General features: G+C 43.8%; 5 protein-coding genes across 24 annotated transcripts in view; 2 read left to right on the top strand and 3 right to left on the bottom strand.

Moving 5' to 3' along the window:
• TENM4 (teneurin transmembrane protein 4) overlaps positions 1–20,511 on the top strand; it is a 291,782-nt gene extending 271,271 nt beyond the window's left edge. The window contains exons 20-24 of the mRNA XM_070751518.1: positions 875–1,110; positions 4,492–4,788; positions 7,320–8,934; positions 14,150–14,292; positions 18,695–20,511. Coding sequence (XP_070607619.1) covers positions 875–1,110; positions 4,492–4,788; positions 7,320–8,934; positions 14,150–14,292; positions 18,695–19,453 — 3,050 coding nt within the window. The 3' untranslated portion in view covers positions 19,454–20,511. The remainder of the gene's footprint in view (positions 1–874; positions 1,111–4,491; positions 4,789–7,319; positions 8,935–14,149; positions 14,293–18,694) is intronic.
• Positions 20,512–39,610: 19,099 nt separating this feature from the next.
• Positions 39,611–42,247, bottom strand: LOC139167198 (E3 ubiquitin-protein ligase TRIM56-like). The gene is made up of 2 exons (XM_070751625.1): positions 42,235–42,247; positions 39,611–41,994 (listed from the first exon to the last, which is right to left on the bottom strand). Exon 2 carries the CDS (start codon positions 41,934–41,936, stop codon positions 39,861–39,863), a length of 2,076 nt encoding a protein of 691 aa, XP_070607726.1. The 5' UTR covers positions 41,937–41,994; positions 42,235–42,247; the 3' UTR covers positions 39,611–39,860.
• A 3,512-nt stretch (positions 42,248–45,759) lies between these two features.
• Positions 45,760–50,521, bottom strand: LOC139166242 (E3 ubiquitin-protein ligase TRIM56-like). The gene is made up of 3 exons (XM_070749542.1): positions 50,467–50,521; positions 47,827–50,228; positions 45,760–46,227 (listed from the first exon to the last, which is right to left on the bottom strand). Exon 2 carries the CDS (start codon positions 50,174–50,176, stop codon positions 48,122–48,124), a length of 2,055 nt encoding a protein of 684 aa, XP_070605643.1. The 5' UTR covers positions 50,177–50,228; positions 50,467–50,521; the 3' UTR covers positions 45,760–46,227; positions 47,827–48,121.
• Positions 50,522–52,490: 1,969 nt separating this feature from the next.
• On the top strand, positions 52,491–137,580 carry NARS2 (asparaginyl-tRNA synthetase 2, mitochondrial). 8 transcript variants are annotated; one of them, XM_070749545.1, is made up of 16 exons: positions 52,491–52,539; positions 61,273–61,420; positions 80,745–80,894; positions 82,051–82,160; positions 83,752–83,872; positions 87,774–87,914; positions 97,726–97,806; positions 109,075–109,175; positions 112,201–112,333; positions 117,050–117,148; positions 120,140–120,177; positions 122,503–122,569; positions 124,095–124,232; positions 126,570–126,667; positions 132,501–132,527; positions 137,212–137,580. In XM_070749545.1, exons 2-16 carry the CDS (start codon positions 61,379–61,381, stop codon positions 137,354–137,356), a joined length of 1,491 nt encoding a protein of 496 aa, XP_070605646.1. In that variant the 5' UTR covers positions 52,491–52,539; positions 61,273–61,378; the 3' UTR covers positions 137,357–137,580. The 8 variants fall into 8 exon arrangements, with proteins under 8 accessions (XP_070605646.1, XP_070605644.1, XP_070605651.1 ...); XM_070749543.1 differs by lacking the exon at positions 52,491–52,539 and adding an exon at positions 60,806–60,878; XM_070749550.1 differs by lacking the exons at positions 52,491–52,539; positions 80,745–80,894 and adding an exon at positions 60,806–60,878.
• On the bottom strand, positions 54,596–77,493 carry LOC139166240 (E3 ubiquitin-protein ligase TRIM56-like). 13 transcript variants are annotated; one of them, XM_070749532.1, is made up of 7 exons: positions 77,271–77,493; positions 75,833–75,900; positions 71,018–71,135; positions 68,264–68,398; positions 58,922–58,998; positions 58,458–58,533; positions 54,596–58,225 (listed from the first exon to the last, which is right to left on the bottom strand). In XM_070749532.1, exon 7 carries the CDS (start codon positions 58,171–58,173, stop codon positions 56,119–56,121), a length of 2,055 nt encoding a protein of 684 aa, XP_070605633.1. In that variant the 5' UTR covers positions 58,174–58,225; positions 58,458–58,533; positions 58,922–58,998; positions 68,264–68,398; positions 71,018–71,135; positions 75,833–75,900; positions 77,271–77,493; the 3' UTR covers positions 54,596–56,118. The 13 variants fall into 13 exon arrangements, 10 of the variants coding, with proteins under 10 accessions (XP_070605633.1, XP_070605634.1, XP_070605632.1 ...); XM_070749533.1 differs by lacking the exon at positions 68,264–68,398 and having other exon boundaries at positions 58,458–58,536; XM_070749531.1 differs by lacking the exon at positions 68,264–68,398.
• Positions 137,581–144,179: the final 6,599 nt, after the last annotated feature.

The raw sequence follows: 144,179 nt of genomic DNA, 5'->3' as shown, positions 1-144,179 counted from the left end.
ACATAAATTGTATAGGCCTGGGGGGGGAAGGAATATCTCAATTCCCCCATGCCTGATGACAGAGGTGGGTTTTAAGGAGCTTACGAAAGGCGAGGAGGGTGGGGGCAATTCTGATCTCTGCGGGGAGCTGGTTCCATAGGGTCGGGGCCTCCACAGAGAAGGCTCTTCCCCTGGGTCCCGGCAAACAACATTGTTTAGTCGACGGGACCCGGAGAAGGCCAACTCTGTGGGACCTAACTGGTCACTGGGATTCATGCGGCAGAAGGCGGTCCCGGAGATAAAATGCCAAATTAACGCTGGAAGGAAAATTCAAGTCCACCTCAGGAGTCTAATTAAGCAACCGAAAGCACTTTTTAGGACTCTTTGGGGAGTTAATTGAATAGGCCGAGATTCCAACGACCAGAGCTAAGTAAAAGTCTAGAATAATTGGCTCCTAATTGAGCATCTCAAATATTCAATTTCTCCGAGCTGCTTCTGGCAAGCCATGTTTTCAGATGGGGGCCAGCTCCGGCGTCCTCACAGTCACATGACCTAAATTCCGACACTCGGCAACTAGCATGTACTCATGATCGTTGCAGTGTCCCAGGTCACGTGATTCCCCCTTCGCGACTTCCTGACCGTACGGGTGATAAACCAGTGGAACAGTTTGCCACAGGAGGGGTTGGGCTCACCTTCACTAGAAGTCTTCAAACAGAGACTGGACAGTCATCTTTCGGGGATGGTTTAGTGAATCCTGCATTGAGCAGGGGGCTGGACCCGATGACCCTGGAGGTCCCTTCCAACTCTATGATTCTATGATAACTGATGTGAGCTGCAGAGGGTTGGCTGCCAATCTAATATTGTTGTCGTGGTTATTCCGCCCCCCCTTGTGTAGATCAAGTGCGCAACAGCTACTACATCGGGGCAGACGGTTCCCTCCGCCTGATATTGGCCAACGGCATGGAGGTGGCTCTCCAGACCGAGCCCCATCTCCTAGCGGGCACCGTGAATCCCACCGTGGGGAAGAGGAACGTGACTCTGCCCATAGACAACGGTCTCAACCTGGTGGAGTGGAGGCAGCGGAAAGAACAATCCAGAGGCCAGATCACCGTCTTCGGGCGCAGGCTGAGGGTGAGTGGAGTGGGCCGTTCCCGGCGAGAACTGGTGGGAATGGGAATTATTCTGCTCACCCAGGTGGAAAAAAGATTAAATCCCTTCTAGGTATTTTCAGAAAGGGACCTGCAAAATGGGGTGAGGTCTACAGTGGGAACTGCAGCAGAATTATACCCATTGCAGATCGCTGGTCATTTGCATCCTTTTAAAAGGAGGAGGAGGAGATGATGATGATGATTTATTTATTTTATTTATTTATTTATTTATTAGATTTGTATGCCGCCCCTCTCCGTAGACTCGGGGCGGCTCACAACACAATAAAACAGTTCATGACAAATGTAATAATTATAATTTGAGATATTTAAAAAACCCCATTATTAAGCAGACATACGTACAAACATACCAAACATAAATTGTATATGCCCAGGGGAGATGTCTCAGTTCCCCCATGCCTGACGACAAAGGTGGGTTTTAAGGAGCTTACGAAAGGCAAGGAGAGTAGGGGCAGTTCTAATCTCTGGGGGGAGCTGGTTCCAGAAAGTCAGGGCCACCACAGAGAAGGCTCTTCCCCTGGGGCCCGCCAATCGACATTGTTTAGTTGACGGGACCCGGAGAAGGCCCACTCTGTGGGACCTAATCGGTCACTGGATTTGTGCGGCAGAAGGCGGTCTCGGAGATATTCTGGTCCGATGCCATGAAGGGCTTGATGATGATGATGATGATGATGATGATGATGATGATGATAACAACAGAGTTGGAAGGGACCTTGGAGGTCTTCTAGTCCAACAACTTCTTAAAAACTTCCAGTGTGGTGATAGATCAAATGAAACGGCTCTTTCACGTAGAACGCTTAGAAGCAGAAAAATCCAAAAGCAAGTTCACAGCCCCATTTTTTAGAAAATGGAGGTGCTTTCTGAGTACAGTGGTACCTCGACATACGAGTTTAATTCGTGCCAGAGCCGAGCTCGTATGACCATCAATTCGTATCTCGAACGAATGCACTTAGATTTGGCTTTTCGCGCCGAGATAACTGGAAAAATGGAATTCTTTCGCCACCTAGTGGACGCTCGGCTCATATCCCGAATTTGAGCTCGGGTGTCGAACAGAAATTTTGGTCGCGTCTCAGCTCGTAACTTGGAATACTCCGCATGTGGAGCAGCTCGTATCTAGAGGTACTACTGTATATACTTTACACACACAGAGTTGGACGTAGAGATATGTCCATTCACTCTGGCAGAATGGTATTTACAAGAAAGGTTAAAAGGTTCCTTGGGGATACTCCAAATAACTTAAAGAGCAGACGATGAAGGAAGGAAAAATAATATGTTCGCTTCAAAGTGTAGGACTACAGTTCAAGTATATGGTATATTTTGTTTGTTTGCAGAAATATATGAATCTTTATTTTTGATGAAAGGCATTTTTCATAAGGACTTATAGAACTGTATAATCTCTTATGAATCCAATGACCTGGGAATCAAAATCGATTTATTATATAACTGTGTAATTATTGTTTGAACACTTTGAAACATAGAAGACTGATGGCAGAAAAAGACCTCCTGGTCCATCTAGTCTGCCCTTATACTATTTTCTGTATTTTATCTTAGGATGGATATGGGTTTATCCCAGGCATGTTTAAATTCAGTTACTGTGGATTTATCTACCACGTCTGCTGGAAGGTTGTTCCAAGGATCTACTACTCTTTCAGTCAAATAATATTTTCTCATGTTGCTTTTGATCTTTCCCCCAACTAACTTCAGATTGTGTCCCCTTGTTCTTGTGTTCACTTTCCTATTAAAAACACTTCCCTCCTGGACCTTATTTAACCCTTTGACATATTTAAATGTTTCGATCATGTCCCCCCCTTTTCCTTCTGTCCTCCAGACTATACAGATTGAGTTCATTAAGTCTTTCCTGATGTCGTTGTTTGTAACATAAACATTTGAAAATTTTAAAAAATCCTTAAAAAAAAAAAACCTTCCAGTGTTGAAGCATTCACAACTTCTGGAGGCAGGCTGTTCCACTCATCAACTGTTCTGAATTGTCAGGAAATTTCTCCTTATTTCTAAGTTGCTTCTCTCCTTGTTTAGTTTCCACCCATTGCTTCTTGTCCTACCCTCTAGTAAGATGGAAATAATTAAATATTGGTCAGAATAATCTCCTTGGTTTTTTTCCCAGTGATTATTATTATTATTTTATTTTATTCACAAAAAATGGTAATACGCAGCAAACGAGATTAATTTCATATCACGACATCACAAGTCGAACACTTCCCAAGCATCTAGGACTGTGGTGTGTTTTCATATGATGCATATGAAAGTACAGGGGCCTTTTTGCATCTGACTCATTGTGATTTTGTCAGTGTTTATTGTTTTCAAATGCCGGCTGAGGTCTTTTGGCACAGCACCTATGTGCCGATTACTACTGGGACCACCTGTACTGGTTTATGCCAGTTGTTTTAGTTCGATTTTAAGATCCTGATATCGGCTAGGTTTTTCTTGTTATTTCTCATCAATTCGACTGTCACCTGGTATGACAACCTTAACGATCCACACACTTTTTTCTTTACCACAATTGTGAGGTCCAGTGTATTGTGTTCCTTGTCAGTTTGAAAGGCCCAAAGTATTTTGGTATGCTTGTTTTCAACTACTTTCATTGTTTTTTTGTTTGTTTGTTTGTTTACTTACTTACTTACTTACTATTTATTGATTTGATTTGATTTGATTTGATTTGATTTGATTTGATTTGATTTGATTTGATTTGATTTGATTTCCGCCCCTCTGCGCAGACTCGGGGCGGCTAACAACAATGATAAAAACAGCATGTAGAAATCCATTTAATGAAACAACTAAAAACCCTTATAATAAAACCAAACATACCATGCATAACTTGTAATGGCCTAGGGGGAAGGAATATCTCAACTCCCCCATGCCTGGCAGTATAAATGAGTCTTGAGTAGTTTACGAAAGACAGGGAGGGTGGGGGCAGTTCTAATCTCCGGGGGGAGTTAGTTCCAGAGAGCCGGGGTCGCCACAGAGAAGGCTCTTCCCCTTGGGCCCGCCAAACGACATTGTTTAGTCAACGGGACCTGGAGAAGGCCAACTCTGTGGGACCTTATCGGTCGCTGGGATTCGTGCGGTAGCAGGCGGTTCCAGAGGTAATCTGGTCCCATGCCATGTTGTTGTTGTTGTTGTTATTATTATTATTATTATTTAGATTTCCATGCCGCCCTTCTCTGAATACAGCCCCGAATCTTCAGAGAGGGGCGGCATACAAATCTAATAAATTGAATTTAATTGAATTGAATATTATTAGGAAGAGGAGGCGGAGGAGGAGTTGTACTGCTGCTACTACAGCTACTACTAAACCTTTCATTCATTGTCCTAATTCTTCTCCCCGCAGGTTCACAACCGAAATTTGTTATCCCTCGACTTCGACCGTGTGACACGAACCGAGAAGATTTATGACGACCATCGGAAATTCACTCTGCGCATTCTCTACGACCAGGCGGGACGGCCTACGCTCTGGTCTCCCAGCAGTCGGCTGAATGGGGTGAACGTCACCTATTCCACCGGAGGGCACATAGCCGGGATCCAAAGGGGGACCATGTCCGAAAGGATGGAATACGACCAAGCGGGCAGGATCACATCCAGAACGTTTGCGGATGGCAAATCTTGGACCTACACGTATTTAGAGAAGGTGAGCACCGTAGGGAAAGACATCGGGTCTCTCACGTTTTGACCAACCAAAGCTTTGTGAGTCTCCCAATCTGCCTCTTTGAACGGTATTTATCTACCACAGGTAGTCCTTGACTTACAACTTGTTCATTTAATGAAATGAAATTCGGAGACTTGGCAACTGGCAGGTATTTGTGACTGTTGCAGAGTCCAAGGGTCACGTGATCAATGTTTGTGACCTCTGGGCAAGCAAAGTCAATGAGGAAGCCACTTAATGGTGTTATTAAGCCGGGGTGGCGCAGGGGTTAGAGTCCAGCACTGCAGGCTACTTCAGCGAACTGCTAGCTATAGTTCAGCAGTTCAAATCTCACCACCGGATCAAAGTTGACTCAGCCTTCCATCCTTCCGAGGTGGGTCAAATGAGGACCCAGATTGTTGGGGGCAACAGGCTGATTCTGTAAAGGGAGACTAGGATAGATATATTTCGGCCTTATTTTGGCCTCATCAGCTAGCCATACCCACTGGGTATATGTTTTTGTAGATTTTCACGAGTACAGGTATGACGGTCTTGGTATATTCGGGTTTCTTCCCGTGTAGGATTTGGAAATTTCTGGTGACGTTTCGACGAGGTCCGACCAGCCTGAAGATGACGAGTGGGACCTCGTCGAAATGTCACCAGAAATTTCCAAATCCTACGTTTTGGTGAAATCACATTCACCATCATCAGGCTGAAGTTATGAGCTTCGTGCTGCTGTAAATACGGAATTCTGTATTTACAGCAGCACGAAGCTCATAACTTCAGCCTGATGATGGTGAATGTGATTTCACCAAAACGTCGCATAGACACTCAAAATATTACATGGGGCAAAACCCGAACTCGCATAGCTAGATGTATAACAAGCAGGAAGAGGGAGATTGTGATCCCGCTGTATAGAGCGCTGGTAAGACCACATTTGGAATACTGTGTCCAGTTCTGGAGACCTCACCTACACAAAGATATTGACAAAATTGAACGGGTCCAAAGACAGGCTACAAAAATAGGGGAAGGTCTTAAGCATAAAACTTATCAGGAAAGACTTCATGAACTCCATCTGTATAGTCTGGAGGACAGAAGGAAAAGGGGGGACATGATCAAAACATTTAAATATGTTAAAGGGTTAAATAAGGTCCAGGAGGGAAGTGTTTTTAATAGGAAAGTGAAGACAAGAACAAGGGGGCACAATCTGAGGTTAATTGGGGGAACGATCCAACACAACTGGAGAAAATACATTGTTTTACTGAAAGAGAGGTAGATGCTTGGAACAAACTTCCAGCAGATGTGGTTGGTCAATCCACAGTCACTGAATGTAAACATGCCTGGGATAAACATAGATCCATCCTAAAATAAAATACAGATAATAGTATAAGGACAGACTAGATGGACCATGAGGTCTTTTTCTGCCGCCAATATTCTTTGTTTCTATGTAACAGCTACAGTGACCCACTGAACAACTATGGCAAAAAAAATGTCGTAAAATGAGGCAACTGTCTCGCTTAGCAACCCAAATTTTGGGCTCAACTGCGGCCATAGGTCAAGGACTACCTGTATGTACTCCCTGTCATTCTTATAATGTGACCTTTCTTTTGCCTCTTGAAAAAAGCACTTTTGAAACTTGAAACCTCTTGTTCTCTTTAGCATTTTTTCAACCTTAAGAAGTTTGGACAAAGCATAAACAATCCCACTTTCTGTATCCCACTACAAAATATAGCTAGAATTATAACGATGACGAAATGGTCTTTTTTTCCCCTTTTTTTAACGATTTTATTTAACATACAAACATTTAAACGCCATACAAACAACATTAAACATTTACAATTTATATGTATACAAAGTTTATCTTCTACAATTCTATTTACTATGCATTTTTCTTAATTTCCACCCAGTTGTATAATTTCTCCCACACTCTGTAATAGTCCTTATTTTGTTAGTTTTGTATCTCGTATGTTAATTTGCTAAATTTGGCACAGTCTAATATTTTTTTTATTACCATTTCTTCGTTTGGGGTCTTTTCTTGCTTCCATACTTGTGCAAATGCTAATCTTGCAGCTGTGAGTATATGATTTATTAAGTAATAATTTTCTTTACTATGTTTGCCTCTAATTATTCCTAATAAGTACATTTCTGGTTTTATCTCAAGTTTATAATCCAATATTTCTTCCATCCATGTCTGAATTTGGGTCCAAAATTTTTTTGCTTCCTTGCATCGCCACCAAATGTGATAATATGTTCCTACCTCTTTTTTGCACTTCCAACATTTGTTGCTTACATTCACATTCATTTTGGCTAAGCGCGCTGGCGCATAGTGCCATCGGAAAAACATTTTATAGAGATTTTCTTTGTAAGGTGTTGATAGCGTCATCTTGTAATTTACTGACCATAGTTTTTCCCAGTCTTCCAGTTGGATCGCATAGCCAAAGTTGGTCATCCAAGCTATCATATTAGGTTTAACTATTTCTTCGATATTTTTGATAAAATGTTCTTGTTCTAACATATTTTTCCTCTTCTGATTCCAGTCCATGGTCCTACTTCTTCACAGTCAGCGGCAGTACATTTTTGAATTCGATAAGAACGACCGCTTGTCATCCGTAACAATGCCCAACGTAGCTCGGCAGACCTTGGAGACACTTAGATCAATTGGCTACTACAGGAATATCTACAGGCCTCCGGAAGGCAACGCCACGGTGGTAGAAGACTTCAATGAGGAATGGCAACTCCTTCACACCTATTACTTGGGGACTGGAAGACGGGTCATCTATAAGTACGGCAAGCTATCCAAACTGGCAGAGATGCTCTATGATACCACCAAAATCAGCTTCAGCTATGATGAAACCGCAGGCATGTTGAAGACCGTCAACCTGCAGAACGAAGGGTTCACCTGTACGATCAGGTACCGCCAGATCGGGCCCCTCATCGACCGCCAGATTTTCCGCTTCACGGAAGAAGGCATGGTGAACGCCCGTTTCGACTACAACTACGACAACAGCTTCCGGGTGACCAGCATGCAGGCCGTGATCAACGAAACCCCGTTGCCTATTGACCTCTACCGCTACGATGACGTGTCAGGCAAAACCGAGCAATTTGGCAAATTCGGGGTGATCTATTACGACATCAATCAGATTATCACCACGGCTGTCATGACCCACACAAAGCATTTTGATGCGTACGGTCGGATGAAAGAAGTTCAGTACGAAATATTCAGGTCCCTGATGTACTGGATGACTGTACAGTATGACAATATGGGGAGAGTGGTGAAAAAGGAGTTGAAGGTGGGCCCTTATGCCAATACCACGAGGTACTCGTATGAGTACGACGCCGACGGACAATTGCAGACGGTGTCCATCAATGACAAACCACTCTGGAGATACAGTTACGACCTCAATGGGAATCTCCATTTGTTGAGTCCCGGCAACAGCGCCCGTCTGACGCCGCTGAGGTACGACATCAGGGACCGGATTACGAGACTGGGCGACGTGCAATATAAGATGGATGAAGACGGCTTCTTGAGGCAAAGGGGGAATGACATTTTTGAATACAACTCCGCAGGACTTCTCATCAAGGCCTACAATAAAGCCAACAAATGGAGCGTGACGTATCATTATGATGGGCTTGGGAGGAGAGTCTCCAGCAAGACCACCCATGGTCATCATCTGCAGTTCTTCTACGCAGACCTGACCAATCCCACCAAGGTCACCCATCTGTACAACCACTCCAGCTCAGAGATAACCTCTCTCTACTACGACCTCCAGGGCCATCTCTTTGCCATGGAGGTGAGCAGTGGAGATGAATTCTACATCGCTTGCGACAACATCGGGACCCCCTTGGCGGTCTTCAGCGGAACAGGCCTCATGATCAAGCAGATCCTTTACACGGCTTATGGAGAGATCTACATGGATACCAACCCAAACTTCCAAATTATCATCGGTTACCACGGAGGTCTGTATGATCCCCTGACCAAACTCATACACATGGGGAAGAGAGACTACGACGTCCTAGCTGGACGGTGGACCAGCCCGAACCACGGCATTTGGAAACGTCTCAGCCACAGCAACATCATGCCTTTCAACCTCTACATGTTCAAAAACAACAATCCGATCAGTAACGCCCAGGATATAAAATGCTACATGACAGGTAAAAATCCATGTTCGTCTCATTAGTTAACTACCCAGCATGGAACTGGGACTTGGGCGGGTAACACCTGGTGTTTGCCATAATACTTTGGACCTCATCCATAGAATGGACGCCGTTGCTTCCTGGTAAGGCCCATGCAAGTTTCTACACATAACATATTTCTTTTAAAAGATTACAAAGATTAATACTTTGGTATAGTGCAGGGGTAGCTGGCTCTTCTATGACATTTATTTTATTTATTAATTAGATTTGTATGCTGCCCCTCTCCGTAGACTCGGGGCGGCTCACAACATTAAAAAGACAATATGAACAAATCTAATATTAAAAGTAATGTAAAAAACCCCAATTTAAGAAACCAATCATACATACAGGCATACCATGCATAAATTTTATAAGCCTAGGGGGAAGGGAATATCTCAGTTCCCCCATGCCTGATGACAGAGGTGGGTTTTAAGGAGCTTACGAAAGGCAAGGAGGGTGGGGGCAACTCTGATATCTGGGGGGAGTTGGTTCCAGAGGGTCAGGGCCGCCACAGAGAAGGCTCTTCCCCTGGGTCCCGCCAAACGACATGTGGACTTCAACTCCCAGAATTCCTAAATTAGCATGAATGGCTCAGGAATTCTGGGAGTTGAAGTCCACAAGTCATAGAAGAACCAACTTTGCCTACCCGTGATATAGTGGTTAAGGTACTGGCCTGGAATCCAGGAGAAGGTGAGTTCTAGTCTCACTTTAGGCGTGAAAGCCCGCTGAATAACTTTGGGCCAATCACCAAGAGACTCTGAGTTCTAGTCCTGCCTTAGGCATGAAAGCTGAGTGACGACTTTGGGACAACCACCAGGAGACAGTGAATTCTAATCCTGCCTTAGGCATGAAAGCCAACTCTTGGCCAATAGTCAGGAGATGGTGAGTTCTAGTCCCATTTTAAGCATGAAAGCTAGTTGAGATACTTTGGGCCAAAGTCACCAGTCAGTTTTCATCACCAGAAGACAGTGAGGTCTAGTCCTGCCTTAGGCAAGAAAGCTGACTACATGATTTTGGACCCATCCCTAGGAGACGATGGGTTCTAGTCCTGCTTAAGGCACAAAAGACAACTGCGTAGCTGGGTGACTTTGGTCCAATCATCAGGACAATGTGGGTTCTAGTTCTACTCTAGGCTTGAAGGCCATCAAGGTATCTTTGGCCACTCACCAGGAGAGACTTGAGTTCCAGTCCTACCTTAGGCCTGAAAGCAGACTGGGTGTCTTTTGGACACTTTCTCTCAGCCCAACCCACCTCTCAAGGTTGTGAAGGTGGTGGAGAAAAAGAGGAGGAATTATTATCTTTGCCTTTGAGTTACTTATAAAAAAATAGTATTATAATTCAAATTTTAACCGCAGCAATAGTAATAATTAATAATAATTTATTGCATTTGTATGCCGCCCCTCTCCGTAGAATCGGGGCGGCTAACAACAATAATAAAAACAACATGTACAATCCAATAATAAAAAACAACTAAAAACCCCTATTATAAAACCAAACATACACACAAACTTACCATGCATAACTTGTAATGGCCTAGTGGGAAGGGCTATTTCAACTCCCCCATGCCTGGCGGTATAAATGAGTCTTGAGTAGTTTACAGGGAGGGTGGGGGCAGTTCTAATCTCCGGGGGGAGTTGGTTCCAGAGGGCCGGGGCCGCCACAGAGAAGGCTCTTCCCCTGGGGCCCGCCAAATGACATTGTTTAGTCGATGGGACCCGGAGAAGGCCAACTCTGTGGGACCTTATCGGTCGCTGGGATTCGTGCGGCAAGAATCTTATGTGCCCAGACTTGGAAACAGAAGCAAACACCTACCATATTAAACATTGTAATTAAAATCATGGACTACACGGAAATGTCTAAATTAACCATGGAATTACAAAATAGACAAGATACAGTATTTTACCAAGTCTGGGGCAAATGGTATGACTGGCTGAAGAAAAAGAAAATCTTTAAATTAATCCAAAAATAATCCAATAAAATAACCTAATAGTGTATGACAAACTCCTGCAAGATACTCTACCTTATATTAAAAAAATTGCTTATATAACACTGGAAAAACTTAAAAACCATAACCCTAATCAAATTAATAGAAATTTATAACTACTCATAAAAAAGGAACGACACTCCAACGATAAATACGGACTATACGTCGTAAGGAAACGATACACCTATCTTTTTTTTCAATCTATTCTCTTTTTCTTCCTTTCTCACTTTGCAGTTTTATTCCTTTTCTTTCTTCATCTCTTCTTTTTTTCTTTTTTCTTCCCCTTTTTGCTCCTTTTCTCTCTTCCTCTCTAACTTTTCCTCTTTATTCTTTAAAATTGCATATTCTAAAATTGCATATTCTAAAATTGCATATTCTAAAATTACACAAATTTGTACCAATGTTTAAATAGCCCTTTTGTTTTCTGTATTCCCTTCCTCCGTTTATTTGTGGTTTTTTTGTTTTTTTGTTTTTGTTGTTGTTTATTTACTAAATTAACAACAAACAAAAAATACTTAAAAGAAAACGTGCCCAACACCAATAAAAACCCCACCACCATTTAGGGGGTTAAATTATTTACAATAAGTTTCAATTTCTTCCTTAGCTCCGGTTTACATTTCTTTACATACAAAAAGTGATTGGAATTTATTTTTCACATTGTCGTCATAAATTCTACTTAAGATATAATTTTTCACCTTATTCCATCATGCCATCAGCTTCTCCAATTTTTTTTCATCAAAGTTATTTAATCTTATTTCCATAATTTCGAACTGGATGTGGTCCACCATGTACCAGTACCAATTCTGGATTGTCCATTTATTGCTATCCTTCCACCCTAATCCCCCATTTATTTGTAATAAAGATTATTTTTTTTAAAAAAAAAGTAGATGATGTAAAAATACCATAAATCAATAAAGGCTTCAGGAAGTTATCTGGCATATCTCGGCTTTAACAAATAACCCAGCTTTTAAAACAACTCTTCCAAGCAGTGTCATAATTTCCTCGCTTGGGCTCTGCAGGATTAAAGGGTGATTAATACCCTTCTAATTTTTTGTCCATTGTGCAGGGGAGGGATATTATTATTTCAGGTCTCAGCTGGCACCCAGATCCTAAATAGTTCTCTAAATGAAACTGCATTGAGAGAGTCTCGTTCGTCAGAAAAGCCTCCAAAATCTTTTCTAATCCTGACCTTTCCGTCAATCCTTTTTAAAAATAACAATCCGGTGAAATGTTAATTCATCCATGAGAATTGCTATTTTAAAGGGCACACATACCCCACAACTGTTTCAAATCAGGCAGAAGGCGAAACCGGCCAGGGAAATGAAGTCCCACTAAAGCTGGAAGAATTATTTGGGAATAAATTACAGCGGTACCTCTACCTAAGAACACCTCTCGACTTATGAACTTTTCTAGATAAGAACCGGGTGTTCAAGGGTGGGTTTTTTTGCCTATTCTCAAGAACCAAATTTCCACTTACAAACCTGAACCTCTGAAACTGTAACCGGAAAAGGCAAGGAGAAGCCTCCGTGGGGCCTCTCTAGGGATCTCCTTGGAGGAAATAGAGCCGGAAAAGGTGGAGAGAAGCCTCTGTGGGGCTTCTCTAGGAATCTCCTGGGAGGAAACAGGGCCGGAAAAGGTGGGGAGAAGCCTCTGTGGGGCCTCTCTAGGAATCTCCTGGGAGGAAACAGGGCTGGAAAAGGCGGGGTGAAGCCTCCGTGGGGCCTCTCTGGGAATCTCCTGGGAGGAAACAGGGCCTCCACCCTCCCTGTGGTTTCCCCAATCGCACGCATTATTTGCTTTTACATTGATTCTTATGGGAAAAATTGCTTCTTCGTACAAACCTTATTTTGGGGGGGGGGAGCAAAACAAGGAAAAAATTGTGCCTCTGCCTCCCAGCAATTTGCCAAACAGCAAACAGCACAAATAATATACAATGTTTGCTGTGTACTTCTGTGCCTATGCGCCTGACCTATAGAAATAGCAAAGAATTGGAGAAATGTACATTATGGCAGTATATCACTGCCAGAAAGTTTTCTTAAATGTAATCACACTAACTGCTCCCAATTATTTAACTAGATCTATTCCAAACATGACTAAGTGAGTGTTTAACTCAGCTGCCTTATCTTAATCCTAAAACAGTCTTAATATTTATTTATTTATTCATTCATTCATTCATTCATTCTATTTTTATGCCGCCTTTCTCCTTAGACTCAGGGCAGCTTACAACATGTTAGCAATAGCACTTTTTAACAGAGCCAGCCTATTGCCCCCACAATCCGGGTCCTCATTTTACCCACCTCGCAAGGATGGAAGGCTGAGTCAACCGTGAGCCGGTGATGGGATTTGAACCGCTGACCTACAGATCTACAGTCAGCTTCAGTGGCCTGCAGTACAGCACTTTACCTGCTGCGCCACCCCGGCTCACCCCTCTTTTAGGGGCACGGAAGATCACTTCACTGTTTAGGGCTGGTAAAAGCTCTACGTTCAGAGTAGAATAGAATAGAATAGAATTTTATGGGCCAAGTGTGATTGGACACACAAGGAATTTGTCTTGGTGCATATGCTCTCAGTGTACATAAAATAAAATATACATTTGTCAAGAATCATGTGGTACGACACTTAATGATTGTCATAGGGATCAAATAAGCAATGAAGAAGCAATATTAATAAAAATCTTAGGATATAAGCAACAAGTTACAGTCATACAGTCAACATGGGAGGAAAAGGGTGATAGGAATGATGAGAAAAACTAGTAGAATAGAAGTGCAGATTTAGTAGAAAGTCTGACAGTATTGAGGGAATTATTTGTTTAGCAGAGTGATGGCGTTCGGAAAAAAACTGTTCTTGTGTCTAGTTGTCTTGGTGTGCAGTGCTCTGTAGCGACGTTTTGAGGGTAGGAGTTGAAACAGTTTGTGTCCAGGATGCGAGGGATCAGTAAATATTTTCCCCGCCCTCTTTTTGACTCGTGCAGTATACAGGTCCTCAATGGAAGGCAGTTTGGCAGCAGTTTAAGACAAACCCAAATTTTCAACCTCTTTTAGGTTGGGCAGGAGATGCGTCTTATACTCAGAAAAATACGGTAAGTGATTGTCCACTAGAACTTCAAGATCCTTCTACACTACTATTGAGACAAGTCCCACTTATACTACACCTATTCATTTAACCTTTCGGCTAGCGTGTCACCTCCTGGTTTTTCTCTTCCCATTCCAGATGTCAACAGTTGGCTGCTTACCTTTGGTTTCCAGTTGCACAACGTTATCCCTGGGTATCCTAAACCAGACATGAACGCTATGGAGCCCTCCTACGAGCTCACCCACACCCAGCTGAAAACCCAGGAATGGGACAATAGCAAGGTAATTCGTTAGTGAAGCTTTGAAGAACCATCAGCTTTTTCTACTTCCAAAACAGACTCCACTTCTGAACAGTCGTTATCAGGGGTGGGATACTGCCCGGATGGGTGGGGGGGATGCAGTGGGGTGGCGAAAATGGAGCTCCACCCCAGAGCACCCAATTTGCACTGAAAGATGTTGAAAGAAAATGCAGGGCGTCCTGCATAAGCCATGCCCACAGTGTGGTACTGTGTTTCCCCGAAAATAAGACACTGTCTTATATTAATTTTTGCTCCAAAAGTTGTGCTACGTCTTATTTTCAGGGGGTGCCTTATATTTCTCAAATAAGACAAATTCACAGGCAGAAAAGCTGACACCCCCCAAAGAAAGTGTACCATACGGTACACTTATTACGGTACGGTACCTGTCAGTATGGCACCCACACACAAAAACGACGGCACCTATATGGTACAACAGTATACTCCCGCTATTGCAGCTTCCGGCCACCAGAGGAACTACAGTCTACGCACTGTAGTGGAGACTGTAATGGCGGTGAGATAGCATGACCATTGAGTTATGTTGTAACTCGAAGACTAAGCATTTTTTTCCAAACTTGGCAATTTTAAGATATCGGGATTTCAGGACCTCAAAACAGCATGGGAGTTGATGTCAACACATCTTAAATTTGCTATGTTTTGAAAAACCCCTGCTCTTTACAGCAGGACAATTCTCTGAAAATGTTTGGCCTTATCAGGTAAACACAATCTTCTCCTTTAATATTTCCTGATTTTTTCCCCCTCCCTTCCTTTGGGGAAGAGAAAGATGAAACAGGGCAGGGAACAAATTTCAAAGGCAACCTCAGCTATCTCTTTGATCTGTTTTGTGTCCCTTTTAAAAAACAAAAACATTGGCAGCTTCAAAACCCCAGAAGTTCCTTTTTATCTTTCTGAGGATAAATCAACTCCCTCCACTCCATCAATGCATTACTTTATTATTTAAAAGGCTGCATTCAAGGTCATCCTTTCTTCAAATTAAGCGGCTTTCCGAATTATTTTGAGATAACGAGAAGGGGTTGTTGTGTTGTGTTTTTTTCTAAATTAAAATTCCAGTGATATTCATGATAACGTTTCAGTGTGGCTGGCAAATATCCTGGCTTACAGGGTGAAAAATGACTTTTAAAATAGCACAACTATGAATTTTGGAGCAATTCCCATTATTTTGGCCCAAAGTACAGGGCAGTCCTCAACTTATGACGGCAGAATTTTGATTGCTAAGCAAGGCCATTGTTAAATGACTCGGGCCAGATTTTACAACTTTTTTTTTTGCCATCTTATTATGTGAATCACTGCAAGTGACTCACGGTCATTAAGTGAATCAGGCCTTCCCTATTGGCTTTGTTTTGTAAGGAGTTGGCCGGGATGGTCGCAAAGTAGTGGTCACATGACCCCAGGTCTTGGTTGTCAAGTGACTGAATTTTGATCACATGACGGTGAGAATGTTGTGGTTATAAGTACAGTGCTACCTCTACTTATGAACTTAATTCGTTCCGTGACCGGGTTCTTAAGTAGAAAAGTTTGTAAGAAGAAGCAATTTTTCCCATAGGAATCAATGTAAAAGCAAATAATGCATGCGATTGGGGAAACCACAGGAAGGGTGGAGGCCCTGTTTCCGCCCAGGAGGCCCCACGGAGGCTTCTCCCCACCTTTTCCAGCCCTGTTTCCTCCCAGGAGATTCCTAGAGAGGCCCCACGGAGGCTTCTTCCTGCCTTTTCTGGCCCTGTTTCCTCCAAGGAGATTCCTAGAGAGACCCCACGGAGGCTTCTCCATGCCTTTTCCTGCCCTGTTTCCTCCCAGGAAATTCCCAGAGAGGCCCTACGGAGGCTTCTTCCTGCCTTTTCTGGCCCTGTTTCCTCCAAGGAGATTTCTAGAGAGGCCCCAAGGAGGCTTCTCCATGCCTTTTCCTGCCCTGTTTCCTCCCAGGAGATTCCCAGAGAGGCCCCACGGAGGCTTCTCCATGCCTTTTCCAGCCCTGTTTCCTCCCAGGAGATTCCTAGAGAAACCCCAAGGGGGCTTCTCCATGCCTTTCCCAGCCGTGTTTCCTCCCAGGAGATTCCTAGAGAGGCCCCACGGAGGCTTCTCCATGCCTTTTCCAGCCCTGTTTCCTCCCAGGAGATTCCCAGAGAGGCCCCATGGAGGCTTCTCCCCACCTTTTCCGGTTACAGTTTCAGAGGCTCAGGTTTGTAAGTGGAAAATGGTTCTTGAGAAGAGGCAAAAAAATCTTGAACACCCAGTTCTTATCTAGAAAAGTTCGTAAATAGAGCCGTTCGTAGGTAGAGGTACCACTGTATGAGGACTAGTTGCAAATAATTTTTAAGTGCTTTTGTTACTTTGAACAGTCACTAAAGAAACGTCGTAAGTCGAGGACAACCTGTAAATAATTTGAGAGGCCTTTATGGTCATCTAAGCAAGACAGTTCTTAAGTGAGTTTTGCTCCATTTTGTGTCCTTTCTTCCCGTGGTTGTTAAGCGAACCTGGGTTCCCCGTTGACTTTCCTTGTCTGAAGGTCACAAAAATTGATCACACAACCCCGGGACTCTGCCACTGTTATAAATACAAATCGGTTGCCAAGCGTCAAAATTATGATCCCATGACCATGGGGATATGTGGCAAGGATCGTTAAGTGTGAAAAACTGGTCTTGTGACACTTTTTTCCAGTGTTGTTGCAACTTTGAACTTTAAATGAATGCTTGTAAGTTGAGGACTACCCTGTGTAATGGGCTCATTCATTTAACTCCTATTCCAGTGATGGCGAACCTTTTTTCCCTCCGGTGCCAAAAGAGCGTGGGCGCATGCTATTACGTAAGCATGAGTGTCCACACTCATAATTCAATGCCTGGGTAGGGCAAAAACAGCTTCCTCCACCCCCCGGAGGCCCTCTGGAGGCCGGAAACGTCCTGTTTCCCAACTTCAGGTGGGCCCAGTAGGCTTATGTTTCACCCTCCCCAGGCTCCAAATACTGTGTCCAGTTCTGGAGACCTCACCTACAAAAAGATATTGACAAAATTGAACGGGTCCAAAGACGGGCTACAAGAATGGTGGAAGGTCTTAAGCATAAAACATATCAGGAAAGACTTCATGAACTCAATCTGTGTAGTCTGGAGGACAGAAGGAAAAGGGGGGACACGATCGAAACATTTAAAGATGTCAAAGGATTAAATAAGGTTCAGGAGGGAAGTGTTTTTAATAGGAAAGGGAACACAAGAACAAGGGGACACAATCTGAAGTTAGTTGGGGGAAAGATCAGAAGCCACGTGAGAAAATATTATTTTACTAAAAGAGTAGTAGATGCTTGGAACAAACTTCCAGCAGACTTGGTAGATAAATCCACAGTAACTGAATTTAAACATGCCTGGGATAAACATATATCCATCCTAAGATAAAATACAGGAAATAGTATAAGGGCAGACTAGATGGACCATGAGGCCTTTTTCTGCCTTCAGTCTTCTATGTTTCTATGTTTCTATATTTCTCTGCAGCCGGGGGGAAGGTAAAAACACCCTCCCCCATCCTCCCGGAGGTTCTCTGGAAGCCAAAAACGCCCTCCCAGAGCATCTGTGCGAGCCAAAAATCAGCTGACCAGTACACACATGCATATTGGAGCTGAGCTAGGGCAACTGCTCACGTGCCAGCAGATAGGGCTCCACGTGCCACCTGTGGCACCCGTGCCATAGGTTTGCCATGTCCTATAGTGTTTGCTTAACAACCGCTGAGAAAATATATCAAAATCAGGCAAAGTCACATGGTATTTCCCCCCTTCCGCTTAAAGGCAGCCTTGACTTTCGATCATAATTGTGTCCTCAATTGCGGTCGTAAGTTCACGACCACCTGTCAAGCTTCCAAGGAACACGTCCCCCGATTGAATAATCCAAGGCAACCGTATTTAATCAAAGTCTTTTTAGTAGAAACGTATCCAATTGGCAAGGTCTTGGGTGTAATTCCAGCCCTGCAAATGCACCCGGTAAAAAGCAAAAGTTTAGGAAAAGAAGAGGGATTGACTACAATAAAACACGGCTACTATTATGTCAGCTTCAGGGTCGATAGCAGTGGTGGGCTCCTATTGGTGCCGTCCAGCGCACTGCTCCAGTAGCGTCCCAGCAATTGTGCAATTCTGGCACAACAGATCCAGTCTGTATTTGCTGGTCCATGCGCACCGCCATATTTTTAATATAATTTCTCACGATTTTCGGGTCTCTGAGCATGCGCAGGAGCAAAATTGTCCCTCTGTGCATGCGCAGAAGCAGTATCATGCTGGGGATGCCTGCACCCAGTGCACCGGTAGGAAATGGTAAGCAACCCGCTCCTGGTCGCCAGATGTTGTCTAACTTGAGTTCCTCTCTTTCCAATCTCCCTTTCTACCCCTTCCTCAGTCAATTTTAGGGGTGCAGTGTGAAGTGCAGAAACAGCTGAAGGCCTTTGTCACGTTGGAGAGCTTCGAGCAAATCTACACGTCGAGCATCGCCGGGTGTCAAGAAATCCAGGAGAACCGCCATTTCGCCTCGGGAAACTCCATCATCGGCAAGGGGGTCAAATTCGCCATGAAAGACGGCCGGGTGACCACCGATATCATTAGCAGCGCCAACGAGGACGGGCGGAGAGTCGCCGCCATCCTCAACAACGCCTACTACCTGGAGGACTTGCACTTCACCGTCGACGGCACGGACACCCACTACTTCGTCAAGCCGGGGCCGTCGGAGAGCGACTTGTCCATCCTCGGCCTCAGCGGGGGACGGCGGACCTTGGAGAACGGTGTCAACGTCACCGTCTCTCAAATCAACACCGTGCTCAGCGGGAGGACTAGACGCTACACGGACATCTCGCTCCAGTTCGGAGCCCTGTGCCTCAACACCCGATACGGGACCACGTTGGACGAGGAGAAGACCCGTGTCTTGGAACTGGCCAGGCAACGGGCCGTGGCCCACGCCTGGGCCCGGGAGCAACAGAGACTGCAGGACGGGGAGGAGGGTAGCCGGTCCTGGACAGAGGGGGAGAAGCAGCAACTGCTGAACACGGGACTCATTCAGGGGTACGACGGCTACTTCGTCATCTCCGCCGAACAATACCCAGAACTGTCCGACAGCGCAAACAATATCCATTTTATGCGACAGAGCGAGATGGGGAGAAGGTGACAGAGAGGGGACGGTACGTTGACTTCTTGCCAAAGACAGCTGCTTGAGACTGCGATGTACTTGAGCCTTCTTTTTTTCTTTTTCTAAACAAATAGAAAAACGAACAAACACACACAAAGGATTTTACGGAAAACAGGCAAGGTGGAGGAAGAACACGGTGTGGCATCCTAGCTCAGGCAACTTTATTTTAGATTATTTTTTTTTTTAACAAAGTGGCTTTCTCACTTTTGGCTGTTTTACATTCCTTCCCACCTTCTCTGCTCCTCTCCGTTTTCTCTTTTTTGGACGTTGTCGTTTGCGCCATGGCACATGAGCTCTTCGTGCGAAACGCTTCAATGTTGGGGAGGTGTCAGTTGAGACCCCGTGGTTCCTGTGCGTTGGGTTTCCTTTCCTTGCGTTTCTTTTTTTTTTTTTTACGAGGTGAAGAAAAGGAAAAAATAAATAAAAAGAGCCTCTGTATTAGGTTTGGGTTAACCTTTCCTAGCGGGGTTGGAGAAAAATAAATAAGAGGATTTATAAGGAACGAAAACGAGGAAGAAGGAAGCACCGCGGAGAAGAAAAATTCGCGATTTCCCGCAACGCCGTGCGAAGAAAGTAAGGAGACCCACCCGGATCTGAAATGGCCCTTCAAACACCTTGTGAGCCTCAAAACAAAAACTTGTCCTTTTTTTACATTCGCCGTTCTTTCTGGCTAACCCTGCTGTTTCGGGTGATTTGCTGAAAGGAGGCCAAAAACCGCTGCATCTTAAGACTTGCGAACTCAATTTTTTCCCCTCTTTTTTAATTTTTTTTTAATGGGTCTTGGGTTTGTTTGTTTTTTTACTACAATAGGTTATTTTGTTCACCGGTTTGTTTTTCTGTTGTTGTGCGAAAGAGGGTGCGTCCTTTTTTTGTCATTGGGGGGGGCAAAAACACAACAAGCCCATAGCAGCAGGATGCAGGAAGGGGGGGATAAAAGAGGAGAACCAGACTTTCGCTGCACATACTGTTAGATGGGAAGCACCAATGATGTATATTTGTCAACAGTAAACCCTCCTTAAATATATTGTATTTCTGTACACCACGTGAAGCGTGTTTAACTTTTGAGGGTGCCACCTCTTCTCTGGCCGTGGAGGTTTTGTCTAGAGTTAAGATTAAGTTGTTTATTGGATTTATATACCACCCCTCTCCGAGGACTCGGGGCAGCTTACAACATATCAAAATCCAAATTCAAAGTTACAACTAAAAACCTAAAGGGCCAATTAAAATACATACATAACCATTCAATCATCAAACCCACGATACATTCATTGGCCAGGGGGGAGAATCTAATGACCCCAAGCTTGGCGGTATAGGTGAAAGGCGAGGAGGGTAGGGGAAGTGTGAATCTCTAGGGGGGAGCTGATTCCAGAGGGCCGGGGCCACCACAGAGAAGGTTCTGCTCCTAGGTCCCGCCGAGTGACATTATTGTCTAGTTGACGGGACCTGGAGAAGGCCGACTCTGTGGGACCTCTCTGGTCGCTGGGATTCATGCGGCCAGAGGCGATCCCGTAAGTAATCTGGTCCCATGCCATGTAGGGCTTTATAGATCATGACCAACACTTTGAATTGCCTCCAGACACCAATTGGCAGCCAGTGCAGGCCACGGAGTTTTGGAGAGGTGTGGGTATGTCTGGGTAGTCCCGTGACCACTCGCGTGGCTGCATTTTGCACAATTTGTAGTTTCCAAACACTCTTCAAAGGCAGCCCCATGTAGAGAGCATTGCAGTAGTCGAACCTCGAGGTGATAAGGGCATGAGTGACTGTGAGCAGTGAGTCCCGGTCCAGATAGGGCCGCAACTGGTGCACCAGGCAAACCTGGGCAAACACCTCCCTCGCCACAGCTGACAAATGATGTTCTAAAATCCGCTGTGGGTCGAGGAGGACGCCAAAGTTGCAAACCCTCTCTGAGGGGTTCAAAAGCTCCCCCCACTCCCCAGGGTGATGGACAGACAGATGGAAGTGTCCTTGGGAGGCAGAACCCACAGCCACTCCGTCTTGTCGGGGTTGAGCTTGAGTCTGTTAGCACCCATCCAGAACCTAACATCCTCCAGACACCGGCACATCACTTCCACTGCTTCACTGACTGGACACGGGGTGGAGATGTATCACTGACGGTCATCAGCATACTAATAGTAACTCACCCCATGTCCTCAGATGATCTCACCCAGCGGTTTCATGTAGATATTAAACAGCAGTTAGGGTCATCCTTAATAATGAAATCTCAATTCTTCCTAAAATAAATAAATGTGTGTGTATGTGTGTGTAATACATCTATATATATTCCAAACTTACAAAGAACTGATAAAAAAAGTAAACAGAGACTAGTATAGATCTATTTCAAGCTATTCAGCGCTCATCAGCTAGCTCAGGGCTAGGCAAAGTTGGCTCTTCGATGACATGTGGACTTCAATTCCCAGAATTCCTGAGCTAGCACGATTGGCTCAGGAATTCTGGGAATTGAAGTCCACAAGTCATCGAAGAGCCAACTTTGCCTAGCCCTGAGCTAGCCATCAGCTAGCCATAGCTCTCATCAGCTAGCCTTCTAGCGTTCAAACCTGAGCTGCTTGCCTTGGGTATGACCAGCTGATGAGAGCCAAATCGCTCAAAATAGATCTATACTAATCTTGTTTTATTTCTTTATCAGTTCTTTGAAAAAGTTTGAAAAAACACGGTTTGTAGCTTGGATGGCTCCTTGAGCTGAGAGGCAAAAGGAAGCAGTATTTGAGTATACTGGGTGACTCAACAGAAATACACACACACACACACACACACACACACACAAACACACATTTTTCAGAGCCAGATTAGCAACCGATGTGAGAGATACAACAAACGCCTCCTATTTGATTTGACTTTTAAAAAAAAAATATTTTAATGAAGCATCTTAGTAGATAAACAGATGCTTCTCCATGGACTGCTTCTACCAAGATTGTCTTCTCCAATATCAACAGGGTGGTTTTTAAGAAGGTTAAGGTTGGTGGCAAATGGTCCATAAGGAAACAGACAACATGTCGAATGGTCTCCAGACTATTACCATACTAAAATCAAACCAAAACGTTTGACTTTGGACGAATTTGATAGCTCCATCCAGTCCTACCTACGTTGAGTTTTCAACTACATCAACCCGATTCTCCATGCCTGCTTTCAGGAGTCGATGACAATTTGCTGCAACCCATTGGCCATGGCCAACTGGCCGCGGGACAATTTATGGCGGGACTAGAGTTACCCTAACTTCAAAGAAAGGTGGAATAGAATTGTTAGAGAAAGGATACAAAAGAAGGGACCAGATGAAATGTAAATGGTAGAAAGTTAAAACATTGCTTTCACTTTTTTTTAAACAATTAAATTGAATTGTTTAAAACATTGTTTTCATTTATTTTAAACAATTAAATAGAATTGTTTGAAACAATGTTTTCATTTATTTTAAACAATTAAATAGAATTGTTTAAATTATCCCGCGGTGAGTTGGCTGCGATCAGTTGTCCTGTTCCGCACCTACAATTTGGAGGAAGCAATGTGTTATTTAATATCATAAAAAGTTTCCAAAGGTGTTTTCCCTGCCCCCCAACATCCCCCCCAAAAAATTTCAACTACACATTCTAGGTTTATTTTCTTTTCTTTTTTTAAAAAAGTTTTCCTCCCCATCCAAAAATCTTCTTTAGAAGACGCTTCGTGGTTGTCCCAAAGGTGCTTTTTCCAAAAGACAAACTGGACTTTCTCAGTTTCTTCAGAATTTGAGAAGCGAAATGTTTTCAAAAGAAAAGGAAAAAAAACCCAAGGAAGTCTGGTTGCCTTTTTGGAAAATGCAATTGCGGGACAACCATGAACTGGATGATTGAAAATCTCCATAAACATCTTGCAAAAATAGGATTAAATTTAAGGCGTTAGGAACCAAGAACATCTTGAGAAGGACGGTATCGTGCGTCCAGCTGCATTCTGTCCTATAATTTCAAAACTGGGATGGGTTTTACAGGTAGTCCTCAACTTACGGCTGCAGTTGGGCCCAAAATTGATGTTGCTGAGTGAGAAATTTGTTAAACGAGCTTTGCCTTGATTTTACAACCTTTCTCGACTGCTTTGTTAAGTGAATCTCTGCAGTTGTTAAATTAACAACATGCTTCCTAAGCGAATCTGGGTTCCCCCATTGATTTTTGCTTGTCAGAAGGTCGCAAAAGGGGATCACGTGACCCCGGGGTACTGCGAGCATCGTAAATACGAGTCATTTGTCAAGCATTCGAATGTAAGTCATGTGACCATGTGGCTGCTTGCAGTGGTTTTAACTCTGAAAAACGGTCATAAGCAGGCGCAAGTTCCTACTTACCGCTGCTACCGGTGCGCTCCAGGTGACTGGCGGGCGCGCACATGCGTCCCAGCGAGATTTTGCTTCTGCGCATGCCTGAAGCAAAAAATAACTAAAATCTCTCTCACGCACGGGTCCCCTCACGAGAGTTTGCTTCCTGCGCATGCACAGGAGCAAAATCTCGCTCGGACGCACATGCGTACCCACTGGTCGCCCAGAGCTGAGCACGCAGCTCCATTTTCACTACCGGAACTTCATTTTCACTACCAAAGCTATGGTGTGGCCCATACCAGTAGTAACCGACCACTGGATAAGTCACTTTTTTCAGTGCCGTTGTTAACTTTGAACGGCCGTTAAGTGAACTGTTGTAAATCGAGGACTACTCTGTACTACTCTTTGCAAAGAAATCTATTCCCAGGACTGCTGGGAAAAAAAGTGTTAAGCCAGATGTGCCTAGATCAGTTGCTTTTGTGTATAAATTATTTCCATCCAACATAAGGGATTTCAGAGACTTTGATGTGGTTGAGATAGGGCTAGCAAAATAGAAACATCTGGAAATGAGTGGCAGTTGGTGAGCCGAAGGGCAGGTATGACAGAAATGTTAAACAGATGCTGGTTTTTTTCTTTCCCTTAGTCTCAACTTCATATTTTTACATTGTTTTTCACACATAAACCCCCATGGATACTTAAAGTTTCTGAATAGAACCATTAGATATCATGAGATTAAAATCTATCCACAGCTGCTTCTATTGAAAAAAATAATCCTGATTTCCTGATACATGTATTAAGGTGAACTGCATATATGTATATAAATGAAAATTCTTAAAAATGAGAACAAAGGTGTCCTTCTTACACCAAAGGAGGATCTTAACCATCCAAATTTTAGGGCAGAGCGAAAAGAAAATTTGTGTTTGAGAACGATGAGAAAGGTTATCCTGAGGTAAATTTTCTATTATTTTTTCTTCAGACCCAAGCCAGGACATCACTGTGTGACTTCTTGTTTGATCCCTTCTAAAAATGTCATTTTTGGAATGAAAATTAGAATGGCAAACCGGGGGATTTTGGGAGTTGAAAGTCCACAAGTCTTAAAAGTTTCCAAGACTGTCTACCCTTGCCCTACAGAATCTGTTTAGGCAAAACTGCTAGCAATTCTTTTGAAAATTGTGACTATATGTTTCTTCAGCAAACATTCTGAGGAGTATCAAAAATTAATACAAAGACTAACATCTTCCTCTTTAACAATCAATCCAATGTCATTTCAATTTCCTAAGTTTGTCGCCACCATTCAGCCATTTTTCTCCAGACAGTGACAAGAACTTTGATTTTCAGATCAGACAATTCCCTCCATCCCTGATTTTGCCTCCAAGATCAGAAATAAGACATAGTTCTCTGTTCACACACTTTCAATATTCACGTTGCTACACAGAGGTGGAATTCAGCAGGTTCTGACCGGTTCTGGAGAACCGGTAGCGAAAATTTCCAGCAGTTCAGAGAATAGAATTCTTTATTGGCCAAGTGTATTTGGACACACAAGGCATTTGTCGTTTGTGCATATGCTCTCAGTGTACATAAAAGAAAAGATACATTTGTCAAGAATCATGAGGTAAAACATTTAATCATGAGGTAAAATACTTAATCATGAGGTAAAACATTGTCATAGGGTACAAATTAGCTATTAGGAAACAATCAATATTAATATAAATCATAAGGACACAAGCAACAAGTTACAGTCAAGTGGAAGGAGATAGATGAGAGGAATGATGGGAAGACTAATAGTAATAGTAGTGCAGCCTTAGTGAATAGTTTGACAGTGGTGAGGGAATTATTTGTTTAGCAGTGATGGTATTTGAGGAAGAAACTGTTCTTGTGTCTGGTTGCCTTGGTGAACTGGTAAATACCACCATCCCCATTTATTCTGTCTCCCGAGTCCTAGCTGATCAGGAGGAAATTGGGATTTTGCAGTAACATTCCCTTGCCATGCCCACCAAGCCACATCATGCCCACCAAGCCACGCCCACAGAACCAATAGTAGAAAAAAATTGAATCCCACCGCTGTTACCACACGCATTACTTTACAAATCAGGAGTTCTTCCCAACATGAGGAAAAAAGTTGTGAAAACACAAACAGGATTCCTCTCAAAATTTGAATCTAGTCTTCTCTGACGACAAGTCCTCGTTTGATGCTCCCATATTACTGAATATCTCAAACCGAAGAATTATTCTAGTGACACACCCCATAATTGTGCACACGTGCTGAGCAGAAGCAAAAAATCGCTGAAATCTCGCACGCACACCCGTCCCTTCATGAGATTTTGCTTCCTGTGCATGCAGGAATAAATAAATTGAATAAATAAATAAATAAATTGGCATGCCTTAAGTTGTGTTCTATCCAAAACAATTCCGATCCAAAACCCCATTTTGAAACGAGAAAATGATGACAAAAAGTTTATGTAAACAAGAAAAAAAATCTAGACCCAATTAGTGTAGAGCTTTGATAACGAATTTAATAAGATGATTATCTACAGAAAAGATCTCAGTGGAGGTTAGTTGAAGTTGAAAAAGGTTTTCTCGCCATCCTAAAGGATCTTTTTGATTCCACTTTGCTTCAAGATATTTTGTGATAAGCCTGGTCAACATTGCAATGAGAATATTTAAATCCAAAGCAGGAGGTCTTCAAGCTCGGCAAAAGCTCTGCTGGCTGGAGGATTCTGGGAGTTGAAGTCCACAAGTTTTAAAGTTGCCGAGTTTGAAGACCATTGATCCAGAGTATCCTTGGATGGACCATCGGCCTGCTCGTCCCAAAGGTGCTTTTTCAAGAGGCGACTGGACTTTCTTTGTTTTTCCTTGAAGACATTTCACTTCTCATCCAAGATGCTTCTTTAGTTCTGAAGAAGCTAAATGTATTCGAGGAAAAAAAATCAAGGATCCACTATGACTTGGATGACTGAGAATCTCCATAGACATCCGTCTGCGTCTCGCCCTAAATGCCCTCTCTGAATCTTTTATAAATGTGCCTCAAGAATATTAAATAAACTGGAGATTATTATTTTCAGAGTAGAAGGATCCCTCCAGAATTTATCCTGAAATTTAAGATAGTGACAATCCCACAACAAAGTTCGCAACCTCAATCTTCACAAACCTATGAACCGACAATTAAAATATATGTGTGAGAATATATACACACAAAGGAATGGAGGAAAGTTACAATAACTGTTAGGACAGTATAATTGGTCTATTTTATCTGTGATAAATTGTACAAAAAAATACACTTTATATAAAGGGAAAATATTTGTCCTCAGGCTGGTTGGAGAAGAAGACTTTCTGTCAAAATCACAATTGCAATCCCAGCACTGTCAAAAAAAATTGTTCTTGTTACTGTGTGTAAATTTCCTAGAGGTCTGGAACTGATCTTTTTCTTGAGAATTTTTTTTTCCTCTTTGACACTTTTGTGTTTCTAACACTGTATTCTTGACTGTAAATAAAACGACCTTGTAAATACATGCAGATGTAGATACCTTCTAGAAAACAAAAATCAAAACGACAACAAAAAAAATTCTCTCAGAACAGAAAGTGACCACCTGTAGCCTTCGGTGACAAATAAAAAGAATATTTTGTGTTTAAAAAAAAAAGAGTGGAAATAGTTTTTGACTGCATGGAATTTGACAGTTTCTAGGTTCAGAGTTCAAAAGAGTGAATAAAAGATACAAATTAAAACTCTTTGCTCGAGCAAGCGGTTGGACTAGAAGACCTCCAAGGTCCCTTTCAACATTTGTTATTCTGCTAAGAGTCTATTCCGTTATTCTGTTGAATCCAACCTGGCACTCTATGGCAGGGGTCCCCAAATTCCGTTTCCTTCTCTTCCCCCTGTTCCAAATACAGTGGTACGTCTACCTAAGGGCACCTCTACTTACAAACTTTTCTAGATAAGGGTGTTCAAGATTTTTTTGCCTCTTCTCAAGAAGCATTTTCTACTCCAAAATTGTAACCAGAAAAGGCAGGGAGAAGCCTCCGTGGGGCCTCTCTAGGAATCTCCTAGGAAGAAACAGGACCAGAAAAGGCGGAGAGAAGCCTCTGTGGGCCTCTCTGGGAATCTCCTGAGAGGAAACAGGGCCAGAAAAGGCATGGAGAAGCCTCCATGGGGCCTCTCTAGGACTCTCCTAGGAAGAAACAGGGCCAGAAAAGGCGAAGAGAAGCCTCTGTGGAGCCTCTCTCCTAGGAGGAAACAGGGCCAGAAAAGGCACGGAGAAGCCTCCATGGGGCCTCTCTGGGAATCTCCTGGAAGGAAACAGGGCCGGAAAAGGCAGGGAGAAGCCTACTTGGGGCCTCTCTATGAATCTCCTGAGATGAAACAGGACCTCCACCCTCCCTGTGGTTTCCCCAATCGCACGCATTATTTGCTTTTACATTGATTCCTATGGGAAAAATTGCTTCTTCTTACAAACTTTTCTACTTAAGAACCTGCTCATGGAACGAATTAAGTTCGTAAGTAGAGGTACCACTGTAATTCAAACCAGCCAAAGGATAGTAGCAACAGATATTGGGCCTGAAAAACAAGAAACTGTCCGTTTACTCTTTTTAATGATAAGATGGTTGGCCAAACGGTAGTCACCATCACAAATTCCAAGCTATATTATTAGCATGAAACAGAGTAATGGAAATTCAGTTTTTCCCAATGCCACCGTTGCCCTGGGCTTGTGATATAATTGCTATTTTTGGACATTCTGAAAATTCCTGAAATTACTTTCTGACAAGTTTGGCGCAGGGGACGGGAAACAGTAATGTGAATTTTCGGCGGGTGCCTCTTTGAACAGCTGGAAACAGATGGCATGAGTTACATACCCTTAGTTTTACTTCTGGGTCTTTGTGTGGCTGTTAAGAACATAAGAACATAAGAAGAGCCCTGCTGAATCAGGCCAAAGCCCATCAAGTCCAGCATTCTGTGTCACACAGTGGCCACCAATTGTCCATGGGGATCTTGAGCAGAAAGAGAAGACAAGACCCTCCCTTTCCCTTCACCCCCAACAAATGGTGCTTAGGGGAATCCTGCCTGTCTCAACCAACATAGAGGCGGCACATGGACATCCGTTTCAATAACCACCAATACACTTGGTGTCCATGAATCTGTCTAATCCTGCCTTGAAGCTCTCCAGGCTGACAGCTGTCACGACCTCTTCTGGAAGGGAGTCTCATCAACCAAGGACCCTCTGGGTGAAGAAATATTCCCCTTGATTTGTCCTCACTTTCCTACCTATGAGCTTTAGGGAGGGCCCCCTTGTCCTAGTATTGTGTGGTAGAGAAAAGGATTTTTCTCTATCCACCTTTTCTATCCCATGCATGATTTTATACACTTCGATCAAGTCGCCCCTTAAACGCCGCCTTTCAAGGCTGAAGAGACCCAGGCATTTCAACCTGGTTTCATAAGGGAGGGGCTCCGTTTCCTTGACGCAACTCTGGCTGGGGAATTCCGGGAATTGAAGTCCACACATCTTCAAACTGCCAAGGTTGAGAAACACTGGTCTAGACTCAGGATGGCGGGAACTAAAATGTGACACCCAATAAGAGAAGCCTGACTCTCAAACTTGCTTAGTGTCTACTTCGACAAGCCACACATTGGTAAATAAATCCTGTATTAAGTATCCTTAGACATAACGGCGAAACTGATTCTTGGATCCGTTCCACAAAGTGGATTGGTGTCGCTCTTTTTTAAAAAAAATAAACTTTATTTAAACCATCTGTGAGGCTTTCCTGAACCTCCATGTTTGATCTCCACGGAGCCCTGGAAACGCCTGCGTTATAACAGACCAGCTTTTAACTGTCATCTCTCAGACTTAATGCCTGTTAGGTTAGTCTGAACTGCCAACTGCAATTACACCAAGGAGCACAATGGGGTTTTAGGGGGGAGGGAGTAGGCAGGAAGGGACCGTCCATATCAATTTCTTCTACTTTGAGGACAGCTATATAACCATATCAAAACTAGCCTTAATTATTGAGAGAAGGTCAACCCACCTCACAGGATTGTAGTAGTGAGGAAAGAAGACAAAGGGTTGGATATGTTTGCTGCCTTGAGTTAACAAAAAAAGGGGAAGGAAGCAAGGAAAGAAAGAAAGAAAGGATGGAAGAAAGAAAGAAAGGATGGAAGGAAGGAAGGACGGAAGAAAGGATGGAAGGGAGGAAGGGAGAGAAGATATGAAGAAAGAAAGAAAAAGAAAGAGAAAGAAAGAAAAAGAAAGAAAAAGAAAGGGAGGGTGGAAGGAAGAGGGAGGAAGGATAGGGAGAAAGAAAGAGAGAAAAGAGAGGGAGGGAAGGAAGGAAAGAAAGAAGGAAGGATAGGGAGAAAGAAAACAAAGAAAGGAGGGAAGGAAGGGAGGAAAGAGAGAAAGAAAGAAAAAAGGAAGGGAGGAAGGAAGGAAGGAAGAAAGGAAGGAAGGAAGAAAGGAGAGGAAAGAAAGGAAGGAACAAAGGAAGGACGGAAGGAAGGAAGGGAAGAGAGAGGGAAAGAAAGGAGGGACGGAGGAAAGAAGGAAGGAAGGAACGAAGGAAGGAAGGACGGAAGGAAGGAAGGAAGGGAAGAGAGAGGGAAAGAAAGGAGGGACGGAGGAAAGAAGGAAGGAAGGAAGGAAGGAAGGAAGGAAGGAAGGAAGGAAGGAATTAAGGTGTTTCTTGGACAATATTGATGAAAAGGTTTCATCAACTCTTCATCCTCTAGTTCCCCCTGACTTTATTAATCCAAATAACAGAAATGGTTCCGATTTGTAAACGCACTGGCCTCTCCAGTTTTAAAACGAAGCGAGCTGAATCAGAGAGTTTAGGCATTTTCCAAAAGGGGGAAAAGGAAAAAAAAAACCCTTCCATCAATAGTTATGTTACCTTTCAGCAACTTTGCCGAAGAGACGCCGCTGAAGTCGGGGAAGCGCATAAATCTTTCAGCCAAAGGGCTGGTTTTATTTAGCAAGCTTCAGTCTCCAGATACATGCTGATTTCCCAGCGAATAAATATACACACGAAAAACAAGCCAACGACACACAAGAGTAATTACAATCAGCCTTAGCAGAAATACAATCCCCAGCACCCTAGGAAGAAGAAAACCAATAATTTAAGAAGCGTTAAAATATTTAAAGTAGTGTCTGACGGAGGCCCGATGAATACGGGTGATCAATCTTCTGGTTTTTCCTCCTCCAGGGGGCAAAATCAAGGCCGTCCTAAGGTACCTTCTGCAGCCGACTCTGCCTGCCTGCAATCATATTTCATAAATCGGCTGGGTTCTTTTTTGCTGAGGCCAAGGGGCAACTCTGCCTGGGTAGTTCGTGCTTGTTCTGTCTGTCTCTCTAGTAGAATCCTCCCGAAAATTCACAGATAAAAATTTCAGACACACACACGTTTGAAAATTCAAAACAATGTTCTTTATAATGAAAATTCAAATAAACTAAGCCCTCTTTTGGTATAGCAAAGAGCACTTGTCTCCAAACAAACTGGTAATTTGTACAAGTCCCTTATCAGTTCTGAGATACTTTGCTTGCAGCTGTGAGTCAATTCACAGTCCTTCTTCTTCCACAAAGTGAAACACACTTTGCTCTGGTTTAGTTTCAAAGCGGGGGGAAATCAGCACACAAAAGGTCGAAGTCAGCAAGGCAGGCACAAAACACAACGATCAGATAATCCTCCACAATGGCCAAACCCACCGGCTGCTATTTATGGCAGCCTCACTAATGACCACAGCCCCACCCAACCACAGGTGGCCTCCTTTTCTTTGATAATAATCTCTCAGTTGTTGCTGTCTATGCATCGCTCTCCGCATGCCTGGCTGTATCATTAACTCTTGTTCCGAATCCAAGGAGGAGCTAGATAACTGATCTCCTTCTAAGCTGTCTGCCACACTCTCCCCCTCCCTGTCACTCATGTCTTCTTGGTCAGAGGAGCCTTCATCAGCAGATTCCACCGGGAGCAAAACAGGCCTGCGGCATGTGGATGTCTCCCCCACATCCACAGTCCTTGGGGCAGGAGCTGGGCCAGAGCTAACCACAACAGTGCTTAGATCAAACGCACATAAGCAAACCTCTTTTAAGGCTTCATCTATCGCTTGAATGGTGGTTGAGATTCTTTTAATGCTGCTGTAAAGAATACCAAATGTAATTTAGAGAGACAAACAGAAGATTAGGAAAAAATGAGATGTTTTTTGTCCTCCAGAAGATTCTGAAGTATATACAGTGGTAGCTCTACTTAAGAACTTAATTCGTTCCGTGACCAGGTTCTTAAGTAGAAAAGTTTGTAAGTAGAAGCCATTTTTCCCATAGGAATCAATGTAAAAGCAAATAATGCGTGCAAACCCATTAGGAAAGAAATAAAAGCTCGGAATTTGGGTGGGAGGAGGAGGAGGAAGAAGAGGAGGAGGACAGTCACTGCCAAAGGAAAAAGAGGAGGAGAGGGGAATAAAAAAAATCGAAAACTTTAAGGTTTAAAAAAAAAAGAGGGACTCTGAGACGTCGAGGAGGAGCACGCGCTTCCCATAGACTGTGGCAGAGAGAGAAACCCAGGCAGGCTAGAGGGGGAACCTCCTGCTCCTTTGACCAAAAGGTGGCTGCTGCTGCTGCTACTGCTACTGCTGCTGCCTGCTTCCTCTTCCTTCCCATGCTGAAGGGCTCCCCTCTCCTCTCGCTCACTCGCTCGCTTTGTAGCCGGCACCTTTCCTTCACTGTGATGACTCCTTGGTTTGGATGAATCCGAGTTGATTTGGCCAGGGCCAGATGCTCCGGGAGGCAACCTCGCGCCGGGTGTATGGGAGGCAGCACAAGGGAATCACCACAGCAAAGTCGTTTATTCCCTCTCCAAGCACCCAGAGAAAGGAAAATGCTCCGTTCGCTCTGGGCTGCCAAAGTCTCCTTAAGAGCCACTGAAAGGCTCCTCTGGCAGCCCAGAAAAGCCGGAGATGGCCAGGATTAAAGGGGGAATGGCAGGAAACTGGCCGGGTCTTCGTGCCATTCTCAAATTTCCTGGGAAATTTTTCCGGGCTCAAGTTCTGAAGTAGAAAATGGTTCTTAAGAAGAGGCAAAAAAAATCTTGAACACCTGGTTCTTATCTAGAAAAGTTCTTAAGTAGAGGCGTTCTTAAGTAGAGGTACCAATGTATTATACTTATAATTTTGCCTTGCCTAGCTAGCTAGCTGTTATCTATCTATCTATCTATCTATCTATCTGCCTGCCTGCCCGCCCGCCCGCCCACCTACCTACCTACCTACCTACCTACCTACCTACCTATCTATCTATCTATCTATCTATCTATCTATCTATCTATCTTTATATCTATCTATCTTTATATCTATCTATCTTTATATCTATCTATCTTTATATCTATCTATCTTTATATCTATCTATCTATCTATCTTTATATCTATCTATCTATCTACCTACCTACCTACCCACCCACCCACCCACCCACCCACCCACCTACCTACCTACCTACCTATCTATCTTTATATCTATCTATCTTTATATCTATCTATCTATCTATCTTTATATCTATCTATCTATCTTTATATCTATCTATCTATCTATCTATTTAATCTATCTATCTATCTATCTTTATATCTATGTATCATCTATCTAACATCTAGCTAGCTAGCTAGCTATCATCTATCATCTATCTATTTATCATGCATCTAACTTCTATCTATTTTATCTATCTAATCTATTTATTTATTTATTTATCTATCTATCATCTATCATTATTTAACTATCTATCATATATATCTATTATCGATTTATCTATCTATATCTACCTATCTATTGCTATCATCTCTATCTCTCTGTCTCTCTCTTCTCTCTCCAAAGTAAGGCTGACATAACGAAGAAATGAAAATGGACATAGACCTGCTACAAGCTTTTTGCTACATTCAAAACATGTAGGCAAAACATGTTGACTTTGAAGTTGTTTTGAGGTCAACACTGGTCGTCCCAACCTCGCTGGAAATCTTCCAACACTCTTCCAATCGGTCTGGAAGAGCTCCAAGCTTGAATGCTCCATTTTAAAGCAAGGGAAAAGACGGCTGGAGTCACAACAACATTGGAAGACTTCCAGGAAGATTGGAAGCAACCATGTCAAACTCGAAACAAGTGTTCTGAGCATCAAAATGGGGAATATTTTGACTTGGAAATCCCTGGCCCACTTTTCATTGCAGAGCCAACAGCTCCGTGGGTTGATTTCCTCTGGAGCCACCCTAATTTGCTTGGAAATCATATTTGTACTGAACTGAGCTCAATTCCCTTTCCAGAATCATAAGCACAATGTAAAGGGACATGCTTGTTTATGCTTGTTGTTAGATAGGGTGAATGGAAGAGGCAGACAGTAGTGGCTTCAAAGCAACAGAGAGTCTTCTCTGTGGTGGCCCCAGCCCTCTGGAATCAGCTCCCTCCAGAGATTCGCACTGCCCCCACCCACCTCACCATTCAAAAGAGTCTTAAGACTCACTTATATCGCCAGGCAAGAGGAAATTAGATCATGCCCCCCTCCTGACTACCAAATGTGATGTGTGGTTGTGATTGAGTTGGTTGACTGTTTTTAATATAGTGGGATCTTAGCTTGTAGTTTTAATTAATTAGATTTGTTTACACACTGTTGTGGTTCCGTCTGAGGCCCCTCAGGGAATGGCTGATCTTCTGTCGGTTTCCAGCTCAGAGGGAGAGGATGAGGAACAGGAGGGGCAGGCAGACGAGGAGGAGGAATCCCAGGCTGAAGAAGAGGGAGGACAGCCAGAGTCCCCCCAGAGGGAGCTCTCTCCAGCAAGCAGCCTGGATTCCTTAGAGGAAAATGCACAAGCCATAATTGATCTGCGACAGAGAAGAGCTACACAGCGGAGGAACCAATTGGCTAGGTACTTTCAGCATTAAAGAGGCAACAGCTGGGTTTGGGTGTGGTGCTCTTTGGAAAGGCTAAAAGGCAGACCCACCCTTCCTGGCTTGTGGAGTTTTATCTTTGAGAGTCTTGGGACCTGGCTGTGAACTTTGGCGTCTTGGAATCCTGGTTTGTGCCTTTGACTACTGAAACCTTGGGGTGGGTGTGCCAGCAAGAAGCTTGCTGTATTGTCTGGACATCAGGACTCTGTTGTAAAGTATTATAGCCTGTCTGTTAGGAAGAACAGGTTTTCCTCTGTGTTTCTTTTTTCCAGCTATAAAGTACTTTTGCTTTTACCAGAGTGTCTGGCTGTTTTTTCCAGTTGGTGTTGAGGTCTGGGGGAACCCAGACAGAACACACACTGTTTTATATTGGACCAGAGTACCTACGAGACTACCTTCTGCCGCACAAATCCCAATGGCCGATTAGGTCCCACAGAGTTGGCCTTCTCCAGGTCCCGTTGACAAAACAATGCCGTCTGGTGGGACCCAGGGGAAGAGCCTTCTCTGTGGCGGCCCCGACCCTCTGGAATCAACTTCCCCCGGAGATTCGAACTGCCCCCACCCTCCTCACCTTCCGTAAAATGTTGAAGACTCACCTTTGCCGCCAGGTGTAGGGGGATTAATCTCCCCCCCTCCTTTTTTCGCTGACCTTTATTATGTTTATGTTCAGTTGGACTGAGTGTGTATGATTGTGTAACAGATAGGTTTTTATAATAATGTACTTTAAATTAGGTTTTTAAAGTTTTTAACATTAGATTTGTATTTATATTGTATTGCTGTTATGTTGTGAGCTGCCCCGAGTCTTCAGAGAGGGGTGGCATACAAATCTAAATGATGATAATAATAATAATAATAATAATAATAATAATAATAATAATAATAATAATAATAATTTTTTTTAAAAAAACAGCTCTGTATTTCGCAACTATTTACAGCCCAGCAAAGGCTCTTTTTTGACAGTCAGCCCTTTTATACGGAGCTCCCAGATAATCCAGCCAATCAGCAATCAGTATTTTCCCTCCAAAATGGAGGATCTGACTGAAGCCTATGTGCCTCAGTCTGAGAATGTAACAGTCACCATTTTGTTTTCGGATGGATTTTTTGGATTTTTTTCTTCTTCTGAGCATGCGCAGACGCCGAGTTTCCGGCACCGGTCGCTGTTAAAGTGAATGGAAGAGGCAGACAGTAGTGCGTTCAAAACAAAAGCTCTTAATTTCACAACTATTTACAGCCCAGCAAAGGCTGTTGTCTAAGGCAATGTTTCCCAACCTTGAAGATATTTGGACTTCAACTCCCAGAATTCCCCAGCCAGCGAATGGTAAAGGGAGATACCATTCACCGGGGGGGGGGGGTGTCTTGATTAAAAAATTTGGTCTATATGAAGCAACAAAAAAATTTCACAGAGCGCAAAAATAGTATTGTAATATATATATTTTTAATTTTAACATAAGTACAATTTACAAATATAATACATTTCAAAAATTATGCATAGTATTATTTTATTCTTTGGCATATTTCTCATTTGAGTGAATATTTTTTCCTGTCGTTGTTTAAAAGGTCATGAAATTTTTCACAAGAATTTGTTAAGTTATATTTCCCACATAAAATGGCTTTCAGAGTCTCCAAACTTAATTGCGATTTTTCTGATGTCCACACTTTATTTACCGTAGAAAAACCGCACTCAATCACAGCATTAGTTCCTGGTAAAGACATATAAGTCGTGTTACTTTCAAGGCTGGCGCTAGACTTTTTGCCACCACTTTAAAATACAGTGATCCCTCGAGTATCGCGAGGGTTACGTTCCAAGACCCCTCGCGATACTCGATTTTTCGCGATATAGTGGTGCGGAAGTAAAAACCGCGCGCATGCGCAGATGGTGTTTTTACTTCCGCTACATACAGCTCGCCGCCCGCCCGCCGCTTGTCCGCTCGCTCGCCGCTACCGCCCCTCTCACCGCTGAGTCCAGCGCTGGCGGCCACCGTCCCCTGTAGGCACCCGCCCGCCCGCCTTTTAAAACAGCCACGCCGCTTCCCAGCTGAGTCCTGAAGCCAAACGCGGAAGTTCACCTTTGGCGTTTGGCTTCAGGACTCAGTTGGGAAGCGGCGCGGCTGTTTTAAAAGGTCGCAGCCGGCCTGGGGGGCTTCCCAGCACCCCCCCGAACCCGGGTTGGGGGTTCGGGGGGCGCTGGGAAGCCCCCCAGGCCAGCTGCGACCTTTTAAAACAGCCGCGCGGCTTCCCAGCTGAGTCCTGAAGCCAAACGCGGAAGTTCGCCTTTGGCGTTTGGCTTCAGGACTCAGCTGGGAAGCCGCGCGGCTGTTTTAAAAGGTCGCAGCCGGCCTGGGGGGCGTTCGGGGGGGTGCTGGGAAGCCCCCCAGGCCGGCTGCGACCTTTTAAAACAGCCGCGCAGCTTCCCAGCTGAGTCCTGAAGCCAAACGCGGAAGTGGTTTTTTTTTAATTAATATTTTTTAAAAAATCGCGATATAGCGTTTCGCGAAGATTGAGATCGCGAAACTCGAGGGATCACTGTATAAGCAATACGAGTACTATCATATTTATGAAATAAATAAAATTACTTACCTAAATTATCTGAATAGCTGATTTGTTGACATCACTTGTTTAACTAACACTAGCACGCAGTATGATGTGTATCATCTGAGAGACAATTACTATATATATACCAAGACCATCATATACATATATTTATGTGTGTGTGTGTGTGTGTGTGTGTGTGTGTGTAGATTGTTCTGAGTTAGGTTTTGCCCCGTGTAATATTTTCAGTGTCTACGTGACGTTTCGGTGAAATCACATTCACCATCATCAGGCTGAAGTTTTAAGCTTCGTGCTGCTGTAAATATGGAATGTTTGCAACTGCCATTTGTTCCTTATATACAGTGTTGGGGATGGAGATTTGGTTTGAATGTAGCAAATAGATTGGGTGACTATGTTTTTAGTGATTTGATTGGTTGATGGAATCACAATTACTTGAAGGATTGACATGGTGATGATTATGATATGTTTTTTTGTTTAAGGCTGGTTTCCAAATCTCTGGTAGGCGGGACGGGTATATGTATGTAGATTGTTCTGAGTTCGGGTTTTGCCCCGTGTAATATTTTGAGTGTCTATGCGACGTTTCAGTGAAATCACATTCACCATCATCAGGCTGAAGTTACGTGAGAGTGAAGCTTATAACTTCAGCCTGATGATGGTGAATGTGATTTCACCGAAACGTCGCATAGACACTCAAAATATTACACGGGGCAAAACCCGAACTCAGAACAATCTACATATATATCTGTGTGTGTGTGTGTTTTCGTAGATTTTCACGGGTACAGGTATGACAGTCTTGGCATATTCGGGTTTCTTCCCGTGTAGGATTTGGAAATTTCTGGCGACATTTCAACGAGGTCCCACTCGTCATCTTCAGGCTGGTGTTTCTGTCCTTGTTCTAGGGCGAACACAGCGAGACCTGAGCTGCCTTCCTTCTATAAATACTGGTGGCTGGGTGTGGTTTGATGGCTCAGCAATTGCCTGCTGTGTAGAAACTTCCTGGTGCTTCAGTGGGGTAACACCTGGGGTCGTTGATGTAACTGAGGTATGCTGATTAGTTAATGATTGTGGATTAGGTGTCATATCCTGAGTAGTTGGAGCTTTCAGGCTACTTGATTGTTTTGCAATGTGTGTTCTGAGTCTGGTTTCAGTTTCTATGGCTGGGATACGTTTGTTAATGAGGGCTGGTTTCCAGAAATTTCCAAATCCTACACGGGAAGAAACCCAAATATGCCAAGACCGTCATATATATGAAGGGATTGGATACTGTAGCCTAGAGGATAATTCTCTGCCTTACAAGGCAAAGGTTGCAAGTTCAAGTTCCAGTGGGTATGGCTAGCTGATGAGGCCAAAATAAGGCCGAAATAGATCTATCCTAGTCTCCCTTTATTTTCAAATTCAGCAAAAAAACATGTGACATATATATATATATATATTTGTTTTCGTAGATTTTCACAGGTATATGTATGTAGATTGTTCTGAGTTCGGGTTTTGCCCCGTGTAATATTTTGAGTGTCTATGCGACATTTCAGTGAAATCACATTCACCATCAGGCTGAAGTTTTAAGCTTCATGTTGCTGTAACTATGAAATGTTTGCAACTGCCATTTCTTCCTTATATATAGTGTTGGGGGTGGAGATTTGGTTTGAATGTAGCAAATAGATTGGGTGACTATGTTTTAGTGATTTGATTGGTTGGTGGAATCACACTTACTTGAAGGATTGATATGGTGATTATTATGATATGTTTTTTTGTTTAAGGCTGGTTTCCATATATATATATGACGGTCTTGGTATATTCGGGTTTCTTCCCATGTAGGATTTGGAAATTTCTGGCGACGTTTCGACGAGGTCTCATTCGTCATCTTCAGGATGGTGTTTCTGTCCTTGTTCTCAGGCGAACTCTGTGAGACCTGAGCTGCCTTCCTTCTATAAATACTGGTGGCTGGGTGTGGTTTGATGGCTCAGCAATTGCCTGCTGTGTAGAAACTTCCTGGTGAGTCATACCTGTACCCGTGAAAATTTACGAAAACATATATATATTTGTTTTCGTAGATATATATATTTGTTTTCGTAGATATATATATATTGGATTTATATGCCGCCCATCTCTGGAGAATCGGGGTGGAGTACAACATATAAAAAAGAACAATAAAATATAATGCGCTAAATCCAATTAAGTAAAATTAAATAAACTACTCTAAAATTGTTAGCTCTATTAAAAAATCAATCATACCCATTTGAACAACAACTATATATAACACCCGTTCGCCTAGCTACCCAGCCTGAGGTGGGGGGTGACCCAGGAAGGAGAACACAGGACACTTGAAGCAAATTGTCACGAGCGACACTGGTAAGGTTGTAAGTCGGGGACTTAACAGTTCACTTGAATGTTGATGATCGTTCAAGCCACTCCCAACTGGTCACATGGCTGGCAAGCTACTCCTCCCCAGTCGCATGACCATTAAGTCACACCCACAAAATAAGCCACACCCAGTGTGGCAGCAAAAATTTTGGCTGCCCATTACTGCCCAAACATCTGAGGACACACATGAGTCTCAGAGCCAACCCATTGCCAAAGTTTCTGCTCCCCTCGGAAACCCTGCAGACGTGCAGTGACCACCCTTGTCCCACCCCCAGGGCCTGCTCCCCGCTCACTTCTTGCCCTGGTACTTGACCTTAAAGACATGGATGGAGCCGTTGGCGAGGGCTACCACAAAATGCCCGTCCCCAGCCATGGTGATCATACGTGGCTTGAAGATGCTGTTCTCTGTTGTGAGAAAAGGTCCCAGCTCCTCCCCGGACTCCGAAAAGGCCACAACCTTGTTCAGCTCCCGAAGGACCACATAGATGAACCCGGGGGCATCGGTACAGACACTGCCCGGCTGACTCTCACCCAGCTGTCCTTCCTGGTATTCGGCCACCAGGTCCCCATTCCTGGCCAGCAGCATCACACTATGTCGGTACCAATCAGAGGCCACAAATCCCTCTTTCCACCTGCCCAGGAACACCAGGGCCCTCTCTTGGGAGCCCTTGGGCACAATTACCTCCAGGAGTTGCCCTTCCATGTTGAACACATCCAGGCGTGCTGCCACAGACACGACCACGCAGTTCCTATCACAGGTGATCACTGCGTGGCTGGCCTGGCCCCCCTTGAGCACCTTTTGCCACATAATGCTCCCCATTTCATTTAAGGCATAGAGCTGAGACCCAGCAGTGAAGACCACCTTGTTGCCCACAGCAGCCACGCTGAAAGGGGCCACATCTCTCGGCACCGGGATCGTGCCCTTGAACTCGCCCTGCATGGAGAAGCGCTTCAACTTCTTGTTCTCCTGGTCGGCCACCAGGATTTCACTGGAGCCAAACGGGCACAAGCCGGTGATTCGTGGCGGCTTCTTGTCAGTCAGGACTTTCACCCAGAAGCTGCAGAGGGAGACAGGCTTCGGGGTCAAGCGGGGGGCCTCTGGCCTGTTGGAGGAAGGTGTCCCACTGACTCCCACCAGCCCAGAGCCTTCCGCACTGGGGGCCTTTTCCTGCCTGGAGGCCTCCGCCGCCCCTTCTACTCCCTGGGGCTGCCACGGCTTTGCTTTCTTTTGAGCTTGCTTGGTGGAGTCGCCCTCCAGGGCAGGTGCCGTGGCCTTCTCGTGGAACTCCAGGCGGAAGAGGCTGCAGGCGCAGAGGAGGCCCGGCTGGATGTGGAGCTTGGGGACCTGCACAGCGAGAGTCTCCCAGGAGAAGCCCTGCAGCTGCCTCAGCCGCTCCGAGATCATCTGCTCCAGGGACACAACCTCTTCCTCATGGCCCAGGTTCAGCACCTTCCGGGCGAAGGCCACCGTGGTGGAGGCCACCTGCTCCTGGAAGGCCAGCTCAGAAAGCAGACGCCGGGAGGCCTCCTTGCGCTCCTCCAGGTGGGCCGAGAGCTGGCCCAGGACCTTCCCCCTGTGGCTCAGCAGCTGCTCCACAGCCTTGGCACATGTCTGCTCCACCATGGTGCGGATGTTCGCCTCGCACTCCTCCATCTCCTTGATCTCCTCCTCCAGGCCTGCCCTGCCCCTGGCGATGAGCTGCACCTTCTCTTCCACCCCGGCCAAAAGGCCCGTGATGACAGGTCGGCGGGCTTTGGCAGCCTCTGACAGGCGCAGGCATGGATGCTCCAGGTGAAGCCCAAGGCGACACTCTCGGCAGAGGGCGACAGCGCAGGGAATGCAGAAGTACTGCAGGTCTTCGCCCTGGTGCTCCTTGCAGCGTGAGGCCTGACGCCTGCGGACCTCCTCGTTGTACTTCCCAGAGCAGTAGGCCTCCATGTCGACCACGAGGTGGCTGTGGGTCAACCGGGAGCAACGGTGCCCACGGGCACAGGACTGGCAAAGGTGGTCGGCACAGTCAATGCAGTGAGACACCGCAACAGAGCCGGTGCCTTGGCCAATCAGCGGGCACAGGCTGCAGGCACTCTGGGTGGCCGCCTCGACCGGAGGCACCAAGTCCAGGAGGCCATTGATGAAGAAGTTGGTCTTCAAGCCTTCGACGCCATCTGGGAGGGACACCACCTCGCGGCATTCAGGGCACCGCAGCTCCTGCTTGGACTCCCACTGCAGCTTCTTCAGGCAATCCTGGCAGTAGGTGTGGAGGCAGGGCAGGATTTTGGGCTGGCGATAGTGGCCCAGGCAGATGGTGCAAGTCAGGAAGCCGCTGGAAAGGGTCTCCCAGAGGGAGGATTCGTGGGCGGCCATCGGGCCTCTTCCTGTCCAGAGAAGCCGGGAGGAAGGCCAAGCCCAACCTGGGCAGTACCTGGAAGGGAAGGGCAGAGGGGTGGAACCAGGTCCAAGCAGGGCCCCCCCCAGTCCCACCCCCAGCCCAGGCCTGCTCTAGTGGTGGCTGGGGGAGCCTTGTGGGGCTCAGCGAGCCAGTTTGGTTCCAGCCCCAGGGAGAGGGGGCTGAAGGCAGGAGCTGCGGCCACCAGGCATCCAAGGAAACTTTGCTGGCCCGGGGAACCAGCTCTTCTGGCCAGCAGAGGCCCTTCTGACTAACCTGGGGGGGGACCCGGAGAGCTCCCGCTGCTGTCACTGTCACCACCACCACCAGGGACTTTGTGATCAGGAGACGGAAATGCAGAGAAGCTGCCCAGAGGCACAGAGACACCTGCAAAAGCTGGAATGGAACAGAGCCCTCGGCGGGGTGGACTCTTCCCCCCAGAGGGGCCCAGAGACTCCCTCAACCCATCTGGGGCCCAGCTTCCCCTGCAGGACAAGGGTTTGGACTTGGGGACTCCAAAGGCCTTTCCTGCTGGGGCTGCTCAGGGGAGGAAGGGGCTTCTCTGTGAGGGAGCCAAGGGTAAGGTGACCAGACAACCCGCTTTCAGTGGGACAGTCACGCTTTTCATCATTTGTCCCGCTTTTTCCCCCCTCCCAACCAGCCCCCTTGGGAAGAGACTGGAGGGAGGGGATTCCGGGCTCTCCGATGCTGCCTCGCCCACCCTGCCCCTAACCCAGCTTGGACAGAGGTCTCTGCATGGATTTCAGGCCAGCTGTGCAGGACCTTTGCTCGCCCGTTTCCTCTGCCCTGCCCCCGGTTGAGCCCAGTCGTGTCCCGGCGCTGCAGCCCTGCACAAGAGGGAACGGAAGACGGGAGGATTTGGCGGGACCCAGGAGGAGCTTAAGGGCTGGCCAGGCCTCTATTGGCTGCTCTTCCCTCCCAGCCCCCCCCCCCCCCGCTCCAAAAAGGAAAGCCGGCTTCGTGGGTCAGTAATGGGACAACGGAACTGGGGGGGGTCATCCTTCCATTCCCCCCCCACAGCTGGCCTTCTACGTCAGTCTTGAGCCAGGCGGGGTGTATGAAAGAGCAGCGGAGGAACTTGGAGGGTGGGTCAGGGGGCTTTCTGGGTCCGCTTGTCAGAGACTCCGCGGGACAAAGGAAGCACCTGCTGAGCCTTCGGACCCGCTTCCCTCCTCCACCTACTCTCCCGCCTTCACCTCCACCTGGGCACCATTGGGGCAGGGAAGAGAGATAAAGAAAGAAAGGGAGTCAAAGAGAAAGGGAATGAGAGAAAGAGAGGGAGGGAAAGCAGGAGAGAGAAAGATACAGGGAGGGTGGAAGAGAGAAAAGAGAGGAACAGAGAGAGAGAGAAAGAAAGAAAGAAAGGGAGAGAGAGAGAAAGAGAATGGGAGGAAGAGAGAGAGAAAAAGAGAGAGGGAGGGAAAGAGGGAGAGAGAATGACAGATAGAGGGAGGGAGGAAGAGAAAGAAAGAGGAAGGAAGAGAGAGAAAGAGAGAGAAAGAGAGGGAGGAAGAAAGAGAGAGAGATAAAATTTCTAATTTTTTTGGGCTAAACTTTTTTAGCCCCCCCACCCCCACTCAATGGTGTCCCTCTTTCCCAATCTTAAAATCTGGTAACTTTAGCCAAGGGCTGTTTCCAGGAATGCCTGGGGGGTGGGGAGAGTCTGCTTGCTTTGATGTGGGGCTTTGGGGCAGTAAGAAAAGACCAGCCACTCAATATGGGCTCATTCCGTTCCATGCATCCCTGGTTTTTACACAGATCCAGGCTCTCTTCAGTGCCAAGGGCTTGGCCCAGGGGTGAGTCATGGGAGGGGGAGGCAGAGGGAGGCAGAGCGGCTGTGCCCCCCCGCCCCCCCTCGCAAAAAACCCTCCTTCCCTCCCTCCCCCAGTGCCCTCCAATGAGAGCTGCCCCCAGAAGGGACAACTGAGTCAAAAGTCCAGCCTTCCAGAAAGTGAGGACTTGGATCTGTGTAAAACCCAGGGATGGATGTGACGGAATGAGCCCATGCTGAGTGGCTGGCCTTCTCCTATTGCCCCCTCATCCCTGGAGTAGCCCAAGCAGGAAAGGCCTCCAGAGCCCCCAGGACCCTTGTCATGCGGGGGAAGCTGGGCCCCAAATGGGTTGGGGGAGTCTCTGGGCCCCTCAGGGGGAGAGAGTCCACTCCACCGAGGGCTCTGTTCCATTCCAGCTTTTGCAGGTGTCTCTGTGCCTCTGGGCAGCTTCTCTGGGTTTCTGCTTCCACCCAGCAGCACCTGATCCAGGTGTCGGTGAGGGTGACAGTGGCAGCAGCATTGGCAGCTCACCAGGTGAGAAGGGGAAGAGCCCCCCAACCCAGGTGTAGCCCAGGTCTTCCCCAGGCCGGGCGGGAACCTGGCAGCCCTAGAGGGCTCTTGTTCTTCCGACACAGGGGAGGCGGCAACTTTGGAAAGTTATTTATTTTTATTTTATTTTATAAGGGACATGCTTGTTTATACTTGTTGTTAGATAGGGTGAATGGAAGAGGCAGGCAGTAGTGGCTTCAAAACAACAGAGAGTCTTCTCTGTGGTGGCCCCGGCCCTCTGGAATCAACCCCCTCCAGAGATTCTCACTGCCCCCACCCTCCTCGCCATTCAAAAGAGTCTTAAGACTCACTTATGTCGCCAGGCATGGGGCAATTAGATCATGCCCCCCCCTCCTGACTACCAAATGTGATGTGTGGTTTTAATATAGTGGGATCTTAGCTTGTAGTTTTAATTAATTAGATTTGTTTACACATTGTTTTATATTGGACCACAGAACCTATGAGACCGCCTTCTGCCGCACGAATCCCAGCAGCTCATTAGGTCCCACAGAATTGGCCTTCTCCAGGTCCCGTCGACAAAACAATGCCGTCTGGTGGGACCCAGGGGAAGAGCCTTCTCTGTGGTGGCCCCGGCCCTCTGGAATCAACTCCCCCCCGGAGATTCGAACTGCCCCCACCCTCCTTTTCCGCCAGGTGGAGGGGGATTAATCTCCCCCCCTCCTTTTTTCGCTGACCTTTATTATGTTTATGTTCAGTTGGACTGAGTGTGTATGATTGTGTAACAGATGGGGGGTTTATAATAATGTACTTTAAATTAGTTTTTTAAAGTTTTTAACATTAGATTTGTATTTATATTGTATTGCTGTTATGTTGTGAGCTGCCCAGAGTCTTCGGAGATGGGTGGCATACAAATCTTATTATTATTATTATTATTATTATTATTATTATTATTATTAATAATAATAATAACAACAACAACTACTGCTCTGTATTTCGCAACTATTTACAGCCCAACAAAGACTCTTGTCTGACAGTCAGCCTTTTTATATGGAGCTCCCAGATAGTCCAGCCAATCAGCAATCAGTATTTTCCCTCCAAAATGGAGGATCTGACTGAAGCCTATGTGCCTCAGTCTGAGAATGTAACAGTCACCATTTTGTTTTCGGATGGATTTTTTGAATTTTATTTTTCTTCTGAGCATGAGCAGAAGCCGGGTTTCCGGCACCGGTCGCTGTTAGAGTGAATGAAAGAGGCAGACAGTAGGGGGTTCAAAACAACAGCTCTTACTTTCGCAACTATTTACAGCCCAGCAAAGGCTGTTGTCAAAGGCAATGTTTCCCAACCTTGGCAACTTGAAGATATTTGGACTTCAACTCCCAGAATTCCCCAGCCAGCGAATGGTAAAGGGAGATACCATTCACCGGGGTGGGTGGGTGGGAGCCTTGATTAAAAATTTGGTCTATATGAAGCAACAAAAAAATTTCACAGAGTGCAAAAATAGTATTGTAATATATATATTTTAATTTCAACATAAGTACAATTTACAAATATAATACATTTAAAAAATTATGCATAGTATTATTTTATTCTTTGGCATATTTCTCATTTGAGTGAATTTAGTAGATTGCTATCGTTGTCTAAAAGTTCATGAAATTTTTCACAAGAATTTGTTAAATTATATTTCCCACATAAAATGGCTTTCAAAGTCTCCACACTTAATTGCGATTTTTCTGATGTCCACACTTTATTTACCGTAGAAAAACCGCGCTCAGTCACAGCATTAGTTCCTGGTAAAGACACGTAAGTCGTGTCACTTTCAAGGCGGGCGCTAGACTTTTTGCTGCCACTGTAAAATATAAGCAATACAAGTACTGTCTCCTAAATTCAAGAAAATTTACATATTTATGAAATAAATAAAATTACCTAAATTATCTGAATAGCTGATTTGTTGACATCACTTGTTTAACTAACACTAGCACGCAGTACGATGTGTATCGTCTGAGAGTCTGAGTTCGGGTTTTGCCCCATGTAATATTTTGAGTGTCTATGCGACGTTTCGGTGAAATCACATTCACCATCATCAGGCTGAAGTTATAAGCTTCGTGCTGCTGTATATTTACATATATTTACAGCAGCACGAAGCTTATAACTTCAGCCTGATGATGGTGAATGTGATTTCACCAAAACGTCACATAGACACTCAAAATATTACACGGGGCAAAACACGAACTCAGAACAATCTACATATATATACCCGTGAAAATGTAAGAAAACATATATATATACACATACAGATAGAATTGTCGGCTATCAATAAAATTAACTGCCTTGGAAATGGCCCTGCGTTGGGCCGAGAGGCAAATGAGGAGCTGTGATGTTCCTTCAATACACCAGGGTGATTCGACATAAAAATATGTAACCCTTCCCTGGTGCAGAGCTGAAGGGATTGGATACTGTAGCCTAGAGGATAATTCTCTGCCTTACAAGGCAAAGGTTGCAGGTTCAAGTCCCAGTGGGTATGGCTAGCTAATAAGGCCAAAATAGATCTATCCTAGTCTCCCTTAATTTTCAATTTCAGCAAAAAAACATGTGATATATGTATGTATGTATGTATATATATGTATATGTGTATGTATATGTATATATATATATATATATATATATATATATATATATATGTCACATGTATGTATGTATATATATATATTCGTAGATTTTCATGGGTACAGGTATGACGGACTTGGTATATTCGGGTTTCTTCCCGTGTAGGATTTAGAAATTTCTGGCAACGTTTCGATGAGGTCCCACTCGTCATCTTCAGGCTGGTGATTCTGTCCCTGTTCTAGGGTGAACACAGCGAGACCTGAGCTGCCTTCCTTCTATAAATACTGGTGGCTCGGTGTGGTTTGATGGCTCAGCAATTGCCTGCTGTGTAGAAACTTCCTGGTGAGTCATTGGGGTAACACCTGGGGTTGTTGATTTATAGAAGGAAGGCAGCTCAGGTCTCGCTATGTTCGCCCTAGAACAGGGACAGAAGCACCAGCCTGAAGATGACAATTAAGGGAGACTAGGATGGTCCCATTTCGGCCTTGTTCTGGCCTCATCAGCTAGCCACACCCTTTCCTTTACTGGGATTCGATCTGGTGAACTCTGCCTTGTAAAGCAGAGAAATATATATATAAATATATATATATATATATATATATATATATATATATATATATATATATATATACACACACACACGCACACATATACATACATACATACCCGTGAAAATCTACGAAAACAAATATATATATATATATAAATGATTTATATGCCACCCACCTCTGGAGAATATCGGGGTGGAGTACAACATATAAAAAAGAACAATAGAATATAATGCGCTACATCCAATTAAGTAAAATTAAATAAACTACTCTAAAATCGTTAGCTCTATTAAAAAATCAATCATACCCATTTGAACAACAACTATATATAACACCCGTTCACCTAGCTACCCAGCCTGAGGTGGGGGGTGACCCAGGAAGGAGAGCACAGGACACTTGAAGCAAATTGTCACGAGTGACACTGGTAAGGTTGTAAGTCGGGGACTTAAGAGTTCACTTGAACGTTGATGATCGTTCAAGCCACTCCCAACTGGTCACATGGCCGGCAAGATACTCCTCCCCAGTCACATGACCATTAAGCCACACCCACAGTGTGGCAGCAAAACCTTTGGCTGCCCATTACTGCCCAAACATCTGAGGACACACACGAGTCTCAGAGCCAACCCATTGCCAAAGTTCTGCTCCCCTCTGAAACCCTGCAGACGTGCAGTAACCACCCTTGTACCACCCCCAGGGCCAGCTCCCCGCTCACTTCTTGCCCTGGTACATGACCTTAAAGACATGGATGGAGCCATTGGCGAGGGCTACCACAAAACGCCCGTTCCCAGCCATGGTGATCATACGTGGCTTGAAGATGCTGTTCTCTGTTGTGAGAAAAGGTCCCAGCTCCTCCCCAGACTCCGAAAAGGCTACAACCTTGTTCAGCTCCCGAAGGATCACATAGATGAACCCGGGGGCATCGACACAGACGCTGCCCGGCTGACTCTCCCCCAGCTGTCCTTCCTGGTATTCGGCCACCAGGTCCCCATTCCTGGCCAGCAGCACCACGCTACGTCGGTACCAATCAGAGGCCACAAATCCATCTTTCCACCTGCCCAGGAACGCCAGGGCCCTCTCTTGGGAGCCCTTGGGCACAATCACCTCCAGGAGTTGCCCTTCCATGTTGAACACCTCCAGACGTGCTGCCACAGACACGACCACACAGTTCCTATCACAGGTGGTCACTGCGTGGCTGGCCTGGCCCCCCTTGAGCACCTTTTGCCACATAATGCTCCCCATTTCATTTAAGGCATAAAGCTGCGACCCAGCAGTGAAGACCACCTTGTTGCCCACGGCAGCCATGCTGAACGGGGCCACGTCTCTCGGCACCGGGATCGTGCCCTTGAACTCGCCCTGTATGGAGAAGCGTTTCAACTTCTTGTTCTCCTGGTCAGCCACCAGGATTTCGTTGGAGCCAAACGGGCACAAGCCGGTGATTCGTGGCGGCTTCTTGTCAGTCAGGACTTTCACCCAGAAGCTGCAGAGGGAGACAGGCTTTGGGGTCAAACATGGGGCCTCTCGCCTGTTGGAGGAAGGGATCCCACTGACTCCCACCAGCCCAGAGCTTTCCGCACTGGGGGCCTTTTCCCCTTCTACTCCCTGGGGCTGCCCCGGCTTTGCTTTCTTCTGAGCTTGCTTGGTGGAGTCGCCCTCCAGGGCAGCTGCCGTGGCCTTCTCGTGGAACTCCAGGCGGAAGAGGTTGCAGGCACAGAGTAGGCCCGGCTGGATGTGGAGCTTGGGGACCTGCATGGTGATGGTCTCCCAGGAGAAGCCCTGCAGCTGCCTCAGTCGCTCCGAGATCATCTGCTCCAGGGACACGACCTCCTCCTCATGGCCCAGGTTCAGCACCTTCTGGGCGAAGGCCACCGTGGTGGAGGCCACCTGCTCCTGGAAGGCCAGCTCGGAAAGCAGCCGCCGGGAGGCCTCCTTGCGCTCCTCCAGGTGGGCCGAGAGCTGGCCCAGGACCTTCCCCCTGTGGCTCAGCAGCTGCTCCACGGCCTTGGCGCACGTCTGCTCCACCATGCTGCGGATGTTCGCCTCGCACTCCTCCATCTCCTTGATCTCCTCCTCCAGGCTGGCCCTGCCCCTGGTGATGAGCTGCACCTTCTCTTCCACCCCGGCCAAGAGGCCCGTGATGACAGGTCGGCGGGCTTTGGCGGCCTCTGACAGGCGCAGGCATGGATGCTCCAGGTGAAGCCCAAGGCGACACTCTCGGCAGAGGGCGACAGCGCAGGGGATGCAGAAGTACTGCAGGTCTTCGCCCTGGTGCTCCTTGCAGCGTGAGGCCTGACGCCTGCGGACCTCCTCGTTGTACTTCCCAGAGCAGTAGGCCTCCATGTCGACCACAAGGTGGCTGTGGGTCAGCCGGGAGCAATGGTGCCCACGGGCACAGGACTGGCAAAGGTGGTCGGCACAGTCGATGCAGTGAGACACCGCAACAGAGCCGGTGCCTTGGCCAATCAGCGGGCACAGGCTGCAGGCACTCTGGGTGGCCGCCTCGACCGGAGGCACCAAGTCCAGGAGGCCATTGATGAAGAAGTTGGTCTTCAAGCCTTCAACGCCATCTGGGAGGGACACCAACTCACGGCATTCAGGGCACCGCAGCTCCTGTTTGGACCCCCGCGGCAGCTTCTTCAGGCAATCCTGGCAGTAGGTGTGGAGGCAGGGCAGGATTTTGGGCTGGCGATAGTGGCCCAGGCAGATGGTGCATGTCAGGAAGCCGCTGGAAAGGGTCTCCCAGAGGGAGGATGCGTGGGCGGCCATCGGGCCTGTCCAGAGAAGCCGGGAGGAAGGCCGAGCCCAACCTGGGCAGTACCTGGAAGGGAAGGGCAGAGGGGTGGAACCAGGTCCAAGGAGCCTACCACAGTCCCACCCCCAGGCCAGGCCTGCTCTAGTGGTGGCTGGGGGAGCCTTGTGGGGCTCAGGGTCCCAGCTTGGTTCCAGCCCCAGGGAGAGGGGGCTGAAGGCAGGAGCTGCGGCCACCAGGCATCCAAGGAAACTTTGCTGGCCCGGGGAACCAGCTCTTCTGGCCAGCAGAGGCCCTTCTGACTAACCTGGGGGGACCTGGAGAGCTCCCGCTGCCGTCACTGTCACCACCACCACCACCAGGGACTTTGTGATCAGGAGACGGAAATGCAGAGAAGCTGCCCAGAGGCACAGAGACACCTGCAAAAGCTGGAATGGAACAGAGCCCTTGGCGGGGTGGACTCTTCCCCCCAAAGGGGCCCAGAGACTCCCTCAACCCATCTAGGGCCCAGCTTCCCCTGCAGGACAAGGGTCTTTGACTTGGGGGCTCCAAAGGCCTTTCCTGCTTGGGCTGCTCAGGGGAGGAAGGGGCTTCTCTGTGAGGGAGCCAAGGGTAAGGTGACCAGACATTCCACTTTCAGTGGGACAGTCACGCTTTTCATCATTTGTCCCGCGTCCCGTGCCCTTTGAAAAATGTCCCGCTTTTTTCCCCCTCCCAACCATCCCCCTTGGGAAGAGGCTGGAGGGAGGGGATTCCGGGCTCTCCGATGCTGTCTCGCCCTCCCCGCCCCTAACCCAGCTTGGCCAGAGGTCTCTGCGTGGACTTCAGGCCAACTGTGCAGGGCCTTTGCTCACCCGTTTCCCCTGCCCTGCCCCTGGATGGGCCCAGTCGTGTCCGGCGCTGCAGCCCTGCACAAGAGGGAACGGCAGGCGGGAGGATTTGGCGCGACCCAGGAGGAGCTTAAGGGCTGTCCAGGCCTCTGGTGGCTGGTCAGTAATGGGACAACGGAACTGGGGGGGTGTCATCCTTCCATCCCCCCCCCTGCAGCTGGCCTTCTATGTCAGTCTTAAGCCAGGCAGGGTGTATGAAAGAGCAGCGGAGGAACTTGGAGGGCGGGTCAGGGGGCTATCTGGTTCCGCTGGGCAGAGACTCCGCAGGACAAAGGAAGCACCTGCTGAGCCTTCGGACCCACGTCCCTCCTCCGCCTACTCTCCCGCCTTCACCTCTACCCAGGCACCATTGAAGTAAAGAAAGAAAGGGAGAGAGAGAGAAAGAGAAAGAGAATGGAAGGAAGAGAGAGAGAGAAAGAGAGAGAGGGAGGGAAAGCAGGAGAGAGAAAGACAGAAGGAGGGAGGAAGGGAGAAAAGAGATGAAGAGAGAGAGAGAAAGGAAGGAAGGAAGCGAGAGAGAAAAAAATAGAGTGGGAGGAAGAGAGAGAGAGCAAAAAAGAGAGGAAGGAAGAGAGAAGGAAAGAGGGACAGAAAGATAGAGAGAAAGAAAGAGGAAGGAAGAGAGAGAAAGCGAGAGCGAGGGAGAAAGAGAGAGAAAGGGAGAGAAAGGGAGGGAGGAAGAAAGAGAGAGAGAGAGAGAGAAATTCTATTTTTGGGGGGGCTAAACTTTTTTAGCCCCCCCACCCCCACTCAATGGTGTCCCTCTTTCCCAATCTTAAAATCTGGTCACTTTAGCCAAGGGTTGTTTACAGGAATGCCTGCGGGGGGGGGAGAGTCTGCTTGCTTTGATGTGGGGCCGCTCTTTGGGGCAATAAGAAAAGACCAGCCACTCAATATGGGCTCATTCCGTCCCATCCATGCCTGGTTTTTACACAGATCCAGGCTCTCTTCAGTGCCAAGGGCTTGGCCCAGGGGTGAGTCATGGGAGGGGGAGGCAGAGGGAGGCAGAGCAGCTGTGCCGCCGCCCCCCACCCCACCCCCGCAGAAAACCCTCCTTCCCTCCCTCCCCCAGTGCCCTCCAATGAGAGCTGCCCCCAGAAGGGACAACTGAGTCAAAAGTGCAGCCTGCCAGAAAGTGAGGACTTGGATCTGTGTAAAAACCAGGGATGGATGGGACGGAATGAGCCAATGCTGAGTGGCTGGTCTTCTCCTATTGCCCCCTCCTCCCCTGAGCAGCCTGAGCAGGAAAGGCCTCTGGACCTGCCAAGACCCTTGTCCTGCAGGGGAAGCTGGGTCCCAGATGGGTTGGGGGAGTCTCTGGGCCCCTCAGGGGAGAAGAGTCTACTCCGCCGAGTGCTCTGTTCCATTCCAGTTTTTGCAGGTGTCTCTGTGCCTCTGGGCAGCTTCCCTGGGTTTCTCCTTCCACCCTGCAGCACCTGATCCAGGTGTCGGTGAGGGTGACAGTGGCAGCAGCATTGGCAGCTCACCAGGTGAGAAGGGGAAGAGCCCCCCAGCCCAGGTGTAGCCCAGGTCTTCCCCAGGCCGGGCGGGAACCTGGCAGCCCTAGAGGGCTCTTGTTCTTCCGACACAGGGGAGGCGGCAACTTTGGAAATTTATTTATTTTTATTTTATTTTATAAGGGACATGCTTGTTTATACTTGTTGTTAGATAGGGTGAATGGAAGAGGCAGGCAGTAGTGGCTTCAAAGCAACAGAGAGTCTTCTCTGTGGTGGCCCCGGCCCTCTGGAATCAGCTCCCTCCAGAGATTCGCACTGCCCCCACCGTCCTCGCCATTCAAAAGAGTCTTAAGACTCACTTATGTCGCCAGGCATGGGGCAATTAGATCATGCCCCCCCCTCCTGACTACCAAATGTGATGTGTGGTTTTAATATAGTGGGATCTTAGCTTGTAGTTTTAATTAATTAGATTTGTTTACACATTGTTTTATATTGGACCACAGAACCTATGAGACCGCCTTCTGCCGCACGAATCCCAGCAGCCGATTTGGTCTCACAGAGTTGGCCTTCTCCAGGTCCCGTCGACAAAACAATGCCGTCTGGCGAGACCCAGAGGAAGAGCCTTCTCTGTGGTGGCCCCGGCCCTCTGGAATCAACTCCCCCTGGAGATTCGAACTGCCCCCACCCTCCTTTGCCGCCAGGTGTAGGGGGATTAATCTCTCCCCCTCCTTTTTTCGCTGACCTTTATTATGTTTATGTTCAGTCGGACTGAGTGTGTATGATTGTGTAACAGATAAGTTTTTATAATAATGTACTTTAAATTAGTTTTTTAAAGTTTTTAAAATTAGATTTGTATTCATATTGTATTGCTGTTATGATGTGAGCTGCCCCGAGTCTTCGGAGAGGGGTGGCATACAAATCTAAATAATAATAATAATAATAATAATAATAATAATAATAATAATAATAATAACAACAACAACAACAACTACTTCTACTACTACTGATCTGACTGATGCCTATGTGCCTCAGTCTGAGAATGAAACAGTCACCATTTTGTTTTCGGATGGATTTTTTGAATTTTTTTTTTCTTCTGAGCATGCGCAGAAGCCGAGTTTCCGGCACCGGTCGCTGTTAGAGTGAATGAAAGAGGCAGACAGTAGGGGGTTCAAAACAACAGCTCTTAATTTCGCAACTATTTACAGCCCAGTCTAAGGCAATGTTTCCCAACCTTGGCAACTTGAAGATATTTGGACTTCAACTCCCAGAATTCCCCAGCCAGCGAATGGTAAAGGGAGATACCATTCACCAGGGTGGGGGTGGGGGGGGTCTTGATTAAAAATTTGGTCTATATGAAGCAACAAAAAAATTTCACAGAGTGCAAAAATAGTATTGTAATATATATATTTTTAATTTCAACATAAGTACAATTTACAAATATAATACATTTAAAAAATTATGCATAGTATTATTTTATTCTTTGGCATATTTCTCATTTAAGTGAATTTAGTAGATTGCTGTCGTTGTCTAAAAGGTCATGAAACTTTTCACAATAATTTGTTAAATTATATTTCCCACATAAAATGGCTTTCAAAGTCTCCACACATAATTGCGATTTTTCTGATGTCCACACTTTATTTACCGTAGAAAAACCACGCTCAGTCACAGCATTAGTTCCTGGTAAAGACACGTAAGTCGTGTCACTTTCAAGGCCGGCGCTAGACTTTTTGCCGCCACTATAAAATATAAGCAATATGAGTACTGTCTGCTAAATTCAAGAAAATTTACATATTTATGAAATAAATAAAATTACTTACCTAAATTATCTGAATAGCTGATTTGTTGACATCACTTGTTTAACTAACACTAGCACACAGTACGATGTGAATCGTCTGAGACACAATTACAATATGTATGTATGTATGTATGTATGTATGTATGTATGTATGTATGTATGTAGATTGTTCTGAGTTCGGGTTTTGCCCCGTGTAATATTTTGAGTGTCTATGCGACGTTTCAGTGAAATCACATTCACCATCATCAGGCTGAAGTTATAAGCTTCGTGCTGCTGTATATTTACATATATTTACAGCAGCACGAAGCTTATAACTTCAGCCTGATTATGGTGAATGTGATTTCACCGAAACGTCGCATAGACACTCAAAATATTACACGGTGCAAAACCCGAACTCAGAACAATCTACATATATATACCCGTGAAAATCTACGAAAACATATACTGTATATATACACATACAGATAGAATTGTCGGCTATCAATAAAATTAACTGCCTTGGAAATGGACCTGCGTTGGGCCGAGAGGCAAATAAGGAGCTGTGATGTTCCTTCAATACACCAGGGTGATTCGACATAAAAATATGTAACCCTTCCCTGGTGCAGAGCTGAAGGGATTGGATACTGTAGCGTAGAGGATAATTCTCTGCCTTACAAGGCAAAGGTTGTGCAGGTTCAAGTCCCAGTGGGTATGGCTAGCTGATGAGGCCAAAATAAGGCCGAAATACATCTATCCTAGTCTCCCTTAATTTTCAATTCCAGCAAAAAAACATGTGACATATATATATATATTTTCGTAGATTTTCACGGGTACAGGTATGACGGACTTGGCATGTCCCTGTACTGGTGGCTGGGTGTGGTTTGATGGCTCAGCAATTGCCTGCTGTGTAGAAACTTCCTGGTGAGTCAGTGGGGTAACATCTGGGGTTGTTGATTTATAGAAGGAAGGCAGCTCAGGTCTCGCTGTGTTCACCCTAGAACAGGGACAGAAGCACCAGCCTGAAGATGACGAGTGGGACCTCATCGAAACGTTGCCAGAAATTTCTAAATCCTACACAGGAAGAAACCCGAATATACCAAGACTGTCATATATATATATATACAGTGTATATGTATGTATGTATGTATGTATGTGTATGGAATTCCATTTTACAACAACACGAAGCTTGGAACTTCAGACTGATGATGGTGAATGTGATTTCACCGAAACGTCGCATAGACATGCAAAATATTACACAGGGCAAAACCCGAACTCAGAGCAATCTACACACATATATATATATATATATATATTATTTATATGCCACCCACCTCAATAGAATATAATGCGCTAAATCCAATTAAGTAAAATTAAATAAACTACTCTAAAATCGTTAGCTCTATTAAAAAATCAATAATACCCATTTGAACAACAACTATATATAACACTCGTTCACCTAGCTACCCAGCCTGAGGTGGGGGGTGACCCAGGAAGGAGAGCACAGAGCACTTGAAGCAAATTGTCGCGAGCGACACTGGTAAGGTTGTAAGTCGGGGACTTAACAGTTTACTTGAACGTTTATGATCGTTCAAGCCACTCCCAACTGGTCACATGGCCGGCAAGCTACTCCTCCCCAGTCACATGACCATTAAGCCACACCCACAAAATAAGCCACACCCACAGTGTGGCAGCAAAACTTTTGGCTGCCCATTATTGCCCAAACATCTGAGGACACACACGAGTCTCAGAGCCAACCCATTGCCAAAGTTTCTGCTCCCCTGAAACCCTGCAGACGTGCAGTGACCACCCTTGTCCCATCCCCAGGGCCTGCTCCCTGCTCACTTCTTGCCCTGGTACTTGACCTTAAAGACATGGATGGAGCCGTTGGCGAGGGCTACCACTAAACGCCCGTCCCCAGCCATGGTGATCATACGTGGCTTGAAGATGCTGTTCTCTGTTGTGAGAAAAGGTCCCAGCTCTTCCCCGGACTCCGAAAAGGCCACAACCTTGTTCAGCTCCCGAAGGACCACATAGATGAACCCGGGGGCATCGACACAGACGCTGCCCGGCTGACTCTCCCCCAGCTGTCCTTTCTGGTATTCGGCCACCAGGTCCCCATTCCTGGCCAGCAGCACCACGCTATGTCGGTACCAATCAGAGGCCACAAATCCCTCTTTCCACCTGCCCAGGAACACCAGGGCCCTCTCTCGGGAGCCCTTGGGCACAATCACCTCCAGGAGTTGCCCTTTCATGTTGAACACCTCCAGGCGTGCTGCCATGGACACAACCACGCAGTTCCTATCACAGGTGGTCACTGCGTGGTCGGCCTGGCCCCCCTCTAGCGCCTTTTGCCACATAATGCTCCCCATTTCATTTAAGGCATAGAGCTGCGACCCAGCAGTGAAGACCACCATGTTGCCCACGGCAGCCACGCTGAACGGGGCCACGTCTCTTGGCACCGGAATCGTGCCCTTGAACTCGCCCTGAATGGAGAAGTGCTTCAACTTCTTGTTCTCCTGGTCGGCCACCAGGATTTCACTGGAGCCAAACAGGCACAAGCCGGTGATTCGTGCCGGCTTCTTGTCAGTCAGGACTTTCACCCAGAAGCTGCAGAGGGAGACAGGCTTCGGGGTCAAGCGTGGGGCCTCTGGCCTGTTGGATGAAGGGGTCCCACTGACTCCCACCAGCCCAGAGCTTTCCGCACTGGGGGCCTTTTCCCCTTCTACTCCCTGGGGCTGCCCCGGCTTTGCTTCCTTCTGAGCTTGCTTGGTGGAGTCGCCCTCCAGGGCAGCTGTCGTTGCCTTCTCGTGGAACTCCAGGCGGAAGAGGTTGCAGGCACAGAGGAGTCCCGGATGGATGCGGAGCTTGGGGACCTGCACGGCGATGGTCTCCCAGGAGAAGCCCTGCAGCTGCCTCAGCCGCTCCGAGATCATCTGCTCCAGGGACACGACCTCCTCCTCATGGCCTAGGTTCAGCACTTTCCGGGCGAAGGCCACCGTGGTGGAGGCCACCTGCTCCTGGAAGGCCAGCTCAGAAAGCAGCCGCCAGGAGGCCTCCTTGCGCTCCTCCAGGTGGGCCGAGAGCTGGCCCAGGACCTTCTCACTGTGGCTCAGCAGCTGCTCCATGGCCTTGGCGCACGTCTGCTCCACTACGCTGCGGATGTTCTCCTCCCACTCCTTCATCTCCTTGATCTCCTTCTCCAGGCCGGCTCTGCCCCTGGTGATGAGCTGCACCTTCTCCTCCACTCCGGCCAAGAGGCCCGTGATGACAGGTCGGCGGGCTTTGGCAGCCTCTGACAGGCACAGGCATGGATGCTCCAGGTGAGGCCCAAGGCGACACTCTCGGCAGAGGGCGACAGCGCAGGGAATGCAGAAGTACTGCAGGTCTTCGCCCTGGTGCTCCTTGCAGCGTGAGGCCTGATGCCTGTGGACCTCCTCGTTGTACTTCCCAGAACAGTAGGCCTCCATGTCGACCACAAGGTGGCTGTGGGTCAGCCGGGAGCAACAGTGTCCATGGGCACAGGACTGGCAAAGATGGTCGGCACAGTCGATGCAGTGAGACACCGCGACAGAGCTGGTGCCTTGGCCAATCAGCGGGCACAGGCTGCAGGCACTCTGGGTGGCCGCCTCGACCAGAGGCACCAAGTCCAGGAGGCCATTGATGAAGAAGTTGGTCTTCAAGCCTTCGACGCCATCTGGGAGGGACACCAACTCGCGGCATTCAGGGCACCGCAGCTCCTGCTTGGACTCCCACTGCAGCTTCTTCAGGCAATCCAGGCAGTAGGTGTGGAGGCAGGGCAGGATTTTGGGCTGGCGATAGTGGCCCACGCAGATGGTGCAAGTCAGGAAGCCACTGGAAAGGGTCTCCCAGAGGGAGGATGCGTGAGCAGCCATCGGGCCTGTCCAGAGAAGCCGGGAGGAAGGCCGAGCCCAACCTGGGCAGCACCTGGAAGGGAAGGGCAGAGGGGTGGACCAGGTCCAAGCAGCCTCCCCCAGTCCCACCCCCAGCCCAGGCCTGCTCTAGTGGTGGCTGGGGGAGCCTTGTAGGGCTCAGGGACCCAGCTTGGTTCCAGCCCCAGGGAGAGGGGGCTGAAGGCAGGAGCTGCGGCCACCAGGCAGGGGCCTTTGCTGGCCCGGGGAACCAGCTCTTCTGGCCAGCAGAAGCCCTTCTGACTCACCTGGGGAGGGACCCGGAGAGCCCCCCGATGCTGCCGTCACTGTCACCACCACCACCAGGGACTTTGTGATCAGGTGCTGCTGGGTGGAAGAAGAAAGGAAATGCAGAAAAGCTCCCCAGAGGAGCCCAGAGACTCCCTCAACCCATCTGGGGCCCAGCGTCCCCTGCAGGACAAGGGTTTGGACTTGGGGGCTCCAAAGGCCTTTCCTGCTCGGGCTGCTCGGGGGAGGAAGGGTCTTCTCTGCGAGGGAGCCAAGGGTAAGGTGACCAGACATCCCACTTTCAGCGGGACAGTCACACTTTTTCATCATTTGTCCCACGTCCCACGCCCTTTGAAAATTGGGAAGAGGCTGGAGGGAGGGGATTCCGGGCTCTCTAACCACTGCAGCTAGATTAACCTTCGCGCAGTGGTGGAGAAATGAAGATATACCCCCAGAAGATGCAATAATAAAGAAAATTAAATACTGTGCAGAGATGACGAAGTTAACTATGGCCGTTAGAGATGAAACCGGGTCTTCATTTAACAATTGTTGGGATCCCTTCTACAGGTGGTTAAAAAAAAGAGAACAATTGGCTTAAATAATGGAATGAACTGTATATATTTGATTCGATACAAATCTGGTATAAAACCTTTCCTCTTTTTTCCAATAGTTACAAGATATATTAGATATATGAATATGAAATATAACTTTTAGTTTTAAAATCTCTATACCGTGATTTATTCAACGCTTGCTTTTATTATTTATTTATTCATTCATTCATTCATTCATTCATTCATTCATTCATTCATTTATTTATTTATTTATTTATTTATTTATTTATTATTTAGATTTGTATGCCGCCCCTCTCCGCAGACTCGGGGCGGCTCACAGCAAAACAAAACAATTCATGACAAATCTAAATTATAATTTAAAATATTTAAAAAACCCCATTTACTAAACAAACATACCTACAAACATACCATGCATAAATTGTATATGCCCGGGGGAGATGTCTCAGTTCCCCCATGCCTGACGACAAAGGTGGGTTTTAAGGAGCTTACGAAAGGCAAGGAGAGTAGGGGCAGTCCTAATCTCTGGGGGGAGTTGGTTCCAGAGAGTCGGGGCCGCCACAGAGAAGGCTCTTCCCCTGGGGCCCGCCAACCGACATTGTTGAGTTGACGAGACCCGGAGAAGGCCCACTCTGTGGGACCTAATCGGTCGCTGGGATTCGTGCGGCAGAAGGCGGTCCCTGAGATATTCTGGCCCAATGCCTATCCATACTACCAATTTTGATGTAAAGTAATGAGCTACTAAATTTAAAACTAGTTCATATTCTTAACACAGCTCCACTGTACACTCGCCCCCCCCCCTTTTCTTCCCTTCTGTTTCCTCTCTTCTCCTTTGTTTTTTCTTTCTTTCTCTACTTTCTCTCTCTCCTTTCTTTGTAAGTCTATATGTTTACTGATTGTTGTATTTTTATATTAAGACATATCGTTCAAATTCACGATGTAATGTATTAGGTTTCAATTGTCAACTGTTATTATTGTCTTTTATGTACAGTGGTACCTTATCTTATGAACTCCTCTTCTAATGAACTTTTCAAGATACGAACCCGGTGCTTAAGATTTTTTTGCCTTTTCTTCCAAACTATTTTCACCTTACGAACCCAAGCAGCTGCTGCTGGGATGAAGGGGTTTCTTTTTTTCCCCTTTTTTGAAGAAAGAAAAGGGATGGGCAGCTTGGAGGAGTAAAGATTTTGCATGCTTGCAAAGGCACTGAAACGGTGTCTTTTTAAGAAAGAAAAGGGAGGGGCAGCTTGGAGGAGTAAAGATTTTGCATGCTTGCAAAGGCACTGAAACGGTGTCTTTTTAAGAAAGAAAAGGGAGGGGCAGCTTGGAGGAGTAAAGATTTTGCATGCTTGCAAAGGCACTGAAACGGTGTCTTTTGAAAAAAGAAAAGGGAGGGGTATTTTTTAATAGGCGCTAATTATCTGTAAAGGGTTGACTTTTTTTTACACCTATGGTGGAGTTTACGTATAGTTTTAAACATTATTGCATATAATTTATCTTCTGGTTACCTGTTATTTATTGGTATTATTGTGAAAACAAATATTTTTCTAGTGTGATGCAGGAGTATTTTGTCTTTACCCTTTGTGCCATCTTATTGCTGCTTTTAATATTGTTGATGGCAAAATTAATAATATTTTGTTAATTTGATGTATTTGCACTGTTCTGGTTATTTATTTATATGTATGTAATATGTTGATGTCTGGGCCCCTCAGGGGAGAAGAGTCCACTCCGCCAAGGGCTCTGTTCCATTCCAGTTTTTGCAGGTGTCTCTGTGCCTCTGGGCAGCATCTCTGGGTTTCTCCTTCCACCCAGCAGCACCTGATCCAGGTGTCCGTGAGGGTGACAGTGGCAGCAGCATTGGCAGCTCACCAGGTGAGAAGGGGAAGAGCCCCCCAGCCCAGGTGTAGCCCAGGTCTTCCCCAGGCCGGGTGGGAACCTGGCAGCCCTGGAGGGCTCTTGTTCTTCCGACACAGGGGAGGCGGCAACTTTGGAAACTTATTTATTTTTATTTTATCCAATACACAATGAAGGTTGAAGAGAGTAAACATCTATTAATATACAGGGGGTGGACAAAAAAATGGAAACACTTGACTTTTTGACATCATAACGTTTGAACATGTTCAAATCAATCAAAACTTGACATATTTTAATGTTTTTTTCTTTTAATTCCATTATTTGATATGTTTTGTTAAACTACTCATTTAGCAGGGGAAACTTTGGGTCGAAGATTAACAGATTCCGTTAATGTACTTTTCCGACAAAACAGAATGAACTCATCTGGCCAAGTTTCCTGTCTGGTCTACCTGGTGAGGCTGACATTAATCTTCCAAATCCCATGAAAAGGAAAATATACTTCATTCTACCATCTGTCCATGCTTCGAAAGGAGCAGATGATGGAAAGACACCCGAGAAAGGTAACAGGTCCATAATTACGAATCCTACACTTTCCCCTTCTTTTCTATTAAAAAGTCTTCTCCACGGGGATTTCAGGCTATCAGCCAGAATATTTGTAAAAAAAAAAGCAGACTTCAGAATTCCTAAAAGCTGGGGGAAGGGAAGGAGAGGGGAGGGAGAAAGGAAAGGAAGAAAAGAAGGAGGAAAGGGAGGGGAAGAAAAGAAGGGAAGTAAAAGGAGGGAGCGGAGGGGCAAGAGGAGGGGAGAAAATAAAAAGATTGTCAGGTGAACAATTGAGACATGTGAGAAAATAAAATGAACTTCCACATCTTATTTCTTTAGCGTAGAGTCATATTTATTAACAGAGCCAAATTAGATTCAACATGCTTCATTCCCTTAAGATTACATCCAGGTCAAAAAGCTCATCTACCATCCCCACACCCACAAGGACAATCATGTGGACAAATCCAAGGTAGAGATTTCTAATTCCTTCCTGTGTTCAGTTACTTTAGATTCTGCGTGAAAGAATGTGTGCTACGTGCATATCATCTCACTAAAAAAAAACCATTTTTTTTCCTTTACTGTGTCAGGAAGAAGTTAAGGAAGAAAGGAAAGAGAAGGGAGAAGGGGAATGGAAAGAAGAATGAAGGGAAGATAGGGAAGGGGAAACAAGAGAGGAGAAGAGAGGAGGAAAGGAAAGAACGAAAGGAAAGGAAGGAAGGAAGGAAGGAAGGGAAGATGGGGAAGGGAAAGGAGAGGAGAGGAGGAAAGGAAAGAAGGAAAGGAAAGGAAAGAAGGAAAGGGAAGGAATGAATGAATGAAGGAAGGAAGGAAGGAAGGGAATAATTAAGGGAAGATGGGGAAGGGAAAGGAGAGGAGAGGAGAAAAGGAAAGAAGGAAAAGAAAGGAAAGGAAAGGAAAGAAGGAAAGGGAAGGAAAGGAAAGGATGCATACGTTGAAAAGAGCATGCTATTTCAGAAGCATGACCTTAATCTGATTAATCCTGACTATTAATTAGTCTTTAATGAGCATACACTGAATTTCTACCCACACATTAATAATGGATGTATGAATTAACTCTTGGGAACCAACTCATGAGAGTCGTTGTGGACAGGAAATTGAGGACTCACAAAGTCAACTCTTTTAGAAATCTCTCCTTCACACATCGCAATCCGAACAACTTCCAAAAGGGAAGACTTGAAAACTTTAGATTCCAGCAACAGCCCTGCGGGTTGGAGAGTTCTGGGACTTCTAGTATAAGTATTAATGTTTCTATGTTTCTACATGCTTGGAACAAACTTCCAGAAGACGTGGTTGGTAAATCCACAGCAACTGAATTTAAACATCCAGCCTAAGATAAAATACAGGAAATAGTATAAGGGCAGAATAGATGGACCATGAGGTTTAGTGATGGGCGAACCGAACTCGCACAATTCGGGTCCGTACCGAATTTTGCAGTGTTCGGTATGCCGAACACGAACACGAAATTTTTTGAAACTTCGAATAAAGTTCAGGGTTGCGTTCGGCGTTCAGAGCTTTGACGTCACCGGCAGGTTGCTAAGGACGCCAAGGTGATCACTTCCTGGATTTCATGGAATCCAGAAAGTGATCACCTTGGTGTCCTTAGCAACCTGCCGGTGATGTCAAAGCTCCGCCCCTGGAATCTCTTTGTGGGAGGGATTCCCCAGCTCCTTCAAAGGGAGGTCTTCACGTAAAAATAAACATTGTTATTTTTATGAAAAAGGACGCCGCAGCAGCGCTGCAAGCAAAGGGCGGTCCTTTCACGTAAAAATAAACATGTTTATTTTTACGTGAAAGGACTGCCCTTTGCTTGCAGCGCCGCTGCAGCGTCCTTTTTTGTAAAAATAAAAATAAATAAAAATTAAAAATCCACAAAATTAAAAAATGATGGGATTCCAGGGGCGGAGCTTTGACGTCACACAGCATTCGGAGTTCAAGTTCGGGTTTGGTTCGGGTTCGGCTCAGTTTTGTGTAAAGTTCGTCCGAACTTGCCGAACCCGAACACTGTTGGGTTCGCCCATCACTAATCTTTTTCTTTTATGTACACTGAGAGCATCTGCCCCAAGACAAATTCCTTGGTGTCCAATCACACTTGGCCAATACAATTCTATTCCATTCTATTCTACTACTGTACTCTATTAAAGAAACTGGTAGGATATCCCATGTAGTTCCAGCTGAGAAACATTATAGAATGACTGTTTAATGCAATGGGTGGGTTTTAAAAGTCCAAATACATTAAAAAAAATATTTCCTATACTTCACAGAAATGTGTTTTTCACGGGTGGTCTTGGAACGCATCCCCCACGAAAAACAAGTGATTGCTGTACACGTATGGCATATATACATAGAATTAAATAGTATATTTTGGATGTTCAGTAATATGTAGTAAATAGATAGGGAAAGTGTATCTCTTTGAGGCGAGGAGAGGCCAGGCACCCTAAATCCTGACCCAAACCCTTAACATGAGTGACGTCAAGTTGGCCAGTCACATGACCTTTAAACTATCCCGGTCACATGACCATCAAGCCACTGCCACCTGGTCACAAGGCCACCAAGCCACACCCACAAAATAAGCCACGCCCACAATGTGGCAGTAAAAATTTTTGCAGCCTTTCACTGGTGCTAACTTTCTACATAGGGAATAGAACCACAGATAAACCATGTTTCGTGTAAAGTTGTCTTAGAAATTCAACCTTGCCTCCATTTTTTTCTCTCTCTGAGATTTATAGTTCGTTCCAATCACATTGGGAAGAAGAATCTGAACTCCAAATACGAACTGAATAATCAAATTATCACAGATAATCCCAACTCAGTTAAAGACCTTGGTATACTAATAACAAAAGATTTAAGTGCCAAAGCCCACTGCAACAATATAGCCAAGAAGCCTTCAAGAGTTGTAAACCTAATCCTACGTAGCTTCTGCTCTGGCAATCTCACACTACTTACCAGAGCTTACAAAACCTTCGCCAGACCCATCCTCGAATACAGCTCATCTGTTTGGAACCCATATCGCATCTCAGACATTAACACCCTTGAAAATGTCCAAAGGTACTTCACCAGAGGAGCCCTTCACTCCTCCACTCGAAATAGAATTCCCTATGAAACTAGACTTTCAATCCTGGGCCTAGAAAGTTTAGAACTAAGACGTCTTAAACAAGATCTAAGTATTGCCCACAAGATCATATGCTGCAACGTCCTGCCTGTCGGCGACTACTTCAGCTTCAACCACAACAACACAAGAGCACACAACAGATTTAAACTTAATATTAACCGCTCCAAACTTGACTGTAAAAAATATGACTTCAGCAACCGAGTTGTCGAAGCGTAGAACTCATTACCGGACTCCATAGTGTCATCCCCAAACCCCCAACACTTTACCCTTAGATTATCTACGGTTGACCTATCCAGATTCCTCAGAGGTCAGTAAGGGGTGAGTACAAGTGCACTAGAATGCCTTCCGTCCCCTGTCCTATTGCTCTCCTATATCTCCTATACCTTTCTTCTATTCCTCTATCTCTTCTTCTATTCTTTCATTGATATGTTCTATTCCTATATCTTCTTTTCTATTCTTTCTTAGATATATTTTACTATGAGTATCTCCTCTATAACCTTCATCATGTATTTTACTATGTGTATATAGATATATACCCACTAAAACCCTCATTGTGTATTGGACAAAATAAATAAATAAAATAAAAAAGATTTGCATCCAGTTTGGAGGCTGAGGAATGGCGAGACCATGAAATGATCTGCAAGGGAAATTTTAATTCCATTTGAGCTTTTTTTTTTGTTCCTGGCGAAAATCAAAATCGGATGCTTCTCTCTCTCTTTTTCGCTTGGGAAACCAGGAAAAAAAATATTCTCTCTGGAGGGGCTAGCGAGTGGCCAAGCACGGATTTTTCTAAAATGTCCATTAAATGTAATCAGCACCGGCTTTGCTTTAGAAAAATACAAGGGAAGTTAATGAAGGTGTCGTGTTTCTGCAGCAATTCTCTAAACAGAAGAGATGGCTGGGAAAATATCGTCTTACAAATATGAAGGGGGAAAGGTTTAGCAAAACACACAAAAGCTCTCCCGAGATATATATATAAAAAGTTTCTTTTTGCACAAAACAGATTTGTTCTTTTATTGTGTAACACTGCCATCTTGTGGAGATTGGTATGTTGCCTCCGAAAGCTGAAGGGCGTTCTTCGAAAACAGAATGACAGAATAATAGAGTTGGAAGAGACCTTGGAGGTCCTCTTGTCCAACCCCCTGCTCAAGCAGGAGACCCTAGTTCAGGCGGACGGTTGCTCAGTCTCTTTTGGAAACCCTCCAGTGGAGTTTACCCACCAAACATGTTGGGTAATGTAGTACAGTACAGTGGTACCTCTACTTAAGAAATTAATTCGTTCCGTGACCAGGTTCTTAAGTAGAAAAGTTTGTAAGTAGAAGCAATTTTTCCCATAGGAATCAATATCAAAGCAAATAGTGCGTGCAAACCCATTAGGAAAGAAATAAAAGCTCGGAATTTGGGTGGGAGGAGGAGGAGGATGTCCAGTCAACGAAGCAGTGGAAGTGATGTGCCGGTGCCTGGAGGCTGTTGGGGCCTGGATGGGTGTCAACAGACTCAAACTCAACCCGGATAAGATGGAGTGGCTGTGGGTCTTGCCTCCCAAGGACAATTCCATCTGTCCGTCCATAATCCTGGGGGGGAATTACTGACCCCCTCAGAGAGGGTCCGCAACTTGGGCATCCTCCTTGACCCAAAGCTCACATTAGAGAAACATCTTTCAGCTGTGGTGAGGGGGGCGTTTGCCCAGGTTCGCCTGGTGCACCAGTTACGGCCCTATTTGGACCGGGACTCATTGCTCACAGTCACTCATGCCCTCATCACCTCGAGGCTCGACTACTGTAACGCTCTCTACATGGGGCTACCTTTGAAAAGTGTTTGGAAACTTCAGATCGTGCAGAATGCAGCTGCGAGAGCAATCATGGGCTGTCCCAAATATGCCCATGTTACACCAACACTCCGCAGTCTGCATTGGTTACCGATCAATTTCCGGTCACAATTCAAAGTGTTGGTTATGACCTATGAAGCCCTTCATGGCATCGAACCAGAATATCTCAGGGACCGCCTTCTGCCGTACGAATCCCAGCAACTGGTTAGGTCTCACAGAGTTGGCCTTCTCCGGGTCCCGTCGACTAAACAATGTCGTTTGGCGGGACCCAGGAAAAGAGCCTTCTCTGTGGCAGCCCCGACCCTCTGGAACCAGCTCCCCCCGGAGATCAGAACTGCCCCCACCCTCCTTGCCTTTCGTAAAGTTCTTAAGACCCATCTCTGCCGTCAGGCATGGGGGAACTGAGACATCTCCCCCGGGCCTATACAGTTTATACATGGAATGTTTGTGTGTGTGTGTTTGCTTTTAATAATGGGGTTTTTAGTGTTTTTTAAATTATTAGATTTGTTCTTACATTGTCTTGGTTATTGTTGTGAGCTGCCCCGAGTCTACAGAGAGGGGCGGCATACAAATCTAATAAATAATGAAGAGGAGGACAGTCGCTGCTGAAGGAAGAAGGGGAGGGGAATCAAAAAAATTCAAAACTTTAAGGCTTAAAAAAAAAAGAGAGACTCTGAGGCAGCGAGGAGGAGCACGCGCCTCCCATACACCCAGTGCAAGGCTGCCTCCCATACACTGGCTGCTGCTGCTGCTGCTACCTGCTTCCTCTTCCTTCCTATGCTGAAGGGTTCCCCTCTCCTCTCACTCGCCTGCTTTATAGCCGGCGCCTTTCCTTCACTGTGGTGACTCCTCAGCTGCCCAGAGCGAAGGGAGCGTTTCTTTTCTCTGGGCGCTGGCAGAGGTTTATTCCCTCTCCAAGCGCCCAGAGAAAGGAAAATGCTTCGTTCTCTCTGGACTGCCAAAGCCTCCTTAAGCGTTACCAAAAGGCTCCTCTGGCAGCCCAGGTGGCCGGGATTAAAGGGGGAATGGCAGGAAACTTTCTGGGCCTTCATGCCGCTCTCAAATTTCCTGGGAAATTTCCCTGGGCTCGGGTTCTTAAGTAGAAAATGGTTCCTAGAGAGACCCCACGGAGGCTTCTCTCCGCCTCCGGCCCTGTTTTCCCCCAGGAGATTCCTAGAAAGGCCCCATGGAGGCTTCTCCCTGCCTCCGGCCCTGTTTCCCCCCCAGGAGATTCCTAGAGAGGCCCCATGGAGGCTTTTCCCCGCCTCTGGCCCTGTTTCCCCCCCCAGGAGATTCCTAGAGAGGCCCCATGGAGGCTTTTCCCCGCCTCCGGCCCTGTTTCCCCCCCCGGGAGATTCCTAGAGAGGCCCCATGGAGGCTTTTCCCCGCCTCCGGCCCTGTTTTCCCCCCAGGAGATTCCTAGAGAGGCCCCGTGGAGGCTACTCCCCGCCTCCGGCCCTGTTTTCCCCCAGGAGATTCCTAGCGAGGCCCTATGGAGGCTTCTCCCCGCCTCCGGCCCTGTTTCCCCCTAGGAGATTCCTAGAGAGGCCCTATTAAGGCTTTTCCCCGCCTCCAGCCCTGTTTTCCCCCCAGGAGATTCCTAGAGAGACCCCACAGAAGATTCTCCCCATCTTTTCCAGCCCCGTTTCCTCCCAGGAGATTCCTAGAGAGGCCCCACGGAGGCTTCTCCCTGCCTTTTCCGGTTACAGTATTGGAGGCTCGGGTTTGTAAGTGGAAAATGGTTCTTGAGAAGAGGCAAAAAAAATCTTGAACACCCGGTTCTGATCTAGAAAAGTTTGTAAGTAGAGAGGCGTTCTTAGGTAGAGGTACCAAAACTGTAGCTCTTCTCTGCCCTCTTTCTAGCGAGACCATGCCTGGTTTCCATATTCAGAGGACACATACCTGGAGGACAATACAGGTCTGGAGAAAGCTCAAAGGAACGCCGTTGTTAAAAAGCGACAACTGTGAAGCTAATCTCTATTTTGCTAGGGTTGAGAAATCTTTAATCCGGAATTGTTGACCAGGATTAAGGAAGCCCTGGAGAGGAAGGGATTAGTAGTAGCCAATTCCAAACATGTCGTCACTAAGGAGCTTAAAGCTTCTAAATGCCTATTTTTCCCCCCACATCCAAGGTATACAAACAGTTGGCTTTGATTAGCATGCTAATTTAAATCTCTATGCATTTTAACCATCTGTTTCGTTACGAAAGCGTGCCAGGCGAGCTTCTTTTTGACATTCAAAAAAATGTCCAGGATTACTCTTCTGGTTATAGTGTAGGTTACCAGAATATCTCTGGGACCGCCTTCTGCCGCACGAATCCCAGCGACCGGTTAGGTCCCACAGAGTTGGCCTTCTCCGGGTCCCGTCGACTAAACAATGTCGTTTGGCGGGACCCAGGGGAAGAGCCTTCTCTGTGGCGGCCCCGACCCTCTGTAACCAGCTCCCCCCGGAGATTAGAACTGCCCCTACCCTCCTTGCCTTTCGTAAAGTTCTTAAGACCCATCTCTGCCGTCAGGCATGGGGGAACTGAGACATCTCCCCCGGGCCTATACAGTTTATACATGGTATGTTTGTGTGTATGTTTGCTTTTAATAATGGGATTTTTAGTGTTTTTTAAATTATTAGATTTGTTCTTACATTGTCTTTGTTATTGTTGTGAGCCGCCCCGAGTCTACGGAGAGGGGCGGCATACAAATCTAATAAATAATAATAATAATAATAATACTCTTCGGAATACATGCAATCCCCCCAAACTCCATGGTTGCCATGGTACCAAAGTTCTCCACATTGACGACTTACTACCACAATTGAGCCCAAAATGGATCACAAAAAGAGATCATATTTTTAGTGCTGTTCTCCTAAATTTTATTAATAAAGATTGGCTGCAAAAAATAATAATAATTTACTGTGGGCGTGGCTTATTTTGTGGGTGTGGCTTGATGGTCATGTGACCGGGTAGGCGTGGCTTGCCAGCCATGTGATCAGGCGGGAGTGGCTTGACAATCATGTGACTGGGTGTGGCTTAAAGGTCATGTGACTGGGTGGGAGTGGCTTACCTTAACTTTACAACAGGTGGACTTCAACTCCCAGAATTCCCCAGCCAGCATGGAATTCTGGGTTTTGAAATCCACATGTCTTAAAGTCACAGGTTAAAAAACACTGGAAATCCAAATCCAACAATAAACGATAAATTGAATATTTTGCATGAGCTCCCCCCACCCTAACAATTTTTCAGATTGTGTTCACGCGTGTTCTGGTCTCCGGCTAAGGCCACTGTTAATTGGAATAAAGGCTTGCTAAATGCAGAGATTTGTAAAAAACAAATGTCTTTCTTCTCTTACAAACTGCGTCATATCTGTATGCAGTCTCTCTTATCTCAGTCTTTAGTAGTTAAGGCAGCATAGATATCCTCAAAGCATTCTACCATTCATTTTAAAATTTATGGCTAGGCAGTATTAGCCCAGGATAATAAAAACTGCAATTAAAAACCCATAAAACAAAGCTTACTTTCAGAGCCGGGGAAAGACACCTCCATTTATTTGTTTTGTTTTGTTTTGGTTTGGTTTGGTTTGGTTTGGTTTGGTTTGGTTTGGTTTGGTTTGATTTGGTTTGGTTTGGGATTGATTGATTGATTGATTGATTGATGTATCTATCTATCTATCTATCTATCTATCTATCTATCTATTTATTTATTACATTTGTATGCCGCTCTTCTCCGAGGGCTCAGGTCGACTCACAACCATAATATATATATTGCTTAATGGCAGATTGAAAACTCCACCCTTCTTCTCCGCTGACACCCGGGCGTGACAAATTAATTACTTAATTAATTAACCCGTTTGTCTCCTAATATTTCTTCCCTGACACTTGCTCTCTTTCCCTTTGTAAGCGTCTGAAAGAAGGATTTACCCATCTGATATCTGTCTCTCCTTCACTGGAGTTTGAAGGAGTCCTGTGGTTGGTCTCCTCTGTCTTCCTCTGCCTGTAAATCAGGCCCTGCCACTCATTCATAAACACTTTCCGAATCAGAATCTGTAAAACCCCCAAACTGAACAGGAGTATACACAACACTGCAGCCATAGTTCCCTCTAAGCTGAGCAGTGAGCAATCGCTCACTTAAAAATCATCATCAACTCAGAGTTTTCCAAACCTGCCCAGAAGCCGAGAGGGAAAGAGTGAGAGGGAAGGAGAGAGAGAGGAAGAGAGGAAGAGAGAGAAACAGATAGAAAAAAGAGAGGAAGGAAAAGAGAAAGAAACAGAATGGGAGTAAGGAAGAGAGAAAGAAAATCAAAATCTAGTTTGAAACTAGCTCAACTATTTAAGTGGCATTTTGATATTGATAGAGTTGCCCTATTATGAGCTCACTGTTATAGACACACAGTACAGTATTTTATTTTGAAATTCTCTGAGGCAAAACAGGGTGGGTTTTTAATTTATTTGTTTGTTTGTTTGTTTATTTGTTTATTTGTTTGTTTGTTTATTATTTTTGTGCCGCCCAGTCCTGAAGGGACTGCCACTCAGACACTATACTTTTCCACACACACCCAAAAAAAATTTGGAGGGAACACTGACCGCAGCCAGTCATCATTTACTGACTGTTCGATGTTACAATAACACTGAAAAAAGTGACTTATTGTGATCATTTTTCACACTTACGATGGTTGCATCAAGATGGTCACAGGATCAAAATTCAGGCATTTATTTATTTGTTTGTTTGGTTACTGACTCATATTTTTGAGTGTCTCAGGATGACATAATCCCCTTTTACGATCTTCTGTCAAGCAAAGAAAATGGAGAAGTCGGATTTACTTAACAACCAGGTTGCTAACTTAACAACTGCAGTGATTCACATAGCAGCTGTGGCAGGATATGTCATAAAACGGATCAAAATTCACTTAACTATCATTCTATTCACATTCCTATCATCCGGTTTTTCCGGTTCCGGCGGAGCAGCGGGAAGGAAGGAGGGATGCCGCTGCTCCGCCGGACTACGGTGATAACAACAATAATATAGGTAATTTTGAATTAGTTTGAACGCCAGTGTGCATGTTGGTGAGTTGAAAGTTCCTAGTCTCGGTGTCCGGTTCCTGTGTGTGCGCCCTCTCCTTGGTTTTGCCGTGGGAGAGTTAAGAGCTGGGAGCCTCGATCAGCTAGGGCTCGTAAGATGGCGGCCCCTGTGGAGCGAGTGAACTTGACAGCCAGGCAGACCAAGACGCCGAGCAGCTGTGCGGTGGGTGCGCTCGGCGCTGGAGGAGACCTGGCGGACGGAGGACCGACCATTGCGATAGGAGAGAGGAGATTGAAAGGAGACCAAGGGAGGAGGACTGGTAGATCAAGGTCTGATGGTGGGAGAGTTTTACAGACATGGATGCCCCCCTCCCTAGTCTGGGGGGGAGGGAGAGAGATGCTGAATGATCCTTGACTTTTGAATAACCTCTGCCCCTGAGAACTTGGCACTTTGAGAAAATTGGCACTTTTGAGGAACTTGGCACTTTGAAAAACTTGGCACTTTGAAAAACTTGACATTTTGGGAAACTTGGCACTTTGAGAACTTAGCACTTTTATTAGTTGCTGCTGACCGTATTTCCTAATCGAATTGAATTATTCATTATTACCTATGTTTGTATTTTTATTGTTATTTTTAGTTAGTTTTAATAGTGTTTTTAATATTAATATCGTTCTTAATTGCTATTTTTATACTGCTATCAATTTAATTGCTTTTTTAACATAATTGGGGTTTTATATAATGGGTGACTGGGGTACATATACGTGTGGGTATGAATGGAATGATTGGTATGATTGGGGGGGTCGGGGTGGGTGGGGATATGGTATGGATGAGTTGATTGACAGTAGTGCGAATGACAGATTTGGCCCACCTGACGCCCAGGAGACAGGGGAGGGAGGGACACCGATCTCTGGGGTGGCAGAGGGTCGGAATATTTCAGTGTTGCTGGGGAGAGGCAGATATGGCGGGGGCCACAGAGCTAGCCGTTCCAGGGGAACGAGGGACCGTTGCTTAATAACGGTCCCTTGTTCCAACTCTGTGAGCCCAATCCTGGGTACTGGTGATGAGTGTAACTCTGGCCCTGGACTCAGGTTGCTGCTGCTTAATGCCAGGTCGGTGGTAAATAAAGCTCTCCTCATCCGGGATTTGATCCTGGATGAGGAGGCCGACCTGGCATGTATCACTGAAACCTGGCTGGGCCCAGAGGGAGGTGTTCCTCTCTCTGAAATTTGCCCAGCTGGGTTTCAGATATGGCATCAACCTCGACCCCAGGGAAGGGGGGGAGGAGTGGCTATTATAGCCAGGGAGAGCCTTTGCCTACGTGGACTCATTGCTCCGGAAATTGCGGGTTGCGAGTCACTCTTTATGAGGTTGGACTTAGGGGTTCAGGTGGGCTTATTTCTCACGTACCTGCCTCCCAGCTGCGTGTCAAAAGCCCTGCCTGTGCTACTCGAGGAGGTAGCCGGGTTGGCGGTGGAGTTCCCCAGACTTATTGTCTTGGGGGACTTCAACCTGCCGTCACTCGGCGAAACCTCGGGGTTGGCACAGGAGTTCATGGCCACCATGACAGCCATGGACCTGACTCAAGTAGTACGGAGTCCGACTCATGAGGGGGGGCACGCACCTGACATGGTATTCCTTTCCGAGCAATTGAGCAATGGTCTGAGACTAAGGGGCTTAGAAGCAGTGCCTTTGTCATGGTCAGACCATTTTCTACTAAGGCTTGACTTCCTGGCTCCAATCCTTCCCCGCAGGGAGGCGGAACCAATGAAGATGTTCCGCCCCAGACGCCTAATGGATCCAGAGGGTTTCCAGACGGCGCTTGGGGTTATTCCAGAGGCACTCATCCACAGTTCGGCGGAGTCTCTTGCGGAGGCCTGGAATACGGCTGCTGCGGAGGCTCTCGACCGGATTGCGCCTTTGCGACCTCTCCGTGGCGCTAGACCCCGTAGAGCCCCATGGTTCAACGAGGAGCTCCGGGAGTTGAAACGCCAAAAGAGACGTCTAGAGAAGCGATGGAGGAAGAGTAGGTCTGAATCTGATCGAACACTTGTAAGAGCTTTTATTAAGACTTACAAAGTGGCGCTCAAGGCGGCAAGATGCGCGTACCATGCCGCCTTGATTGCATCAGCGGAATCCCGCCCGGCCGCTCTGTTTAGGGTGACCCGCTCCCTTCTTAACCAGGGGGGAGTTGGGGAGCCCTTGCAGAGTAGTGCCGAGGAGTTTAACACGTTTTTCGCTGATAAAGTCGCTCAGATCCGGGCCGACCTCGACTCCAATTGTAAAACAGAGTCGACTGACAACGAGTCAGTCGAGGTGACTGGGGTACGTACTTGTCCACCTGTCTGGGAAGAGTTTGATCTGGTGACACCTGATGAAGTGGACAAGGCCATTGGAGCTGTGAGTTCCGCCACCTGTTTACTGGATCCGTGTCCCTCCTGGTTGGTCTCGGCCAGCAGGGAGGTGACACGGAGCTGGGCCCAGGAGATTACCAACGCTTCCTTGGGGAGGGGAGTTTTTCCATCACTCTATAAAGAAGCGCTTGTGCGCCCCCTCCTCAAGAAGCCTTCCCTGGACCCAGCAGTACTCAACAACTACCGTCCAGTCTCCAACCTTCCCTTCATGGGGAAGGTTGTCGAGAAGGTGGTGGCACTCCAGCTCCAGCGGTCCTTGGAAGAAGCCGATTATCTAGGTCCCCAGCAGTCGGGCTTCAGGCCCGGTTACAGCACGGAAACCGCTTTGGTCGCATTGATGGATGATCTCTGGCGGTCCCGGGACAGGGGTTTATCCTCTGTCCTGGTACTCCTCGATCTCTCAGCGGCTTTCGATACCATCGACCATGGTATCCTTCTGCACCGGTTGGAGGGGTTGGGGGTGGGAGGCACTGTGCTTCAGTGGTTCTCCTCCTACCTCTCTGGCCGGTCGCAGTCGGTGTTAGTGGGGGGTCAGAGGTCGACTCCGAGGTCTCTCCCTTGTGGGGTGCCTCAGGGGTCGGTCCTCTCCCCCTTGCTATTTAACATCTACATGAAACCGCTGGGTGAGATCATCCAAGGACATGGGGTGAGGTATCATCAATATGCCGATGATACCCAGCTTTACATCTCCACCCCATGCCCAGTCAACGAAGCGGTGGAAGTGATGTGCCGGTGCCTGGAGGCTGTTGGGGCCTGGATGGGTGTCAACAGACTCAAGCTCAACCCGGATAAGACGGAGTGGCTGTGGGTTTTGCCTCCCAAGGACAATCCCATCTGTCCGTCCATTACCCTGGGGGGGGAATCATTGACCCCCTCAGAGAGGGTCCGCAACTTGGGCGTCCTCCTCGATCCACAGCTCACATTAGAGAACCACCTTTCAGCTGTGGCGAGGGGGGCGTTTGCCCAGGTTCGCCTGGTGCACCAGTTGCGGCCCTATCTGGACCGGGACTCATTGCTCACAGTCACTCATGCCCTCATCACCTCGAGGTTCGACTACTGTAATGCTCTCTACATGGGGCTACCTTTGAAAAGTGTTCGGAAACTTCAGATCGTGCAGAATGCAGCTGCGAGAGCAGTCATGGGCTTACCCAGGTATGCCCATGTTTCACCATCACTCCGCAGTCTGCATTGGCTGCCAATCAGTTTCCGGTCACAATTCAAACTGTTGGTTATGACCTTTATAGCCCTTCATGGCACTGGACCAGAATATCTCCGAGACCGCCTTCTGCCGCACGAATCCCAGCGACCGATTCGGTCCCACAGAGTGGGCCTCCTCCGGGTCCCGTCAACTAAACAATGCCGGTTGGCGGGCCCCAGGGGGATAGCCTTCTCTGTGGCGGCACCGGCCCTCTGGAACCAACTCCCCCCGGAGATCAGAACTGCCCCTACTCTTCCTGCCTTCCGTAAACTCCTCAAAACCCACCTTTGCCGTCAGGCATGGGGAAACTAAACATCTCCCCTGGACACGTTGAAGTTATATATGGTATGCCTGTATGTGTGTATGTTAGTATAGGGGTTTTTCTTAAACTCATAATATTTTAATTAATTGGATTGTATTGGATTGTTTTTCACTTGTTGTGAGCCGCCCCGAGTCTTCGGAGAGGGGCGGCATACAAATCCAAATAATAAATAATAAATAAATAAATAAATAAATTTTCCTCCCACTTAGGACTGTATGACTGTAACTTGTTGCTTGTATCCTAAGATTTTTATTAATATTTATTGTTTCTTCATTGATTATTTGACCCCTGTGACAATCATTAGGCGTTGTACCACATGATTCTTGACAAATGTACCTTTTTCTTTTATGTATGCTGTGAGCATCTGTACCAAAGACAAATTCCTTGTGTGTCCAATCACACTTGGCCAATAAAGAAGTCTATTCTATTCTATTCTATTCTATTTGTTATGTATGGAAGTTCTGTTGTCAAGCAGATGTAAAAAGGTGGAGTTGTTAAACAGAATGCAATGTATTCTATAGAAGTTGTTTACCTTGTTTCTATTGGCTCCCGTGGCTTGGCGCCAAAATTGTATCGCTGTCAAAAGCTCCTGTTGCCGGGCTGGAATGTATAAATAGGGAAAGCTACTGTATTACGTGCTCTTCTCTAACTCGCGTAGGAGCTGTCACTGTAGCCGCGTATAGCTAGAATACTATTAAGAAATAAAGATTACAAAATAGCTACCGAGTAAAGAGTGTTATTACTGGCGACGAGGGTCTGGAAGCCGAAAAAATACTATGGCGATCCCATCTATTATTCAGCCTCCTGAATTTTTTGATCCGGAACGGACAACATGGACAGCCTACATGGCTAAATCCAAGATTTTCTTAGAAGCAGCTGGCATGAAAGATGCGGACAGCGGCCGAAAACGGGCGCTCTTTTTAAATTATTGCGGATCGCCAGTAATAAGACTCTTTACTCGGTAGCTATTTTGTAATCTTTATTTCTTAATAGTAGGCCATAAAAGAAACCCCTGCCCCCAAAACTAAGACTGAGCTGCAACCTTTCCTGGGCCTGTTAAACTTTTATTCTGTTTTTCTGAGACAGAAGGCCTCCGCAGCTGAGCCGCTACATCGCCTTCTCCACAAGGGAGCGCCATGGAGATGGGGAGAGATTGAGCAAGAGGCATTTCTACAAATAAAACACCTGCTTACTTCACAAAGTGTGGTGGTGCAATACAATACCACGTTGCCAATAAGGCTGACCTGTGATGCCTCCCCTTATGGGGTAGGAGGGGTCCTGGCCCATATCTTGCCCAATGGCCAGGAAGCCCCAGTTGCTTATTTTTCAAGAACTCTCTCCCCCACAGAGAGAAACTATGCACAGATTGACAAGGAGGCCCTAGCCCTGGTAGCAGGGGTTAAAAAGTTCCACCACTACCTATTTGGAAGGCCTTTTGAACTTGTAACTGACCATAAGCCCCTATTGGGTCTGTTGGCAGAAGGAAAGCCAACGCCACCCTTTGTGTCCCCTAGAATGACCAGGTGGGCTATCTTCCTGGCCGGATACAACTATTCACTCACATATAAAGGGGGACCCCTGATTAATCATGCGGATGGCCTGAGTCGTTGCCCACTGGCCCAGAAGATGGAAGACCCTGCCCCTATGAGTGAAGTCCTTCTAATTGACTTGGCAGACCCTGCCATCATTACTGCAGTGGAGGTTGCTGAAGAAACCAAGAAAGATGTGATCTTACGAAGGGTGATTCAATGTATACTAAAGGGCTGGCCATCTAGGGGGGAGGACCACTTGGTTCTGGAGTACAAAAGTAGGAGAATGGAGCTTTCAGTGGTGAAAGATTGCATCCTTTGGGGGGATAGGGTGGTCATTCCCAAGACCCTACGGCCTAAGGTCATGCAAATGTTACACCAAAGGCACCCAGGGATTGTCCGAATGAAGGCCCTGGCAAGGGGACATTGACTGGGACTTACCATACCACCAAGACCGCTCCGATGCTGAAGGTACTGCCCAAGTTCTGCCAGGTCCATCACAAGGAAGAACATCCCAAGCGCTGCCGGTAGCTCCCAGCTCGGATCCGGAGGAACCGTCCTCCTCCGTGAATGTCCAGGTGCTGAATGAACCACGCAGGCCCGAGAGGACAGCCCGAAGACCTTCCAGATTGGAAGACTTTATTACTTGCCTCTCCGAGTAATCTAAGACTAATCCAAAAAAGGGAGGGGTGTTATGTATGGAAGTTCTGTTGTCAAGCAGATGTAAAAAGGTGCAGTTGTTAAGCAGAATGCAATGTATTCTATAGAAGTTGTTTACCTTGTTTCTATTGACTCCCGCGGCTTGGTGCCAAAATTGTATCGCTGTCAGAAGCTCCTGTTGCCTAGCTGGAATGTATAAATAGGGAAAGCTACTGTATTACATGCTCTTCTCTAACTCGCGTACCGGACAAGAATATCTCCGGGACCGCCTTCTGCCGCACGAATCCCAGCGACCGGTTCGGTCCCACAGAGTTGGCTTTCTCCAGGTCCCGTCGACTAAACAATGCCGTCTGGCGGGACCCAGGGGAAGAGCCTTCTCTGTGGTGGCTCCAACCCTCTGGAACCAGCTCCCCCCTGAGATTAGGATTGCCCCCACCCTCCTTGCCTTTCGCAAACTCCTTAAAACCCACCTCTGCCGTCAGGCATGGGGGAACTGAAACATCTCCCCCTTGCCCATGTTGTTTTGGTGTTAGATTAATTGTGTGCTTGTTTTTTAATATTCTGGGGTTGTTTTTTATGAATTTTTTAGCTTAAATTGTAATTGGATTGGTGGGTATTGGATTTGTTATTATGTATTGTTTTTACCTTGTTGTGAGCCGCCACGAGTTTGCGGAGAGGGGCGGCATATAAATCCAATAAATCAAATCAAATCAAGCTGTCACTGTAGCCGCGTATAGCTAGAATACTAGTAAGAAATAAAGATTACAAAATAGCTACCGAGTAAGGAGTCTTATTACTATTCTATTCTACATTTCTGTATTCTGTATTTCTAAAAATAATAATGGTGATATATAAACAAATAAATGAAATCCTAACCCTAACAATAAAACCCAAATATATGGAATTATAATTACTAAATTAATGTGTATTAGTTAATATTTTGTTTATTGTATTAATTATATAATATATGATATATATTAATATTACTAAATGTGTTATGTTTCTATCCATTTATTGTGGCTATATATTATCATTGTATTGCTATTATTAGATTCCTTATTTTTAATTTATAGGTATATACATGTAACAATATAGATGGTTCATTCTGTTTTGCAAACAAAGTAAAAATGTGTATTTATTCATTCATTCATTATCCCATTCGTCGAGCCTCCTTCCGCCTCCTCCCGCCTTCCCGTGATGGGTTAAGCCACGAACTACAACTCCCGTGAGCCAGCGCGCTTGCGAGTGGCGTCACGTCCTCAAAGAATTTCCTTCTCGCGATTGGCTACTACTCATCTTTCCATTCTCATTGGCTGCCGGTCGACTCGTCCAGGGCGGGAAAGGGAGGAGAGAAGCCTTTGCAATTCCTGGTTTGCATCACGTTGCAACGCTTCGCAGCCAGTCGGCGGGGGGCAAAAAATCAATTTTGCGGTTTGGCAATGCGGGATAAAAGCAGAACCCATAATGCGCGGGCGGTTGGGCATGCTGGGACTTATGCTTGAGCTGCAACCATCCTGACGGGCGCTAGAGAGCAGCAGAGAGCCCGGATTCATTGCAGCGCGTTGCTCCTTCCAGTGATTCCCCGGTATTTTGCAGCTTTGGGTATCCCTAACATTGGGGCGCCCGCTTGGAGAAGGTGGGTGGCAGAGGAAGAGGAATCTAAAGTAGAAAAAGGTATCAAAATAATAAAAATAGAAAAATAGGAGATACTATGAGTATCTCCTCTATAACCTTCATCATGTATTTTACTATGTGTATATACATATATACCCACTAAAACCCTCATTGCGTATTGGACAAAATAAATAAATAATAAATAAATAAATAAATAATAAATAAATCCATAAGGCTTCAATAAAGTTTGGCTTAGTTTTAAACTTTAGCGTAAACTTTTAAGCTGGGTTGGTTTTGTGATGAGAAAAAGGAGAGGAAGAGAAAGGGAAAGAAAGAGGAAGGAAAGAAAAAGAAAAGAGGAAGTAAAAGGGAGAGAGAGAAAGAAAAGGAAGGAAAAAAGAAATAAATAAAAAGGAAGAATGAAGAGAAGGAAGGGGAGAGGAAGGAAGGAAGGATGGGAAGAAAAAAAAGAGAAAATGAAAGAAAAAAATATTACTTAGAATAGAATTCTTTATTGGCCAAGTGTGATTGGACACACACAAGGAATTTGTCTTTGGTGCATATATTCTCAGTGTGCATAAAAGAAAAGATACATTTGTCAAGAATCATGACCTACAATACTTAATGATTGTCATAGGGGTCAAATAAGCAATCAGGAAACAATATTAATATAAATCATAAGGATACAAACCACAAGCCACCCTGAGTCCTCAGAGAGGGGCGGCATACAAATCTAAATAATAATAATAATAATAATAATAATAATAATAATAATTTACAGTCATACAGTCACAAGTGGGAGGAGAATGGTGATGGGAATGATGAGAAAAAACTAGTAGTAATAGTAGTGCAGACTTAGTAAATAGTTTGACAGTGTTGAGGGAATTATTTGTTTAGCAGAATAGAATTAGAAAAGAATTTTCTATTGGCCAAGTCTGATTGGACACACAAGGAATTTGTCTTGGTACATATGCTCTCACTGTACATTAAAGAAAAGAGACATTTGTCAAGTGATGTCAGAGTGATGGCGGTCAGGAAAAAACTATTAATGTGTCTAGTTCTCTTGGTGTGCAGTGCTCTGTAGCGACGTTTTGAGGGTAGGAGTTGGAACAGTTCATGTCCGGGATTCGAGGGGTCAGTTAATATTTTCACAGCCCTCTTTTTGACTCATGCAGTATTCAGGTCCTCAATGGAAGGCAGGTTGGCAGAATAAATCAACAGTTAACAGATAAGAATAAAACAACACACTATCAATTAGAAAAAAAGAAAGAAATAGCACTAGAATACTACAAAGAACTATATTATAAAGATAACATTAGCGAAGAAGATATATTAAAGTACTTAGAGAAATCTAAAATTAAGCCTATAAGCAAAGTAAATCTGATATATTTCAAGGTTACGGTGATAACCTTGGGTACTTTTGCATATATAATTTCATTTGGGCATCCTCTGGTTCTGGCCACTTGTGTTTTTGCATGCAAAAGGTTTAAGTTTTAAAAAGAGACTGGATTTGTCTGGAATGGTACAGGCGTCTCCGGTTTGAGCAGGGGGTTGGATTAGAAGATCTTGAAGATCCCTTCCAACTCTGTCGTTCTGTTAAGTTTGCATTTTATTCCCTGCTTGTCTTTTAAAACTGCTTAGAAGATGTTTGGGGCCCGGTGTGTGCGCTCGGTCCTTCGGCGCTGTTCCTCGGCCGTTCCATCCGCAAAGAGTATTGTAGCCCCCAGGCTGCTCCCAATCCGGGAGGCCTTGGAGGTCAGAGATCCAACTGGAGATGATGTTAAAATCCAGGTACGTGGGAAGAGCACAAACTGCCACATTTTTATTTATTTATTTGTTATTTATTTATCTATCTATCTATCTAATTTATTTATTCATTTATTTATTGGATTTGTATGCCGCCCCTCTCCATGGACTCGGGGCGGCTAACAACAGTGATAAAAACAGCATGTAGAAATCCAATACTAAAACAGCTAAAAACCCTTGTTATAAAACCAATCATACATACAAACATACCATGCATAAATTGTAGAAGCCTAGGGGGAAAGATTATCTTAGTTCCCCCATGCCTGGCGGCAGAGGTGGGTTTTAAGGGGCTTACGAAAGGCGGGGGCAATTCTGATCTCTGGGGGGAGTTGGTTCCAGAGGGTCAGGGCCGCCACAGAGAAGGCTCTTCCCCTGGGTCCCGCCAAATGACATTGTTTAGTCGACAGGACCCGGAGAAGGCCAATTCTGTGGGACCTAACCGGTCGCTGGGATTCATGCGGCAGAAGGCGGTCCCGGAGATATTCTGGTCCGATGCCATGAAGGGCTTTATAGGTCATAACTAACACTTTGAATTGTGACCGGAAACTGATTGGCAACCAATGCAGACTGTGGAGTGTTGGTGTAACATGGGCATTTTTGGGAAAGCCCATGATTGCTCTCGCAGCTGCATTCTGAACGATCTGAAGTTTCCAAACACTTTTCAGAGGTAGCCCCATGTAGAGAGCGTTACAGTAGTCAAGCCTCGAGGTCATGAGGGCATGAGTGACTGAGCAGTGAGTCCCAGTCCAGATAGGGCCACAACTGGTGCACCAGGCGAACCTGGGCAAACACCTCCCTCGCCACAGCTGAAATCATCTATCTGTCTCTCTGCTTGCCTGCCTGCTTGCCCGCCCGCCCATCCATCTATCCATCCATTCATCTACCTATATCATCTATCTATCCATCCATCCATCCACCTACCTACCTACCTATCTATATCATATCTATTATCTATCTGTCTGTCTGTCTGTCTGTCTTATTGGCTGCCTATCTTAACCACACAGCTTACAAGAGTAAAAAATAAAACTACAAAAGACTAATACGAAACTCTTTTAAAAAAATTCTGTTTCAGCTGTAGAGCTCTGCCCAATTTCCTCTTGGGCTAGAGACCAAATAATTCCCTGCTTTCTTTCCTGTCCAGGGTTGGGTTCGTTCGGTCCGGTCTCAGAAAGGAATTTTGTTTCTCCATGTCAGCGATGGCTCTTCGTTGGAAAATCTCCAGGTGGTGGCCGATCCACGTTGGGAGTCCAGGTTGATTCTTCTTCTCTGGGTAGCTGGGTGGGCACCAAGGGGTGGGCCTACACTGCTTTAGGCTGCATAGGAAGCTGGCTCTCAATGCATGACGGATTAATAAAGTTGGAAGGGACCTTGGAGGTCTTCTAGTCCAGTGTTTCCCAACCTTGGCCACTTGAAGAGATCTGGACTTCAACTCCCAGAATTCCCCAGCCAGCATTTGCAAAAATGGGGCTGATTTTTCCTCCTAATTACCTCATCTTAGCATGACTGGAGGAGGAATTCTAGGAGTTGAAGTCCACTGGTCTTAAAGCTGTCAAGTTTGAAGACCCCTGCGTTAGGGGCTAGGGGTGCAAAAGTTTTCAAATTTGTCAAGTTTAAGGCTTGTGGACTTCAGCTCCCATTCCTCAGCTAGCATAACTGGAGGAGGAATTCTGGGAATTAAAGTCCACAAGTCTGAAAGCTGTCAAGTTTGAAGTTTGTAAAAAGTGTACATGGTTTTTAAAAACCATACATGTTCGTAAAAATTATTCTGCTACACTGGTATTTTATTAAATACTATATAACTACACCATTTGGTTCAGAATACTTTATTCATTTATTCATTCATTTATTTATTTATTTATTTATTCATTTGTCCAATACACAAATACATAGGAAGAAAATAAACATGAAGTAATATATATAAGGATAAAAGTGAAAATAGAAGAGAAGATATATGAAAGGAAGAAAATATATATGATATATGAGATAAAGGAAAGACAATACTTTTTTTCTTGTTTTCCATCTCCAAAATGTAGGTGCTTCTTACACTCCAGTACGTCTTATACTATGGTGGGTTTGTGCTGTAGACATTTGCACTGAATTTGGGGCTTGTTTAATGCTAGATAAGTTGGAAGGAAAGAAGAACAGAGCTGGACGTCTTTGGGACCTTGGAGGTCCTCTAGTCCAACACCCTGTTCAAGCAGGAGATACCATGCCAGATAAACGTCTGTCCAGTCTCTTCTTAAAAACCTCCAGCGATGAAGCACCCACAACTTCTGGTGGCAAGGTGTTCCACTGATTTATTTATTTATTTATTTATTTATTTATTTATTTATTTATTTATTTATTTATTTATTTATTTATTTATTTATTAGATTTGTATGCCTTTCCGCAGACTCGGGGCAGCTAACAACAATAAAAAGACAACGTAAACAAATCTAATTTAAAAAAATCTAAAAACCCCAATTTAAGAGATCAGTCATACATACAGTCATACCATGCATAAATTTTATAAGCCTAGGGGAAGGGAATATTTCAATAATTGCATCTGAGGCCGGGGCGGCCACCAAATGGAAGATCCTTAAAGAGAGATCCCACTTCAAAATAAAGTAATTTTTCCTCTGACAGTGAGAACAATCAATCTATGGACCGACTTGCCTCCAGAAGTTGTGGGTGCTTCAACACGGGAGGGTTGTGTTTTTAATTTTTTCTTTTAAAAAAAGAGATTTTGGAGATCCATTTGTCTGGAATGGAAGAGGATTTGTGCTTCAGAAAAATCCATTACCGATTCAAAGCCTTTTTGATTTGCGTTTTGCCTTTAAAACGGTTTCTGGTTTCGTTCCAGGACGCTAACTTTTGGCAGTTCCGTAGAAGTGCGAGGGAAGTTGGTGAAAAGTCCACATAAGGGACAAGGGGTCGAGTTGGCAGCGGAGAATATACGTGTGGTGGGGCCTTGTGATGGTTTGGTAAGGAAATTATTCAATTACGGTATTCTTCCATGGGGCAATGCTGGATCTGGTGTTTATATTTGCTGAAAGCCTTTTAGAAACATAAAAGATTGACGGCAGAAAAAGACCCCATGGTCCATCTAGTCTGCCCTTGTACTATTTCCTGTATTTTATCTTAGGATGGATAGATGTTTATCCCAGGCATGTTTAAATTCAGTTACTGTGGATTTATCTACCACGTCTGCTGGAAGTTTGTTACAAGCATCTACTACTCTTTCAGTCAAATAATATTTTCTCATGTTGCTTTTGATATTTCCCCCAACTAACCTCAGATTGTGCCCCCTTGTTCTTGGGTTCACTTTCCTATTAAAAACACTTCCCTCCTGGACCTTATTTAACCCTTTAACATATTTAAATGTTTCGATCATGTCCCCCCTTTCCCTTCTGTCCTCCAGACTATACAGATTAGGTTCAGAACTTTTGGTTCAATGGTACATACAGAAAATAAAGAGATGTCTTAGTCTCTCTTTTTATGATTAAGATCCCGCTATATAGAATGCTGGTGAGACCACATTTGGAATACTGTGTTCAGTTCTGGAGACCTCACCTACAAAAAGATATTGACAAAATTGAACGGGTCCAAAGACGGGCTACAAGAATGGTGGAAGGTCTTAAGCATAAAACGTATCAGGAAAGACTTCATGAACTCAATCTGTATAGTCTGGAGGACAGAAGGAAAAGGGGGGACATGATCGAAACATTTAAATATATTAAAGGGTTAAATAAGGTTCAGGAGGGAAGTGTTTTTAATAGGAAAGTGAACACAAGAACAAGGGGACACAATCTGAAGTTAGTTGGGGGAAAGATCAAAAGCAACATGAGAAAATATTATTTTACTGAAAGAGTAGTAGATCCTTGGAACAAACTTCCAGCAGACGTGGTAGATAAATCCACAGTAACTGAATTTAAACATGCCTGGGATAAACATATATCCATCCTAAGATAAAATACAGAAAATAGTATAAGGGCAGACTAGATGGACCAGGAGGTCTTTTTCTGCCGTCAGACTTCTATGTTTCTCTTTCCTTGCTTATTTTACTTTATATACAATTTTACATCTTATGCGGTTTTTCATATTGATATATTTCTTGCTTGTAAATAAAAAAGATCAAACAAATAAGCAAGCAAAACACACACACACACACACATACAAAAGGGGCTTAACTACATAATTTATATCAAGAGAAGGAAGGAAGGAAGATTAGATAAAAGAAAAACATACTCAAACAGGTTAATACCTTCCTAATCAATTTGATAGGATTTGCCAGATCTTTTTAAAAAAAAATCTGGAGTTTATCTAATTATAAATTATGTTTATTTTATTTTATTTTTAATAACTTTTTAATGGGGTTCTAGTTCAGTTGCAGGCTCATACAGCCTATTATTGACTAAAGATATTTTGTTTGCTTGCTAATGAACATCCCAAGGCTTTGAATATGTCTAATACTCCTTCCTCCTCCTGTTTCCCCAACAACAACGGAGTTGGAAGGGACCTTGGAGGTCTTCTAGTCCAACCCCTTGCTTGGGCAGGAGACTCTGCACTACTTCAGACAAATGGTTATCCAACATCTTCTTAAAAACTCCGGCTTGCATGCCTAAGGCAGGACTAGAACTCACTATCTCTTGGTGATTGGACCGTTGTATTCCAGTTGGCTTTCTTGCCCGAGGTGGGACTAGAACTCACCGTCTCCTGGTGATTGGCCCAAAATCACTCCGCTGGCTTTCATGGTTAAACCACAACTAGAACTCACAGGCTGACGAAAATTGACGAAAGAGACATGAAAGATATAGTAGAAAACATACAAAAAATAAAGAATACAAGGGTTAGAGAGATGAGAAGGAAAATCTTACATAAATGGTATTATACACCATCACAACTTGCACACTTCCAGAGGAAAGGGAAAGGGAATTGTTGGCACGGGTGTCAAAAGACAGAAGTTTTCGTGCATATGTTCTGGGAGTGTGCTGAAGTTCAGAAATTCGGGAAGGAAGTGCAGAAGGAAATAAACAAGATGTTAAACATTAAGCGGATAATTACAAAAGATTGCAGTTTAATGTTTCCAAATGTAAAATAATGCACTTGGGGAAAAGGAATCCTCAATCTGAGTATTGTATTGGCAGTTCTGTGTTAGCAAAAACTCCAGAAGAGAAGGATTTAGGGGAGGTGATTTCTGACAGTCTCAAAATGGGTGAACAGTGCAGTCAGGCGGTAGGGAAAGCAAGTAGGATGCTTGGCTGCATAGCTAGAGGTATAACAAGCAGGAAGAGGGAGATTGTGATCCCGCTATATAGAGCGCTGGTGAGACCATATTTGGGATACTGTGTCCAGTTCTGGAGACTTCACCTACAAAAAGATATTGACAAAATTGAACGGGTCCAAAGACGGGCTACAAGAATGGTGGAAGGTCTTAAGCATAAAACTTACCAGGAACTCCATCTGTATAGTCTGGAGGACAGAAGGAAAAGGGGGGACATGATCAAAACATTTAAATATATTAAAGGGTTAAATAAGATCCAGGAGGGAAGTGTTTTTAATAGGAAAGTGAACACAAGAACAAGGGGACACAATCTGAAGTTAGTTGGGGGAAAGAGCAAAAGCAACATGAGAAAATATTATTTTACTGAAAGAGTAGTAGATCCTTGGAACAAACTTCCAGCAGATGTGGTAGATAAATCCACAGTAACTGAATTTAAACATGCCTGGGATAAACATAGATCCATCCTAAGATAAAATGCAGAAAATAGTATAAGGGCAGACTAGATGGACCATGAGGTCTTTTTCTGCCGTCAGACTTCTATGTTTCTATGATTAGATTTAGATTAGATTAGATTTATTGGATTTATATGCCGCCCCTCTCCACAGACTCGGGGCGGCTCACAACAATAGCAAAAAACAGTACATAGTGACAAATCCAATGCCCACCAATCCAATTACAATTTTAAGTTAAGAAATTCATAAAACAATCCCAATATATATAAAAAACAAGCACACAATCAATCAAACAGCAAAACAACATGGGCAAGGGGGAGATGTGTTAGTTCGCCCATGCCTGACGGCAAAGGTGGGTCTTAAGGAGTTTACGAAAGGCAGGGAGGGTGGGGGCAATCCTAATCTCAGGGGGGAGCTGGTTCCAGAGGGTCGGGGCCCCCACAGAGAAGGCTCTTCCCCTGAGTCCCGCCAAACAACATTGTTTAGTTGACGGGACCCGAAGAAGGCTGACTCTGTGGGACCTAACCGGTCACTGGGATTCGTGCGGCAGGAGGCGGTCCCGAAGATATTCTGCTCCGGTGCCATGAAGGGCTTTATAGGTCATAACCAACACTTTGAATTGTGACCGGAAACTGATCGGCAACCAATGCAGACTGCGGAGTGTTGGAGTAATATGGGCATACTTAGAGAAGCCCATAATTGCTCTCGCAGCTGCATTATGCACGATCTGAAGTTTCCAAACACTCTTCAAAGGTAGCCCCATGTAGAGAGCATTACAGTAGTCGAATCTCGAGGTGATGAGGGCATGAGTGACTGTGAGTAATGATTCCCGGTCCAAATAGGGCCGAAACTGGTGCACCAGGCGAACCTGGGCAAACGCCCCCCTCGCCACAGCTGAAAGGTGTTTCTCTAATGTGAGCTGTGGATCGAGGAGGACGCCCAAGTTGCGGACCCTCTCTGAGGGGGTCAATGATTCCCCCCCCAGGGTAATGGACAGACAGATAGAATTGTCCTTGGGAGGCAAAACCCACAGCCACTCCGTCTTGTCTGGGCTGAGTTTGAGAAAAATAGATTAGTGCCTTAACTACTAGAGCGATCTGCCTCTGAGGGGTCTGTATACTATATATATATATATTCTGCCCTGTTTAGGTCTTCCCTCTGAAATACAAAACCCATCACCCTCTGGAATATCTCCGGGAACTTCCTCATATCCGATGCAGAAGCAATGTTCTGGGTGCCCTGTTGCGGGTCCGCAGCGAAGCCACAGCAGCGATCCACTCCTATTTCAAGGTAATTCCAGTCTTGGGAACTGCCTGCCACAGGAGTATGACCATCGAGTCGGAAAGCTGCCAGTCCATTGATCGAAGTGGTTGCTAACCAGGAGGCCCATATTTATTAATTTATTTATTAATTGGATTTGTATGCCTAGGTACGGTATGTATGGTATGCTTGTATGTATGTCTGCTTAATAATGGGGTTTTTTAAATATTTTAAATTGTAAATTATTAGATTTGTTATGAACTGTTTTATTGTGTTGTGAGCCGGCCCGAGTCTACGGAGAGGGGCGGCATACAAATCTAAATAATAATAATAATAATAATAATAATAATAATAATAATGCCGCCCTTCTCCGAGGAGTCGAAGGTAGTCCTTGACTTTTGACACTAATTGAGCCTAATTAGAAATAAGGTTTTTATTAATATTGATTATTTCTTCGTTGCTTATTTGACCCCTATGACAATCATTAAGTATTGTACCACATGATTCTTGATGAATGTATCTTTTTCTTTTATGTACACTGAGAGCATCTGCACCAAGACAAATTCCTTGTGTGTCCAATCACACTTGGCCAATAAAGAATTCTATTCTATGCTATGCTATTCTACTCTATTCTAATTGAGCTTAAAGCGTACCTAGGGAATTGGGCGGCATACAAACTCAATCAATCAATTAATCAATCAATAAAATTTATGTCGCTAAGCAAGATTTATTGAGTCTCCCCTCCCATTTTATGACTTTTCTTGCCACTGTTGTTAAGTGAATCATTGTAGTTCTTAAGGTTGTTAAGCGAATCCGGTTTCCCCGTTGATTTTGCTCATCAGAAGGTCACAAAAGGGGATCGCGTGACCCCGGGACCGTCATAAATATGAATCGGTGGCCGAGCGTCTGAATTTTGATCATTTTGTGAAAAAATGTCCCTAAGTCGCTTTTTTATGGTTTCCTGATTGCTTATTTGGCCCCTATGACAATCATTTAGTGTGGTATCTCGACAAATGTATATTTTCTTTTATGTACACTGACAGCATATACACCAAAGACAAATTCCTTGTGTGTCCAATCACACTTGGCCAATAAATAATAAAAGAATTTTAAAATGAACCCAGTTGTGAATTGAAGAATATTCAGACCTTCGGCCACTAGAGGGCAGCATTTGTACGCCTTTAAGTTCTCACTGGGAAAATAATTTTATGGTCTTCCTGTTATTATGTCTGCCCTTCCGCGGAGGGCATCAAAGCCAAAACAGCTTTGTTTTATCCTTAGACAGCCTTGTAAGGTTGTCCAGAATAGCAAGGCTGGGTCATTCAGGGATTTGAACCCCCGTCTCTTCTCATCTCAGACCTCTAGATTATTTATTTATTCATTCATTCATTCGACTTCTCTGCCGCCCAATCTCGAAGGACTCAGGGCGGCTTACAACAATAATAAAGATACAATATAATAATAATAATAATAATAATAATAATAATAATAATAATAATAATAATTTATTAGATTTGTATGCTGCCCCTCTCCGAAGACTCGTATATATAAATAGATACAAAGCAATAAAAAAAGAAGTCGAACATTATTTAAAACTAAAACATTATCTAAAACTAGAACCCCATTAAAAAGTTATTAAAAATAAAATAAACATAATTTATAATTAGACAAACTCCAGATTTTTATTTTTTTTTAAAGATCTGGCAAATCCTATCAAATTGATTAGGAAGGTATTAACCTGTTTGAGTATGTTTTTCTTTTATCTAATCTTCCTTCCTTCTCTTGATATAAATTATGTATTTGAGCCCCTTTTGTATGTGTGTGTGTGTTTTGCTTGTTTATTTGTTTGATCTTTTTTTATTTACATATGAACAAAGAATTAGGTTAGAAAAGCAAGAAATATATCGATATGAAAAACCGCATAATATGTAAAATTGTATATAAAGTAAAATAAGCAAGGAAAGAGAGACTAAGATATCTCTTTATTTTCTGTATGTACCATGGAACCAAAAGTTCTGAATTCAACCTGTCTAGTCTGGAGGACAGAAGGGAAAGGGGGGGACATGATCGAAACATTTAAATATGTTAAAGGGTTAAATAAGGTCCAGGAGGGAAGTGTTTTTAATAGGAAAGTGAACACAAGAACAAGGAGACACGATCTGAAGTTAGTTGTGGGAAAGATCAAAAGCAACATGAGAAAATATTTTTTTTTTCAATTTTTTTTATTATTTTTCATAAAAACAAACAAATACATACAAACAATAAACATAAAGTGGGGGGGTGTTTCCCCCGCTTCTTATGAAAGTATACATTCAAATATAGAAAAAGAATACATAATTAAATATATGTTAACTATTATAGAAAAAAAAAGTTAATAAATTTGAGTTAAAGTTTTACAAATCTTAATGTGAGTGTTAGGTAGGGTTAGTGTAACATAATTACCAAAAAATACCTTTAATATAATCCTAATTACTATAGTAAAATAGTGTCAAACCTTCAATCCAAACAATAAAACTAAATTCAACTATTATACATCGAAGATCTTGGTATGTTACTTATACTTATACATACACTACTATATCATAATCATCAAAAAGTCCTTTTAAACTAATATTAATATTATTATCACCTAGGTAAAAACTAATACAAAAAAAAAAACAACTAAAGATATATCTTATTTTTTCTTATCTATCCATTTATAAACATTGTTCCATGTTTCATAAAATTTAGTATCCTCTTGATCGTTTAATCTTCTTGTCATCATATCCATTTCAGCGCAATCTAATATCTTAGCTATGACCTCTTCTTCCTTGGGGATTTCCTCCCCTTTCCAGTTTTGCGCATATATTATTCTAGCCGCAGTTAATATGTGTATAATTAAATAAAAAATTTCTTTCTTGTAGGTCTGGTTTGTGACACCTAGTAAGTAAAATTCCGGGGTATTATCTATATCTTGCTTTATTATTTCTTTTAATATTTTTTCAATCATCTTCCAATATATTTTTGCTTTGCCACATGTCCACCATTGATGATAATAAGTTCCTATATCCTTCTTACATTTCCAGCATATTGGGGATGTTTTGGGAAACATTTTTGCTATCCTATTTGGTGGAAGATGCCATCTATAAAACATTTTGATTTGGTTTTCTTTTAGGGAAACTGATTTAGTCATTTTCCAATTATTAATCCACACTTTCTCCCATGTGTCTATATCTATTTCCTTGCCAATATTTCTACACCATCTTATCATAGTATCTTTTAAAGTCAACTCTATATTTTTATGAGCGATAAGTAATTTATATATTTTCCCTATCATTTTTGTTGAATTAGTGGTAATTAAAGTAGTTAAAGGATTCTTACTTTTATTAAAAATGTAAAGAGTTTTATCCTTCTGATATCTAGATCGGATCTGGGCGTAGTGCCACCAATCTATTATTATCCCTTCTTCTTGTAGTTCAATTCTAGATTTAAGCTTCATCTGATCATTTAATAGTTCTTTATATCTATAAGTTATTTTCTTGTCCTTTATAGACTTTGGATGCGTTATTGCTTCTAAAGGAGCTAACCAATCTGGGATACTTAAAAAATGATTTTTCTTTATGTCTTTCCATACTTCTAATAAGTATTTCCTTAATGTATGCCTTTTAAAATATGAATGGTTTTTGTCCTTATCATACCATAAAAATGCATGCCATCCAAACATTAAATCATGTCCTTCTAGGTCAAGTGTTCTTTTATTATCTAAGATTATCCAATCTCTAAGCCATGTTAATGCAGCGGCCTGATAATATAGTTTCCAATTTGGAAGGCCAAATCCTCCTCTTTCTTTAATATCTTCTAAACTATACACGAGACGGTTTGGTGGAGATCGCGGCGGGACATGTCTGGCAGGGTTCTGCCAGGCGATCCCTTCTACCCCCTCCGAAGGTCGCATCTGCGATCGGATCGGGCCCGGATGGCCCGATCCATGAACAGGGGGCTCTCCTCTGCCCGAGGACCCATCGCCAGGACTCCGGAGGCAGCGGTTCGCCCCGCAGCTTCGGAGACGGGAGAACCGCTCCTCTTTGCCTAAGAGGACCGGCCAGCGCTTTCTCCCCTCACTCAGCGGGAAGAACAAAAATCAAAGAAGTGAAAGTACAAATATCTACATTGAAAAAGAATATAGCAGAGAAAGGACCTAAGGTAAAAATTTCCATTGTGTTTCGTGTTTAAAACCAGAAGATCGTAAAAGTTCTAAGTAAAAGTATTTTTTTCTCCAGGGCGAAAGTGAAAGTTTTTCCCTGTTTAAACTCATCCGCAAATAACAGCCGGACCTAATTTTTTTTTTTTCTCTCACTTTTACTTTTCCATCTTGAACGTGAACTTTGGAACCTATAAAATAATTTTCTGACTTTATGGTTTAACAAAATAGCTTAAATTTGACATGACTATTTAGAAAATTTTAACTGCTAAAGGAAATTCCTAGTGATGATCAGAATTTGTTGTTGATAGATTCTTAAAATCATAATGTTCTGGACTTAATTTTTGAAGCGGAGGAACACAGTCTTGCTGCCTTTTTTTTTCTTTCCTGCTGCTCCTTTTTACAACATGAAATAACTTAATAACTATGAACTAAATGGAATCTAGAAGAGATTGAAATCACTTCTTTTTTGGATTACTTATTGTTGGATTAACCTATTTGGATTACTTGCTGAGCCTTTTGGATTATCTGCTGACACCTTTTGGATTATTTGCTGAGAATTCCTTTGTTTAACATCTGCCTGCTGCACGGAAATTAACTTGACTCCATCTTGGGATCTGTTTCTTTGTTCCTGTCTTGAATTTGGAAAATAAACTGACTTCATTTTGAATACAAGCAAGCCTTGGATTTGTCTTACTCCTTGAATCTTGAATTGAAATCAAATATAACTTCTCCCTTTGAGACTTGGATTTTCATCTCTACTTTCTAGCAAAATTACAGGATTTATAAGAAGAACTTAAGTATATAACACTGTTATTGTGTCTTTGAATAACTATTTGTTTTCTTCCTGATTCTCCTTTGACTTTCTTCCCTACTCTTAGGTATTTTTATTATTAGAAGAAGTTTGGTTTGAACTATATGCATTGTTGATAACCCTTGGGTTCCTGCTCTATTTTAAATAGTTGAACTAAAATATTACCCTCCTTCTTTTTCCTTTTGAAGAACTCTTTTCACTTTATTTTTTTTTTCCCTTCTCCTTTTCCTTCCCTCCTCCTAAAGCTTCCCCTCCAATTCTTTTTCTTTTGTTTTCTACATATAGTTGATATTCCTTCCCTTCCTTCATTTTTTGCCTTTCTTTTACTTGAAAAGGTTAATACCTGTTCTTTTTTCCTGTGGCATTAAATAATAATATTTTTTTTTCTCTTCTTTTTTGAATTCTGTTATTAATTGAATTGCTATTGAATTGGTATAGTTATATTATAAGGGAATTTCTCTTTTTAACAAAATACACTGAACAGATTTGGAATTTATAGTAATTTTTTTCCTTTTCACTATATATAAAATTGAAACCAATTTTAAAATTTGAAATAGTGGATTCTAATTTGATAATGTCCCATACCTCAACCCTTGTTAAAACAGCAAAAAAACAAACTACACCAACTACCCTCTCTCCACAAGTGTCACCGCATTCTTCTCCCTCGCATCAGGTGTTAACCATGTCTAACAAAGACAAAGACAAAGACAAAACAATGCAGTCCAACCTTGCAACTATACACGAGACTTTGAATACTTTGAAGGACTTCATGGTTAAATCACAAGAAGACGCCACTCAACAAAGAGAGGCCATAAAGGAGGAGGCAACACAACAAAGAGAAGCCATAAAGGAGGAGGCAACACAACAAAGAGAAGCCATAAAAGCTGACTTGGCAGAATTTAAAGTGGAGATGGCCCAAATGAAAGCTGATATGGGCGAGATGAAAGACCAGATAAAGCAGATCCAACAAACACTCCAAGAAAGTGATGACCGAGTTAAAAAAGTTGAAGAGCAATCTGATAAAAATGAGAAAAGAATGGATTATCTTGAAGGGAGAGCTGATGAGAGATATAGAAGATATGATGAATCTATCATCCAGCTGGAGATGCAACGAGCTTCGTACGGACTTCGATTTCAGAATATAAAAGAGGAAAAAGATGAAGACTTAAAAGTGACTATGACGGAAATTATTGGAGCTATACTTCAAGAGGACCCCATAGCCTTACAGAGAGAAATCGATGAAGTATACAGAATCTCGAATAGCTATATCCGTCGACACAACCTCCCAAGAGAGATACATATTAAGTTTACAAGAAAGGCGTTGCGAGATGAGATACTTCATCATTCAAGAAACTCCCCGCCCCAACGACAGGGAGTAGAAATAAAGATACTAAAACAAGTTCCAAGAAGTGTCAGAGAAAACAGAAGAGATTATCATTTTCTAACTAAAATTTTGATCAAAGAAAACATCACTTACCGTTGGCTTATTCCACAAGGACTTTCTCTGACATGGCGTTCTACAAGGTACAAATTGGAAAACATAGAACAAGCCATGTACTTCCTCGAACAGAGTGGTATTGGCCACTCCGACTACGCAAGTAAGCGACAAGTGGTCCAACTACAACCAGTTCAACAGCAACCAGGGGAAAAATTACCAACTCAGCAAGAAGAAGATCTGGGGGCTACTCCTCAAGTAATAGAGCAGGACCAAGGTGCTAGAAGAGTTCAACCTCAGCGAGAAACCAAAAAACCCATTAAATGACAACAAATAAAGACTTAAAAATCTTTTCCGTAAATGTTAATGGACTTAACGAACCAAGAAAAAGGAAGCAAATTTTTTCTAAAATTAGAAATCAAAATGTTCAGATTGCAATACTACAAGAAGTTCATATTAAAAAAGATAACCAAAAATTACTGTTGAATCCCAAAATTGGAAAAATGTACGCTGCATTAGCAGACCAAAAAAAAAGAGGTGTAGTGATGTATGTTAAGAATTCTATAAATTCCAAACAAATATATAAGGATAAAGAGGGTAGGATACTGATTGTACAAGTTGATATTGAACCTAGACCTCTAGTGGTTGTTTCTATTTATGCTCCCAATGAAGACCAAATGACATTTTATAAAAATTTACACCAAATAATAATAGATTTAGCTATTGACAATGTATTGATAATAGGTGACTTTAATGCTATCGTGAATAGACAATTAGACCATTCAGGAGGGGGAGGTAATAAAAAAAGGGGGAAAGGCAAAAAAACAAGAAGGAATTTGCTACCTAGCACTTTTCAAAAAATGAAAGCGGAATTATTACTAAGCGACATTTGGAGGGAAAGACACCCTCACAAAAGGCAATTTACCTTCTACTCCAACCCTCACAAAATTTGGACGAGAATTGACATGTTATGGGCACCAAAAACGGTGGCAGAACAAATAAGAGAGGTCGAGATAGACGTTAATACATGGGCTGATCACAACCCAATAGTGGTTTATATGACGATGAATAATAAACAGAACAACTGGCGGATGAATAGGTATATATTAAATGATAAGAAATATAAGGATTGGATTGAAAAGGAATTAAAAATATTTTTTGAAATTAATAAAACATCAGACACTACTCCACAGAATTTATGGGACACAGTTAAAGCGTATATAAGAGGTTTAACAATATCCTATACAGCAAAACATAATAAGGAAAAGAAATTAGAGTACTTACAATTAACAAACGAACTAAAACAATTAGAATCCTTATCGCAGCAACACATTAAGAACAGAGATCTAAAGACAGAAATAAATGTAATTAAACATAAAATTAGAGTTATAGAACAAAACCAATTAACTGAAAAGATCAAAAGAGCAAAGCAACAATATTTTGAACACGCAAATAAACCTGACAGATGGCTAGCGTATAAACTTAGAAAACAGAGTCAATCAAAATTAATCCAAAAATTAGAAGATAACGACGGTACAATAAAATATGATACAGAAGGTAAGGCAGACATTGTGTATAATTTTTATAAAGAGTTATATGCTAAAGATCATGTTATTGAAGATGAAGTTTTTAACTATCTAGAGGCTTCAAATTTACCACAAATAACAGAAGAACAACAGGCCACCATGGATGGACCAATAACAATGGAGGAACTCCTAATAACAATTAAAAAACAGAAAAGCAATAAGGCCACAGGCCCAGATGCCATACCTGCAGAATGGTACAAGATAGACAATGAAACAATAAGAAACCATATGTTAGAAACTTTTAATTTATGTAGACTTGAGGGAAAAATCCCCAAATCTTGGTCAGAATCACTGACAACTTTAATACATAAACAGGGTACAGAACCAGAAAAAATTAAAAACTATAGGCCTATATCATTATTAAATGTAGACTATAAGATTTTTATTGCCATTTATGCAGAGAGACTCAAAAGAGTTATAAATGGAATAATACACCAAGACCAAAATGGGTTTCTTCCAGGGAGACAAATTAAAAATAATATTAGAACTGTAATAAATATACTAGAGTACTATGAACAACACCCAGACAAGACGGCATCTCTAATGTTTCTGGACGCTCAAAAGGCCTTCGACAACGTTAATTGGATATTTATAAAAATGCAATTAAATAAAATGAGATTTGGTCCAAAATTTGTTAACCTAATAGATACCATATATTCAAAACAAACAACGAATATAATACTGAATAACAGTCAATTACCAATACTTGACATAAACAAGGGAGTCCGCCAAGGATGCCCTATATCACCATTGTTATTTATTATGACCCTTGAAACTTTATTAATTAAAATAAGAGCGGACCCCAAAATAAAAGGTTTAACCGTAGGAGATGAAACCTATAAACTCCAGGCCTTTGCAGATGATCTAATGTTTATAATTGAAGAACCGACAACAACAGTTCCTACTTTACTACAAACCATTGAACAATATGGAAACGTAGCAGGTCTAAAGATAAATAAAAGCAAAACACATTACTTGACTAAAAATATGAATAAAACACTAGAAACTAAATTAGAAAGTATTTCTGGAATAAAGACTGCAAAAAAGGTAAAATATTTAGGAATAAATTTAACAGCGAAAACAATAACATTAAAAAATGATAATTATATGAAATTACTAGTAGAAATTAAAAAAGACTTAGCAATGTGGAATAATTTGAAAATATCTTTCTTAGGAAGAATTGCAACAATTAAGATGAACATTTTACCCAAGGTTTTATTTCTTTTTCAGGTAATACCAATAAACCCAGGGGGAATCTTTTTAAAAACTTTAACAAACTTAGTTAAAAAATTTATATGGCAAGGCAAAAAAGCAAGGATAAAAATGAATTGTTTAGGAGAAAATATTATTTTATTAATAGATCCTTGGAACAAACTTCCAGCAGACGTGGTTGGTAAATCCACAGTAACTGAATGTAAACATGCCTGGGATAAACATAGATCCATCCTAAGATAAAATACAGAAAATAGTATAAGGGCAGACTGGATGGATCATGAGGTCTTTTTCTGCCGTCAGTCTTCTATGTTTCTATGTTTCTACATCTTGGCGACCAAAACTGAATGCCGTATTCCAAGTGTGGTATAAACACTTCATGTGATTGTGATTCTATCCCTCTGTTAATGCAGACTAGAACTGTGTTGGCTTTTTTGGCAGCTGCTGCACACGACTGGCTCCTATTTAAATGGTTGTCCACTAGATGTCCTACAAGATCCCTTTTCAACTCTGTTAAACTGTTACTGGCCAGAATGGATAAACCATTCTTAAATCTCAAATCAGCCGTGCTCAGAATAACTCGTTTCTTTCTCTCCCTCTTCTTCTTTTTATAGGAGAATGGCTACACCCATATACACACCCCGATAATCACTTCCAACGATTGTGAGGGTGCGGGCGAAGTCTTCAAACTTGAGGTAAGGGTCTGGATAACCAAGCACCCTACATTGGGTCTCACTCGGTGCCCATCACTTAAAGCAGCATTTTCTGGATATATCTGTAGTGTTGGGCGAACCGAACTTGCACAATTCGGGTTGGTACCGAATTTTGTGCCGTTTCTGACACCGAACCCGAAATTTTTTGAAACTTCGGGCAAAGTTCGGGTTCGGCGTTTGCTCAAACACCGCGAAACGCCACCGCCCGGGAGGAGCTGGGAAACCCCACGATGGAATTCCGGGGGCGGGGCTTTGACGTCACATATATTTCTTCCTGACCTCCCTTTAACTGCTTGGAGGAGAGGGCAGAAGCATCGCTGGTTCTATAGTATAATGGTTAGCGCTCTGGACTTTGAATCTAGCGATCCGGGTTCAAATCTTGGTGGAACCTCCTTTTTTTAAAAAAAATTAATTTTTAAAAATTTATTATTATTATTATTATCATCATCATCATCATGATTCTTTATATAATAAAAGGGGCTTTCTTAGTGGGGAAAAAAAGAAAGCATTAAAATGACCTTCCAGCTCTTTGGGTGCAAAAGGGAACCATCCTTAGGTTAGTTGGGGGAAAGATCAGAAGTAACGTGAGAAAATATTATTTGACTGAAAGTAGTAGATGCTTGGAAAAAATTTCCAGCAGGCGTTGGTTGGTAAATCCACAGTCACTGAATTTAAACATGCCTGGGATGAACATAGATCCATTCTAAGATAAAATACAGGCAATAGTACAAGGGCAGACTAGATGGACCAGGAGGTCTTTTTCTGCTGTCAGTCTTCTATGTTTCTATGTTTCTAAGGTTGACTCAGCCTTCCATCCTTCCGAGGTGGGTCAAATGAAGTCCCAGATTTTGGGGGGCAAGAGGCTGATTCTGTAAACTGCTTAGAGAGGGCTGTAAAAGCACTATGAGGCAATATATAGGTCTAAATATATATCCACTCTGGGTCTAATAAATAATAAAGGAAAGCAAGTCGAATGCTTGGCTGCATAGCTAGAGGTATAACAAGCAGGAAGAGGGAGATTATGATCCCGCTACATAGAATGCTGGTGAGACCACATTTGGAATACTGTGTTCAGTTCTGGAGTCCTCACCTACAAAAAGATATTGACAAAATTGAACGGGTCCAAAGACGGGCTACAAGAATGGTGGAAGGTATTAAGCATAAAACTTACCAGGAAAGACTCAATGAACTCAATCTGTATAGTCTGGAGGACAGAAGGGAAAGGGGGGACATGATCGAGACATTTAAATATGTTAAGGGGTTAAATAAGGTTCAGGAGAGAAGTGTTTTTAATAGGAAAGTGAACACAAGAACAAGGGGACACAATCTGAGGTTACTTGGGGGAAAGATCAGAACCAACGTGAGAAAATAATATTTTACTGAAAGAGTAGTAGATGCTTGGAACAAACTTCCAGCAGACCTGGTAACTGAATTGAAACATGCCTGGGATATACATAGATCCATCCTAAGATAAAATACAGGCAATAGTATAAGGGCAGACTAGATGGACCATGAGGTCTTTTTCTGCCGTCAATCTTCTATGTTTCTATAATAATAATAAAAAATAATAAATGCTATTGCTATCTAAAGAAGGGTTGTCAAAAACATGGGAATTTTTCTTGGTGGTTATACCACATTGGCCAGCACACACCTTCCTATTCATTTCCTGCTGTGGCCAAAACACACACACAAACATGTCTTGCTTAGATCGGCTGGTTTGCCTGCCACAACTCCTTAACTTCTCCGATCTTGAAAAAGTCCCTGCAAATATTGGTGGCCTTGGATAAGATCTCCACGTGAAAAGCTTTGCCTGCTGAGTTGGATGACGTTTTGCTTCCTGCTGTTTACAAGTTTTAAATGTTTCTGATCCATTTGATTGCAAGTGGCATCTATGAGCAACGTGCTGTTCTCCTCTCTAACCTTTTTCTTATGGTGGGCTGAAAGCACGGATGCGCACAACAGCGGGCGTGCATGCCAGCGCCCATATTGCAATACACGTGCCACATCCTCACCGTCCTCTCCCTGCCCCCTTGCAGGCGTGCACGACCACCAACGCCCCTGCATGTGCGCAAGTCTCCTGCATGTGCCCCGCCCTCCGCACATGCGTGACAAGATCTTTCTTTTCTCTTTCTCTCTTTTTCTTCTTTCTTTCTTTCTTCTTTTATTGTTCTTTCTCTTCTATCTTTTTTTTTCTTCCTTTATCTTTCTTTCTTTTTGTTTCCTCCTTCCTTGTCTCTTCTTTCCATCGCTTTCTTTCTTTCTTTCTTTTATCGCTCTTTATCTTTCTTCTTTCTTTTAATTTTTTTTCTTCCTTTGTCTTTCTTTCGTTTTGTTTCTTCCTTCCTTGTTTTCTTTCTTCTCTCCATTGCTCTCTTTCTTTCCTTCTTTCTTTTATCACTCTTTCTTCTTTCTTTTAATTTTTTTCTTTCTTTGTCTTTCTTTTTGTTCCTTCCTTCCTTGTTTTCTTTCCTTCCTTCCTTCCTTCCTTCCCTCTCTCTTTCTCTTCTTTCTTTCTTCATTTATCGCTCTTTCTCTGCTATCTTTTATTTATTTTTTCTTCCTTTCTCTTTCTTATTTTTTGCTTCTTCTTTCCATCACTCTCTCTCTCTCTTTTTTATCGTTCTTTTTCTTCTTTCTTTTATTGTTTTTCCTTTCTTCCTTTTTTCTGTTCCTTCCTTCCTTTCTTCTTTCCATCTTTCTTTCTTTTATCATTCTTTTTCTTCTTTCTTTTTTTTTCTTTCTTCCTTTTTTCTTTTTGTTTCTTCCTTCCTTGTTTTCTTTCTTTCTTCTCTCCATTGTTTTCTTTCTTTCTTTCTTTCTTTTATCGCTCTTTCTGTTTCTTCTTTTAATTTTTTCTAGCCTAACCTCCATTGAGCCCAAAAAGCATGAACTTCTGAACACACAAGCTTTAGACTTCAAGATTATATTTAGATCCCTCCATCCAAACTGCACATAGATTTTTTTCTTTTCTAAACATCCTTTTTAACACAGTTTTTCTTTGAATTAGTACATCGTTTTCTTTTTATTTTCTCTTAATACAAGTATTCTCAAATACATTTACAATATCTTTTGCCTTCTCTAAAAATTACTTAAGCAGGATGGATAGATAGATAGAGAGAGGGAAGGAGGGAAGAAGGGAGGTGGATGGATAGATGGATGGGTAGGTAAGTAGGTAGGTAGGTAGATATTATTATTATTATTATTATTATTATTATTATTATTATTATTATTATTATTAATTAGATTTGTATGCCGCCCCTCTCCGGAGATTCGGAGGAGCTCACAACACAAAATACAGTACAAATCCAACAATAAAAAAGCAATTTAAAACCCTTAGTATATAAAAAAAAAATCATACACAGATAGATGGATAGAGATGTTTTTAAAAATTACATTTTCAAATTTTGGGTTAACCTTTCTTTCAATTGCGTATATCAAGCATGGGAAAATCCATTAAGTTTAAGTCACTACTTCCAGCAAATCTTCATGAAGTAAAATCTTTTCCCCCCCTTCCCTGGAAGTTTTATCAAAGACTGACATAGGCCTTTCTTTTTATCACGAGATCCTCAACTTTGTTAATGTCTTTAAAGAGAAAGTCCTAAATTTGTCTTTTTTTAAAAAACCTGAGTACTGATAGAGATATAGGAATGCTTCAGAAGATGAAGGAACAGCTTTGAATCTGCGGGAAGATAATAGAAAAAGAAAGCAAAGTTTTTTCTCTCTTGCCCCACAGCTGTATTTCCAGGTGGGGTGTTAAAAGAAGCAAAAAAAAATCTGATTTTTTTTCTCCCCTTGTCTTTCTGTATTTGAAGGTTGCGGTTAAATCATGGAAGCCTTCAAAAATGATTTTCGCAACAAAACAAGTTTATTTTGCTTTGGGTTTTTTCCCCCCTAATCGGAGTTAGAAAATAAACTTTAGAAGAGGGGAAGGATTAGAAAGGATGGGGCTTACAGCTGCAACCTTTTATCGTCCCCCAGATGTTTTCAACCAGCTGTGAAGCTTTTAGTCTCTTGCCAAATTGTCTATTAGCTCAATTTGCGGTTTAACAAGCGCGGCTGGTGTCTATGAACCTGTCTTGTCTTTTAAAAGGGCTTATAATCTTTATTTTTATTTTTTTTAGTTGTGTATAGCATTATTTCAGTATTCCTGTGTATTCTGCCCATCGCGATATAGACCCTGGATAGCTCACTTGGAAAAATGTCACAGTTTACCCTCATTTAGCATCATTATTATTATTATTATTATTATTATTATTATTATTATTATTATTTATTGGATTTGTATGCCGCCCCTCTCCGCAGACTCGGGGCGGCTAACAACAGTAATAAAACAGCATATAATAATAATCCAATACTAAAAACAGTTAAAACCCCATTATTATAAAAACCAAACATACATACAGACATACTATGCATAAAATTGTAAAGGCCTAGGGGGAAAGAGTATCTTAGTTCCCCCATGCCTGGCGGCAGAGGTGGGTTTTAAGCAGCTTACGAAAGGCAAGGAGGGTGGGGGCAATTCTAATCTCTGGGGGGAGTTGGTTCCAGAGGGCTGGGGCCGCCACAGAGAAGGCTCTTCCCCTGGGTCCCGCCAAGCGACATTGTTTAGTTGACGGGACCCGGAGAAGACCAAACTGGTCGCTGGGATTCGTGCAGCAGAAGACTGTCCCTGAGATAATCTGGTCCAGTGCCATGAAGGGCTTTATAGATCATAACCAACACTTTGAATTGTGACCGGAAACTGATCGGCAACCAATGCAGACTGCGGAGTGTTGGTGTAACATGGGCATATTTGGGAAAGTCCATGATTGCTCTCGCAGCTGCATTCTGCACGATCTGCCTCGTACAATGACCATTCGAAGCTAGGATAAGGCAGGGGTAGGCAAAGTTGGCTCTTCTATGTCATGTGGACTTCAACTCCCAGCATTCCTGAGCTAGCATGATTGGCTCAGGAATTCTGGGAGTTGAAGTCCACAAGTCATAGAAGAGCCAACTTTGCCTACCCCTGGGATAAAGGAACTTGGCAATCCTCACCGTTATGACCGTCACAGGTCTGGAAAGCGAAGGAAAAATATAGAAAGTCTTTAAACATGGTCTCTTCACAACCACTGCTTAACAGGACTGTGAGTTCTAGCCCCACCCTAGACATGAAAACTGACTAGGTGTCTTTGGGCCAATCATTAGGAGACAGTGAGTTCTAGTCCCGCCCTAGGCATAAAAGCTGACTAGGTGACTTTGGGCCAATCACAAGGAGATGGTGAGTTCTAGTCCCGCCCTAGGCATGAAAGCTGACTAGGTGTCTTTGGGCCAATCACAAGGAGACAGTGGGTCCCAGCCTAGGAATGAAAGCTGACTAGGTGTCTTTGGGCCAATCATAAGGAGACAGTGAGTTCTAGTCCCAGCCTAGGAATGAAAGCTGACTGGGTGTCTTTGGGCCAATCACCAGGAGACAGGGAGTTCTAGTCCCGCCCTAGGCATGAAAGCTGACTGGGTGTCTTTGGGCCAATCACCAGGAGACGGTGAGTTCTAGTCCCGCCCTAGGCATGAAAGCTGACTGGGTGTCTTTGGGCCAATCACCAGGAGACAGGGAGTTCTAGTCCCGCCCTAGGCATGAAAGCTGACTAGGTGACTTTGGGCCAATCACCAGGAGATGGTGAGTTCTAGTCCACTTTAGGCCCTCCCCTCCTCTCACCCCAACCCACCTCACAAAGTTGTTGTGGGGAAAAGAAGTGGAGGAAGTTGCGTTGGATTTTTGTACTGAATTCTTTCTAAGAATAATCAGGATAGAAATAAATAAATATTCCGAGGAGACAGAGTCTCGGTCTCCATGCTGCACCCACATGGCAGATCTTGGAAAGCAGATTAAATAATTTAACATATCTCGTTCAGGCCCATAACAACATCGAAACTGGGAATTAGCTGGCACGCACCATGCAAGTTGCCCATTGTGGTTGGCACTCTCCTTCATTTGGATGCAAAAAAAATATGGGATTCTTGTTTACCGTTTCATGTCTCTGCACGTATAGAAGCAGTGGAAGTGATGTGCCGGTGCCTGGAGGCTGTTGGGGCCTGGATGGGTGTCAACGGACTCAAACTCAACCCGGATAAGACGGAGTGGCTGTGGGTTTTGCCTCCCAAGGACAATTCCATCTGTCCGTCCATCACCCTGGGGGGGGGAATTATTGACCCCCTCAGAGAGGGTCCGCAACTTGGGCGTCCTCCTCGATTCACAGCTCACATTAGAGAACCATCTTTCGGCTGTGACGAGGGGGGCGTTTGCCCAGGTTCGCCTGGTGCACCAGTTGCGGCCCTGTTTGGACCGGGACTCACTGCTCACAGTCACTCATGCCCTCATCACCTCAAGGTTCGACTACTGTAACGCTCTCTACATGGGGCTACCTTTGAAAAGTGTTCGGAAACTTCAGATCGCGCAGCATGCAGCTGCAAGAGCAATCATGGGCTTCCCTAAATACGCCCATGTCACACCAACACTCCACAGTCTGCATTGGTTGCCGATCAATTTCCGGTCACAATTCAAAGTGTTGGTTATGACCTATAAAGCCCTTCATGGCATTGGACCGCACGAATCCCAGCGACCGATTAGGTCCCACAGAGTTGGCCTTCTCCGGGTCCCGTCGACTAAACAATGTCATTTGGCGGGACCCAGGGGAAGAGCCTTCTCTGTGGCAGCCCCGACTCTCTGGAACCAGCTCCTCCCAGAGATTAGAACTGCCCCTACCCTCCTTGCCTTTCGTAAACTCCTTAAAATCCACCTTTGCCGTCAGGCATGGGGGAACTGAGATATCTCCCCCGGGCCTATATAATTTATGTATGGTATGCTTGTAAGTATGTCTGCTTAAAAATGGGTTTTTTTAACTATTTTAAATTGTAAATTGTAAATTATTAGATTTGTCAGGAACTGTTTTTATTGTGTTGTGAGCCGCCCCGAGTCTACGGAGAGGGGCGGCATACAAATCTGATAGATGGATGGATGGATGGATGGACGAACGGACGGACGGACGGACGGACGGACAGACAGATAGAAGGATAGGATGGATAGATGGATGGATGGATGGATGGATGGATGGATGGATGGATAGATAGATAGATAGATAGATAGATAGATAGATAGATAGATAGATAGATAGATAGATAGATAGATAGATAGATAGAAACATAGAAACATAGAAACATAGAAACATAGAAGTCTGACGGCAGAAAAAGACCTCATGATCCATCTAGTCTGCCCTTATACTATTTTTTGTATTTTATCTTAGGATGGATCTATGTTTATCCCAGGCAGGTTTAAATTCAGTTACTGTGGATTTATCTACCACGTCTGCTGGAAGTTTGTTCCAAGGATCTGCTACTCTTTCAGTAAAATAATATTTTCTCATGTTGCTTTTGATCTTTCCCCCAACTAACTTCAGATTGTGTCCCCTTGTTCTTGTGTTCACTTTCCTATTAAAAACACTTCCCTCCTGGACTCATCGTTTGTTCCTCTGTTGCACCAGTGTTATCCAACCTTGGCAACGTGAAGATATTTGGACTTCAACTCCCAGAATTCTGGACTTCAACTTTTCCTACCGCCCGACCACACAGCTCACCCATTTTGAGACTGTCAGAAATCACTACTACTAAATCCTTCTCTTCTGAAGTTATATATCAGGGATTAGATAACTTTGTGTGAGCTATACTTTGCTTTCTTGTGGTTTATTTAATGCTTCTCAAAACTGCCCAGCTTCCATTGAGCCCAAAAAGCATGGACTTCTGAACACACAAGCTTTAAACTTCAAGATTATATTTAGATCCCTCCATCCAAACTGCACTTATAGAATTTTTTTTTCTTTTCTAAACGTCCTTTTTAACACACAGTTTTTCTTTGAACTGGTACATCGTCTTCTTTTAATTTTCTCTTAATACAAGTGCTCTCAAATACATTTACAATATCTTTTGCCTCCTTTCAAAATTACTTAAGCAGGCTTGAGTCAAAAAACTAAGGATTTGTAGGTTTCTGAAAAAAATGGATAGAGGCACGTTCTACCACCAATGGTGGACATGCACACAGGCAAAAAAGTTTTGGAATAAAATAACAAATTGGTTAAAAGAAATAGCAAATGAAGAAATCGGGAAAAAACCAGAATTATATTTATTGGGTATTTTTAATAAAAAAATAGAAAAAGAAGTAAGATACCTAGTTATACATATACTAACAGCTGCCAGAATAGTATATGCCCAACAGTGGAAAACAGATAAAATACCGTAAGAAAACATAATAATTAAAAAAATACTAGACTGTGCGGAGATGGACAGGCTATCCAAAAGATTAGAGGGAAAAGAAGAATCACATAACTATAAAACATGGGCAAAATTTTATGATTGGCTAAAAGAAATAAATAAATAAAAAATTATGCAAAGCAACACGTCAAATAAAAAAATTCAAAAATTAATATTATGTAAAAGAAGTGTAATTCTCTGATCAAATATCCAAAAAAATAGTGGGGAAACTTTCATTTCCCAAATGTTGTACATATATGTTTTAGAAACATAGAAACATAGAAGTCTGACGGCAGAAAAAGACCTCCTGGTCCATCTAGTCTGCCCTTATACTATTTTCTGTATTTTATCTTAGGATGGATATATGTTTATCCCAGGCATGTTTAAATTCAGTTACTGTGGATTTATCTACCACGTCTGCTGGAAGTTTGTTCCAAGGATCTACTACTCTTTCAGTAAAATAATATTTTCTCCTCTTGCTTCTGATCTTTCCCCCAACTAACTTCAGATTGTGTCCCCTTGTTCTTGTGTTCACTTTCCTTTTAAAAACACTTCCCTCCTGGACCTTGTTTAACCCTTTAATATATTTAAATGTTTCGATCATGTCCCCCCTTTTCCTTCTGTCCTCCAGACTATACAGATTGAGTTCATGAAGTCTTTCCTGATACGTTTTATGCTTAAGACCTTCCACCATTCTTGTAGCCCGTCTTTGGACCCGTTCAATTTTGTCAATATCTTTTTGTAGGTGAGGTCTCCAGAACTGAACACACTATTCCAAATGTGGTCTCACCAGCACTCTATATAAGGGGATTACAATCTCCCTCTTCCTGCTTGTTATACCTCTAGCTATGCAGCCAAGCATTCGACTTGCTTTCCTTTTTGCGTATGTTTTTTTTCCTTTGTCTTGTATGTCACATTTGTAAAATAAAATTTAAAAAAAATTAAAAAAATAAAAATTACTTAAAGCAGGATAGATAGATAGAGAGAGGGGGGAGGTGGATGGATGGGTAGGTAGGTAGGTTGGGGAATTCTGGGAGTTGAAGTCCAGATACGTATCTTCACGTTGCCAAGATTGGGAAACACTGTGTTACACCAATGCTGGTTTGATTTAAAGGGCCATAAAACAGAGGGCAAAACTCAAGTCTTCTCTCTTTTTTTTCCCCCAGCGCTCAATTTTTAAACATATTAACTTAATTTTTATCAACACGTTAACATTGCTTAACAGGTTTAATTGCTCCTGGAGCAAAAAAATGATCCAATTCTCCCTCTCTTTCTCTCTCTCACATACATACGCACACACAAATGTTTTAAGGGTTGGATAGAAGCTTTTTATTTTATTTTTAAAAGAACGTTTTGTTTCTAAAATGCTCTTTCGGGGCCTCTTCCGACCAGTCCCTTTCAACCCTTTGTGTAAACAAACAATTATGTTTGCAAAACGAGATACCAGCCTTGGCTTAAATTTTGGCACCGTTTGCTAGCCGAACAAGTTTGGCAGCTTGGGAGGGGGGGGGAAACTACAGAAAAAGAGAATTGGTTGAGGTGAGTCAGACTTTGCGGACTATTTAGAAGTCCTCATTTTACGTCCACAACGGAGAGCAGAATTTATGTCGCTAAGCAAGGCGGGGGGTTTAAGCGACTCCCGATTTTATCACCTTTGGACAATGCAAAATTGGTACTGGTACATGGTGGACCACATTCATTTTGAGATTATGGGAAAAAAAGGATGAATTTGGTCAATGAAACTGATTTGCGACAACTGATGGGACAAGGCAAGATGATGATGATGATTATTATTATTATTATTATTATTAATTGGATTTGTATGCCGCCCCTCTCCGTAGACTCGGGGCGGCTAGCAACAGTGGTAAAAACAACATGCGACAATCCAATACTAAAGCAACTAAAAACCCTTACTTTAAAACCAATCATACATACAAACATACCATACATAAATTGTAGAAGCCTAGGGGGAAAGAATATCTCAGTTCCCCCATGCCTGATGACAGAGGTGGGTTTTAAGAAGCTTACGAAAGGCAAGAAGGGTGGGGGCTATTCTAATCCCTGGGGGGAGTTGGTTCCAGAGAGCCGGGGCCGCCACAGAGAAGGCTCTTCCCCTGGGCCCCGCCAAACGACATTGTTTAGTTGACGGGACCCGGAGAAGGCCCACTCTGTGGGACCAGATTGGTCGCTGGGATTCGTGCGGCAGAAGGCGGTCCTGGAGATAACCTGGCCCTGTGCCATGAAGGGCTTTATAGGTCATAACCAACACTTTGAATTGTGACCGGAAACTGATCGGCAACCAATGCAGACTGCGGAGTGTTGGTGTAACATGGGCATATTTGGGGAAGCCCATGATTGCTCTCGCAGCTGCATTCTGCACGATCTGAAGTTTCCAAACACTTTTCAAAGGTAGCCCCATGTAGAGGGCATTACAGTAGTTGAGCCTCGAGTGACTGTGAGCAGTGACTCTCGGTACTAATAGGGTCGCAACTGGTGCACCAGGTGAACCTGGGCGAACGCCCCACTCACCACAGCTGAAAGGTGTTTCTCTAATGTGAGCTGTGGATCGAGGAGGACGCCCAAGTTGCGGACCCTCTCTGAGGGGGTCAATGATTCTCCCCCCCAGGGTAATGGACGGACAGATGGAATTGTCCCTGGGATATATGGTGAGTAGAATCCGAGACCAAGCTATAAGAAACAAATTGGAATCACATTATAATATGTAAAAATATATTTTGCTCTTGGGTTAAAATGGTTTATACAAGAAACACCCCCGATTTGTGGTGGGGTACGAATGATTGGTAGTGGGCACAATCACTGTGCACTTGTTATATGTTGTGTGTGTGTTTTATATTATAAAATCAATTAAAAAAAAAAAAGGAAGACTGGTGTTCGGCTGCCTTTGGGGAGAGTTTAACCCAATTCCCAAAAGGATTAATTACATTTTTTTTTCATACTCTTTCATTCCTGCAGCCTGCAAATGAAGAGCAAAAACCCGGAGAAGAACATCACTTCTTCGATATTCCCGCGTTTCTTACGGTTTCTGGACAACTCCATTTGGAAGTCATGAGTGGGTATGGCTCACGGGAATTTAAGCATGCTTTTAGTCTGGCGATTATCACGGGTCCTCGACTTACGCCCAGAATTGAGCCCAAAGTTTCTGTTACTAAGTAAGACAGTTAAGAATATCTCCGGGACCGCCTTCTGCCGCACGAATCCCAGCGACCGGTTAGGTCCCACAGAGTTGGCCTTCTCCGGGTCCCATCGACTAAACAATGTCATTTGGCGGGACCCAGAGGAAGAGCCTTCTCTGTGGCGGCCCCGACCCTCTGGAACCAGCTCCCCCCAGATATCAGAGTTGCCCCCACCCTCCTTGCCTTTCACAAGCTCCTTAAAACCCACCTCTGTCGTCAGGCATGGGGGAATTGAAATTTTTTCCCTTCCCCCTAGGCTTATAGAATTTATACATGGTATGCTTGTTTGTATGATTGGTCTTTTAAATTGGGTTTTTTTAGATTATTTTTTAATATTAGATTTGTTACATTGTTTTCTTTATTGTTGTTAGCCGTCCCGAGTCTTCGGAGAGGGGCGGCATACAAATCTAATAAATAATAATAATAATAATAATAATAATAATAATAATAATAATAACAATAAGTGAGGTTTGCTCCCGTTTAATGACTCAATTGCCAATTTTGCTAAGCAAATCACTGCTGCTAAGTTAGTGGCACCGTTGTTAAGTGAATTTGGCTCCCCCATTGACTTGGCTCATCGCAAGGTTGCAAAAAGGGGATCACGGGACATGGCGACTGTCATAAATTATTTATTATTATTATTATTATTTATTATTTATTGGATTTGTACGCTGCCCCTCTCCGAAGACTTGGGGTGGCTCACAACATATCAGAAAGACTTTATACAATATAAATATCTAAAATCCAATTAATATAACTAACTACAGTTATACCTCGTCTTACAAACCCCTCGTCATACAAACTTTTTGAGATACAAACCCGGGGTTTAAGGGTTTTTTGCCTCTTCTTCCAAACTATTTTCACCTTACAAACCCAAGCCGCCACCACTGGGATGCCCCGCCTCCGGACTTCTGTTGCCAGCGAAGCGCCCGTTTTTGCACTGCTGGGATTCCCCTGAGGCTCCCTTCCATGGGAAACAACACCTCCGGACTTCTGTGTTTTTGTGATGCTGCAGGGGAATCCCAGCAGCGCAAAAACGGGTGCTTCGCTAGCAACTGAAGTCCAGAGGTGGGGTTTCCCAGCGAGGGGAGCCTCAGCGAAAACGCAGCATCACAAAAACACGGAAGTCCGGAGGTGGGGTTTTGAGGACTTCCGTGTTTTTGTGATGCTGCAATTTCGCTGAGGCTCTCCTCCAAGGGAAACCCCACCTCCGGACTTCCATTGCCAGCAAAGTACCCATTTTTACACTGTTGTGATTCCCCTGCAGCATCACAAAAACACGGAAGTCCGGAGGTGGGGTTTCCCATGGAGGGGAGCCTCAGGGGAATCCCAGCAGCACAAAGTCTTCGGAGAGGGGCGGCATACAAATCCAAATAATAAATAAAATAAATAAATAAAAAACAGGTGCTTTGGCTGGCAAAAGGGGTGAGTTTTGGGCTTGCACGCATTAATTGCTTTTCCATTGATTCCTATGGGAAACATTATTTCGTCTTACAAACTTTTCACCTCACAAACCTCGTCCCGGAACCAATTAAGTTGATTTCTTTGACTATGTCACAAAGGTGTTGGATGAAGGTGGTGCCGTGGATATTGCCTACCTGGACTTCAGCAAAGCCTTTGATACGGTTCCACATAAAGAGCTGATAGATAAATTAGTGAAGATTGGACTTAATCCCTGGATAGTTCAATGGATTTGCAGCTGGCTGAAGCGTAGACATCAGAGAGTTATTGTTAATGGCGAGTATTCTGAGCAGAGTCAGGTTACAAGCGGTGTGCCACAAGGGTCTGTTCTGGGTCCTATTCTTTTTAATATATTTGTGAGTGACATAGGGGAAGGTTTGGTAGGGAAGGTTTGCCTATTTGCCGATGACTCTAAAGTGTGCAATAGGGTTGATATTCCTGGAGGCGTCTGTAATATGGTAAATGATTTAGCTTTACTAGATAAATGGTCTAAGCAATGGAAACTGCAGTTTAATGTTTCCAAATGTAAAATAATGCACTTGGGGAAAAGGAATCCTCAATCTGAGTATTGTATTGGCAGTTCAGTGTTGGCAAATACTGAAAAAGAAAAGGATTTAGGGGTAGTGATTTCTGACAGTCTCAAAATGGGTGAACAGTGCAGTCAGGCGGTAGGGAAAGCAAGTAGGATGCTTGGCTGCATAGCTAGAGGTATAACAAGCAGGAAGAGGGAGATTATGATCCCACTATATAGAATGCTGGTGAGACCACATTTGGAATACTGTGTTCAGTTCTGGAGACCTCACCTACAAAAGGATATTGACAAAATTGAACGGGTCCAAAGACGGGCTACAAGAATGGTGGAAGGTCTTAAGCATAAAACGTATCAGGAAAGACTTAATGAACTCAATCTGTATAGTCTGGAGGACAGAAGGAAAAGGGGGGACATGATCGAAACATTTAAATATATTAAAGGGTTAAATAAGGTCCAGGAGGGAAGTGTTTTTAATAGGAAAGTGAACACAAGAACAAGGGGACACAATCTGAAGTTAGTTGGGGGAAAGATCAAAAGCAACATGAGAAAATATTATTTTACTGAAAGAGTAGTAGATCCTTGGAACAAACTTCCAGCAGATGTGGTAGATAAATCCACAGTAACTGAATTTAAACATGCCTGGGATAAACATATATCCATCCTAAGATAAAATACAGAAAATAGTATAAGGGCAGACTAGATGGACCAGGAGGTCTTTTTCTGCCGTCAGACTTCTATGTTTCTATGTTTCTATAAGACGAGGTATCACTATATTCTAAAAGCCCTGGAACATTAAAAATCATTAGTTCACAGAATCCGTTTGAAGTAAGCAGGAGAGAGATTTTGCCAATTTTTTTTGCTTCCGCACATGTGGAACTCAACCTGTTTTGTGTTGTTTTACACACCTTGCAGGGCGTTTACTAAAGTCTTCACTTTTGGTCCCACCTTCCGAGCAGACAATTCTCAAACCCGCAGACACCTGGCGGAGTTTTACATGGTGGAGGCCGAAGTGTTTTTTGTGGACAGGCTTCAGGATATAATGCAGGTAAGATTTCCCGGGAAAAACTATAAAATAGAGGTCTTTGTAAGTGTGTGGTTGCAGGTTCTATGCATTTAATTTGTTTTTCCTAGTTTTATAGAAAGAGCAGGGAGCTTTCTGGAAGCTGAAGAACGCTTTAAAATTTCTAAATACTACTACTACTAATAATAATAATTATTATTATTATTATTATTATTATTATTATTTATTAGATTTGTATGCCGCCTCTCTCCGAGGACTCGGAGCAGCTCACAACAGACAATACAAAATACAAATCTAATATTAAAAACAATATTTAAAATACTTATTAAGAAACAATCATGCACTCCAGACAAACATAAAACAGAACAGCCAAGGAGTATATCAATTTTCCCATGCCACCTTAAATCGCAGTCTCAAATCAGAGCTAAGATATTTCAGGGTTTCTTCAGGTTTTGTATAAAATCTAGAGGTATAGTCAGGTTCTTTCTTTTTATTTTGGGAGGTTTATATTTCATTGGGGACCTGTAATACTGCACGAGTCATATATATATCATATATCAACTTTATTTGATTAGTCAATCGACCATATCAAAGCGAGGAAAAGGACCACATCGGTCGTCATAAAACTGTGACTGGTTAAAATACAATAAAATTGGCTAAAATAGAGGGAATTTGAATAAATAATAAGTTAAAGTGCAGTATAATATGCTAAAATTGAGTAGTAAAACATGAGAATATAACTGCATGAGTCAAAAAGAGGGCGGTGAAAATATTTACTGACCCCTTACATCCTTTACACAAATTGTTTCAATTCCTACCCTCAAAACGTCACTACAGAGCACTGCACACCAAGACAACTAGACACAAGAACAGTTTTTTCCCGAATGCCATCACTCTGCTAAACAAATAATTCCCTCAACCCTGTCAAACGTTTTACTAAGTCTGCACTTCTATTTCTACTATTTTTTTCTCATCATTCCTATCATCCTTTTCCTCCCACTTAGGATTGTATGACTGTAACTTGTTGCTTGTATCCTATTTCTTCATTGCGTATTTAACCCCTATGACAATCATTAAGTGTTGTGCCACATGATTCTTGACAAATGTATCTTTTTCTTTTATGTACACTGAGAGCATCTGCACCAAAGACAAATTCCTTTTGTGTCCATTCACACCTGGCCAATAAAGAATTCTATTCTATTCGAGTCTGCGGAGAGGGGGTGGCATACAAATCTAATAAATTATTATTATTATTATTATTGTTCTTGTTCTTGTTATTATGTTCTGTTCTGTTCTATTCTATATTGCAGGACTTCTGTAATTTCCATTTGATAATTACAGTTAGTTCGTGACTTACAACCCACAATTCGAGGCCAGATTTTTGATTGCTAAATGAGCCCGTTGTTAAGTGAATCTGGCCCGATTTTGTGACCTCTTTAATTTACTTGGAAAAATTTATATAGGGGACTCTTCGCTCACAGCGACTCCAGGTGGCTTTCCAAGCGATAAAAGCACAGCATAGAATGTAGAAAAATCTTTGCTACTGTTGTAAACTGGATTGCTGCGGTTGTTAAGTGAATCATGAAGTCATTAAAGTGAATCCAGCTTCCCGCCATCGACTGCCTGTCAGAAGCTGGCTGGGAAAGTTGAAAATGGGGATCATCTGATCCCATGACACAACTACTATCATTGATTGATTGATTGATTTGATTTGATTTGTATGCCGCCCCTCTCCACAGACTCGGGGCGGCTAACAACAATAAAAAGACAACGTAAACAAATCTAATAATAAAAAATCTAAAAACCCCAATTTAAGAGATCAGTCATACATACAGTCATACCATACATAAATTTTATAAGCCTAGGAGAAGGGAATATTTCAATTCCCCCATGCCTGACGACAGAGGTGGGTTTTTAAATATATGATGGTCACCAAAAACTCAAATTTTGGTCATGTGACTGTTCAGAGAGTTGTAAGTGCGAAGCCCAATCAAAAATCACTTTCAGTGCTGTTGTAATTTTAAACGGTCACTAAATGGACGGTTATAAGTTGAGTACTGCCATGTAGAAAGTCGTAGAGTGGATTCCGGAGCTGCAAAAAAATGAGATTTAGAGGTTTAAATGTAATCCTACACATTCCCTACTACAGAGCTCCCTAACTACCAGGCCGTGGCCAGGATTGTGGCCTGTTCCGGACCGGATTGTGCGAGCAACAGGCTGGAATACAGACACACAGGTCAACTTTTTACAAGCGACGGGGCAAGCCAAGTTACAGTGGTACCGACAGAAAGTGACTTATGATTGTGTTTTTCGCACTTAATAGCGGTTATAGCATCTCTAAGATAAACATGATCAAAATTCAAACTCCTGGCAACTGGCATGTACTTGTGCCTGTTGTAGTATCCGGGAGGGGGCGGGATGTGATCCCAGGGGTAAAATCAAGCAGGTTCTGACAGGTTCTGGAGAACCAGTAGGGGAAATTTTGAGTAGTTTGGAGAACCGGCAAATACCACCTCTGGCTAGCCCCAGAGCAGGGTGGAAATGGAGATTTTGCAGTAGCCTTCCCCTGCCACGCTACGCCCGCCAAATTACGCTACGCCCACCAAGCCACGCCCGCAGAATAGTAGGGGGAAAATTTAATTTTTTGACCTTTTTCGACCTCATGACCAGCAAAGTCAGTGGGGAGACCAGATTCTCCATACAATCGCACAACTAACTTTAACAACGGCCACGATTCACTTCACCTCTGTGGCAAAAATAGGGCCAAAGTCACTTAACCACAGTTTTCAGTTAGCAATATATACGTGGGTTTTTTCTCCTCTTTCATTCTGAGGTAGTTTTTGCTGCTTGCTGCTGACAGGATAAAATACGTCCCCCCTCTTCGCTGGAAAAATAAAAGGAGCTCTGACAATTATTTTTTTTAAAAAATGGTTTTTCAGCAGAAATGAATGGAAATGTTTGCCGGCTTTTGTTGACGGTGTGGTTTTGCTCAAGGTGGAAGTTTCTGGAATGGAAAGTTCCTCTTTCGAGGAAACGGAAGCGATTTTTGGCGACAGGTTTGCCATCCCGTTCTCACACGGTACAAGAGAAACAGCCCCCTCTCTTTTTTTTCTCTCCCTCTTTCCTCCCCTCTCCCCCTCACCATCCCTCTTCCTCTCCCCTCTTCTCTTTATCTCTCCCTCTCTCCCTCTCTCTCTCCTCCCTCTTTCCTCTTTCTCTCCCTCTTCCCGTCTTTCTCTCTCTCCCCCCCTCACCATCCCTCTTCCACTCTCCTCTTTTTTTCTCTCTCCTGTCCTTTCCCTCTTCCCGTCCTTCACTCTCTCCTCTTCTTCACATTCTCCATCCCTTCTCTCTCTTTCGCCCCTCCCTCCCTCTATCCCTCCCTCTCCCCCTTCCCCTCACTTTCTCTACATCCACATCTTTCCCTCCCTCTCTTTCTCCTCTCCTCCCTCCCTCTTCCACCTTTCTCTTTCTTCATCTCTCCCCTCCCTTCCTTTCCCTCCCTTCTTGCTCTCTCACTTTCACCTTCCTCTCTCCCGTCCCCCTCTCTCTTTCTCCATCTCTCACCTCCCTCCCTTCCTCTCCTCCCCCCTCTCTCCTCCTCCCCTCCTTCCCACTCTATCACGCTTTCTTCTCTTTCTCTCTCCCTATCTCTTTCCCTCTCTCCCTCCCTCTTCCCTTTCTCTCCTCCATCTCTCACCTCCTTTCCTTCCTCTCCCCCCTCTTTCCCTCTCCTTTCCTCCGTCCCGCTCTCTCTCACTTTCTCCCTCCTCTTTCTCTCTCCCTCCCTCTTTCCCTCTCTCTCTTTCTCCATCTCTCACCTCTCCCCTCCTTCCCTCCGTCTCACTTTCTCTCGCTTTCTCCCTCCTCTTTCTCTCTCCCTCCCTCTTTCCCTCTCTTTCTCCATCTCTCACCTCTCCCCTCCTTCCCTCCGTCTCACTTTCTCTCGCTTTCTCCCTCCTCTTTCTCTCTCCCTCCCTCTTTCCCTCTCTTTCTCCATCTCTCACCTCTCCCCTCCTTCCCTCCGTCCCGCTTTCTCTCGCTTTCTCCCTCTTTCTCTCTCCCTCCCTCACCTTTCCCCCTCTCCCTCCGTCTTCTCTCTCTTTCTCCATCTCCTCTCCCTCCCTCTCTTTCTCTCCTCTCTTTCTCTCTCCCTCTCTCACATTTCCCTGTCTCCCTCCGTCTTCTCTCTCTTTCTCCACCCCCTCTCCTTCCTTCCCTCCCTCCCTCCGTCTTTCTCTCGCTTTCTCCCTCCCCTCTTTCTCTCTCCTTCCCTCTCTGTTTCTCTCTTTTTGGAAAATGAAAAACTGTGACATATTTATATCTCCTTGCTCTGAGGCGCAGTAGAGGAATTCATAAAAAATTGCAGCATCCCCACAGTCAACGTGATCAAAATCCAGAAGGTTGGCCATTGTCTCACGTTTGTGACGCGTTGCCCTGTCCCGTGTGTGTGTGCGTGTGTATCGCAGGATCCCCTTTCTTTGCGACGACCTGACAAGTTTCACTTAAAAACCCTGTCGCTCATTTTAACAACTACGGCAAAATTTACCTCACAAAAAGGGGCAAGGAAAGTCACAAAAGCTCACTTCACAAATTTCTCACGTTGCAACATAAATTCTGTGCTCGGTTGCGGTCATAAATCGAGGACTACCTGTACTTGGGGTTATCATCTTGCCTGGAACAGGAAATATAATTTTACCTCTTTCTCTTTTAAAAAATCTTTTTCCCCATTGTCTTTAGGTTATGGAAGATCTTTTCAAAACAGTGACTGACCGAGTTGTCTCCAGTTGCCCTCAAGATGTGGCCCTTTTCCATAAACGTATCGCTCCTGGCCATGAGGTAAATATTTTCTAATATAGTGATACCTCGTCTTACGAACCCCTCGTCATACAAACTTTTCGAGATACAAACCCAGGGTTTAAGATTTTTTTGCCTCTTCTTCCAAACTATTTTCACCTTACAAACCCAAGCTGCCGCCACTGGGATGCCCCGCCTCCGGACTTCTGTTGCCAGCGAAGCGCCCATTTTTGCACTGCTGGGATTCCCCTGAGGCTCCACTCCATGGGAAACCCCACCTCCGGACTTCTGTGTTTTTGCGATGCTACAGGGGAATCCCAGCAGCGCAAAAACGGGTGCTTCAGTGGCAACAGAAGTCTGGATGTGGGGTTTCCCAGCAAGGGAAGCCTCAGCGAAATTGCAGCATCGCAAAAACACGGAAGTCCGGAAGTGGAGTTTCGAAGACTTCCATGTTTTTGCGATGCTGCGATTTCTCTGAGGCTCCCCTCACTGGGAAACCCCATCTCCGGACTTCCGTTGCCACCGAAACACCTGTTTTTGCGCTGCTGGGATTCCCCTGCAGGATCACAAAAACACAGAAGTCCGGAGGTGGGGTTTCCCATGGAGGGGAGCCTCAGGGGAATCCCAGCAGCGCAAAAACGGGCGCTTCGGCTGGCAAAAGGGGTGAGTTTTGGGCCTCCCACACATTAATCACTTTTCCATTGATTTCTATGGGAAACATTGTTTCGTCTTACAAACTTTTCACCTTACAAACCTCGTCCTGGAACCAATTAAGTTTGTAAGACGAGGTATCACTGTATATCTATAGTTTTCCAGGCTTGGCTGAGGGACTTCAGATTTTTCAGTCTACAAATAATCCTCAACGTAACGACCACAATCAGTGACTTCAATTTTACAGCCTTGTTTTGTCACAAAGTGAATCGCTGCATTGTTAAGTGAATCATGCGGTCGTTAAGCAAATCTAGCTCCTCCCATTGGTTCTGCGTGTCAAAAAGTATCAAGGAAGGCCACCAATAGTGATTACAGGTAATCCTCGACTTACGACCATTCACTTAGTGACCATTCTGTTTATTATTTATTTATTTATTTATTTATTACATTTGTAGCCGCCCAACTCCCCAAGGAATTTTAAGTTACAGCGACCTTCTGACAAGCCGAGTCAATAGGAAAACCAGATTCACTTAACAACTAGGTTACTAATTTAAGAACTACAATGATTCACAATGATACTGACTCGTATTGTGACGGTTGCATTGTCCCAGGATCATAATCCGACAAGTAAAATCAATGTTGGATTCACTTTACAACCATGTGTACTAACATAACCGTGGTGATGATTCACTTAACAAGCATGGCAAGAAAAGTTGTAAAATGGGGCAGATGTCGCACTTAGCAACATAAATTAACAGATGTCGCACTTAGCAACATAAATTTTGGGCCCAATTGTAGTCATAAGTCAAGGACTACCTTTATCTTATTTATCTCCTGTTGGTGAACTTATTCTTGGGCGCATCTAATTGGCTGCCCTGAACATTGAATTAGACAAGCTTTTTATGTAAATTGGTATACTTTGCTTAAAAATCCCATGTTTGAAATTGTATTGGCAACATACTTTATTATATGCAGTAATAATAATAATAACAATCTCCTAATCAACAAATTAGAAAAAAGCGGGGTAGATTACAACACATGCAGATGAATTAACAGTTGGCTGACCGACCGCACCCAACGAGTTGTCCTCAACGGTTCCAAATCCACATGGAAGAAAGTAGGCAGTGGGGTACCACAGGGTTCTGTCCTGGGCCCTGTGCTCTTCAACATTTTCATCAATGACCTGGACGAGGGAATAGAAGGGCAAGTAATCAAATTCGCAGACGACACCAAGCTGGCAGGGGTAGCCAACACCCTTGAAGACAGGCTCAAATTACAGAAAGACCTGGACAGACTAACACAGTAGGCCCACACCAACAAAATGATGTTCAACATCGACAAGAGCAAAGTCCTTCACCTAGGTAAAAAAAAAACCTGGACACACATACAGCCTGGGAGAAACCCCTCTCAGCAGTAGCGACAGAGAAAGAGATCTCGGAGTCTTGGTGGATAATCAACTAAACATGAGCCAACAATGTGCAGCAGCAGCCCAAAAAGCCAATACAATCCTAAGCTGCATCAACAGGGGAATACACTCCAAGACCAGGGAAGTCTTAATACCACTCTACTACGCCCTGGTCAGACCACACCTGGAGTACTGTGTTCAGTTCTGGTCACCACACTTCAAAAAAGACATTGAAACTCTGGAGAAGGTGCAGAAAAGATTAACCAAAATGATCAGGGGTCTAGAAACCAAGACTTAGGAAGAGAGACTGCGGGAACTGGGCATGGATAGCCTAGAGAAAAGGAGGGCCAGAGCGGACATGATAGCAGTCTACAGGTATACAAGGGGTTGCCACAGAGAAGAGGGGATCACTTTATTCTCCAGGGCACCGGAGGGCCGGACGAGGAACAACGTCTGGGAGCTGACCAAGGAGAGATTCAACCTGGAAATAAGGAAGAACTTCCTGACGGTCAGAACGGTCAACCAGTGGAACAACCTACCAGCGGACATTGTGAACTCCAATACTCTGGACATTTTCAAGAGGAGATTGGACTGCCATTTGGCTGGGGTGCTATAGGGTTCCTGCTTAGGCAGGGGGTTGGACTTGATGACCCGCATGGTCCCTTCCAACTCTAAAAATAAATAAAATAATAATAATAATAATAATAAGTCGCCCTTCTCCGAAAATTGGGCCGGCTACTTTCTTTATTAGTCCAAACCACACTTGCTAAATTTTTGCTCCAAATTTACTCATGTTTCCCCATCTTCAAATTTCTCAATTTCTCCAGAAACTAAACATTATTTGCTTTCAGTTTGACCTTTTTGTGCAATCATCACACTCTTGTCTCAACTATTTCCCCAAAACGTTTTCGTTTCAAAACCTAAGCTATTTCTGATGTTAACTGTCCATTAATTTTCCCTTTCCCTTTCCTTGTTAGGCCAAATTAGAAAAAATGCTGAAAAACCCATTTATAACGTAAGTATGTTGGAAGGGGAAAGTGTTCTGTTGTTGTTGCTTAACTTACAAGTGTAATTTGTGAGTAATTTGTGACTTAACATTTCTCAGTATGTAATAATTTTCACTCATTTTTTGGCGAAAAGTGAATTGGATTTGGATTTGGTTCAGATTTGGAGACAGACCATCAGGAAGACCTTAGAATCCAGATCAAAACATTAAGTTGCAGTTCAAAAGATTTATTACTCAAGTCCAGGGATCTCCAATAATAGCCCGGGAATTCTGGGAGTTGAAGTCCACAAATCTTAAAGTTGTCAAGTTTGGAAACTCTTGCTCAAGAATCTAGTTAACTAAAGTTCTTTTTTTAATATATGTTTTTATTTATACATTTTTCTTTAACGTACATGAGTGTTTAATAAATAGCATAATGTCTGGCTCAATTTATCTAAACATAGAAACATAGAAGACTGACGGCAGAAAAAGACCTCATGGTCCATCTAGTCTGCCCTTATACTATTTCCTGTATTTTATCTTACAATGGATATATGTTTATCCCAGGCATGTTTAAATTCAGTGACTGTGGATTTACCAACCACGTCTGCTGGAAGTTTGTTCCAAGGATCTACTACTCTTTCAGTGAAATAATATTTTCTCACGTTGCTTTTGATCTTTCCCCCAACTAACTTCAGATTGTGTCCCCTTGTTCTTATAGAAACATAGAAGATTGACGGCAGAAAAAGAACTCATGGTCCATCTAGTCTGCCCTTATATTATTTACTGTATTTTATCTTAGGATGGATATCTATACATAATATCAGGAATAAGAACAATCTTTACTTGTATATAGTAGTAGTCTTCCAATGTCTAATTTCTACTTCTGCTGTCTAACCAAATCCTTTGTTTATCCTTTATCTTTAATGTTAGCCTATCCATTTCCGTGCAGTCTAATATTTTTTAATTAACTAAGGTTCAGTATTAAATTGGCACCAGAAAAGGGACAGCGGAATTTAAGGGGGGGTTGGCCTTAGAACAAGGGGTGTCAAACCGAAGGTCCGGGGGGCCAGAAGTGGCCCACGGGGTCCTTAGATCTGGCCCATGGGACTACCCTGGAAATAGCAAAGGATCAGCCCATGGTGCTTCTGCCAGCAAAAACAGAACTCAGGACGACTGCATAGCCCTCCCAAGCTCTGTTTTTGGTGGAAGGGGTTGCAGGAGGCCGTCACTGTTAAGATATTCATGAGCTAGGAGAGCCAATGGCAACAAGGTCACCCAATGAATAGGCATAGCAACTGAGTCAGCCAATAGGAGCTAACTACTTCTGAGTCTGTGCCGAGGATCAAAACTGAATACAGTGGTACCTCTACCTAAGAATGCCTCTACTTACGAACTTTTCTAGATAAGAACCAGGTGTTCAAGATTTTTTTTGCCTCTTCTCAAGAACCATTTTCCACTTACAAACCCGAACCTCCGAAACTGTAACTGGAAAAGGCAGGGCCTCCGTGGGGCCTCTCTAGGAATCTCCTGGGAGAAAACAGGGCCGGAAAAGGCAGGGAAAGGCCTCTGTGGGGCCTCTCTAGGAATCTCCTGGGAGGAAACAGGGCCGGAAAAGGCAGGGAGAAGCCTCTGTGGGGCCTCTCTAGGAATCTCCTGGGAGGAAACAGGGCCAGAAAGGGCAGGGGAAAGCATTTATGGGGCCTCTCTAGGAATCTCCTGGGAGGAAACAGGGCCGGAAAAGGCGGGGAGAAGCCTCCGTCGGACCTCTCTAGGAATAACCTAGAAGGAAACAGGGCCAGAAAAGGCAGGGAGAAGCCTCCGTGGGGCCTCTCTAGGAATCTCCTGGGAGGAAACAGGGCCTCCACCCTCCCTGTGGTTTCCCCAATCGCACGCCTTATTTGCTTTTACATTGATTCCTATGTGAAAAATGGCTTCTTCTTACAAACTTTTCTACTTAAGAACCTGGCCACGGAACGAATTAAGTTCGTAAGTAGGGGTACCACTGTACTATTACGTTTATAAAGAAGTCATTGAATCCAGCTGAATCTGTGTGTGCTTCTGGCTTTGATTTTGCAACAAACCTTAATAGTCACAGCCGAAAATGGAGCTCGGCTCCCCAACACGAATGACCCCCATGCTGACCATGCCCCCCAAAGTCAAATGCAACCCTGATGTGGCCCTCAATGAAATTGAATTTGAACATTTGTGGCAATGTCAGGATTCTAAGCTGATGATATGCTTAAATCCCACCCTGAATTATGCCTGTTTTTCTCCTACACCAATAATTTGGTTGAAATTCAGGGTACAAATCTTTAAAATAATTGACCATCCTTTTCTTTTCCCCCCTGGAAGAATGTCCTATACTGAAGCTATTGACATTTTGGAGAGAGCTGGGCAAGAATTCACTTACAAACCAGCCGTGAGTATTTTTTTGGAGACTTTTGATGTGGGGTTGGAAAAACTTAGTAGGCTGATAGAGAAGTAAAAATTTGTATCTCAAATAGAGATACAAAGAGCATCAGTGGCGTAGTGGTTAGAGTGCAGTAAGGCAAGCTACTTCTGCTGATCCCCGGCTGCCAACAGTTTGGCAGATCGAATCTCAGTAGGCTCAAGGTTGGCTCAGCCCTCTATCCTTCCAAGGACCCAGATTGTTGGGAGCAATATGCTTACTCTCTGTAAACTCTGGGACCGCCTTCTGCCGCACGAATCCCAGCGACCGGTTAGGGCCCACAGAGTTGGCCTTCTCCGGGTCCCGTCGACTAAGCAATGTCGTTTGGCTGGACCCAGAAAAAGAACCTTCTCTGTGCCGGCCCCGACCCTCTGGAACCAGCTCCCCCCAGATATCAGAGTTGCCCCCACCCTCCTTGCCTTTCGCAAGCTCCTAAAAACCCACCTCTGTCGTCAGGCATGGGGGAATTGAAATTTCCCTTCCCCCTAGGCTTATAGAATTTATACATGGTATGCTTGTGTGTATGAGTGGTTCTTTAAATTGGGTTTTTTTAGATTATTTTTAATATTAGATTTGTTTACATTGTCTTTTTATATTGTTGTTAGCCGCCCCGAGTCTTCGGAGAGGGGCGGCATACAAATCCAATAAATAAATAAATAAATAAAGTAAATAAATAAACTGCTTAGAGAGGGCTGCAAAGCACTGCGGAGCGGTATATAAGTCTAAATGCTAAATGCTATTGCTAAATATCAGGCATTAATACAATTGTGACAGTCCAGAAATATTTCACAAGAAGAGTCCTCCACTCCTCCATATCAGAGCTTGCATTTGCGGAAGCTGGCCTGTTTCTGCCCAAGCAACAAACCAGTCCAGCCAGCCCACCAACCCAACCAGCCAGTTAGCCACAGCAGCAGTAGGAAGTTGTGGAAAAATATATATATATATATATATGTTAAATGTTTTTTTAGCTTAACACATACAAAATATAGTTTGTCGGCTATAAATATATTACTGCCTTGCAGTGGCCCGGGTTGGGCCTAGAGGCAAAAAAGGAGCTGTGACGTTCCTTAAAAATATACCAGGGTGATCCGACATAAGAAAAACATATATATATATATATATATATATATATATATATATATATATATATATATATATATATATATATATTTTAAATTATCATTACCTCTTTCGGTACCTCTTCGGAGAGGGGAGGCGTACAAATCTAATAAATTATTATTATTATTATTATTATTATTATTATTATTATTATTATGTTAATACAACACAGCAAACAAGATCACTATGCTGGATTTTGCATTTAGTGATGATGATGATGTATTATTATTATTATTATTATTATTATTATTATTATTCCATTGCTGAGAACATTCACAATGCTTTCAAGGAGTTTGCAAACTTAACATGCACGACCTGTGGTTATTATGGTTTGTTTATTTCAAAATAGGGGTTTTTTTTTTAACTGTTTCCTTAGTGGGGGCAGGATCTCCAAAGTGAACACGAGAAGCACCTTGTGCGACACTGCGGTGATATTCCTGTTTTTGTGTACAACTATCCCTACGACCTTAAGCCATTCTACATGCGAGACAACGAAGATGGACCTCGTAGGACCGTAAGAACCATTTCATAGAAATGTTCATTAAAATATTCTCCAAAGCTCTTGAGGGCGGGACAAGAAACAATGGGTGGAAACTAATCAAGGAGAGAAGCAACTTAGAACTAAGGAGAAGATTCCTGACAATTAGAACAGTTAACCAGCGGAACAAATTGCCTCCAGAAGTTGTGAATGCTCCAACACTGGAAGTTTTTAAGGAGGTGTTGGATACCCATCTGTCTGAATTAGTTTAGGTTTTCCTGATTAAGCAGGGGGTTGGACTAGAAGACCTCCAGGGTCCCTTCCAACTCTGTTATTCTATTCTATACTATTCTTTATTCTACTCTATTCTATTCTATATTCTATTCTATTCTACATTCTATTCTATATATTCTACTCTTCTATATTCTATTCTATTCTACATTCTATTCTATTCTATATTCTATTCTATTTTACATTCTATTCTATTCTTTATTCTACTATATTCTATTCTATATTCTATTCTATTCTACATTTTATTCTATATTCTATTCTATTCTTTATTCTACTCTATTCTATTCTACATTCTATTATATTCTGTTCTATTCTGTATTTTATTCTATATTCTATTCTATTCTTTATTCTACTCTATTCTTTATTCTACTCTTCTATTTTACATTCTATTTTATTCTTTATTCTACTCTATTCTATTCTACATTTTATTCTATATTCTATTCTATTCTACATTCTATTCTGTTCTATTCTGTATTTTATTCTATATTCTATTCTACATTTTATTCTATTCTATTCTTTATTCTACTCTCTTCTACATTCTGTTCTATTCTGTATTCTATTCTATTCTACATTCTATTCTATTGTTTATTCTATTCTATTCTATATTCTATTCTATTCCAGACAAATGGTTGTCCAATTTCTTCTTGAAAACCTCCAGTGTTGGAGCAGCCACAACTTCTGGAGGCAAGCTGTTCTACTAGTTAATTCAATGGTTCTCAACCTAGGATCCATGCCCTCCCCCCATGCATACACATAACTCCCACACTTCCCCCCCCCCAATGCATGTTCACAACTGCCACCCCCATGCCGATCCCTGCACTGTGAAGCCAGTGCAGAGGTTGGTGATAAATTAAGGGCTCGCCACACTATCTATGATGTCTGATGTTTGTGGGAACTTGGGATGGGGTGATTTCCATGAGGGAGCAGGTGCAGCCACAAAGCATCCTTTCGAGTGGTTCAAGGCCATCCTGTGCCTACCCACCTGGGCGGAAGCGGGAGGAGGAACTTTGAAGAATATTTTGACTTGGACTCTGATTTAGTTTGGATGCTACCTGGGACCTTGATAGTTGCGTTGCTCGGCGTTGTGTCCAAAAGGAAACGTCGACTTCGAGAAGTTTGATTGAACTCGCGAGATGTTTCCTTTTAGAACGGGCTGCCTCGGACACAATGCCGAGGAACGCAACAGAGGTACCGGCACAAGGGTCAGGTAGGATGCACGTCCTACTCCCTGTTCTGTCGGGCTCTCTGGTAGAATCCTCCCAAAAATGCACAGATACAGTTTCAGACACACACACGTTTGAAAATTCAAAACAATGTTCTTTATAATGAAAATTCCCTTAACCTAAGCCCTCTTTTGGTATAGCAAAGAGCCCTTGTCTCCAAACAAACTGGTAATTTGTACAAGTCCCCTATCAGTTCTGTGATACTTAGCTTGCAGCTGTGAGGCAATTCACAGTCCTTCTTCTTCCACAAAGTGAAACACACTTGGCTCTGGTTTAGTTTCAAAGCGGGGAAAAATCAGCACACAAAGGTCAAAGTCAGCAAAGCAGGCATGAAACACAGCGATCAGATAATCCTCCACAATGGCCAAACCCACAGGCTGCTATTTAAGCCTCACTAATGACCACAGCCCCATCCAACCACAGGTGGCCTCATTTTCTTTGATAATAATCTCTCAGTTGTTGCTGCCTATGCATCGCTCTCCACATGCGTGGCTGTATCATTCTCTTGTTCTGAATCCAAGGAGGAGAGAGATACTTGATCTCCTTCTGAACTGTCTGCCACACTCTCCTCCTCCCTGTCACTCATGTCTTCTTGGTCAGAGGAGCCTTCATCAGCAGATTCCACCGGGTGCAAAACAGGCCTGCAGCATGTGGATGTCTCCCCCACATCCACAGTCCTTGGGGCAGGAGCTCGGCCAGGGCTAACCACAACACTCCCTGTGGCAAAAAATAGCACATTCCCTGGGGTTACATACTCATCTGGGCATCGCTGTGTGCCCCCCCCCAAAGGGGGACACGCCCCACTATTTGAGACGCATAGAGATTTTTGAGAAGCCTCTAACCTCCTGTTCCCTAAAAGGTAGCAGCGGTTGATCTCCTGGTCCCAGAAGTTGGAGAACTTTTCGGTGGAAGTTTGAGAGAAGATCGCGTGGATTTTCTGCAATCTCGCTTACAGAGGTAGGATTTCTCTGCTTGGTTTATGGAGCGGCTGGGTACCGCTTAATATGTAACCCAAGAGGGTTAAAATCAAAAATTAATAGGACGAGAGGTGCGGTGGCCTAGAGGTGAAGCTCTCGCCTTACAATCCGGAAGCTGTGAGTTCGATCCTAGGTAGAGGCAGATATTTCTCTCTATGGGCGCACTGAGAACATTATCTGCTGAACAAAACTCCGCATTGGCGACAGGTACGGCATCAGGCCAGTAAACAGTTCCATTCAGTTGCCCAAGACTCCACTCCGCGAGAGCATTTATCCCATGGAATAAACTTTGCCTTCGGAAGTTGTAGGAGCTTCATCACTGGAGGTTGGATTGGCATCTGTCAGAAATGGTGTAGGCAGGGGGTTAGACTAGATGACCTCCTAGAGCCCACTGCAACAGCATTGCCAAAAAGGCTTTAAGAGTTGTGAACCTAATCCTTCTCAGCTTCTTCTCTGGTAATTTTGAACTGCTAACAAGAGCTTACAAAACATTTGTCAGACCAATGCTAGAATACAGCTCGCCTGTATGGAACCCACATTGCATATCTGACATCAACACAATTGAGAGAGTCCAGAAATGTTTCACAAGAAGAGTCCTTCTCTCCTCACAACAAAATACCTTACTCCGCCAGACTTCAAATTCTTGGTTTAGACAACTTACAACTCTGTCGTCTCCGTTCCGACTTAATTATAGTTCATAAAATCATATACCAAAATGTCCTACCTGTTAACGACTACTTCACCTTCAACCGCAACAACACACGAGCACGAGATCGATTTAAACTAAATGTCAACCGCTCCAAACTTGACTGCAAAAAATACGTCTTCAGCAACAGAGTAATCAACACCTGGAATGCACTACCTGACTCTGTGGTTTCTACTCCTAACCCCAAAACCTTTAACCTTAGACTATCTACAATTGACCTCCCTCCCTTTCTAAGAGGTCTGTAAGGGGCGTGCATAAGCGCACCACTGTGCCTACTGTCCCTGCCCTATTGTCTTCTTTTGTTACTTTTTATCATTACTTATCTAATGTTTTATTTGTACAAATTATCACCCTATAATTGTTTGACAAATAAATAAATAAAATAAATAAATAAATAAAAGGTCCCTTCCAAATCTATTGTTAATCTGGTCTAGTTCCTCATCATTTCCCAGTTGAAACCAGGATCATGTCAGTCCATATGTTACAAAATTAAAGCAGTTGTCATTGTGACTTCTGACTGCTAGTTGATGTTTGTTTATTTATTTTTATTTATTTGTTTTGTCAAGTACGTATTGGTGGTATACAAAGATATAATAATATTTATATACATGATGCTAGTAAAAGAGAAACATTCAGAGAGGGGTGGCATACAAATCTAATTAATAATAATAATAATAATAATAATAATAATTAGGGGACGGAAGGCACACTGGTGCACTTATGCACGCCCTTTACTGACCTCTTAGGAATCAGGAGAGGTCAACAACGGATAGTCTAAGGGCAAAGTTTTGCAGGTTAGATGATGATACTCCAGAGGCTGGTAGTGAGTTCCAGGAATCAACTACAATGTCCCCTTGATTTTCGCGGGGGATGCGTTCCAAGACCGCCCGCGAAAGTCGAATTTCCGCGAGTTAGAGATGCGGAAGTAAATGCACTATTTTTGGCTATGAACAGTATCACAAACCTTCCCTTAACACTTTAAACCCCTAAACTGCAATTTCCCATTCCCTTAGCAACCATTTAGATTATTACTCGCCCTGTTTATTTATTAAAGTTTATTAAAAAAAATATTTATTAAAGGCAAACAAAAGTTTGGCAATGACATATGACGTCATCAGGCGGGAAAAACCGTGGTATAGGGAAAAAACCCATGAAGTATTTTTTAATTAATATTTTTGAAAAACCGTGGTATAGACTTTTCGCGAAGTTTGAACCCGCGAAAATCGAGGGAACACTGTACTCGGTTACTAAAGTTGTATTTCCTGCAGTCGAGTTTGGAGCAGTTTACTTTAAGTTTGTATCTGTTGTGTGCCTTTGTGTTGTTGTGCTTGAAGCTGAAATAGTCATTGACAGGAAGGACGTTGTAGCAGATGATTTTATGGGCTATGCTTAGATCGTGTTTAAGACGACGTAGTTCTAAGCTTTCTAAACCTAGGATTGCCAGTCTAGTTGCGTAGGGGATTCCCGGATGTGCTCTGCTGGTTTTCTTCCGGGTGGTTTTTCAGCTTCTTCTGTCCAATTGCATCTCACAGATTGTGATTCTGCAGAAGTGCTCCACGCCCGGCATCAAATGGATTCCACGGGATTCCAGAAAGCACTTAGGGATTTCCCCAAGCAATTTGGCAGGTGGTTCCATCTCATACCGATCACACACTGCCCTTCTGAGAAAAGCCAGAGTGAAGGTGTGGTTGTTTCTCACATGCCCTGTTGTGGAGCTGAGCTGTTGTTTACTTTCTCCTTTTATTGTCTCTGTAATAGTTTTGCTAAGAGTTCTTGCCTTCTCTGTTCCAGTTTATCTCTGCAATTCTCTGGTCTACATATAATTATTATTATTTATTTTATTTATTGATTTTGTCCAATACACAATGAGGGTTTTAGTGGGTACAGTGTCCCTCGATTTTCGTGGGTTCGAACTTCGCGAATAGCCTATACCACGGTTTTTTAAAAAATATTAATTAAAAAATACGGTTTTTTTCTATTCCACGGTTTTTCCCGCCCAATGACATCATGTCATCGCCAAACTAATAATTTTTGCAAATAAATAACAAAAAAATAAGTTAGTAAATAATTATGTTTATAAATATCAGGATCACTAAGTGTCTTATTCAATGGTGAGTACCAGTAATAATGGTGAATAAATGGTTGTTAAGGGAATGGGAAATGGTAATTTAGGGGTTTAAAGTGTTAAGGGATGGCTTGTGATACTGTCCATAGCCCAAAATAGTGTATTTACTTCCGCATCTCTACTTCGCGGAAATTCAACTTTCGCGGGCGGTCTCGGAACGCATCCCCCGCAAAAATCAAGGGAACACTGTATACACATAGTAAAATACATGATGAAGGTTATAGAGGATATACTCATAGTAAAATATATCCATGAAAGAATAGAAGAAGAGATATAGGAATAGAAGAAAGGTAGAGGAGATACAGGAGAGCAATAGGACAGGGGACGGAAGGCACTCTAGTGCACTTGTACTCGCCCCTTACTGACCACTTAGGAATCTGGAGAGGTCAACCGTAGATAATCTAAGGGTAAAGTGTTGGGGGTTTGGGGATGACACTATGGAGTCCGGTAATGAGTTCCACGCTTCGACAACTCGGTTACTGAAGTCGTATTTTTTACAGTCAAGTTTGAGGCGGTTAATATTAAGTTTAAATCTGTTGTGTGCTCTTGTGTTGTTGTGGTTGAAGCTGAAATAGTCGCCGACAGGCAGGACGTTGCAGCATATGATCTTGTGGGCGATACTTAGATCACGTTTAAGGCGTCTTCGTTCTAAACTTTCTAGGCCCAGGATTGAAAATCTAGTCTCGTAGGGTCTTCTGTTTCAAGTGGAGGATTGAAGGGCTCTTCTGGTGAAGTATCTTTGGACATTTTCAAGGGTGTTGATGTCAGAGATGTGATTTGGGTTCCAAACAGATGAGCTGTATTCGAGAATGGGTCTGACGAACGTTTTGTAAGCTCTGGTGAGTAATGAGAGATTGCCAGAGCAGAAGCTACGTAGGATTAGGTTTACAACTCTTGAAGCCTTCTTGGCTATGTTGGTAATCTTACCAACCAGGTAATCTTACCTGGCCACTAAGAGTCAACACTATTTTGACAGTGCATAATCAACCCATTTGTGTTTCTCAATTATTTCCTGTTACGCCCCGCCCTAGGAAGAGTTAAACATTTCACGACCCTCCAACTCTCCAATCTGGACCCCAATTTTTAGTGTTAATATTTATTATTTTACTTATTCTAAGCTGCAAGCAAACTATTGGCCAGAGAAGGCTGCTCTTTTTGAGCCAATCACCAGGAGACGGAGAATTCTAGTCCCGCCTTAGGCATCCAAGCCAGTTGGGTGATTTTGGGCCAATCACCAGGAGACAGAGAATTCTAGTCCCGCCTTAGACATCCAAGCCAGTTGGGTGATTTTGGGCCAATCACCAGGAGACGGAGAATTCTAATCCCGCCTTAGGCATCCAAGCCAGTTGGGTGATTTTGGGCCAATCACCAAGAGACGGAGAATTCTAGTCCCGCCTCAGGCATCCAAGCCAGTTGGGTGATTTTGAGCCAATCACCAGGAAATGGAGAATTCTAGTCCCGCCTCAGGCATCCAAGCCAGTTGGGTGATTTTGAGCCAATCACCAGGAGACGGAGAATTCTAGTCCCGCCTTAGACATCCAAGCCAGTTGGGTGATTTTGAGCCAATCACCAGGAAATGGAGAATTCTAGTCCCGCCTTAGGCATCCAAGCCAGTTGGGTGATTTTGGGCCAATCACCAGGAGACGGAGAATTCTAGTCCCGCCTTAGACATCCAAGCCAGTTGGGTGATTTGGGGCCAATCACCAGGAGACAGAGAATTCTAGTCCCGCCTTAGACATCCAAGCCAGTTGGGTGATTTTGGGCCAATCACCAGGAGACGGAGAATTCTAGTCCCGCCTTAGGCATCCAAGCCAGTTGGGTGATTTTGGGCCAATCACCAAGAGACGGAGAATTCTAGTCCCGCCTTAGGCATCCAAGCCAGTTGGGTGATTTTGGGCCAATCACCGGGAGACAGAGAATTCTAGTCCCGCCTTAGGCATCCAAGCCAGTTGGGTGATTTTGGGACAATCACCAGGAGACGGAGAATTCTAGTCCCGCCTTAGGCATCCAAGCCAGTTGGGTGATTTTGGGACAATCACCAGGAGACGGAGAATTCTAGTCCCGCCTTAGGCATCCAAGCCAGTTGGGTGATTTTGGGACAATCACCAGGAGACAGAGAATTCTAGTCCCGCCTTAGGCATCCAAGCCAGTTGGGTGATTTTGGGACAATCACCAGGAGACAGAGAATTCTAGTCCCGCCTTAGGCATCCAAGCCAGTTGGGTGATTTTGGGACAATCACCAGGAGACGGAGAATTCTAGTCCCGCCTTAGGCATCCAAGCCAGTTGGGTGATTTTGGGCCAATCACCAGGAGACGGAGAATTCTAGTCCCGCCTTAGATTAGTAAACCAATATCATACGCTACCGTACTTAGCTGTGGGTCAACTTCATTAATAGCCCAAGATATCACCCTACATTTTTTCCTGTCTTCCTTAAATGTTTGGTACAAAATCTGTTGGCAGGAAGAAAAAAACTCACCATTTCACAGGCATGAAAAAATGATTGCTTTTGTCCATAACTTTGCTCTTTGGAACACGTTCAATGTCTGAACAGAAACAAACACTTTTCAATTTTTTTTCACTATCTTTGCATTTAAAGTAAAACAAAATTCTGCAAAGACGTGGCTCTTATTGTCCATTTTTTATCCTGGCTAGAGATGACCATAGCTGCCTTCAGTTGAACATTTTTTTGAGTTGCTACAAAACTTTTAACCTTGATATGAAATGTAATTATAATATGTAATTTTAATATTAGATTTGTGCCTGTATAATATTGTTTTTATCATGTTGTGAGCCGCCCCGAGTCTTCGGAGAGGGGCGGCATACAAATCTAATAAATTATTATTATTATTATTATTATTATTATTATTATTATTATTATTATTTATATGTCAGCTCTAGGTAAATCTGATATTTTTGCAAACTTCTTAGAATTCAATTCCTCTGGCTGAAAAAATATTATTTTGTGGGTTTTTTTTCTACAGGTTGATGCTTGAAGACAGTTATCAGTGGTAAGATATATTCCCTAGATATTATTCATCTCTTTCATTAGCTTTGGAAACAGGGTGTCCAGCAAACCTGGAAAACAGGTATATCAGGGAATTATCAGGGAAATCTGTGGTTCGGGAAATATCAGGGAATTATCAGGGAATTCATGAAAAGGACAATAAATCAGGGGGAAAAACAAACTGTATTTAAAAGTTTAAAAGTTAGGGGCAAATCATGTAAAAAAACCAACGGATTGCGTTGCCTGGCAGAGTCAAGCAAAAATGAGCAACAACTTGCTTCCTTAGCTACTGATATTTCTCCATGGCTTAGCCATTTGGTATGACGTCATCTACGACCACGCCTTAACTAGATCGCAGGTTAATTTTATTTTTTTTTATTTTAATTTATTAAATTTGTATGCCGCCCCTCTCCATAGACTTGGGGCAGCTCACAACAGGGATAGAAACAATGTACAATACAAATCTAATAATACGAAGTTAAAAACCCATAATTTAAAAAACATGCACACAACACACCATACATAAATTATGTAGGCCTGGGGAAGATATTTCAATTCCCCCATGCCTGACGGCAGAGGTGGGTTTTGAGAGGTTTACGAAAGGCAAGGAGAGTGGGGGCAATTCTGATCTCCGGGGGGAGTTGGTTCCAGAGGGCCGGGGCCACAGAGAAGGCTCTTTCCCTGGGTCCCGCCAAATGGCATTGTTTAGTCGACGGGACCTGGAGAAGGCCATCTCTGTGGGACCTAACTGGTCGCTGGGATTCGTGCGGCAGAAGGCGGTCCCGGAGATATTCTGGTCCGATGGAAACATCAGGGAAATATCAGGGAATTTCAAAATGCTTTTCCCAGACACCCTGGGAAATCTGAGAAAAAGCCAATAAATTCTCAATTCTACCAGAAGCCAACATAAATTTAGATTTGTATGCCGCCCCGAGTCTGCGGAGAGGGGCGGCATACAAATCTAAATAATAAATAAATAAATAAATAAATGTTAGTGGTGGCCCCTTATAATTAATGTGACAAAATTCCACCAGGTGACACACAGGAAAGTCATTTTTTAAATAAAATTAATTAAGGGACACACACTATCTTTGACTTATGACCATAATTAGGCCCTAATTAGTTATATCAGCAGTTTGCAGATATAACTTTATACCTTTGCAGCAGTTGTTAAGTGAATGCGGCCGTTATAAAGTGAACGGCGCAGTCGTTAACCAAACTCATTGGCTACAGTAGGCATTTTTGCTGGAAAATTGAAGTACAGTGGTACCTCTACCTACAAATGCCTCCACTTATGAACTTTTCTAGATAAGAACCGGGTGTTCAAGATTTTTTTTTGCCTCTTCTCAAGAACCATTTTCCACTTACAAACCCAAGCCTCCGAAACTGTAACCGGAAAAGGCAGGGAGAAACCTCCGTGGGGCCTCTCTAGGAATCTCCTGGGAGGAAACAGTGCCGGAAAAGGTGGGGAGTAGCCTCCGTGGGGCCTCTTTAGGAATCTCCTGGGAGGAAACAGGGCCGGAAAAGGCAGGAAGAAGCCTCCGTGGGGCCTCTTTAGGAATCTGGGAGGAAACAGGGCCGGAAAAGACGGAGAGTAGCCTCCATGGGGCCTCTGGGAATAACCTAGAAGGAAACGGCCAGAAAAGGCAGGGAGAAGCCTCCGTGGGGCCTCTTTAGGAATCTCCTGGGAGGAAACAGGGCCAGAAAAGACAGGGAGTAGCCTCCGTGGGGCCTCTCTGGGAATAACCTAGAAAGAAACGGCCAGAAAAGGCAGGGAGAAGCCTCCGTGGGACCTCTCTAGGAATCTTCTGGGAGGAAACAGGGACAGAAAAGGTGGGGGAAGCCTCCATGGGGCCACTCTAGGAATCTCCTGCGAGGAAACAGGGCCTCCACCCTCCCAGCGGTTTCCCCAATTACACACATTATCTGCTTTTAGAATGATTTCTATGGGAAAAATTGCTTCTTCTTACAAACTTTTCTACTTAAGAACCTGGTCACGGAACGAATTAAGTTCGTAAGTAGAGGTACCCCTGTAAAATCCTGATTTGCAGCAAAAATATAAATTGTGGTCAAGCGATCCCAGGATTACAATAAATGCAGCCTGGTTGCCCATCGCCAAAAATGCGAGGACATAACCATAGGTTCAGGGGACCTATGGCTGGTTCGAATTTTGAATCTGGGTCGTAAATAGCCCTCAGCACAATACAAGTAGTCCTGGACTTACAAGGGTCGCCCAGAAAGTAATGCACCACATTTTTTTCTTCAACAATTATATATTGAACTCGACGAAACTTACACACAAGAAAGAAGGATGTTTCTTCTACACTCCCTATTTTTTCATGTAATCTCCGTCCCTTTCTATGGCCTTCCTCCAGCAAGACACAAGGGCGCATATGCCCTGTTGGTACCACTCCTTGTTCTGGTCCCGAAGCCATTTCCGCACTGTGCGAATCACCTCTTTGTCATCCTCAAAATGTCTTCCGCGACTAACCGTACTTCTGTCGACTGCAGATTCTCCATAAACTGTACACAAACGTTTGTGAATGTTCCCAACAGTTTCTTTCTCCGCAGTGAGAAATTCAATGACGACATACTGCTTGTAAGGTACATCACTTACAGACGCCATTTCAAAACACTGCTGCAGCTACACTATCTGTCTGAAGAAACGCAAAATTTACACACGCACTCCTGACAATTTAAATAATGCATGTCTAAAGTTTCGCATTCATACCATTACTGTAGGTTGAGAAAAAAAATGTGGTGCATTACTTTCTGGGCGACCCTCGTACAACAATTCATTTAGTGACCGTTCAAAGTTACGGCAACGCTGAAAAAAGCGGCGTATGACTATTTTTCACAAGGCCGTTGCAGCCTCCCCATGATCATATTTCAGATGCTTGGCAATTGACTCGCATTTATGACGGCTGCAATGTCACGTGATTCACTTTTGCGACCCTCTGACCAGTAAAACCCACAAGGAAGCTACTGTAGATTCGTGTCACAATTGCAGCAAGCAACATAGGGCGTAAAAGGGAGCAAAAATCACTTAAGAACAGCCTCTCTTAGCAACGGACATTTTGGGCTCAATTGAGGGTTGTAAGTCGAGGACCTATCTGTCCTTGTTAACTTTTGGACGTGAGAAGTTTCAAGTCCTCTTGAAGGTGAACTTGAAATGGCGACCTGGGTTTTCCACTGGAGGCAGAATTAAAAATAAATCAAGCCTTCCAAACACCAGATAAAGATATTTTTACATTTGTCACAGTTCCCCTTATTTTTACTCTATCCTTCATTTTTCTCAACACTCTAGATGACATCATTTCCTCTTTTCTTTCCAAATTTGCAAAAATTTGCAAAGGCAAAAAAAAAAGTTTTTAAAAAAGAACAACCCGACACTCAACTCCTCCGAGGTATTTCCTCGGCCTGTGAGTCTTAAAGAAATTTGAGAAGCAGAGAATACTTCAAAAGAGCAAAGCTTCCAGATAAATAGGTGCAGGGTTCGAGAAAGACATAACCACAGAGACCCCTGCAAAACCGGCTGTAATTTTCAATAATTTATCTAGTTATTTTCCTTTTTTTTGTAAAGAGAGTCAGTTTGGAGTAATGGTTAGGGTGGTAGACTAGAAACCAGGAGACTGTGAGTTCTAGTTCTGGCTTAGGTGTGAAAGCCAGCTGAGTGATTTTGGGCCCATCACCAGGAGACGGTGAGTTCTAGTCCCACCTCGGGCATGAAAACCAGCTGGGTGACTTTGGGCCCATCACCAGGAGACAGTGAGTTCTAGTTCTGGCTTAGGTGCGTCATTCCAAATGTCAAGGTTTTGGACACCCGTGATCTACCTGTTGGGTCAAAGATGATCATTCTTACATAGAAACATGGAAGCAAAATGATTGACAGCAGAAAAAGACCTCCTGGTCCATCTAGTCTGCCCTTATACTATTTCCTGTATTTTATCTTAGGATGTTTGTGTTTATGTATGTTTATCCCAGGCATGTTTCAATTCAGTGACTCTGGATTTACAATTACAATTAAAAATATACCACAATGGTAGAGGTTTTGTGATATATGACAATACTTCTACTTTTATGAGAGCAGTATTTTTCAACTATGGCCTCTCCAAGAGGGGTGGGCTTTAACTCCCAGAATTCCCCAGCCAGCCATGTTGGCTGGGGAATTCTGGGAGTTGAAGTCCACCCCTCGAGGCGGCCATGTTTGAGAAACACTGTACTAGAGCAGAGGTCTTCAAACTTGGCAACTTTAAGCCTTGTAGACTTCAACTCCCAGAATTCTCCAGCTATCATAGCTGGCTGGAGAATTCTGGGAGTTGAAGTCCACTAGGCTTAAAGTTGCCAAGTTTGAAGGCCTCTGTACTAGAGGAATATATTCATTAGTGAATCAGTAACAATTGCTAAATATAAAATACAAGATATTGCAGATTATTGGGGTTTTTTTCTGAGTTGATGTTTTTAGTTTGTTTCCCTTCAGGGTTTTTGGGGGTGGGTGGGGTGTAAGGGGAATTTAAAATGTTATTAAAACTATTTTTTTTTAAAAAAAAAAAGTTTTAAAAGAATATCGGGTGCTGCAGCTTTATCGTAAACAGGAAGTTCTCATCACAGATAATAAGTGATTAAGCCGATTGGAAAATAAACCCCAATGGCTAATCTTAAAATGATCGCATTTCCTTGACGTGCAGGTACGTAGAACTGCGCCAGTTTGGATCTACCCCCCACGGAGGATTCGGAATGGGCTTCGAGCGGTACCTGCAGTGCATCCTGGGAGTTAAGAACATTAAGGATGTGATCCCGTTCCCGCGATTTGCCCATTCGTGCGTTTTATAGCTCTTCGGCCCAACTTCTGTTTTGCTTCTCTTGTAAATTTCACGGCCTGTGTAAAGAACTCTATGCAACATTGAGAGAGAGGGGGGGGAAATAAGACACTTCCTATTTTTCTGTCTCTTTTTTTGTATTTTTCCTTTTTCCACTAAAGAGAAGTTAGTCGAGTTTTCGGAGAGGGGCAGCATATAAATCCAATAAAACTTGAACTTGAAACGTGAAGTTAAAAACTCAGGTTTGAAGCCTGCCCTGTCTGCAAACATATTTATTCGTGTATATATGAATAGGGGACTGGGTTAGGGACTGGAGATCCCAGTCTTTGGAGAGGGGCGGCATACATATCTAAATAATAATAATAATAATAATAATAATAATAATAATAATAATAATAATAATAATAATAATAATAGAAACATAGAAGTCTGACGGCAGAAAAAGACCTCGTGGTCCATCTAGTCTGCCCTTATACTATTTTCTGTATTTTATCTTAGGATGAATATATGTTTATCCCAGGCATGTTTAAATTCAGTTACTGTGGATTTATCTACCACGTCTGCTGGAAGTTTATTCCAAGGATCTACTACTCTTTCAGTGAAATAATATTTCCTCATGTTGCTTTTGATCTTTCTCCCAACTAACTTCAGATTGTGTCCCCTTGTTCTTGTGTTCACTTTCCTATTAAAAACACTTCCCTCCTGGACCTTATTTAACCCTTTAATATATTTAAATGTTTCGATCATGTCCCCCCTTTCCCTTCTGTCCTCCAGACTGTACAGATTGAGTTCATTAAGTCTTTCCTGATACGTTTTATGCTTAAGACCTTCCACCATTCTTGTAGCCCGTATTATTATTATTATTATTATTATTATTATTATTATTATTATTATGATGTCCGCTTTTAAAAATGGCCCTTTTAACCTTATGAAGCCTGCCACGGTGAAGCCAATTTTCACAGGTCATCCTCAAGTTACGACTATTCCTTTACTGACCATTCAAAGCTACTGGTAAAAAACCAACAACTTATGACCTTTCCTCATACTTATGACCATAATAGCATCCCTACAGTTGTGTGATCAGAATTCCGGAGCTTGGCAACCGGCCCATATTTTTAACCGTTGGACGTATCTGGGGTCAAGCTGGATCTGGTTAACGACCGTGTCATTCACTTAACAACGGCAGTGATTCCATGAAAAAGATCGTAAACTCAGACATGACTCAATTAACAAACACTCCGCTTAATAAGAGAAATTCTAGTCCTCGTTGTGGTTGCAAATTGAGGACTACCAAAATTGAATGTATTCAAACTTTCTCCTCTACCAGCTAAGATTATTTCAGCACAGCTCAGAACCTGGAAAAGCCAGAAGTTTAATTAAGTTGCAACATGTTGTGGTTAGCTCTGGCCCAGCTCCTGCCCCAAGGACTGTGGATGTGGGGGAGACATCCACATGCTGCAGGCCTGTTTTGCCCCTGGTGGAATCTGCTGATGAAGGCTCCTCTGACCAAGAAGACATGAGTGACAGGGAGGAAGAGAGTATGGCAGACAGCTCAGAAGGAGATCAATTATCTAGCTCCTCCTTGGATTCAGAACAAGAGTTAATGATACAGCCACGCATGCGGAGAGCGATGCATAGGCAACAACAACTGAGAGATTATTATCAAAGAAAATGAGGCCACCTGTTGTTGGGTGGGGCTGTGGTCATTAGTGAGGCTGCTATAAATAGCAGCCTGTGGGTTTGGCCATTGTGGAGGATTATCTGATCATTGTGTTTCATGACTGCTTTACTGAATTCGACCTTTGTGTGCTGATTTTTCCCCGCTTTGAAACTAAACCAGAGCAAAGTGTGTTTCACTTTGTGAAAGAAGGACTGTGAATTGCCTCACAGCTGCAAGCTAAGTATCACAGGACTGATAAGGGACTTGTACAAATTACCAGTTTGGTTGGAGACGAGTGCTCTTTGCTATACCAAAAGAGGGCTTAGCTTAAGTGAATTTTCCTTATAAAGAACATTGTTTTGAATTTTCAAACGTGTGTGTGTCTGAAATTTGTACCTGTGAATTTTTGGGAGGAGTCCACCAGAGAGCCCGTCAGAACACAACGGCAGTGATTTCTTGAACAGCTATGAAAAAGATTGTAAACTCAGACAGACATAAGAGAAATTCTAGTCCTCTTTGTGGTTGTAAATTGAGGACTACCAAAATTGAATGTATTCAAACTTTCTCCTCTACCAGCTAAGATTATTTCAGCACAGCTCAGAACCTGGAAAAGCCAGAAGTTTAATTAAGTTGCAACAGGACAAAGATGAAGATTAAAGCTGCTGCAAAAAAAACCTCCTTAAGTGCCGCCGCTTTGAACTTGTAAAATCCAATCGCATCTGAGCTTTCCACTCAGTCTTACCAAGATTAAAAAGATAAAAATCTCCTTCAAGATGCGTTTTGAGTCTTCGTGACTTCAGAAGAAAAAAAGACGTCGGAGCTTTCTGAGCCACAAAGCTCATTTTCCATCACCTTGTTCCAATGTGATACTTGGTTTCTGTTTTTCAACTTTCCGCTTTTAACTTTGGGATTCCCCTAATTAACATTTTGAATTATATTCTGATTTGGTAAGCTTAAGAGAAAAAAAATGCCAGAAACTGGTAGGCTAGAGACCGTGGCTTCTAATCACGCCTTAGGCATGAAAGCCAATTGGGTAATTTTGGGCCCATCACCAGGAGACTGTGAGTTCTAGTTCTGGCTTAGATGTGAAAGAAAGAGGTTTACTTTGAATCGGTAAACAGGAGACTGTAAATTCTAGTCCTGCCTTAGATATGAAAGCCACCTGCATGGTTTTGGTCCCATCACCAGGCGACTGTGAGTTCTAGTCCCATTTTAGGCATTGTTCTGTCGGGCTCTCTGGTAGAATCCTCCCAAAAATTCACAGGTACAAATTTCAGACACACACACGTTTGAAAATTCAAAACAATGTTCTTTATAATGAAAATTCACTTAAACCAAGCCCTCTTTTGGTATATCAAAGAGCCCTTGTCTCCAAACAAACTGGTAATTGGTACAAATCCCTTATCAGTCCTGTGATACTTAGCTTGCAGCTGTGAGGCAATTCACAGTCTTTCTTTCACAAGGTGAAACACACTTTGCTCTGGTTTAGCTTCAAAGCGGGGGGAAATCAGCACACAAAGGTCGAAGTCAGCAAGGCAGTCACGAAACACAACGATCAGATAATCCTCCACAATGGCCAAATCCCCACCCAACCACAGGTGGCCTCATTTTCTTTGATAATAATCTCTCAGCTGTTGCTGCCTATGCATCGCTCTCCGCATGCGTGGCTGTATCATTAACTCTTGTTCCGAATCCAAGGAGGAGCTAGATAATTTATCTCCTTCTGAGCTGTCTGCCACACTGTCCTCCTCCCTGTCACTCATGTCTCCTTGGTCACAGGAGCCTTCATCAGCAGTTTCCACCGGGGGCAAAACAGGCCTGCAGCATGTGGATGTCTCCTCCACATCCACAGTCCTTGGGGCAGGCGCTGGGCCAGAGCTAACCACAACAGATGATTTTGGTCCCATCACCAGGCGACTGTGAGTTCTAGTGATCTTAGTCCAGCCTCCCTGCTCAGTCCAACCCAGATGACAGGGTGGTTGTTAAGTGAATCTGGTTTCCCCATTGACTTTGCCTGTCCGAAGGTCGCCAAAGGAGATCACCCCGGACACTACAAATCATCATAAATATGAGTCAGCTGCCAAGCATTTGAATTCTGATCACGTAACCATGGAGACAGGGCAGTGTTAATAAGTGTGAAAAATGGTTCTAAATCATTTTTTCCCCTCAATGATGTTGTCACTTCGAACAGTCACTAAATTGAACTGTTGTATGTGGAGGACTATCTCTACGTCCGTTTGAAAAGCTTGAAAGGCGGCCAAAGTGTGGTCATCCAACCCATCAGAACTTCAGAACTGGGTCGTAACTCACTTTTTCCATCTGCCAAGAGTTTGCTAAGCAACCGGTCGTAAGTCAAGGAATACCGGTATGTCAACAGAAGGAGGGAAGTCAATAAACAAGATAATGGCACTGAGAACCTCCATTTCCCCCACTGCTTCCAGTTTGCGTCAACAGATGGCAGCACAGAGCTATCTTGGACTGATCTTGGAAAAACCAAAAAAAAAAAAAGTCTTGGGACCATATGGATAGGAGACCACCAGGAAACCTTCTACCCACAGTCTAGACTGGGAAATTAGAAGGCTGTGGCAGGTCATTTCCTCCTTAGGGCCAAAATAAATGACAGCTTGGACTCGGCTCACGAGAGACTAAATTTTAAACCTGAATGTTGTCTGAATGTGGCACCTGGTGTGATTTTACAGGAATGGATGATTCAAGCTGTTAAAAAGCCAGACCGAGAGTCCTTGGCTTAACGACCGCAATTGAGCCTGAAATTCCTATTGCTAAGCAAGACGGTTGTTAAAGGAGCTTGTGTCCCATTTTAATACCTTTCTGATATGCCGCGCAAAGCCATACCAGAGGGCATGTGAGGCGTTGCCCCATGTCAGCTCCAGCACGCATGTCTGCGCGAGCCAGCTGATTTTCGGCCCTGGGGAAAGACCATTTTATCTTATTTATTTCATTTATTTATTGGATTTGTATGCCGCCTCTCTCCGCAAACTCGGGGCGGCTAACAACAGTAATAAAACAGTATATAACAATAATCCAATACTAAAAAGTTAAAAACCCATTAATATAAAAACCAAACATACATACAGGCATACCATGCATAAAATTGTAAAGGCCTAGGGGGAAAGAGCATCTCAGTTCCCCCATGCCTGGCGGCAGAGGTGGGTTTTAAGTAGCTTACGAAAGGCGAGGAGGGTGGGGGCAATTCTAATCTCTGGGGGGAGTTGGTTCCAGAGGGCTGGGGTCACCACAAAGAAGGCTCTTCCCCTGGGCCCCGCCAAACGACATTGTTTAGTTGACGGGACTCTGGGACCTAACTGGTCGCTGGGATTCGTGCAGCAGAAGGCGGTCCCGGAGATAATGTGGTCCAGTGCCATGAAGAGCTTTATAGGTCATAACCAACACTTTGAATTGCGACCGGAAACTGATCGGCAACCAATGCAGACTGCGGAGTGTTGGTGTAACATGGGCATATTTGGGAAAGCCCATGATTGCTTTCGCAGCTGCATTCTGCACGATCTGAAGTTTCCGAACACTTTTCAAAGGTAGCCCCATGTAGAGAGCACTACAGTAGTCGAGCCTCGAGGTGATGAGGACCTGAGTGACCGTGAGCAGTGACTCCCGGTCCAAGTAGGGTCGCAACTGGTGCACCAGGCGAACCTGGGCAAACGCCTCCCTCGCCACAGCTGAAAGATGTTTCTCTAATGTGAGCTGTGGATCGAGGAGGACGCCCAAGTTGTGAACCTTCTCTGAGGGGGCCAGTGATTCTCCCCCCAGGGTAATGGACGGACATATGGAGTCGTCCTTGGGAGGCAAGACCCACAGCCACTCCGTCTTGTCTGGGTTGAGTTTGAGCTTGTTGACACTCATCATTCATGCACAGAAGCTAAACCTCGCACAGGCGTGCGCGCCCCCGCCGGCCACATGCAGCTGCGCATGCATCCTCGAATTTATTACCACTCTATAGAGTGGCCTGCACCGGCAGCAGGAGGCTGTGCGCAAGCGTAAAGGTAGCGCATGAGAGCGTACGCTCCCGTTTGCGAGCGAGCAGGGAACGTAATTGAATACCATCCCTGTGAAGAAGAAACGGCGGGAAAACGTCTTTCTGCGCAACACAAACTGTTTCCCGGCTCACACCGATACCAAAGATCAACGACATCACCTCATGATGCCATTGTGGGTGCGGGCGCTTGACTCAGCGGGTGACACAACACCGGTGAGCAGATCACAACTTATTTTCCTCAGCCGGCAGATACGAAGGAACTCTTCTTTTTTTTTTTGAGCTGTTGCCTCACCATCTTTGCCGAGCTGTTGCCTCACCATCTTCCTGGTTTGCGCCGGGCAATATTCTGCTGATTTTGCAGTAGAGGGAGGAATTTTGGCAAAGCCGAGGAGAGAATACATGAGCGTCGAGGGAGGGAAGGCTTCCTGGTTTTCTTTTTTTGTAACCTGGCAATGCCTGTAAACATTTGTGTAAGCCGCTCCATTCATTCCTTCCTGATGAGGAAAGTGCTAATAAGAATGTTGTCATTTTCAAGGCGTGTTTCTTTCTGCCTTTGTTGCCACAGAAGAAGTTAGGGCGTGCGCGTGCGAATGACACCGGCAAAAGCAAAGGGCCAGCGACTGGTTAGGGTCCCGTCAACTAAACAATGTCGGTTGGCGGGCCCCAGGGAAAGAGCCTTCTCTGTGGCGGCCCCGACTCTCTGGAACCAGCTCCCCCCAGAGATTAGAACTGCCCCTACTCTCCTTGCCTTTCGTAAGCTCCTTAAAACCCACCTTTGTCGTCAGGCATGGGGGAACTGAGACGTCTCCCCCGGGCATATACAATTTATGCATGGTATGTTTGTTTAGTAAATGGGTTTTTTTTTAATATTTTAAATTATAATTTAGATTTGTCATGAATTGTTTTGTTTTGCTGTGAGCCGCCCCGAGTCTGCGGAGAGGGGCGGCATACAAATCTAAATAATAAATAAAATAAATAAATAAATAAATAAAGGGCCACGCAACTTAACTCCTACCAATGCACCCTCTGAGGACGTCGCGGGTGCGCGGGCTCCCGACAGGCGTGTTGGTGCGAGATTCGGCTTCTGCACATGAGCATGAAGCGAAATCTCACACAAGGACGTGTGAGGGAGTGAGATTTCGGCAATTTTTGCCGATATTTTTGCTT

This window comes from Erythrolamprus reginae, chromosome 4 (assembly GCF_031021105.1).
Source record: "Erythrolamprus reginae isolate rEryReg1 chromosome 4, rEryReg1.hap1, whole genome shotgun sequence".
NCBI classification, from domain to species: domain Eukaryota; kingdom Metazoa; phylum Chordata; class Lepidosauria; order Squamata; family Dipsadidae; genus Erythrolamprus; species Erythrolamprus reginae.
The sequence above is the reverse complement of the archived record's forward strand: the minus strand, read 5'-3'. Positions and strand labels throughout refer to the sequence as shown.

Coding starts and splice junctions, on each gene's coding strand:
- LOC139167198 (XM_070751625.1), bottom strand. CDS start 41,936: ATGGCCGCCCACGAATCCTCCCTCTGGGAGACCCTTTCCAGCGGCTTC.
- LOC139166242 (XM_070749542.1), bottom strand. CDS start 50,176: ATGGCCGCCCACGCATCCTCCCTCTGGGAGACCCTTTCCAGCGGCTTC.
- LOC139166240 (XM_070749532.1), bottom strand. CDS start 58,173: ATGGCTGCTCACGCATCCTCCCTCTGGGAGACCCTTTCCAGTGGCTTC.
- NARS2 (XM_070749545.1), top strand. CDS start 61,379: ATGCTTCGAAAGGAGCAGATGATGGAAAGACACCCGAGAAAG. Junction 82,161..83,751: donor GATCCACGTTGGGAGTCCAG/GTTGATTCTTCT, acceptor GTTTCGTTCCAG/GACGCTAACTTTTGGCAGTT. Junction 112,334..117,049: donor GGCTTCAGGATATAATGCAG/GTAAGATTTCCC, acceptor CATTGTCTTTAG/GTTATGGAAGATCTTTTCAA.